At 46.0% G+C, this 143,811-nt stretch overlaps 2 protein-coding genes, 1 long non-coding RNA gene and 1 other non-coding gene across 5 annotated transcripts; 1 reads left to right on the top strand and 3 right to left on the bottom strand.

Moving 5' to 3' along the window:
• Positions 1–46,286: 46,286 nt before the first annotated feature.
• On the bottom strand, positions 46,287–47,213 carry LOC115835409 (uncharacterized protein C15orf32-like). Its single transcript, XM_030813845.1, is given in 3 exon segments — positions 46,287–46,411; positions 46,842–47,168; positions 47,171–47,213. Coding segments are annotated over 3 exon segments (495 nt in total).
• Positions 47,214–47,811: 598 nt separating this feature from the next.
• Positions 47,812–49,130, top strand: LOC101176351. Its single transcript, XR_178450.2, has 2 exons — positions 47,812–48,118; positions 48,957–49,130. It is a non-coding gene; the product is annotated as an uncharacterized LOC101176351 (long non-coding RNA).
• Positions 49,131–50,637: 1,507 nt separating this feature from the next.
• On the bottom strand, positions 50,638–126,234 carry ST8SIA2 (ST8 alpha-N-acetyl-neuraminide alpha-2,8-sialyltransferase 2). Of its 2 annotated transcripts, XM_003268525.3 has the most exons (6): positions 125,960–126,234; positions 89,841–89,903; positions 85,276–85,404; positions 80,784–81,041; positions 74,468–74,761; positions 50,638–55,292 (listed from the first exon to the last, which is right to left on the bottom strand). In XM_003268525.3, the coding sequence occupies exons 1-6, from the start codon at positions 126,055–126,057 to the stop codon at positions 55,007–55,009; spliced, it is 1,128 nt and encodes a 375-aa protein (XP_003268573.1). In that variant the 5' UTR covers positions 126,058–126,234; the 3' UTR covers positions 50,638–55,006. The 2 variants fall into 2 exon arrangements, with proteins under 2 accessions (XP_003268573.1, XP_012362632.1); XM_012507178.2 differs by lacking the exon at positions 89,841–89,903 and having other exon boundaries at positions 125,960–126,228.
• On the bottom strand, positions 102,288–102,422 carry LOC115835790. The gene has a single exon (XR_004030806.1). It is a non-coding gene; the product is annotated as a small nucleolar RNA U109 (small nucleolar RNA).
• Positions 126,235–143,811: the final 17,577 nt, after the last annotated feature.

Here is a 143,811-nt window from a genome sequence, read left to right as displayed (position 1 = left end):
TATTTTAAAGAGGAGGGAAACTGAGGCTCAGGGAGGTTAAGTAACTTTGCAGTTTCCTCCTATTCAACTCAGGTCTGAAATCATCTCTGTGGCATGTCCTCCCCAGGCTGCCTCTTGCCTGCTCTGAGACCCCTGATTTCTCCTCCTGCCCCCTACAGCATCTACTTTCCGCAGGCGAGATCTTCCTAGCCATTATCCTTTGTTCTCATTGGTTTTCTATTCCATCATTTCCCCTGAGGGCAGAGTGCTGCCTCTTTAAAACACAAATCCAATCACATTCTCCCCTGGCATAAATTATGTATAGTTCCCCATTGCTTTCCAAGAATCCAAGCCCTGCCTCTCTGGCCTGGCATGGCCTTTGCCTTTCACACTCCTGCCCATTGCTCTCTCTCCCCTTCCCTCATCCCCACCAGTTACATTCATCCTTGTGCTTTGTACAGAATTACTGGCAGCACCTAGCATTCCCTCACTTCTCTTTTACCATCATTCCTTTGCTCATAATATTCTCTCCTGCCTAAAATGAGCAAGTTTCTGCCCATCCTTCCACCGAAGAGTCACTGCTCCTGAGAGCCATTCTCATTGCAGGTGCCCGGCTGCCATAGGCCATACTGTGTAGGACTCCCTTTCAGCAGGACAGCCAGGTCTCTGACCTGGGCTTGGTGCTGCAGATTCCCCTCCTCCAGCTGAGCCCCTGCCCACCTAGCACCTCCACCCTCTCATCTAGACCACAACCTGGCTGTCAGGATTCAGGAATTATCTGCCCAAAGGGACCCAACCTGTTTTCAGGGCCTGAGAGGTCAGGCTGTGCACTCTGAGGTCAGAGGGACGGCCAATGGGAGGTCACTTTAGGGAGAGAGGTTCTTGGTATGAACGGAGCTTGGACTTACAGGCTGGCTTGGACACAAATGTGCATTTGAGGCCTTTTTCTGATGTCCCATGAAGCCAGGGTGGGAATGGAAAGGCATCAAGCTGGGACTGAAAACACCCCTTTTCTTGGCACTACAAACATTAGCTAAGTCCCATCCTTACCACTGGGCTTCTTTTCCTTTTTCTTGAGAAGGGATGCTACCACCTGAGGTGGAACCCTGTTACAAGCTGCACTGGAAGAATTCTTGGAGTCAGGCTACAGATGAGCATCTAGAGCGAGGAGTTTTATTTTGGTTGAGAAAGAGTTAAGTCTGGATTGGAAGGCCAGTCTTGGGTGGGGTTGGTCAGAATGCATGGTCAAAAGACAGTGCCTTTTTATTGTCAGCGCCACGAGACTTTCAAGTGGCACTTCAGAAGGTTGAGTTGAGGGCCACATCTTGCCAGCGCCTTTTGCTGAGTGATACACCATGGAAAATCACCCTCTCAACTGCCTGTGCTCACTTTCCATGGCTGAAGCGGATATATCCCCTGCCAATACACTTTAAAAGGGACAGTGACAAGCTGGAACTTTCCAGAGTAAAGCCAACAGGAGTCTAGGTGGGTGCCATAGAAGGAGTTGGAGATGTTTGCTTGGAAGAGGAGACTGACCCAGCAGGCAGGGCAATTATCTTCTAATCAATAGTGTATATGATTCAGATGATGAAATACCAGGTAAATAACTGGTCAAAGAGCTCGTGATGCTTGATGAATTGAAAGAAGCAATTTGCAGAATAGTAATGCTTAGTGTGTTCTCATATTTTGTTTAAAAATGTTAACAAATGTGTATGTGTGTGTATGTTATCTATGTATCATCTATCATGTATCTATGTATCTATATATGTATGTATCTATCTATCTCTCTATGCACCCATTGGATATAATGTTTCAGAAGTAGAACAGTTTATAAAACTCAGGTTTTCAGTTTATGAACATGGATTTCTTAAACCTTTACATCTAAACTTAACAAAACTAGACTCTCCTTTTCTATGAGGAAAACTTGTAATCTTGCAATCACAGGGCACTTATTTCATTTCTGGCCTTAACTTTCATGCGCGTCTGTGTGAAGAGACCACCCAAACAGGCTTTATGTGAGCAAAAAGGCTGTTTATTTCACCTGGGTGCAGGCGGGCTGAGTCCGAAAAGAGAGTCAGCGAAGGGAGACAGGAGTGGGGCCGTTTTATAGGATTCAGGTAGGTAAAGGAAAATTACAGTCAAAGGGGAGTTGTTCTCTGGCGGGCAGGAGTGGGGGTCACAAGGTGCTCAGTATGGGAGCTTTTGGGCCAGGTTGAGCCAGGAGAAGGAATTTCACAAGATAATTTCATCAGTTAAGGCAGGAACAGGCCATTTTCACTTCTTTTGTGGTGGAATGTCATCAGTTAAGGCAGGAACCAGCCATCTGGATGTGTACGTGCAGGTCACGGGATATGATGGCTTAGCTTGGGCTCAGAGGCCTGACATTCCTGTCTTCTTATATGAATAAGAAAAATAAAATGAAATAGTGGTAAAGTGTTGGGATGGTGAAAATTTTGGGGGATGGTATGGATAGATAGTGGGCGATGTTTCTCAGGGCTGCTTCGAGTGGGATTAGGGGAGGCGTGGGAACCTAGAGTGGGAGAGATTAAGCTGAAAGAAGATTTTGTGGTAAGGGGTGATATTGTGGGACTGTTAGAAGAAATATTTGTCATTTAGAATTATTGGTGATGGCCTGGATACGGTTTTGTATGAATTGAAAAACTAAACAGAGTAAGAGAAGGAGAAAAACAGGTATTAAAGGTCTAAGAATTGGGAGGACCTAGGACATCTAATTAGAGAGTGCCTAAGGAGATTCAGCATAGTCCTGCCAGCAAAGATTGTTTATTTACTTCAAGAGTTAAGAATGGCAGTTCGGGGATAGCACCAGGAGATATCAGCTGTGATGGCTTGGAGAAACAGTGTAAACCGGCAGTGTATACAAGAGCAGGGCATGTATGAGTAGTTGAGAATGGTGAATAGGAGTATGACTAGTCAGAAGATAATAGGGATGACAAGTTTTTTGGGCACAGTCGAAGTTGGTCTGGTGTCTGGAATGAGACTGGGGCTTAATAAAAAAGGGAGCATCCATACAGGAGCTCAAATGGGCTGTACCCTGTAGCATTCTGAGGACAGGCCTGAATTCTGAGAAGGGAAAGTGGTAAAAGTATTGTCCATTACTTTTTAAGTTGGTGGCTGAGCTTGGTGAGGTGTTTTTTTTAAAAGACCTTTAGTCCGTTCTACTTTTCCTGAACACTGAGGACCGTAAGGGATATAAAGGTTTCACTGAATACCAAGAGCCTGAAAAACGGCTTGGCTGATTTGACTAATAAAGGCTGGTCCGTTTTCAGACTGTGTAGAGGTGGGAAGGCTAAACAGAGGAATTATGTCTGACAGAAGGGAAGAAATGACCGCGGTGGCCTTCTCAGACCCTGTAGGAAAGGCCTTTACTTATCCAGTGAAAGTGTCTACTTAGACTAAGAGGTATTTTTGTTTTCTGACTTGGGGCATGTTGAGTAAAGCCAATTTGCCAGTCCTGGGCGGGGGCAAATCTCTGAGCTTGATGTGTAGGGAAGGGAGGGGGCCTGAATAATCCTTGAGGAGTAGTAGAATAGCAGATGGAACACTGAGAAGTTATTTCCTTGAGGATAGATATCCATGATGGAAAGGAAATGAGAGGTCCTAAGAGGTGGGCTGGTGGCTTGTACTATAGCATAGCCTGCCTTTGCTGGTGTGTGGCCATTAGGCCTGGTGTAACTGCCCTCAATAAACCAAGTGTGATCAGGGTGAGGAATAGGAATGAAGGAAATATGCGGAAATGGGGTGAATGTCAGGTGGATCAGAGAGATACAGTCATAAGTGTCAGGTGTGGTATCAGGAATAATGTGGGAGGCTGGATTGAAGTCCCGGCCAGGAACAATGGTAATTGTGGGAGACTTAACAAAGAGTGAGTACAGCTGAAGGAGCCGGGGAGCAGAAAGTATATGTGTCAGGTGTGAGGAAGAAAATAGATTTTGGAAGTTATGAGAACTGTAGAGAGTGAGTTGAGCATCGTTTGTGATTTTAAGGGCCTCTAAAGTATTGGGGTGGCAGCAGCCACTGCACGGAGACATGATGGCTGGCCTAAAACAGTAAGGTCAAGTTTGTTTGGACAAAAAGGCTGCAGGACACGATCCCAGTCCTTGTGTAAGAATTCTGACTGCACAGCCCTGCACTTCGGCTGTGGGTAATGAAAAGGGTTGGGATGAGCCAGGGAGGTGGGGGCAGTCTCTAAAGCTGTCTTCAAGGAACAGAAAGAGGATTGGGGAAAGGATTTAGGATCTATGGGGTCAGCTAGCTTTCTTTTTGTGAGTTTATGTAATGGTTTTGTTAGGATGGCAAAACTAGGTATCTAAAGTTGAAAGTATCTAACCATGCCTAGGAAGGAAAGGAGTTGTTGTTTTATAGAAGGTGTTGGGGTTTGAGAGATCAGCTGGATGTGATCAGCAGGGAGAGCACGTGTGTTTTTATGAGATTACGCCAAGATAGGTAACAGATGAGGAAGAAATTTGGGCTTGACTGAAGTAATGGGGGCTGTCTGTGAAGCTTTGCGGCAGTACAGCCCAGGTAATTTGCTGAGCCTGATGGGTGTCAGGGTCAGTCCAAGTGAAAGCGAAGAGAGGCTGGGATGAAGGGTGCAAAGGAATAGTAAAGAAAGCATGTTTGAGATCTAGAACAGAATAATGGATTGTGGAGGGAGGTATTGAGGATATGAGAGTACATGGGTTTGGCACCACAGGGTGGACAGGCAAAACAATCTGGTTGATAAGGCACAGATCCTGAACTAACCTGAAAGGCTTGTTTGGCTCTAGGACAGGTAAAATGGGGGAATTATAAGGAGAGTTTATAGGCTTTAAAAGGCCATGCTGTAACAGGCAAGTGATAACAGGCTTTAATCCTTTTAAAGCATGCTGTGGGATGGGATATTGGCATTGAGTGGGTTAAGGGTGATTAGGTTTTAATGAGATGGTAAGGGGTGCATGATCAGTCACCAAGGAGAGAGTAGAGGTATCCTATACTTGTGGGTTAAGGTAGGGGGATACAAGAGGAGGAAGCAAAGGAGGCTTTGGATTGGGAAGAAGGGTGGCAATGAGATGTGGCTGTAGTACAGGAATAGTCAGGGAAATAGATAATTTAGTTAAAGTGTCTCAGCCTAATAAGGGAACTGGGCAGGTGGGGATAACTAAAAAGGAGTGCTTAAAAGAGTATTGTCTAAGTTGGCACCAGAGTTGGGGAGTTTTAAGAGGTTTAGAAGCCTGGTTGTCAATACCCACAACAGTTATGGAGGCAAGGGAAAAAGGCCCTTGAAAAGAAGGTAAAGTGGAGTGGGTAGCCTCCATATTGATTAAGAAGGGGACAGACTTACCTTCCACTGTGAGAGTTACTGAGAGTGTCTGTGATGGTCTTGTAGGCTTCCGAGGTGATCCGGCAGTGTCAGTCTTCAGCTGCAAAGCCGAGAAGATCTGGGAAGGAGTCAGAGAGCCTTGGGCCAGAGTTCCAGGGGCTCTGGGAGTGGTTGCCAGGTGAGTTGAACAGTCCGATTTTCGGTGGGGTCCCACACAGGTGGGATGCGGCTTAGGAGGAATCCCGGGCTGTGGGCATTCCTTGGCCTGGTGGCCAGATTTCTGGCACTTTGTATCAAGCTCCTGGGGCAGGCGGGCCTGAAGGAACACCTGGCCACTGCTGTTTAGGTGTTTGGAAGTTCTCGTGTGGCTGGGGTTTGTCTCACAGTGGAGGCAAGGAATTGCAATTCAGAAACATGTTGCTACTTGGCTGCCTCTACTCTATTATTGTACACCTTGAAGGCGAGGTTAATTAAGTCTTGTTGTGGGGTTTGAGGGCTGGAATTTAATTTTTGGAGTTTTATTTAATGTCGGGAGCGGATTGGGTAATAAAATGTATATTGAGAATAAGATGGTCTTTTGACATTTTAGGGTCTAGGGCTGTAAAGCATCACAGGGTTGCTGCCAAACGAGCCATGAACTGGGCTGGGTTTTTATATTTGATGAAAAACAGCCTAAACACTATCTGATTTGGGATAAGGAAAAAGGAGCATTAACCTTGACTATGCCTTTAGCTTCAGCCACCTTTTTAAGAGGAAATTGCTGGGCAGGTGGGGGAGGGCTAGTCACGGAACAAAACTGTAAGCTGGACTGGGTGTGAGGAGGGGAGGTGATAAAAGGGTTATAGGGTGGAGGAGCAGAGGCTGAGGAAGAATTGGGACCTAGCTCGGCCTGGCGAGGAGGGGAGAGGTCAGATGGGTCTGTAGAAAAGGAAGATTAGAAAGACTCAGTGATGCTTGGGGTTGGGACTGAGGGGACAGGTGGGAGGGAAGGAAGATTTGGGATGAGTTGCATTGGGAACAGAGACTAGAGAGGGACTGATGTGTAAAAGAATGCCTGGACGCCAGGCACCTCAGACCATTTGCCCATTTTACGACAAGAATTATTTAGATCTTGTAGGCTGGAAAAATTGAAAGTGCCATTTTCTGGCTATTTGGAACCACTGTTGAGTTTGTATTGGGGTCAAGTGGCATTGCAGAAGAAAATAAGGCATTTAGGTTTTAGGTCAGGTGTGAGTTGAAGAGGTTTTAGGATTTTAAGAACACAGGCTAAGGGAGAAGAAGGGGGAATGGAGGGTGGAAGGTTGCCATAGCGAAGGAGGCAAGCCCAGAGAAAAGAGAGAGTGGAGACACAGAGGGAAGGGGTTTGGGGGTTCTTACCTTCCAGAAAAGCGGGAAAGGGGTCAGGGCGTGGAAATAAGGGATCAGGGCACAGAGATAAGAGGCCGGGGCATGGAAATAAGGGATGGGGTGCAGAGATAAGAGGTCGGGGTACAGAAATAAGGGATCGGGGTGCAGAGATAAGAGGTCGGGGCATGGAAATAAGGGATGGGGTGCAGAGATAAGAGGTTGGGGCATGGAATCAAGGGGTTGGGGCACAGAGATAAGAGGTCAGGGTGTGGAAATAAGGGATCGGGGGTTCTTGCCCCCAGAAAAGCAGAGAAGGGGTAGAGACATGGAGAGAAGGGGTTGGGGGGTTCTTGCCCCCGGAAAAGTGCTACTTGCTGCTAAGGGTGAAGGAGAATGGGTTGGGGGGTTCTTGCCTCAGAAAAGTGGAGAAGGGTTGGAGACAGGGAGAGAAGGAGTTGGGGGGTTCTTGCCCCCCAGAAAAGCAGTACGTGCCGCTAAGGGTGAAGGACTAAGGCAGGCATCCCCGCGTGGTCAGACACCTCTGAAACGTGGGTGAATAATCCGAGGGGCGTGCCTGCAATCATTAAACACCAAGGGAAGGCTGCCTTCCCAAGTCTGTGACCGGCGCCAGAGTTTTGGGTCCATAGATAAAACGTGTCTCCTTTGTCTCCACCAGAAAATGAAAGGAATTGAAATTAAAAGAAGGGAGAGATTGAAGGGTGGTGCCAAGATTGAAAGGAGAACATGGTTGAGGGATAGTGAGAGAGGTTAGAGAAGAGAGTAAGAAGAGGCCGCTTACCCGATTTAAAATTGGTGAGATGCTCCTTGGGCTGATTGGTCTGAGGACCCTAGGTCATAGGTGGATCTTTTTCATGGAGCAAAGAGCAGGAGGACAGGGGATTGATCTCCCAAGGGAGGTCCCCCAGTCTGAGTCACAGCACCAAATTTCATGCACGTCCATGTGAAGAGACCACCAAACCGGCTTTGTGTGAGCAAAAAGGCTGTTTATTTCACCTGGGTGCAGGTGGGCTGAGTCCAAAAAGAGAGTCAGCGAAGGGAGATAGGGGTGGGGCCATTTTATAAGATTTGGGTAGGTAAAGGAAAATTGCAGTCAAAGGGGGGTTGTTCTCTGGCGGGTAGGAGTTGGCGTCACAAGGTGCTCAGTATGGGAGCTTTTGAGCCAGGATGAACGAGGAGAAGGAATTTCACAAGACGATGTCATCCGTTAAGGCAGGAACGACCATTTTCACTTCTTTTGTGGTGGAATGTCATCAGTTAAGGCAGGAACCGGCCATCTGGATGTGTATGTGCAGGTCACAGGGGATATGATGGCTTAGCTTGGGCTCAGAGGCGTGACATTAACTTTTATCTTTTTGGGGGAAATGTCAGTTAATTATCTCTCACCTTGACACTCTCTCCATCAGGTTGCATCTGGGTGCAGGTGAGCTGCGTGTCTGTTTAAGGAGTTTCTCTGCTGGCTCAGTACTGGGTGTCCTGGTGCTGGTCTCAGGAGGGGAGGTGCCAACCTTCTTGATTTAAATGGACCTGGGAATGGTGTCTGTACCTGTGCAGTGGTCTCTGCTAGGTGACACATGCAGATTTCCTTTGCCATTTTGGCTGCATGTTGAATTCCTATTGTCGATGCCTCTCAGAGGTGCCTCGTTGGCCACTTTTGGCCTCCAACAGTGTTATGTGTGGCACTGCTAGCTTACTCTTGTGCCTTAGATAATCGTTGACCTCTTGGGGTGATCAAGAGAAACTGAGTCCTTTTTTATGGCCCTTGGACCTCAGGGAACTAATGGTTATTGATGTGATAGGGCAGAGTAGTCAACCCTCTCATACTTATTGGTGAGGGAGGCACTTAGGTGAGACTTCTGCATTAAAAAATCTGAAATCAAGGTGAACACACAAGTTCCCTACATTTGGATTCACCTCTAATCTCAAGGGAGAGTCTCTGATCCACCACTACGGAAGGTGGGAGGGGTACGTGGCTCTTACTCTTTCCAATTAGTAATTCCACCACCACTATCACCACTGTATATACAGTATCACACTGTAGGAATTTATTGCAATACACCCAAGAACATGTAGGCTGTTTCCTTTTTTGTTTACTACAAGTAGTGCTCTTATGCATGTCTCCTGAGGTACATATGCAGAGTTTCTCTAGGGCTATTATATAGTGAAGAATTTGTCTGGCCTTTGTTCCCGGTTCCCAGCACAGAGCTTCAAAAACCCTTGGAAATTCCGGAGTGATAGGAGTGTCTTTGTTATGATAATGGGGTGACTCACAGTGGATTCCTACACAGCTTCAGGATGGAGCTGGTCATCAAAAAGATTAAGCATTAGAGGGTTGGGACTTTCAGCTGCCTGGGCTCTTGGGCAAGGTAGGGGGCTGGAGACTGAGTTCAGTCACCTTGCCAATGATTCAATCAAACTTGCCTGTGTAACGAAACCTTCAGGACAAAGAAGGTCAGTGGAGTTTCCTGGTTGGTGTGCTGGGAGGGTGATGTGCCCTGACTCACAAGGAGAGGGCATAAGATCTCTGAGTTTGGGTCAGGGTCTGAGACCCACCCTATGCATATTTATTTTATTATAAATAAAACTGTAATTATAAGTATAATGCTTTTAGTGAGTTCTGTAAGTTACCATCAGAAATTATTGAACCCGAGGGGGGCCACTGGGAACTCCCCAATTTATAATCACTTGATCAGAAGTGTATGTGGCATCTGAATGGAGGGGAGTCCAGTGGAGAACTTTGCCCTTGGCCTGCGGGGTTTTCACAGACTGGGTGGTTAGTGTCAGAACTGTATTGTACTACACCCAGTTGGGAGGAAACAGCACAGGGGTATATACCTAGGAGTGGAATTGCTGCCATGTTGTTTTCCAAAGTGATTGACCAATTCACACCCTGATCAGTGCAGTGTAAGTGTTCAGTTAGTTCCTCCTCACTCTTGACAAATGGTGGGCTTTCTAATTTATGCCAATCTGGTGACTTCATGACTTTCTCACTGTAATTTTACTTTGAATTTCCCTTTTTCCTAAAGAGATCAAATATCTTTACATATGTTTATTGCATTCAGGTTTCCTCTTTTACAAGGAGCTTATCTGTTTTCCTTATTTTTTTATTAGATTGTCTTTTTCTTACTGACTACATATATATATATTACTTTCTGTCTTTTCACTTTCCTTTTGATGCCTTTTGAATAGTTTTAATATAGTAGTATTATTCATCTTTTTCTACGTGGTTTATGCTTTCTAGGTCTTGTATAAGAAATAAATCCTTATCCTCAAATTCTTAAATTTCTTTTTCTGTATTTTGTTCTTAAATTAAAATTTTGTTCTTCACACTTGTGTTTAATCTCTCTGGAATTAATTTTTCTGCATTATATAAGGTAAGGGGCCAATTTTGTTTGTTTCTATATAAATAACCAATTACTCTAGCACCACTTATTGATTAGTCCTCCTTTGCTACTGAAATGTTAGGTCTGTAATAAACCAATTTTTTGTTTGTAAGAAAGTCTATTGATGGCTATTCTATTTCACTGGTCCATTTGCTCATTTTGTGCTAATACCATACTGACTTCATTGGCACCTGCTAAGATAAGTTATTCAAATTCATTCTAATGTCTTAGTTATTTTTGGCCCTTTGTTCTTCCAAATATACATACTGGAATCAGCTTAGCAAGGTCTATTAAAATAAAAACTTTGAAATTTTAATTAGAATTTTATTTATTCTGAAGGTTAGTTTGGGGATAATTGACCATTATATGACATTAAACCTCTCAATCCATTAATACGGTATGGCTCTCAATCTATTTATTCTTTAACAGCTTTCAATATAGGTCTTATACAATTTTTATTAAATGTATTCTTAGATACTCTATATTGATATTTGTTGTTAAAATTATGTACTGTTATAAATTATATTACTCTGTCAGTAATGAACACTCAGAAAACCTCTTTGACACACAAGTAGAGCTACAATAAACATCTTTGTGTATATTCCTTACAGACCTTCATAAGAGTATACTTGGGATCTATCCCTGGGAATGGAATTGTAGGCTCACGAGGAATACATACTCCTAATTTGATGAAGTAATCCCAAAGGTACTTCTGAACAGTACACCAGCAATACATGGGGTTTCTGTGTCTCCACTTCTCCAACACTTGACCTTAGCCACATTCCTATTTTTTGCCAATCTAATAGGTGTAAAGGGATGTCTCATTGTTATTTTAATTTGATTTTGATTCCTAACGAGTTTGAGCATCTCTTCATATACTTATTAATTTTTTCTCTTGTAAAATGTTTTAAAATATTTTTGCTCATTTTTGGGTTTCTGTTTCTCTTTCTTTATGATTTGCAGTAATTGTATAGTCTAGATATTATTTCCTTGTTGATTTTAGTCATTGCAAAGATCTTCTAATCTGCTTTCTATTGTCCTGCATTAAACAGACATCTTTCATTTTGATGTAATTAATTTAATCCTTTTTGCCATATAATTTATATTTTTGAAAATGTTTAAAAAATCCTTCCTTGCCTCTATTAATGATCACAAAAATGTTCTGCATTTTGTGAAATTAATTTTATATTTATATTACCTTTCATATTTAGGCCTTTAATTCATTAGAAGTTCACCTTTGCTTGCAGTTCTGGGTTTAAATTCAGTTCTAATGACCTATTCTTTCTCAATTGATTCATGGCATCACCTTTGTCACATATTCAATTTTGATACACATGTGCACATGCATGTATACATAGGTTTGGCTCAAACCTATTGGTTTTACTCTCCATCTTCTTCCATTGGTCTGTTTATATATTCTTTCTCCACTACAAAAATGTTTCTATTAATATGTTAATATGGCTTTGTGTACTGTCTTACTATCTGTTAGGAAAAGACCCTTTATTTTTTAAAGGTTTTTATGTTGACATGTGCTTTATTTCTTTTAAATAAATATCCAGGAGTAGGACTTCTGGATTGCAAGCAAATGTATATTTAACTTTATACAGCACTGCCAGAGCTTTCTCCAAAGTTGCCATACCATTTTGCATTCCCACTAGCAGTGCTTGAGAGCTCCAGTTGCTCTATATCCTTGTCAGCACTTGATATTGTCAATTGTTTTAAGTTTAGCCATTGTAATGGGTGTGTAGTGTTTGTGACATGTATTTTCAATTCAATTATTATATTTTTCATTTCTAGAAGTTCTATTTATGCTTTTTTAAAATCTGCTTAATTATTCTTAGATACACTTGCTTCTTATCTCTCCTTTACTTTTTTTCCCTTTAGATTTTATTCATTTATTTTTAATAGACTTTAGTTTTTAGAGTAGTTTTAGGTTCACAGCAAAATTGTACAGAGTTCCCATATTCCCCTTGCCCTCACACGTGCACAGCCTCTCCATCATCAACATCCTACACCAGAGTAGTACATTTGTTACAATAAAAAAACCTACACTGGTACATCATTATCAGCCAAAGCCCATAGTTTACTAGAATTCACTTTTAGTGTTGTACATTGTAGGGGTTTTGAAAAACATAGAATAACATGTATCTACTATTACAGTACCACATAGAATAGTTTCACTGCCTTAAATATCCTCTGTGCTCTGCCTATTCATCCCTCTCTCCTCTAACCCCTGGCAACAACTAATCATATTACTGTCTCTATATTTTTGCCTTCTCCAGAATATCATACAGTTGGAATCATACAGTATGTAGCCTTTTTAGTTTGGCTTCTTTCACTTAGTAATATACATTTAAGCCTCCTTTACTTTGAAAAGAACATATCAAACCTACTTTATATTCTGTGTCTGATAACTCAGTAGCTACCATGTTTGCAGGTTTCATTCTGCTGTCTATTTTTCGTCTGGCTTTGGTTCATGACTTCCTGTTGATTGTGAACTCGTATTTCAAGGAACTTTATCTGAAGAAATGTTTTGAGGACTGTGTTGAAGATGACTTCCTTCAGATAGGGAAGCCATTGTTTGTTGTCAGGTGTCTGGGGGAACTACCAACCCAAGAGTATTTGAAACAGTCACCCGGAGGTTTTTAAAAATCAGCCAGGTAGTTTGAATTCAGCCTGTGCCTGCATGAGAATGACTCGAGATTACAGACTCTCAAGCGAGATTTTTTTTCCTCTACTATCGACTCACCACAAAGGTTTGAGACAGACAATTTTCTTTGAAATTCTTGGACAAGTAGGATTATTTCTAGATTACTTTTTTTTTTTTTTTGAGACAGAGTCTCGCTCTGTTGCCCAGGCTGGAGTGCAGTGGTGCGATCTTGGCTCACTGCAGTCTCCACTCCCGGGTTCAAGTAATTCTCCTGCCTCAGCCTCCCAAGTAGCTGGGACTACAGGTGCCCACCACCATGCCCGGCTGATTTTTTTTTTTTTTTTTGTATTTTTAGTAGAGACAGGGTTTCACCGTGTTAGCTAGGATGGTCTCAATCTCTTGACCTTGTGATCCACCCGCCTCAGCCTCCCAGAGTGTTGGGATTATAGGCGTGAGCCACCGTGCCTGGCTCTAGATGACTTTTATGTGGAGGGTGTAGCGTTTAGTGTCCCAGCTTTTTGTTGGGGGTCTCCTGCAACTCTTCCCTTTTCGAAGGGGCCCTCAACTTTGCTCTGCTATTAGGAAATATGGGAAGGAAATCGGATTGGGTAGGTAACTAACACTGTCTACTACAAAACACTATCTTAAATAAAAATGTCATTAAGGTAACGGATGTAAAAAGCAAGGGCAAAGGAACAGGAACAAAATCCTTACAGGTTTACCTGAAGACATGGTGTGAGTTGACTCTAAGGCTTTACACATCTCTTTCTGCATTAAGATTCAGACATCATTTCCTCATTCTAGAAATGTTCCTTGTGCTTTTGGCAGTATGCCTGTAGAGGTCAACTAGCAAAGCATTTAATTCACCTCCTTTAAAAAACAAAACTATATATACACATAATAAATACATATATAAATATATATGTTAATTTCTGCCATATTTCTAATAGTACACTAATAATATAGAATATACACTATATATATAATATATTGCATATATTTACTACATATAATGTATCATATATAGAATATATATACTACATATAATATATATTAGTGTCAACATAATTATATTATTATATTTTATGAATATATTATATGATAATATATCAATACAGAATATATTAATATATTATATATTATATTTAACATATTCCTATTAGTATTGTAATATATCAATATACAACATATAACATTAACATATGCATATTATGTAATATACTATAATGTATAAGTTTCTCATAATTATTATATTTAATATATTATAATATAAAAACTAATATTATAGTGTTAGTACTATATTATGATATATAGTATATATATTATACTATTAGTGTACTCTTAGAAATATGGCAGAAATGAACACACTCCAACTCCGATGTGAACAAACATCCGCAGTGTCAGTTCTTGTTGGTACTGACAGAGATTGGGACTCTTTCACTGTAACGATGCTCTGTAAGCATTCTTGGTTTCTTTCTTCTTGCTGCCTGATGAATTCATTAGGATAAATTACTGGAAGCAAAATCACAGGAGGAAATGCATGCTGATTTAAAATTTGGAGAGGTATTACCTAATTTTTATTCAGGTAATCTCTCACTAGCAGAGTGTGAGAGTTCTTTTTCTCTCACAGCCTAGCCAACACTGGATATCATACACAAAAAATCTCTTGCACAGTCTCTAGTAATCTCGTAAGAGTTCTTATAAGTTAGTTCTAACTCTCATCTATAAATATCCAACCAAAATCAATGTTCAAACATCTACTGGGCCAGTTTTTCTTCTCTCAGATGTTTTCTCCACTCTCTTCAATTTTGAAAGATGGTGTTTAGGTATAGTGAAGAAGATATGTGATTTCACGGCAAAGCGCCTGGTTAATGGAGGGGTGCTTTTGCCCCTGGATTCTTGCTGACTTTCCTGCCGAAGGTCTTTGTCCTGTCTGTTCCATGGGCATCCTCCTGGCATCTGCTACTTACTTCTGCTGAAGGTGGGGTTTAGTTCTTCCCCTACCTGCACTGGCTAGGCACCATCTAGGTTCTTGTTGCAGATCTTGAGCCTTGGTCACATTTTCCTTCTGGTCCCTGGATTAGGCCTTCCTCTCTGCAATGTTGGCCTTCCCTGGGCTCACCTTGCCCCTTCCAACTGTCGTCTCACTTTGGACCTGCTGACAGTCATCCTGCACTCCCTAGTGGTAAGTGAGTGTGACGGTTCTGGTGGCTTTCTCACTGGGTAAATATCTTCAAAGTGTCCCAACCTATATACACTCAGGCTAGGTAGATAAACTGCCCAGCACAGATATCCATCACTCCAAAATTTCTTCTGTGAATATATATCTATGGAAGGGTTGGAGTTGGGGGAACCTTCTCTCTCCTCTCTTCATGTTTCCAAGGGGTGGGACCTCCATTAAAGTTACACTCCAGCTTTTCTCTAATGCCTCACTTAATCCTCTGAACTAGAGGGGTTTGGAGAAGAAGGTGGGCCTGTGAAGCTCTGCAGCTCCTCCTCCCTGGGATCTGCAGTCTGCTTTGGGGTTCCCTGCTGTGAGTTTTATAAGAATGGGCCGTGGTACCGTTGAGGGAGCCTGTGTTTGTTCGATGTTGCCTGTGGCTGGGTAGGCAAGGTAGTCGGTTGTGAGGTTCTGTATTGGGAAGCCCATAGTATTCCTTCCTCTCTCTCTCTCTCTCCCTCATATATTGTTTAATTCCCTATGGGTGATCATTAAGTTGTTTCCACATTTTACTATTAAAACATGCTGCTTTGTAAACATTCTTGTACATATTTTTTTCCTGCTTCTCCGATAAACTCGTTAGGATGAATTACTAGAAGCAGAATCGCAGGGTCAAATGTAAGCTAATTTTAAATTTGGAGAGGTATTATCTAATTTTTCTTCAGTTATTCTCTGATCAGTGCAGTGTGGCAGTTCCTCTTCCTCCATACCCAGCCAACACTGCTTATAATTAATGTTTTTAAAAAAAATCTTTGCTCATCTGCTAGCTGAAATATTGTTTTAATTTCCATTCGTTTTATTACTAGTGAGGTTGAACATCTCTTTAAATTTGTTTTTCTTCTTTAATTTCCTTGTACATGTTCTTGGCAAATTTTTCCATTAGGGTGGTTTTTCCTTCTCCTTTGATTTGGGCGTGCTATTTTTACGTTAGGGACCTCAATCCTTTGTTGGTGGCAGATTAGCGTAGTGGCGGAAAGCTTGGGTTTTCCAGATGTGATTTTGGACTGAGTTACTTAAATTCTGTCTTCACTTTTTCGTCTCTAAATTAATGCATATTTCATCAATATGAAATTTCTTGCTTTCCTCTCACCACCACCCCCACCCCCACTCCCATCTCAACTATGTCCCTCCAGGGAGAGCTGGAAGAGGCAGTATTGGTAGCAGCCTAGAGAAATGGGAGGCTTATGTAACAGCAACTTATTCAGAGAGCAGGAATCATAAGAGAAGAACCTGACCATGTTTTGGAGGACACATGTAAAGACAGAAGGTTGAGAGCAGCTGCTCCAGTCTGCGGGATGTGGGGAAGATAGATGGACTAAACATTATTTTTTTTTTCCCCCCTAGGGAATTTTTGTTTTCTGGATACTGTAATCTTCCATTTGCAGACTCTGACCCATCCCTTTGCCCCTTAGAAACTATTTATTAAATAAAGTTATTTTTTTCTGAGCTTTGATTCAGAACTGTATTTCTTTAGTATCTACCTCTGTGTGGCACCAGATTTAAAGAAGCAAGAAGGCCCACTGGACTGGGCTATTCAACTCGGCACATGAGGCAGATGAGACTCATGAGATTCATGCTGCAAATATTTCCCCCAATCTGTTATCAGTCTTTTTGATAAGTGTATGGCATTGTGCTATTTAGGAAAAAATTGTTTTCGCTTTAAATATTTAAAAACAATGTTTATTATGCTCGTGTCAGGATGCATTTGTCTGTAGGTAACAGAAGGCAACACAGAGGGGTTTAACTGATAACCAAATGTGTTGTCTCATTTAAAAGGAACTCTAGCGGTCAGGGGCCTCAGACAAAGGACTCAGATCTTTCCATCTTTCTGCTTCATCTTTTGGAGTATTGGTGACATCTTAAGGCTGATTCTTCTTGTGGCTGCCTGCCAGTAACAGTCAGGGCTCCATTCCCCCTTGCTCATGTTTGGGGGAAATAGAAGGAGGGAGAGGAAGTCTGGCTTGTCCTGTGGCTCTCTTTTAAGAGAAGAAAGTTTTCTTCCAAAAAACTACCATCAAACATCTCCGTGTCTCAGATGGTGTCGTCATCTTATCTCTGAAGCCGTCATTGGACAAAAGGGGGGGATTTCTGCATTTGGCTTAAACCAGGAGCTCTCAAAATGGAGTCTGCAGACCAGCAGCAACAGCCCCATTTTGAAATGAAAATTCTCAGGTCCCCACCCCAGACCTGCTGAATCAGAAACACTAAGAATGAGAAACTTCTGGTGGTTCTGATGCCTGCTCAAGTTTGAGACTCTCTGGCTCAGAACCCACTGCTGGAGCTGAGTGAGTTTATATCCCTTAAATCACACCGGCTGCTAAAGGGAGAGATGAACAGCTAAACACAGCTGAGGTTCTGCAGGGAGGAGGGGAGAAATGTACACTTTGTTGGGAGGTACCAACGATGTCCGCTATGTAGGACAAATGATCCCTAAGTTAAAGGCCAGATGACATTTTGTTCCTAATTTATTTTTCTTCCAACTTTTAGAATTGAGGGTAGATGTGCAGGTTTGTTACAGTACATAGATATATTGTGTGATGCTGAGGTTTGGAGTACAAATGATTTTGTCACCCAGGTAGTGACATAGTACCCAACATGTAGTTTTAAAAATTTCACCCTCTTCACACCCTCCACCTTCAAGTAAGCACTGGGGTCTATTGTTCCCCTCTTTGTGTCTATGCATACTCAACATTTAGTTCCCACTTGTAAGTAAGAACATGTATTTGGTTTTCTGTTCCTGTGTTAATTCACTTAGCATGATGGCCTCCAGCACCATCTGTGTTGCTGCAAAGGACATGATCTCATTCTTTTTTATGGATGTGTAGTATTCCATGGTGTATATGTACCACATTTTCTTTATCCAGTCCACTGTGGGTGGACATCTAGGTTGATTCCATGTCTTTGCTATTGTGAAAAGTTCTGCAATGAACATATTCATGCACATTTCTTTATGGTAAAAAGACATATTTATATATTTTTGAGTATATGCCCGGTAATGGGATTGCTGGGTCAAAGGGTTGTTCTGTTTTAAGTTCTCTGAGAATCTCCAAACTGCTTTTCACCGTGGTTGAACTAATTTACACTCTCACCAGCAGTGTATAAGTATTCGAAGGTCCATTTTCAATTTTGATAGCTATTTGCAAATTGTCCCCTAGTAGAGCGCCTACCTTTACGTTCCTACCAAGAATGTATGAGAATTCCTGTTTTCCCACAACCCAGACCTCATCAACCCTGGCTGTTACTACACCTCTAGATCTTTGCTTATCTGATAAGCAAAACTATTATTGCTTTAATGTGCATTTATTCATTTCTTATTTAAATTGGCTTTTACTCATTTGTAAGGAAAGTTGGGCAATTTTTCACATTTTATTATGCTTAAAATTCATTTCTATGTATTTTTGTAGAGACCGGCCACAGAGATATTTATATTTATGTTGTTTCCTGGAAAGCTTCTGGCTTCAGCATCATGCAAAGAAAAGCCTTCTCAACTTTGAGGTTTTAAAGTGATGCTCTAATAGAAAAAAGATTAAATAAAGCATTTCTGGAGTGATAAAGAAGGTCATGGCGGTTCCATTTGCAAGCATTTGGCTTGTTCAGAACTTTTCAGGAATGTGTGTCTTGGGTATAGAGTGGCACAAGTGTATTTCTTTCCCATCTGGATGTCTGGTTAAAATGGTTGTTCTCCCTTCCATTGAACAATTACGAACAGCTCCTATCTCAGCTTCTGGTGAAGGCTGGAGCTCCCCATCTGAAGGATGAGGTCAGGGCTCTGGTGGAAGCCCCTGCAGGATGCCCCCCTCTCCCTGATGTTGTTTGTCACCCATTCCTAGGGCCTCGTCCATCCTCTGTAGGTAGCTTCCAAATACCAGCTCCTCTGGGTCTTGTTAAAATCCTTTATCAATGCCCATCTTTCTCAGCAGGGGTGACCTTTAACTCAGCTTTGCTGTCACTACCTGACTTGGATAACCTCCAAAGGAAGGTTGCCATGGCGATCCAGCATTCAGCTCAAGCAAATCTGGTTTCTGTATCTTATTAAATGTTCCCTAAAAAGGAAATCACACCGAGACATGGAAGACGAGGTCATTCGCATGGAGCCATAATGTTCTGTCACCCTCTCCCCCTCCCCAATTACCAGCCTGTCCTCTACCGTGAGTTGAGTCATTGCCCCTCTTCTCCTTTTCCTAATCTCAGTTGTCATGGTGAGTGCTTAAATTTTAGGGGGCGGGAGGGGGTACGGTAATGGCAAATGTCAATCTGCCTTTCAAAAGACGTTTTTATAGCTCAAATCTAACACCACTGGCAAATGTCAGAAGTGGGTGCATAATGAGGTCGTGTTAGAGAGGCCGATTGGATGGATGGATATGCTTTTCTTCTTTTTATTGTGGCGTTTTCTCTCTTTTCCTGGGGACGCTGTTTTCACCATGACTCTCATTAAATTGAGAGATAATCTCCTTTAAACTGCAAGCTCAGTGCTCCTTGCTCTGGGAGAGCAGCTGGAATGTACAATTGCTGCTGGTGGCTTTCAGAAGGTTATTTTGTATTCACTCCATGATTAAAAGAACAGAGGAGAAGGCAGGCAATATGGGCACCCGCAGAGTTTGTGGGAGGGTGGACCTGGCTTTCAGTCCTTTGGTGACGGTCAGCCTGGTGAAAGGGATGATCGGGTATCAGGGAGGATAAAGCCACTATTGGAAACTGTAGGGGCTGCGGTCAGTCCTCAGGCACGTCAGTGGCCTTGGCCTCTAGAGGCAGAGCCCCACATCTGCTCCGGGTGGAGGGGAGGCCTGACCCTCTGGCCAGTGCACAGAGAAGTGGAGGGTGCAGGGGAGGCAGAGGAGGGGGCTTTGCCGGGTGGGGGCCTTGCCTCCTTCTGGAAGGTGGTCCCCACTGTATTTGTCTGCTGGGGCTGCCTTAATAACATATTGCCGTCTGAGAGCCACAACAGTGGAAAGTTATTGTCTCTCAGTTCTGGACAAGTCTGGGATCACGGTATCAGCAGGGTTGGTTCCTTCTGGGGCCCATCTCTCCCTGGCTTGTAGGAGACCCTGTGTCCCACATGGGCTTTCCCGGGCATGCCCATGTCCTAATCTCCTTTTTTTTTCTTTTTCTTTTTTTTTTTTTTTTTGAGACAGAGTCTCACTCTGTCGCCTGGGCTGGAGTGCAGTGGCACAATTTCAGCTCACTGCAACCTTTGCCTCCCGGGTTCAAGTGATCCTCTTGCTTCAGCTTCTTGAGCAGCTGGGACTATAGGTGCCCACCACCATACCTGGCTAACTTTTGTATTTTTTAGTAGAGACAGGGTTTCACCATATTGGCCAGGCTGGTCTCGAACTCCTGACCTTGTGATCTGCCTGCCTTGGCCTCCCAAAGTGCTGGGATTACAGGCGTGACCCACTGCACCCGGCCTCCTAACCTCCTTTCTTACAAGTTCACCAGTCAGATAGGATTAGGGGCCACTCTAATGGCTTCATTTTTACCTTAACCATCTCTTTAAAGGCTCAGTCTCCAAATACAGTTTTATTCTGATATATTGTGGAGTAGGAGTTAGGGTTAGGTTAGAGTTTTGGCGGGACACAATTCTGCCTGTAATTCTTAACTGCTTCTGCCCAGCCCTCTGTTCTGGGCCACTCTTGGCCCCAGGCTGTATTTGAGGGGAATAGCCGGAAGTCTGTTCTGCAAGCATGTCTCAGCATTGTGCAAAACCAAGCAGTGTCTGGGACTTCACATTTCCTAGCTGTCGGCTGCTGTCTTGACGGAATGCCAGTAACATTTGATGTTCAACTAATACAATAATCTGCTGTTAAAAATATAATAAAATATAATATTCTGATAAAATAATGAAAGTTATCCGTTCGATCACTTGTTATAGTATCTCCTAGCCCTCTGTTCTTCTCTTCTGCTGCACTCCCCAGAGCCATAATACAGTGCTTGTAGAATGATTAGGTTATTGTTCCACTTGATTAGAAGCTTCATCCAGGCAACATCCAGGCCTGTTTTCCTCACCCTGTATTTGGATCCCCTTGCAGAGGGCCTGGTACATAGTGGGTGCTCAAAGGCACATTGTGGATCAATGGAGTGATATGCATTCTTATTTCTTCCTCTAGGAGTGAATGAATGACTGCTTGCATCAGACACTTTTTTGACAAGTCAGTGTCCAGCTTCCACACATATCTGGAAAATACCCACAAGCACCAAAGGGGCCTTCAGTTGAGGGGGAGTCCATCTCATCCAGCAGTCTGCCCTGACCCCAGAGCTAAACACTGGTCCTTCCCTTTTTTTCTTTCACTTCCGGTTTAAAAAATTTCATTTCATGTAATTTTTTAATTGGAAAATAATAACTGTACATATTCATGGGGTGTCGTTATTGTACCCCATGTATTGAAATAATGATATTTCAGTACATATAATGTTTAGTGAGTGATCAGATCAGGGTAATCAGCTTATCCATCATCTCAAACATTTACCATTTGTCTGTGTTGGGAACATTCGCTGTCCTCCTTCTAGCTATTTGAACCTATGTAGTATGTTATTGTTAGCGCCCATCATCCTGCAGTGATACAGAGCCCTCGGACCCACTCCTCCTACCTAGCCGTAATGTTGTGTCCTTCCCCCGGTTTTCTAAAGGACCAGCACAAACATTGATCTGTTTACAAAACATCACCAAGGCTTGAAGAAATTACACAAAAGAAAATGAGACCTTAAAACTGGCACTGGGGTTTCCTTTCCATCAAAGCCCATCTCTGCTGTGGGCCCACAGCGCTTCTCACCTGCCATCATCCTCGTAGCAGTCTTTTGCCTGAGTCCAAGTTATGAGGCGTTGCCCTCCACAACTGAGTCAGTTTTGTGTTCTCATGCCCTCACCCCCACTCCCACACACCTCATCCCTATTCTAGAGCCCCCGAGCCCCTGTGGGCTTGTCTGGGCCAGGTTGGAGCTGGCAAAGATCAGCTAGCCTCAAAATTCTTTCTGGAGAGATGTCCCTGACCCTGTGGGAGTGATCACCTTTGCCTTGATTATACCCCGAGGTCCACATCCCAACACAGCACGCACATCTAGTCGCTCATCAGGCTCAGCACGCCTGCCTCAGGACGCCTGCATGAGGGCTTAGTCCTTGCCCCGTAAGAGAGCCACCACAGTGGCCTCTACCCACTGCGAGGGAGGGAGCCTGCCCCCAAGGAAAACCACAGTGTTTCCCCCAGAGCTTCTGGAAAGAAATGCCCTGGTCTTTGGCTTCACGTATTGGAGCGTCAGAAATACCGGGTTCGGTGCCAGAGATGCCTGTATTGTAGCTCTCCTTATCCATAGCCTGGGACCAAGGTGACACTCTGAGACATTAGTCGACGGTGACTTGGCAAAGGGCGTTAAGATTGCTCAGTGAGGAGTGGCCGGCACAGGAATGGCATCAGTCTCTGATGCTTATCTGGGTGACCCAGCACACGTGCCGAGAAGCCCGCTGACAGGCTAAGTGGAGTAGGGAGAAAGAGAGCGTTCCAGAGTCAGCCCCAGGTGGTCACTACACTTCCCATCCCCTTCCCTTCACTCCACAAACCTGGGATAAAATCAGCGCTGCTGGGTCAGGCCAGAAAGACAGGGCTTCCATGGGGACAGGGGCAGTGGAAGCCCATGCCTCTCCCTCCCCCAGGCCTGCCTGCCTGGAAAGAGGGCTGAGGAACTGGGCTGAGGTAAAGCTGGTACTTGTGGTGATGGAACAGGCTGAATTCTCCATGTCGCTCTCTCTCACTGTGTGCTAGGCAGTACACTAGGGTTTCCACATAAATGTTTCCATCCAGGTCTTATGGGCACCTGTGAGTTTACAAATAGATCAATGGGAGCTTCTGTGAGGCCCAGATCGCACTGCCGGGTTGAATCATGGCTAGAATTTGAACCCAGATCTCCTGACTCCAAACCTCACCTCTCGATGACTCCCACTTCTTCACCACTCTCTCTCATAGTGGGCAGGATCCTGGGGAGATGGTGCCCTGTGTGGTTTTGAAAACCTCACACCTGAGAGGTGATGACTGAAAAAATATTTTAAAAGTCTTCACAGCATCAGTAGCAGCAAACTCAACTCTCTGAGTTGCTGGAAGGACCCTAGAATTCTCAGGGCTCCCCTCCTGAGCACGTGGTGAAAAGAGCCGGCAGCTGTAAGGATGGCAAGCTCCTTAGGAGCTCAGCACAGAAACGGCCGGGAGCTCTGGGGGAGGCCAGCCCTGCCTGCATGGGGAGGGTATTCTTTCCCAAAGTACCTGCTCTTCCTCCAGGTCACCTGCTGCTTTCTAAGGAAGGATCCTGTGCTGTCCCCACCATGAGCATGGGCTTCCCTGTCTCCAACCCTCTCAAGCTCAGCTCACCTTCCAAAGAGGGTGGACAACAGACCACACCACGTTGGGCTGCCGCAGGGTGGTCACTGGGAGACTGGTGTCATGTTTTTAAAAGGTGTTAACTGTTTTTGTCCCTTGATAATTCCTGCCTTTGCCTCCCATACACCACCATGATTATCCTGCATCCCACTGCAGGAACAAATCACATCCAACAAAACAAAACCAGTGAGCAGGGAAGCCTGCCTGAGCCTCTGCCTGTGGGGTCCCACTGGTGACTGTGTTTCAGGAAAAGGCAAGAATCCTGGGCGAGCATGAAGAGTGGAACCTGGAAGCAGGGTGAGACAACAACCAGCCCCACGCCAAACCCCAGAAGAGCAGAGTAAGAACCTTCCATCAAGGCACAGGAGCAGGGGAGAGTAGCCTGCAGGGCGTAAAGGAAAGGAATGAAGGGGGTGTTGGTAAATGTCTAAGTTGACAGCTGACATCAAGGACCAGATGGTGCCCCTGCACCGGCACCATGTAAGTCTCAGAGTTTAGGTGCCGTCACTGGGAGGCGAGAGAATCCTGCATTGACCGAGGAAGACCTTTTTCTAGTCCAGTGGAGATGGCCCAAATAGAAATAAACTTGAGTTATGGAAAGAGGAGGTAAGTCTTATTACCCACACACAGAACTGGGGACTATGATTCATGTCAGCCACACATGTTAAAAGATTTAAAGGCCCTTTCAGGCAGGAGAATGCTGGGCTTGTTTGCAGAATGGATGTGGGAAAGAGGGGAGGGGCCAGTCCCGAATCTGGAAGTGTGTGTATTGGGGTGGGGGGCAGTGAATACGGGCTTACAGGGGGCAAGGGCAGAGTGAGGGTGGGGAGGAATCATGTGGCAGGAGGACATTGTTTGGCCTCTTGTCCCAAGGAAGGGAGTGAGGAGGCAGGGATCAATGTCTGAGCACAGAATAAGTTTTCCAGGACATGGGCTCTGCTGCCAATTTTCTTTTAGAAGCAAGAGCTGGCTCCCAGCCTGGGCAAGCAGGCCCCTCTCCCTGGGACCACGCTCAGCCCAGCAGAGTATCCTCAACTTCACATAGCTCTTTACTTATGCACCCTGGAACTTGCCCACATTGGCACTTGCTGGGCCAGCCGCTGACAAATAGCTCCTCAGTGAAGAGCTCTGATGTGTGTGCTCTGAGATCAGGAAACCAGAAAGAAATTGTGCTAAGCCTCACACTGGGTGTCAAAATGAAGACAGAGAAGAAACCAAAGGAAAACAAACAAACAAAAAGAACCTTCAAAAACGTCCCTGATTTACCTTTTCAAGAAATCCATATGTTATTGTTTTACTTAGAATAGATACTAGAAAACTAAATAGCATCTTCTTTTAATTTCCTGATATGTTTCTTCCCCATCTGGAAAGTGGCAGAAGGCACAAAACAAGCAGATGTGATGACTGCCATGACCTCCTTCCAATCAAGCAATAAACAAGGCACAGTCCCTGTGCACATTCCTTGTGGCCTGCTACAAAAGAAAGGCCACTTCTGTCTGAAGGGCTCCACTAATTCTTTCTCTTGGAAGTGATTCAGGCTTGGGTCCCCTTGACCTCCACCATGTGTGATTATCTAGGTTGGTATAGTTTGCTTAATGTGTGCAATTATAAAAATGGCCCTTGTTACCAATAAGCCTGGTAGCTTTCCACAATTCTGCTTCCAAGCAAGAAATACGCATCCATGACTCTGAGTCTGGCAGGACATTTACAGATGGAAGGTGAAAAATGGGTCTAAAACAGCGGATTTCCAACACTGGTGCTTGGATCCCTTAAATTGCTTAGACATTTCAGGGTTTCTCCTTATGGGGAGGAGAAGAGCTGTGAGTCTCCCCCACCGCCACCTCCCCACCCCATGCTTTCTTCAAATGAAGGAATTTTGTTCGCTAATTTTATTTGGGGAAAAATAAAATAAGTTGCCAAAATAGTCTTGAAAACCATGTAACTAAGACAACCAAGAATGGATTGTAAGAAGCACAAAGCCTTCACTCCATAAGGAAAAATGGGCAGTATGGGATTTGGGTACATTTTGGACTTAATCACTGCTGTCTCGGTCGGAGTTATGTAATAAAATGTTAAGAAAACCAGTGTGAAGATCATCATTTTAAGCTCGGTCCCATCCAGGTGGGAATGATGCCATCAAGGTCCATGCAGGGCCTTGCCCTCTTCTTTGAATAAGGGTCATGCCTGGGGAGTAGTTGCTTTTCCTGGCAGCCCCACTTTGGGCTCACTAGCACTTCAAACAGCGGGCGAGGCCATCTTATCCAGAGATGCCACAGCTCAGATGGGTGTTCAGAGGGACAGCCATGCCAACTTTTCCTCTTTAATCTCCGCATGGGCTGTGGGGCAGGAATACTGGCGTTTACATCCTGGGCTGCCACTTTCTGTCTTCATGACCTTGACAGCTTACTCTTTGAACTCCAGCTTCTTCATCTGTGAAGTAGGGAGGACAGTGCCAATCTCATGAAGGGACTGTAATAAAGAACTCGGACAACTGGTGTGTCACGTGTAGTGTGATGCATGGCACAGAGCAGGCGCTTACCGCTTTGCAGCCTCTCTGTCACCATCCTCATCATCACCAGCAACTCGGGAGTGGGTAGGGTGTAGTTCAGTGACTGAGCAGTAGCTGGGGCTGCACGTGTGCCCTTTGTGATGTTCCAGTGCAACATGTGGCATGGAGGCACAGTGCAGTCATTCCAGGATTAACTCCAAATTCTCTAGTTCTTTCTTCATTTGGGAAGGGCCAGGTCTCCTGCCCACTGGGCCTGCTGATGTCAAGTGTCCCTTGGAGATTAACTGGAAGGGCATGAACTGGTCTTCCACTCACAAGATAACTACATGAGGCAGTTTTAAAAAGAGCATCTCCTTGAATTCTCCCTCCCATCCTAGACTTGGGGTGTCAAAGCAGGATCGGCTGTGTCTGGTGTTGTGAACCCCTTGAAGTCTGGCTTGTTAAAGAAGTTGAAATGCTTGGTGGATTTCCTGGGGGGAATGGCTCAAAATAACTTAACAGAGGGTGGCTTGAAAGATGGAAAAAAGGCATTTTGTTCCTTCAAGGAGACTGTCAAATACTCAGTCCAAACACCCCCGTAACTAATTCATTACTTTGCACCAAGCAGACATCTTTTAAATTAGGCAGAATACAAATGAGTCTTGTTTTGTGCCATTAATTTCAATGGTTTTACACAATATTTGAATCACTGGCTTTTCTTCTCCTTTGGAGGCAGACCAAGTCAGGCTGAATCTACTTGCATTAAAAGCCATTCATGGGACCCAGCCAGCCCCATCCTGCAGATGGAACACCATATGTTTTGGCTCGCCCCCCCATATGGAATAGTAATATGCAATCCAGGAATAGAATGTGCTATTTCTTTACATCTGCATTCCCGGTCACCTCCAACCCACAAGCACTTTCCATTCTGGACAGAGGTAGGCAAATTAGTCAGAAAAAGATTCAGAAGGATGCCGAGCATCTGAACGGATGGTTTTTGTTAACTCTGGTTCCTTCTAGACTCAAGACCTTAAATGTAATCAGCTCCAAAAGTTTAGTGCTCTATGGTGTGGTATTTGTAAGTATTCCATTTTCACTTTTCCAGGAGTATGTTTGGCCTTTCACTTGAAAGTGTAATATTTGACTTTTTGCCATGGCTCTGGAGGCTCTAGAAATTATGAGTTAAGTGGTCCATGCAAAGGCGTTTGAACTTGGTTTGATATTTTTGGGGAAGATCCCAGGATGGAAGAGCAGGAGCGTTGTGGCTCAGGAGATAGTCTGGTAAAAATGGCATCCGGTCACATCTGCAACTAGAATAAGGCTTCAGTTTTGGAAAAGACTTGATGGGAGGGATGGGCCAAAGGTAAGTAAGAGGCGAGGGCTCCTTCTCCCTTTAATTCGGGGTGGGGTGGTTGAAAGAGCACTGAACTGGGAGTCTGGTCTTTGTTGTTGACCAGCAGCGTGACCTTGAGCACACTGCTATGATGTGATAGGACCATGATATAATGATGTTCCTCACCAATAAAATAAAGGAACTAGGTAGAACTGGTGATGGCAAATAGATTTTATCCCTCCTGTCATCTTGCATTAGTGGGTACTGCCAAGGCTAGGCTCAGAGGCAGGGTGGTGAGATGAATTAATGCTTGCCATGAATATGTGGTCTGAGAACGAATGTGCTCCCCACTTATCCAATTCAGAACAGAATAGAATGTGTCCAAGGTCCCTTCCGGCAACACCATTTTTCAGACTATGATTCAGTTATTTCAGCAATTGACCTTAAGAAGCCTGGGCACTATTTGGAAACCTCTTAATGACTGAAGAAGGGCATTTCAGCTTCCACATCACTCTATCACACTAGGAGAGCCTCTGTAAAAAAAAACTCCTATAAACATCTGTCCATTGCTGTGAAGTTTTACTTCCTGGCTAGGGAAGAGTTCTAGCGACAGACCACTCAATGTCATGAAAACACAGATGCTGCTAATCTGGAATTCTGAATTTAATGTGGTTGTAAACCAGAGGCAAGGGGCAGATAATGGAATTTCATCTAGTTTCGGATTGCCAAGATGTGGCTCACATTTCTTGCAGTTCTCTTAAGTTTTAATCAGCTATAATCATGGCTCTTAAGTTATCAAATATGTATTTTCTGGGACCTTAGAGATTGTGCTGTAAGAAATTTGGCTTCTGAGATTGCCTGACCTTTATAAACTGTCACTGTAACAGCATGTTAAAATGAGACTCTCTGCTTCTCTTTTATGCAAGATGACCAAGGCCAAAATCTAAAACACTGCAGGCACATACCCTCACATTTCAAAGCTTGCTAAGCATCTATGCAGGACTTGTCAATGGGGATGACCTAAAACCAGTGTCCTGACCCTTAGACGGTCACCCATCTCAGTGTAAAACCATCAAAATTGGCAACTGGAAAGAGAGGATATTTAGGGAGAGAGTTGCCAATATGTGGTATGATTTGCTATTAAAACATAGCCCTAATCTATGCACTGTAGGGGAGGGGAGGCAAAAGAAGTGAGAGAAGCCATCGGAAGGGCCACCTGGAAAGCTGGAGAGGCATCTATGGAATTGAGGGCACAGTCTGGCCTGGAGTCTGACACATCTCAGATCTACAGACAGTTTTTCAGGCTGAGGCACCAGGGCTGGGAGAACTGGGGCTGCTGGGAGGCAATGTTGTGAATTTCCTCTGAGTCGAATGGTCATGAGGGGGAGACTTGGCCTGGAGATGCCTTGAAAAGGAATTTGCCCAAGAAGTTCAACTGCAAAGATAATGAGACCCTAGCAGAAAGCATCTCTGAAGGGTCTTCAGAGTTCCCAGAAGCCAACAACTGGAATTGTTAAGTGGCCAGTTAGAGGAGGCATCTGCCATGGCTAGAGGCATAGGAGGAGAAGTTGGAGCTAGGAGAGAGAAAAATGGAGTCTTCCTTTCCTTTTCCGCACTCTCACACTCAGGCTTGAAAGCAGCAAAGATTTGAAGGATGGAAAACAATCTAAATTCATTCACCTATTAATAGTTTGTTCCTTTTTATTGCTAATATTTTATTGTATTACTATTTCACAATTTGATTATTCATCCTTCTGTTGATAATGATGTGGATCGTTTCCAGTTTGGGCCATTAGGAATAATGCTGCTAAGAATGTTCATGTACAAGTCATTGTGAGAACATATGTTTTCCTTTCTCTTGATTAAATACCTAGGAGGAGAACTGATGGCTGACAGAGTAACTGTATGTTAACTTATTAATACAAGGAACATGCTGTTTTTTTCTGTATTGTTTCATTTCAGTACATATGCTGACAAAGTGAGCACTGCTTGGTTATTTTTGACTGTGTGCCACTCATTTTCTGGAAAACTTATTTGTGAGAAGTCTTTTTTGGGCTAGGATGAAGGTGTCTTCCTCTGGAGAATGTTCACTTTGGCTTTTGCAAGGGGCCTTAGCAGCCCAGGATCACTTTCAACTACATTTTGGGCTGGAAGTTTATTTCGGACTATCTGTGTGATGAACATCTGGGCTGAAAATTTACATAAATGCCAGCTTTTGGTCATGATTGCTCCAAGAGGACTTCTAGATTTTTATCCCCTGCTTTGTTGAGTGCCAGAGCACCTGCCCTTGCAGACCCCTGGGTATAAATGGAAGCTTTATGGAATGGATTTCTTACTAGTCCTCTCTTATCCTGGTAGTGTAATGTTTGTTATCTCACAAAAGGAAAACTTAATTTCACTCAGTTTGGCAATGCCTTTCATCAAAACAGACCTCAGTGCTCAATTTACCTCCCTAGATTTCTGCTTTCATTTAGGTTTTGGATGGGACATTCATTGTACTTCCATTAGTGTTTTTATGTTTGTAAGATATTTTAAATATTTTATCTAGCATTTTTGGTTGTCTTCAGAAAACTTCTCCAGATAAAAGGTATATTCCCAGATAAAAGGCATATCAGTCTATTTTCATCCATTTTGCTGGACATTTTGTGAGTTATTTTTTAAAAATTAAAAATTTATTTCTGTTCTTAATAATTTTTTTCAGTTATTTATTTGATACTTATTTTTCTCCCTTAAGTTTTCTCCACTTTGTTTTGGAACTATAATTATTTGGATGATAGGCCTCCTATATTGATCTTAGTCTTTTTGTCCTGTTTTCTGGGAGAATCCTTCAATTTTTTTCAAGTGCTTCTATGGAATTTTATTTTTTGCTATTATATTTTTAATTATAAGAGCTCTTTTTTGTTCTGTGAATACAGTTTTTTATAGCATTTTTGGTCATATCTTTTGAGTGAAATACTTTATTTTACTTCATTGACATGTTTAATCCCAATGCTTAATCTTCTCTTGATTAATCTTTGTTTTTCCAAGCTGCCATCTTTGACTCGTTCTAGCCTCTATTTTTTTTTTAATTATACTTTAAGTTTTAGGGTACATGTGCACAACGTGCAGGTTTGTTACATATGTATCCATGTGCCATGTTGGTGTGCTGCACCCATCAACTCGTCATTTAACACTAGGTATATCTCCTAATGCTATCCCTCCTCCCTCCCCCTACCCCAAAACAGGCCCCGGTGTGTGATGTTCCCCTTCCTGTGTCCGTGTGTTCTCATTGTTCAATTCCCACCTATGAGTGAGAACATGCGTTGTTTGGTTTTTTGTCCTTGTGATAGTTTGCTGAGAATGATGGTTTCCAGCTTCATCCATGTCCCTACAAAGGACATGAACTCATCCTTTTTTATGGCTGCATAGTATTCCATGGTATATATGTGCCACATTTTCTTAATCCAGTCTATCATTGTTGGACATTTGGCTTGGTTTCAAGTCTTTGCTATTGTGAATAGTGCCCCAGTAAACATACGTGTTCACGTGTCTTTATAGCAACATAATTTATAATCCTTTGGGCATATACCCAATAATGGGATGGCTGGGTCAAATGGTATTTCTGGTTCTGGATCCCTGAGGAATCGCCACACTGACTTCCACAATGGTTGAACTAGTTTACAGTCCCACCAACAGTGTAAAAGTGTTCCTATTTCTCCACATCCTCTCCAGCACCTGTTGTTTCCTGACTTTTTAATGATGGCCATTCTAACTGGTGTGAGATGGTATCTCATTGTGGTTTTGATTTGCATTTCTCTGATGGCCAGTGATGATGAGCATTTTTTCATGTGTCTTTTGGCTGCATAAATGTGTTCTTTTGAGAAGTGTCTGTTCATATCCTTTGCCCACTTTTTCATGGGGCTGTTTGTTTTTTTCTGGTAGATTTGTTTGAGTTCATTGTAGATTCTGGATATTAGCCCTTTGTCAGATGAGTAGATTGCAAAAATTTTCTCCCATTCTGTAGGTTGCCTGTTCACTCTGATGGTAGTTTCTTTTGCTGTGCAGAAGCTCTTTAGTTTAATTAAATCCCATTTGTCAATTTTGGCTTTTGTTGCCATTGCTTCTGGTGTTTTAGACATGAAGTCCTCGCCATGCCTATGTTCTGAATGGTATTGCCTAGGTTTTCTTCTAGGGTTTTTATGGTTTTAGGTCTAACATGTAAGTCTTTAATCCATCTTGAATTAATTTTTGTATAAGGTGTAAGGAAGTGATCCAATTTCAGCTTTCAACATATGGCTATCCAGTTTTCCCAGCACCATTTATTAAATAGGGAATCCTTTCCCCATTTCTTGTTTTTGTCAGGTTTGTCAAAGATCAGATGGTTGTAGATATGTGGCATTATTCCTGAGGGCTCTGTTCTGTTCCATTGGTCTATATCTCTGTTTTGGTACCAGTACCATGCTGTTTTGGTTATTGTAGCCTTGTAGTATAGTTTGAAGTCAGGTAGTGTGATGCCTCCGGCTTTGTTCTTTTGGCTTAGGATTGACTTGGCAATGTGGGCTCTTTTTTGATTCCATATGAACTTTAAAGTAGTTTTTTCCAATTCTGTGAAGAAAGTCATTGGTAGCTTGATGGGGATGGCATTCAATCTATAAATTACCTTGGGCAGTATGGCCATTTTCACGATATTGATTCTTCCTACCCATGAGCATGGAATGTTCTTCCATCTGTTTGTATCCTCATTTATTTCATTGAGCAGTGGTTTGTAGTTCTCCTTGAAGAGGTCCTTCACATCCCTTGTAAGTTGGATTCCTAGGTATTTTATTCTCTTTGAAGCAATTGTGAATGGGAGTTCACTCATGATTTAGCTCTCTGTTTGTCTGTTATTGGTGTATAAGAATACTTGTGATTTTTGCACATTGATTTTGTATCCTGAGACTTTGCTGAAGTTGTCTATCAGCTTAAGGAGATTTTGGGCTGAGACGATGGGGTTTTCTAGATATACAATCATGTCATCTGCAAACAGGGACAATTTGACTTCCTGTTTTCCTAGTTGAATACCCGTTATTTCCTTCTCCTGCCTGATTGCCCTGGCCAGAACTTCCAACACTAGGTTGAATAGGAGTGGTGAGAGAGGGCATCCCTCTCTTGTGCCAGTTTTCAAAGGGAATGCTTCCAGTTTTTACCCATTCAGTATGATATTGGCTGTGGGTTTGTCATAGATAGCTCTTATTACTTTGAGATACGTCCCATCAATACCAAATTTATTGAGAGTTTTTAATTTTAGACCAATATCTCTGATGAACATCGATGCAAAAATCCTCAATAAAATACTGGCCAACTGAATCCAGCAGCACATCAAGAAGCTTATCCACCATGATCAAGTGGGCTTCATCCCTGGGATGCAAGGCTGGCTCAACATACACAAATCAATAAACATAATCCAGCATATAAACAGAACCAATGACAAAAACCATATGATTATCTCAATAGATGCAGAAAAGGCCTTTGACAAAATTCAACAACCTTTCATGCTGTAGCCTCTATTTTTTATATTAGAGACTTTTCTCAGAACTCTGGTGATCCTTGAGTACTAATTTAACATTATGCACCAAAATGGTGATTAAAAATTCTGTGTGTGTGTGTGTGTGTGTGGTTTTGTGTTAGCTAGGAGAGACTAGACTTACGTTTTGAAATAAACAACAACCAGTTCTCAGTGGTTTAGCAAAATAAAGTTTAGTTTCTCACACAGCATATCTAGTGATGTTTTCTATAGAACTCTACTCCACACTCAGGGGACCAGGTTCATAGAGATTCCATCATTTTATAGTTGCTTCATCCGGACCATGCAGTCTCTTTGGGCACCTCAGCAGGGACAGCCAGACAATTGTATACTGGTTCTTATATGTCTCAGTCCATGCCACTTCTGCCTATAGTCAATTGGTCATATCAAGTTACAGTTAGGCTCCACCTAACTCCACCTAACTGCAAGTGGGTTGGAAAATGTGGAGTTGCAAATGGAATGCTTATTAACCACTGCTGCCTTTGGCACAAGCTTTTTTTTTTTTTTTTTTTTTTTTTTTTCTTTCTTTCTTTCTTTCTTTTCTATGAGCTTTAGTATACAGTGATCTGGCTAGCTTCTGGTATCAGTATCTTAATGGTTTTTCCTCTTGAGCTGCTCAGAAGCCTTAAAAAAAATATTTTCTAATTGCCTACCAAGAAGGTGAGTTCTGGGAACCAATGTTCTGGAAGCTGAGATGGGAAAGAAGGATAGAATCTGGGTTGGCGGTGGGGGCTCTATCAGCATTCAGTATGGACATAGTCATTCAGCCCCTGTTTTTAGTTGGTGCCCTTGTTCTATACCTGTCCCTGGTGTTCACAGTTTTTTGGCTTTAGCCTTTCCAGTGTTGGGTGTTTGAGAAGCCATCTTCCAGTTTCCCAGAGGGGAGAGGCAACCTGAAGGCCTAATTGCTCCTTTAAAGTCTTTTAATCAGTTTTTCTGCTTTTAGTCTCATCTTCATCCTCACATTCATGGGCACCTGGTGCCACCTTTCCTGAAGCCAGCTTACAACGTAGCCAAGTCAGTTCCCACTCATCCATCTGCTTTTTTTTCTTCCAAATGTCTCTTCTTGTTTTCTCTCCAATTCTTTATGTGCCAGTGGATTTGTATTCCTTTTTATCATTTTAATGGGGGTTCTGGAGGAAGTAGAGGTAAATGGATGCTTTCCATCCCCATCTTTATACAGTCCTGTTCCCACAAGTCTTAGGAAATGGGCTTTTTTGTTGGATGACTGTGACTGGAATCCCACATATATCTTATCATTTTAAATTGTTTTTACTTGGAACTGGGAACAGTTCTGTGCCACTGCTATTCATGAAGCAAAAATAAAAAGCATTTTTTATTCACTCTATATTCCTCCTCATTAGTGAGGGTGATAAGCATATTTCTTAGCTTTTAAGCATTTTTGTAGATGACAGATCATGGTCAGTTGGAGGAAGCTTCATCGAAGAGGAGTGTTGAAAGTAGAAAGGTAGTTTTCTTTCTCACCAACCAGAACAAAAATTTATCCATCAAATATCCCCTCAACACCTAAAACTGTTGTACTGTTACTCTGGTACCATAAGCCTTAGAATGTGAAAGAATAGTCTACCATGGCCTTATCATGGACTTTTTCAACTCAGAAGCGGCATCATGTTGCTTAATGTTTAAGAGTCACTTTAATTTTTTTAAAAATTATTTTTTTAAATGTTTAATATCTGTATAGTTACTATGATTTAGCCAATCCAAGAACAGTGGTAGAACCTGCCTTGTTTCATATGTGTGTGTGTGTGTGTATGTATGTGTATTTTTTTGAATCAAGACATAATTGTACATATTTATAGGGTATATATGATATTTTGCTACATACATGTAATGCATAATGATCAAATCAAGTAATTAGGATACCTATCACTTCAAACATTTATTATTTCTTTGTGTTGGGAGCATTCCAAATCTTCTCTCCTAGCTGTTTTGAAATATAAATTATTATTAACTGTAGTCACCCTACTGTGCTATTGAACACTAGAACTGGTTTCTTCTACCTGACTGCATTTTCATACCCTTTAATCAGCCTCTCTTCATTCCTCCCTCCTCTCCACCCTTCCCAGCCTCAGGTAACCGTCATTTTACTCTCTACCTCCACTTTTTTAGTTCCCACATACGCATAAGAACATGTGATATTTATCTTTCTGTGCCTGGCTTATTTTACTTTAACACATGACCTTCAGTTCCATCCATGTTGCTGCAAATGACAAGATTTCATTCTTTTTTATAGCTGAATGACATTTCATTGTGTATACATACCACATTTTCTTTATCCATTCATATGTTGATAGACACTTAGGTTGATGCCATATCTTAGCTATTGTGAATAGTGCTACAATAAAAATGGGTGTGCAAGCTATCTCTTTGATATACTAATTTCCTTTCTTTTTGATATGTACCCAGCAGTGGAATTGCTGGATCATATGGTAGGTCTATTTTTGGTTTTTTGAGGAACCTCCATACCGTTTTCCATAATGGATGTACTAATTTACATTCCTACCAACAGTGTGCTAGCGTTCCCCTTTCTCTGCATCCTCACCAGCTTTTGTTATTTTTTGTCTTTTTGATAATAGCTGTGTTAATTGGGGTGAGACAATATCTCATTATGGTTTTGATTTGCATTTCCCTTATTTAGTGATATTGAGCATTTTTCTTTCTTCTTTTTCTTTTTGAGAGAGGGTCTCACTCTGTTGCCCAGGCTGGAGTGTAGTGGTGCAGTTACAGCTCACTTGTAACCTTGAACTCCTGGGCTCAAGTGATCTTCCTGCCTCAGCCTCCCAAGTGGCTGGGACTATAGGTGTGCACCACCATGCCTGGCTAAACATTTTTTCATATGCTCGTCAGCCACATGGATGTCTTATTTTGAAAAATCTGTATTCAGCTAACATTCCACTGTGTACATATACCACATGTTTTAATAGAATTATTATTATTTTTTTACTGTTGAGTTGTGTGCATTCCTTATGTATTCTGATATATATAAATTCTTTATATATTCTTGTTGGATGGATACTTTGCAAATATTTTCTCCCATTCTGTAGGCTATCTCTTCACCCTGTTTATTGTTTCCTTTGCTGTGCAGAAGCTTTTTAAAAATTTATTTACTTTTTAATTTTATTTTTATTTTTTGAAACAGAGCTTTGCTCTGTTGCCCAGGCTGGAGTGCAGTGGCACGATCATGGCTCACTGCAGCAGCCTCGACTTCCCCGGCTCAAGCTCTCCTCTCACCTCAGCCTCCCAAGTAACTAGGACTACAGGCACATGCCACCACACCCAGCTAATTTTTTCCATTTTTTTATGAGATGGGAGTCCCACTATGTTGCCTGGGCTGGTCTTGAACTCCTGGGCTCAGGTGATCCTCTTGTCTCAGCCTTCCAAAGTGCTGAAATTTCAGATGTGAGCCACCACACCAGGCCAGAAACTTCTTAGCTTGATATAATCCCATTTGTTTTGGTTGCCTGTGCTTTCAAGGTCTTATCCACGCAAAAATATTTTGTCCTGGCCAATGTCCTGAAGTGTTTCCCCAATCTTTTCTTCTAGTAGTTTCACACTTTCAGGTCTTATATTTAAGTTTTTAATCCATTTTGATTTGATTTTTATATATGGTGAGAAATAGGGCTCTAGTTTCATTCTTTTGCATATGGATATCCAGTTTTCTCAGCACCATTTATTGAAGAGACTGTCTTTTCCCTGGTGTATAGTCTTGGCACCTTTGTAAAAAATTGATTGGCTGTAAATGTGTGGATTTATTTCTGAATTCTCTATTTTACTCCATTGGTCTATATGCTTGTTTTTATGTTAGTACCATGCTGTTTTGGTTACTGTAGTTTGTAGTAAATTTTAAAGTCAAGCAGTGTTTCCGGCTTTGTTCTTTTTGCTCAGGATGCTTTGGCTATTCAGGTCTTTTGTGGTTCCATATGAATATTAGGATTGTTTTTTCTATTTCTGTGAAGAATGTCATTGGTATCTTAGTAGAGACTGTACTGAATTTGTAGATCACTTTAGAAGTATGAACTCTTTAACAATATTAATTCTTGCAACCCATGAGCATGGAATATCTTTCAATTCTTGTGAGTGCCCTCTTCCACCTTTTTTTTTTTTTTATCATGTTTTATACTTTTCATTATAGAGATCTTTTACTTCTTTGGTTAAATTTATTCCTAGGTATTTTATTATACTATTTTTGTAGCTGTTATAAATGGAATTGCTTTCTTATTTTTCAGATTGTTCACTGTTGGGGTATGGCAATGCTACTTATTTTTGTATGCTGATTTTGTAACTTGAAAAATCACTTTACTGAACTTGTTTATCCATTCTAACAGTTTTTTGGTGGAGTCTTTAGATTTTTCTAAATATGATGCTATGCCATCTATGAACAAGGATAATTTGACTTCTTCCTTTCCAATTTAGATGCTCTGATTTATTTAAAGCTTGATGAAAGCCAAGTTTGTCCTCTTTATAAAGAGTCATAAGAGACCCCATTCCAGAAACACATTGCAATGTAGCTAATATTTCACATGGAGAATATGGCAGAATAAATGGAGAGGTCAGGGGAGTGTACTGGGACACAGGGACAGTTTATGGAGATTGTAGCCTGGGATAGGCTCTCACAGGCTTCATTGTGTCCCCAGTAGAAGTGTGTTATTGTTTTGCTTTCCAAAGGGAGGACAAGCACAACGCTTTGCGCTTGGGATTTGGCTTCTGAACCCTGGTATAATGTTGAGAAGATTATTGGGACTCAGTTAACCCACGCTGATGTTAAGTCTACTCTGGGTGTATGTTAGGCATCTTGGACCTGCCCCCTATATACACATATGTGAGAACATTGGATATTATTTAATCCTATGGTATAGAGCCAAGGCCTTTTGAGTTAAACTCTGGTGGCAATGCCTAGTGTCATGCATAGGAATCAAGGACCAGAATTATAAATCCAGCACAGTTCTCCTTGCTATCTAAATCAGTTTCCTGCCTTTAGAACATCCATTTTTGAGTCTAGCCTATGACTGAGTGTTTCCCTGGGAAACCTCATAGCAATTCCAGAATAGAAATCACGTTGTTCTCAAAATTCTCTCAGGACTGGTAAGGGCAATGCCTGAGTCAAAAGCAGGCAGGGCACCTCTTTGTGCCCCAGCTTCTAGACCCTTACATTGTGCGTGCTATTTTAAAATAGGCTGAGTTCAAAGTCAAGAACTCAGATTGTTCACTGTTGGGGTATGGCAACAGTACAGCCAGAAGCATGGCTAGTGTGTCCCATGGAGGAGTGAACCCAGAGATGAGCTCTGTTGGCATCTATGCTGTCGGGTGTGAGGTTATAAGCACTGATAAAACACTACCATGTCGTTATGTGTCATTATGTGTAGATTTCACCTGGCTTCATCTTTCACACTTGATCTTAGCCAAAAGGCCAAGAAGCGATCACCTGGCTTCATCTTTCATGAGTCTTAATGATTGTCATGCCAACTTACTAAACACTTTTGAAAAGTCATCACTTTGTAGAATGGCCTTCTCTGCTGTCCTCTTCCATGACCTCCAAATAGTGGTGGCAGACCGTGGGTGGATACTCCTGTTCGTACCCCCCTCCAAACCCGCACATTTCTTTTTAACAGAGAGGCAAATTGTGGAGCACCTTACTGTTTAGAGTGCTGCATTTCTTCCTCTCATTCATCTCTTCCTGTAGTTGGGAGTGAGCTCTGACTTAGGACTTCATCACACATCCTTAATTCCCACAGACAGGGTGAGTAAGAATTATTCCTTTGTTTGGGATGGAAAACCAAGTCTCCTGGAGATTGTAAGAACTCTGGTGGGCTTCTGGCTGAAGGCATCATGAGGTGCTTAGACTCTGCTCTTCGTGTCAAAGAAAAGTCCTTCTCTCTCCAGGCCAGAATAAAAAAATCCTGGGTCCTGTTTACCTGGCTTGGTTATCTATGAAGCTACTACTGCTTTTCTTCTCAGCCTCTCTTCTCTGTCTAGTTTTACTCCATGAGACAATGGCAAGAGACTTCTATTGTCCCTGAGAAAGACGAGGAGAAAGCTGATCTGTACCTCAGTGGCCTATGCAGTTGATCATAATCCTGGGAAACCCCATAGTATTTCCTGAAAGACTGGACTGGCGACTAGCCGACTTTCAAGGGCCATCTGCAGAACTTCTGAAGAGGCACCTGGGAAGATAGAGCAGAGGCTTGCCAGGACTCCTCCTCTGTGCTCTAGCTTGAAGATTAACAATGTCAAGTTGAGAGTAGGCAAAAAATGTCATGCTCACAGACAGCACCGGACAACTAGGGCTCAGTTGAAGTTGGTGGGGGAGACATGCAGTGCCAGCATCAGGACCATCTGGGAAAGAACATCTAGAGAGCAGGAGACATAGCTGCATGGAAATGCTGAGAAATAAGGACACCTAAACTGAGGCCCCTGGATTGGGAGAAACTTGTCCTTGGCAGTGCACTGCAGATGCACTGCAGGAAGGACATGATAGGTTGTAGAAGTTTCCTAGATTATTGTATGAAAGCAGGGCAGTGTTGTGGAAGGGGCATGGGCTCAGAAATCTGACTTGTGATCCCTGGTTGGTTGTGTGTCTCTGGACAAATTACCTAAGAAGTCTGAGCTCTATTGCCTCATGTGAAAAATGTGGGTTATATATATAAAGCTGCTCACTGTTCACAATAGGAAAGACTTGGAACCAACCCAAACGCCCATCAATGATAGACTGGATAAAGAAAATGTGGCACATATACACCATGGAATACTATGCAGCCATAAAAAAGGATGAGTCTACGTCCTTTTCAGGGACATGGATGAAGCTGGAAACCAACATTCTCAGCAAAGTAACACAGGAACACAAAACCAAGCACGCATGTTTTCACTCATAAGTGGGAGTTGAACAATAAGAACACATGGACACAGGGAGGGGAACGTCACACACAGGGGCCTGTCAGAGGGTGGGGGGCTAGGGAAGAGATAGCATTAGGAGAAATACCTAATGTAGGTGATGGGTTGATGGGTGCAGCAAACCACCATGGCACGTGTCTACCTATGCAACAAACCTGCATGTTCTGAACATGTATCCCAGAACTTAAAGTATAATTAAAAAAAAAGCAAATTATGTACATATATATAATTTATAGAATTGTGGACCTCCGATGTACTGGATTTAGGAAACTAACATTCATTGCCACTCCCTTCAAAGCTCTTTGCCATATTTGTGTGGTTGGAATTCTGGGAACTGTTGCATTTCCTGGCATCCCATACCAGGAAGACTGATTTGGACTCCACCAATGGGAGGAGGTGGGAGGCACCCATGCATGATTTGAAAAGTAGAAGAACAACAGAGGTCATTCTTATTCCTGCACCAAGACAGAATCACCTGGGCGTCAGGAAACAGTAGACCTGCCGGAGGTTTCTTCAGTGGCTTACGGGACCTCCTGCTACAGTTTACTCTCTTTGGGGTGGTGAGAGACACAGGTTCTGGTGGCAGCTTCCTGAGATTCCTGTATGTTCTAATTTCCTGAAATTAGTGGTAGTTTTTTCTGACTTTCATTCTCTTAGTTCATCCAACAGTGTGGTAAGCCTCAAATTATCTGCATTAAATCCTTCTTTATTTGAAATACTTGGAGAAGTTTCTGTTTTCCTGACCGAATCTTACTAACATATCTGCAGAATAAAATGCAAAAAAATGCAAAAAGAAGGTGAGAATGAGTAGTCTTATATTTTCTTAGTAAGAAAGAGAAACATTTAAATATCTGAAAGATAGATTCCGGGGACTCTAATTGGAACAACTGAGGTTGCTCTAAGAATTGGGAAGACTTGGCTCAGGTTTAGCCAGTAGAGCTCAAGGAAGAGGGGATGGGAAATCATAGGCATCTCAGTAAGAAGTGAGGTTTCAAAATATCTGTAGATATTATCTATATTATCTTTATTTATCTTATTTATAATCTTATTTATAAATAAGATAATTAAAGAAATATTTATCTTTCCCTGCTGCTGGACATGGGATTCTTAAGAGTGGAATGATCTCAAGAAGAATAAATTTAACAAAGAAAAATGTAACCCAAATGGAAAAATCACCTTCCTAGTGCTGTTGCACATGAGACTGTAGCTGGAGAAGAGATGATTTTAATAAAGAGATTTACTCCATAATAGATGTGCACCCATATGACCTGTGGGGAGAGGAAGAAATCTATAATCACAACAAAATGATAGCTTTTTAACGTTTTGCTGGACAAACATCCTGACCCCTTTTAAATGAATGTTATCCAAATCCCATTCAACTAGCCTTTTTGGAGTTTGCTAAATTATACAATTTGTCTTCCCCTTATCTGCAGAGAAGCATGAAGCCCCTCCTCCTGTCCAGGCCACAGGGCACTTCTCAGAGAGGGTCTTAGGTTGTACCCTGGCATAATAGAAAGCCCATAATTTTGATACATTCAGCAATGTGATTGTCAATCAGCTCCTGCTTGCAAATGTTCCTTTCGCCTCCTCCTTCCATGCAGGTTTTAGGTAAAGGACAAAGCCTTATTTTAAACCCTGAGTCTTTATCTTATTTTCTACACAAAATCAATCAAGATAAGGGAGCAAATATGAAGAGAGACTTCATCAAGTAACAGGGATGTGTCTCTTCCATTATCAGTTGATGGCTACTCAGATTGGGGTTGAGAGAAGCAATTTCAATGTTACATACTATCAAGATGGTTCCTCATATCTGAGCTTTTATTTTCCTTGGAGTCTTGAATGCACTTCCTTCTGCACTAACACCAGCTGGAATGGAGTGCCTAGGGGTTGGGGCCCAGGAAATTCCTGTCTTTACCCAGCTGGACTGCCCCAGGAATGATTTCTTTGGAGGCTCCCCAAGAAAAGCCAGGGGTCAGCCACTCTGGGGTCCACTCGGTGTGCGGGGTCAGAGAGAAGAATCACAAGCAGACATGAGCTAGGGGAGGTTATGGCAGGGTGAGCCCAAGATGGGCAGGCAAATGAAGCCGCTGTATCTGAAGCCTGGGCACAGTGAAGCCCATGGCTGAGGAAATGAGAGGGAGCAGACTCCACGCCCAGGAAGATGAGAGGGCCATCTTGGACGTAGTCGGAGGAGCTTGTGGTTGCTGGGTTGGGCTCTGACTTTTGTGTGTCTTTTATTAGTGACCTTGGATTCCCATGCCAGGCTGCCAGTCATGACTTAAGGGCATCCAGCTCCCTCTAATGCCTACTTTTTCTGTAGGCAAATTTAGTTTTACCCAAATCTACTGTTGGGTAGATTTGATGAGAAAAGCTATGATTTTGGAGGAAGCGTGTATATTAGGACAAGTAATGAACACGTATTTGTTTAGAAATGATTTAAGTGGGTTGTAAAGGAATAATGTTATTTTTATATGTGTGTGGGCATAGTTCTGTTATGTTGGTAGAATTAAAAGTGTTAAGTAAATCAAGAGAGTGGGTCTCGTTCTATAAGGACTAGGAGAAAGTGATGTGATGAAGAGGGGACAGCCATTCAGCAAGGCCGCGTGTGAGGAGACCCAAAGCACAGGTGGACATTGAAAGTGGAACAGAAGGTGCAGCTGAGAACATGCCAGGCAGCCCCCACCCTGTGCTGGTGGCTGTGGTTAGAGACAGTGCCAGGCCCCACTTGCCCAGCTCAGTGATGTGTGGAGCAGACACTACTTTCATCCTCAGCTCACCATTTCTGTCCAGTTTGACTCACACAGGAGGGTGGCTGGAAACATCCATCCTCCCCCAGAAACACCAGGAGAAAACTGATCTGCATCTCAATTGCTTATGCAATTGACAGTAAGCCTAGGAAACTATAGCATTCCCTCAGTGGCTGGCCTGGTGACTGGTATTACAATCAGGAGACCCATAAACAAACCATGAAAACTATGATTAGAAGTGGACCATTGACGTCTCATTATATCTTGGGGGAAGGTGTAGAGGAAAGAGAATGAAGGCGTGAAGGGGTGGACTTGGGTTGGACAAAAACAAGGTGAGACTGCAGGTCTCAACGTTGACTGTGTGGGCACCTGCCTCTCCCTCCTCTGGCATCACTGAGACCATTATCCACAAATCAAGGGCCTCGTGAATCAACGTGGCCTCACCTGGGGCATCATCACGACCTAGTAGGGAGGCTGGGCAATGGTGGCAGGGCTTATTCCCCTGGTGGCTTTTGTAAATTGGCCAGGGTTGGCAGCAGTGTGATAGCTAGCGTCTTGAATGCTTCTTCTGTTCCTTGCTGCCACTGAAGACAGTGGAGCTTTCCCAGAAGGGTAGACCAGAGAGTCAGCATCCCACTATCAAAATCCCACTCATTCTTCAAGGTCCAGCTTATCTATCACCTTCTCTGTAAATCCTCTGAACCCCCCCAGTTGGTTGGATTGGCATTTCCTCTTTATTTCATTCTGTCATTGGCTGTGCATAATTGTTCCCCCCTTAGACTTGAGCTTCCTGAGGCAGGGACTGTGTGTCCTACAACTTCCACAGCAAGGCATAGTTCATTGCTGGCTCTCAGTGGTGTCTGTGAAGCTGGATGAATGAATGGAAGCACACAATCTTTGGCACACACATGGAGACCTCTTCTTGACCTATTCTTGTTGAGATCTATTGGGTGGCGCATTGGTGTAGGTTGTGTACTATGCATGTGTACTAAACCTCACAGCCCTGGAGTTAGAAGGGGGCCAAGCTTTGGATGTGGGGGTATGAGGGTCAGAGTGTCCCAGCCTTCACTCTTCCCCTGCAGTCCATGTGTCTGTAGAAGAAAGGAGAGCTCCCTTCATGGGCACATGAACTATGTTCCTAAGGCTTATTTCAAGGTTCTGCTTCCATTAGGCAGTAAAGATGGTCCTAGAGACAATGGATAAGTTAAGGAGGAAGGCATTGAAATGGGTGAGTTGGAGAACCAGCAGCAAGTATTCAAAGGCTACCCTCTCCTCTGTGAAGTTTCCCCTGAAGTGTTCTCCGTGGTGTAACCTCCTGCAAGTAGAGTTCTGGGCTCCTTTCTCTCTGTGCTCCCTCTCTCTACACAGCAGTATGCTCACTGTTCTACAACAGCTCTTACAGCGCTCTCCTATGTGTCTGCTCTCTCTCCCCCTCCTACCACTGCACTGCGAGCCCCCACAGGAGCAAACACAGGGTGTTCATACGCCAGGACATCTAGTGGACACTCCCTGATGTTTCTTAAATGAATGGGTGAAGAAATCCCCTCGAAATTCATAGGTTGAAATCCTAGCCCCCAGGTGATAGTATTAGGAGGTATTAGGAGGTGGGGAGATAATTATGTCATGAGGATGGGGCTTTCTTGAATGAGATTGGTGACCTTATAAGAAGAGACACGAGACACCAGAGCTTGCCTCTGTCTCTCTGCTTTCTGCCATGGGAGATTATGGCAAGAAGATGGTCATCTGCAAGCCAAGAAACAAGCTCTCACCAAGAACTGAACCTGCTGGTACTTTGACGTTGGACCTTCCAGCCTCCAGAACAGTGAGAAATAAATGTTTGTTGTTTAAGCCACCAAGTCAATGTTATATTTGTTATAGTAGCCTAAAGTGACTAAGATACAGATGAATGAATGAACGAATAGGCTTCAATTGCTGTACAGATTAGGGAGGCAGAGATTCCTAGAAGCAAGTTTCAACCTGAGTTTCATCCCTGTTCTGCCACTTACTAGCTATGTGACAAGCCATGGGCCTTGTCCATAAAATAGAGATAAATAACACCAGCCTCACAGGGGGTGGTGGAGGAGTGAGTGGCCTAATCAAAGTGCTCGATGCCATGGCTGGCACACAGCAGACACTCAACAAGTGGAAGGTATGATGGCTGGCTACTTGACTCATTTAGGGTGCTGCAGGAACACAAAGCCATTCCAACATTAAATGAGGTGCTGACATTAGATTGAGGGTGCTGTCTGTTCTATCACTATGCTCCTAACTGCAGCTCTCAGGTAGAGGGAGACAGAGAAATGTACCTATTTTGTTCAGGCCTAGAAACTGAGGCCTGGGGAGCCCACTTGTTGAGTAGCCAAAGATGAAAGATTTCAGTAAACTGGAAAGCATTCATCCATTCATTCAACAGGGATTCATTCATTATTGGGCATCTACTGCATGCCAGGCCATGCCTGCTTGCTTCAACAGTGAAGAAGGTAGGCTGAGCTAGGTACAAACTGAGCAGAACTTACCACCGACTAGTCCTTGCCCCCTTGGCCTGAGAAAGCAGCCCCAGAGGAGAAGCAATGAGTTGCCAAGCATCTAATGCTCTGAGTGGGTGAAGAACTTAAGGCTCTATATCTGGTTTAATCACAAGAGCAACCCAGCCCAGCAAGCTTTTAATTTCCACTTTACTGATCATTGAGTGGCTGGATCCACTCTGCTCAGTCAGGAAGCTGAGGAGGCAGGGGTAGGGCCTGGGCCATCTGAGGTCCCCTATTTTCCCTGATGCTGCAAAGGAGGTCCTGATACCCCTTCCCTGCAGTAACCCAGCCTGATGCAAACACTTAATTTCAAGGCAAGCTGTTGGAGCAAGGGAAGTGATTAGGTGAGCTGGTAGCGTCTTGTAGCATTCAAGGAAAATGCCCTGCACTTTTGCGGCCCATTTCGCACTCCTGCTCTTCATTCGTTTGCTCTGTCCTCTGCTTTGTTGATTTCACTTCTGGCTTCCGGGCTGGCCTCCGCCGGAGAGCGAGTCCACATTTTCCCAGCAGCCTGGCTGCCTCCCATCTCATCCTCAGACACTGAGCCAAGTGGCCCGGTGTGTGCAAAGAAGGATGCTCAGCTTTGCTGGCAAATTCAAAAGGCAGCCAGAGCAGCCATGGGCCCAGGGCTATGCAGCCAGAGCCTGTCGCTGGTTCTGCACTAGGAGCATTTCCACTGGGTGGACCTGGGTGACAGCTGGGGTTGGAGAGGCGCTGGCGGCTGAGCCGGGTGTGGGGACAGCAACTGTGGGGACTGGCTGGATCACTCACCTACGAAGTCTAATGCCATGGGTTTGGCTTGATCTCAGGCCTCAGTTTCTAGGCCTGAGCAAAATAGGTACATTTCTCTGTCTCCCTGTACCCGAAAGCTGCAGTTAGGATCATAGTGATAGAACAGACCACACCCCTAAACTAATGTCAGCACCTCATTTAATGTTGGCGTGGCTTTGTGTTTCTTCAGCACCCTGAGTCGAGTAGCTAGCTACCTTCCATTAGTTGAGTGTCTGCCGTGTGTCAGCCACTGCACTGAGCACTTTGACTACACTGCTCCTTCCTCTGTCACTTCCTCTGAAGCTGGTGTTATTTATCCCCATTTTATGACCTTCATCAGCTTCAGTGGCAGCAGATCAAGGTCAAGCTTAGAGGCTTCCTGCACCACTCTGGAACCTGAGGGCTTGAGTTTAAATCCCTGCTCAACCATTTCCTGGTTTTTTTGGCCTTGGGGAAGTTTATCAACCTCTTGCTTCAGTTTCCTCCTCTGCAGAGTGAGAATAATAATAACGTCAACCTCAAATGGGTAGCTATGAGAATTAAATGACCGAGCCCATGTAAAGCATCTAGTTAGTGCTCAGTGAACATTTCCTGCTCTTTTCTGGTCCTTTGACCCTATTTCTGTTTCTGTCATCCTCTGGCCCTTTACTGTGTACCTCTCAGAGGCTATTCAAGGTGATGGTTTGCTCATTACCAGTCCTGGCTGACTCTCATAAGATGCCTCTTCGGATGCCTCTCTATGCTTCCGCAATTGAATTTGCAATCTGTACGCACATCAGCTACACAGAATATCTGCTTTGGGTCAAGGATGTGTCCATGGAAAACAAGAGAGGAAAGCCAGTCACCCAAAGTAGCTGCCACAGAAACACCAGTGCAGTGAGGCTCTGGTGTCCTGCCCAGTGGTCCAAACGCCCAAATTGGCCACCTGGCCCCTAGTTTCTTGCCTGGAGAACCTGGGAGCAGGGGCGATATGCAAAGTATTTACCAACACGGAGGGACCCTGACCAATCAGAATGGACCTGGGCCACAGTGCTGGAGCACGGGGCACATGGAAGGCTCAGAGCTCTGGCTCTTGACCACCTGGCAAGGAAGCGTTTGAACAATCGACATTGCTACACAGGTGTGCTCTGGGTCTGCATCTGCTTTGCCAGTGGGAAGAGCCAGGGTGGAGCAGTAGCCTGTGAGGAGTCTGGGCTATAGGAAGGTGAGTTCCGTCTTCCTGTTACTCTTGAGTGCGGGCTCACCTTATGACAAGATGGTTGAAGGTTGGCAGAATTAAGTGGCCTTCAGGGCTTTTGAGCTGAGACGGTGTTAAAAATGTTGGCTTCAGCATCAAGCCATCCACTCGTGAGCTTTGGCATCTTAAATGAGTCTTTAATTTCTGAGAACCTTGGTTGTTTGATCTGTAAAATGGGTGCAACACCCCAACAAGGGCTAGTATAGAAAGCATCTCACACAGGGTCCGGACACATGGCCTCGCTGAGAATGGGGGAGCCATTCCTTCTCCTCTTGGGGAAGTCTTGGTGTTCTTCCTATTAGGTGGGACCCCTTCCCTACTCTGGAGGTCAGCCGGTGCAAGTCTTCCTTTGAAGCATCCACATTTGTTCTTTTGTTCATGTAGCAGGAGTTTATTAAGTGCCTACTCTGTGCCAAGCACAGTTCTAGTGGTCAGGAATGCCTCAGTGAACACGCCAGACAAGGCCCCTGTCCTCACAGAGCATGAAGGGGAGGCAGAGAACATGGTAGACAGGCCTTTCCTCCCACTGCAAGCATGCAGCAACCCAGAGACCTGGATGCCACTAACACAACGGCAGTGGCAACAAAATCCACCAGACAAAACAGAGCCTAGCCTGGAATCAGGCAAGGAAACTCTCAGAAGCCAGAAGCAAAGGACCTCACACCAGGGGCCCGAGAGGGGCTGCCATGGAAGCGGTCACAGAAATTCAGGAACTGAGTCTGGGTCAGTGGTTCCCAGCTGGGGCTGCACCTCTGTGTGACCTGGGGAGCTTCAGGAGATGCCCGGGCCATACCCCAGACCAAGGAATCAGATTCCCTGAAGGCCAGGCCTAGGTTTCAGGAGGTTTTAAAGCTCCTCCAGTGGTTCCAATGTTCAGCTGAGCTCGTAAAGGTCTTTGGGCTGGGGCTAGGGGGTGGAGTTCTAAAGCCTGCACAAGCCAGGAAAGAACCTCCTGGGTAAGGCAAGGCTCATGAAATTCTCTGAGCGGGTCAAACGGGGACTGGAAAAATTCCACCCACTAGCTCAGCTAATGGGTAAAAATGCTGGACATTTATCTGGAGCTGTAGGGGGTCAAGTGTCGCCCTTGGGAAATTCAAAGCTGGCCTGTACTTGTTGAGAGCACCAGGGATATGGTCACATTGCTAGCCTGTTGCCAGCACCCAAGGCAGAGTCATCAACAAATTACTTTGGAGGAGGGCCACTTCCACCTTCCAGGGCATAGGTGACCCCTGGGGAAAACAAGTCCCCCTGGAACATCCTAGAAGGGGAGGCAGACCATCATCTAGTGAGCAGATATATCATTGTGTCTCAGTTCTGACCGTGAGCCTGGAAGACGTCCATGCTCAGCTTCCAGAGATGTTGATTAAACTTGTGTGGAGTGTAGCCTGAGCACTGGGATCTTTTAGGAGGGTCCTTGGGTTTGAGAACTACAAAATAAATGAGATAATTTAGTTTATGAAGACCACCTAGCAGGATAATGTGTCATATAATAGAAAGTAATTAGCTGAGGGAGACAAGGAGCAGGCTCCCCAGGAGGTGACATTCAATTTTAAGCATGAAAGATGAGACAGAGAGGGAAGGCAAGGAGCTGGGAAGCAGATTTCCAGGCAGAGGGCGCAACAAGTGCAAAGGCCCTGACACTAGAATAACAGGGAGCCAGAGGGAGGAGGGCTCAAGGTCTTGTAAGCCATGGTAAGATGCTTGGAATTTTCTTGCAAGGATGAAGGAAAGCCACTGAGGGTTTAAGCAGGGCAATGATGTGATCTGATGTTGGACAAGCAGAATCCTGAAAACTCACAGCTGCATACATTTCACTTGCTTTACAACACTGAGCATCCCCACTCCCTCTACCCAATTTCTCTATATACCTTGTCCTGTATTTGCATTTTTGCAATAACTCCATAAAGGAGGTCGGTAGGTGTCTTCTCCATTTTACAGATGGAAAAATACCAGAGCCAAGTCTCATTCGTGCCCTCTAGGTTCTTGATGGCAGGCTTTCAGATCATCTGGTACTCCTTCCAGAGCTCCTGACCAGGGCACTTCAAGCTTTGTGAACACAAGATGCAGCCAAGCAACCTGTCCCGCTGTTGTTATTACAGTGAGTTATATTTTTGCCCACCTAGGCCACTGGAATGAGAATGCAGTAAAACAGCTTGCCTCAGAGTGGTCTTCCCTGAAACACACAACTTCTCTTAAGCATTCAGGATTCTGACGGGCCAGTCATCCCTTCATTGACTTTGTCCAGCAGCTCCGCCATTACAATCTCATTTTAGAAAATAAAGACACTTGGAAACAAATTGAAAGGGTGTTTTCCTGCACCAACCCCATTTGACTTGCCTCAGCATGCTGAATGGAGGGCTGCACTCCCCCCATGACCGCCTGGACCCATCACTCTAGGGTCCATGTGGGTTGCACGGCAGTCCTGCCACTTCTTGGCCATTGGGTCCTCATTTTCTATTAATTCCTTAAGGGATGGCCGCTCATAGTTGGTGCTGGGTCAGTTTTGGAGAACGCTCTTAAATATTTAAAAATGTTGTCCTGGCTGGAGAAATTGAGGTCTTTGTTGACATGGTTCTTGGAAGCCCATAGTAGCCCCATTTCCCATACCCCAGGTTCTAGGGAAAGGTGGCTGAGGAAATGGTGAGGAAGACTGAGAAAGGCCACAAGGGACCTTTAATGCTCTTTGTTGGGTGGTTCTATTGGGCTTTGGCTGCAGACAACTAGTATGATTCTAGAGAAACTATGATCTGGGGCTGGATGGCTCAGTGGACTATCTATGGAAATTGCCCTGTCACCTGGATTGCTAAGAACAGAAATTACATTACCCCCATCATAAAGCCCCAAACAACTAAGAGATTGCTTCTAGATGGTAACCATGGAAACATCTCATTGTTGTGGATGACCTGCCACCAGAACAAAAGCCTGTTTGTTTTCTGCTTCTATGAGGAGTGGCATACAGTGCTCCCCACTCCACACCCCCCTCCTTTCCTGCTATCTCACAGCATTGCTCCAGGTCAGGGCTCAGAGACCCAAGAAGAAGGGATGCCACTCAGCTCTCTGGGCTCACTCTGCTCCTGGCGAATGCCAAGGGAAGAGCCCTGAAGACAGGAAGCAAAGAATAGAGATAAAGATGAGAGGAGATGACATTCGGCAGTGTTGGTGAGAGACAGAGGCTGGGGCAGACTGTCAGTGTCACTGGGGATACCACTAAGGACATTCATGAGGCAGTACACATGTCTGGAGTCCCATCTGACTGGCATCAGTAAACATCTTCTTCCATTCATTCTGGAGAGGGAGCCTTAATTAGGCATGAAGAGATTTATCAAAAAGCAGCCCTCTGGAGTTGTTTGTCTCCCTGCCATCTGGAAGGATGGTTTCCTACCCTCAACAACAACAGTGGGAATGATTGAGGGGGGTTCTACAGCTCCACCTCCCAGGCCTCGTAAAACCCAAATGGCTTTTGTCCTTCCCAGAAAGGAGTGAGATTTTGCCTGTGTTGATGGGGTTCATGCTGAGGTTTGCCAGCTCTCTGTGTCTAGGCCTCTGCATAGGGCTAGTTTTCAGTTTACAGTGACCCAATCACAAAGATGAACAGAAAAAGCCCTGAAGTGAGGATGAGAAGACCTGGATGAACATTCTACCAGGAAGCCATGAGGCTTCATGCAGGTTTTTGGCCTCAGTCTTATGACCTATACAATGGGAATAATGATTTCTGCTTTGGTCCAACCCACATGATTTTTCAGAGGTTCTTATGATATTATAGATGCAAAATGACTTCCTTAAGTATAAAGCCCTCTACAGGCATTAAGGATTTAATCCAACAAACATTTATTGAGCAACTGCTGTGTGCTATGCACCATGCCTAGTGCTGTGATGGACACAGATGAATAAAACACAGTCCCTGCCCTTGGCGAGCTTACAGTCTAGGAACAGTCAAAGGACAAGTGCACAAATAACTATAATACAAGGCAGAATATGGTAAGTGCCATGAGAAAGGTACAAATAAAGTGCTACGGTGGTTCAGCAGAGGGAGAGATCCCAGTGGCTGGTACATCAGGGAGGGCTTCATGAAGGATGTGGTTTCCGCATGGGCTTTGAGGGAAGAAAAGGGAGCATTCCAGGGGATGGGAACAGCAAGACCAAAGGCACGGAGACAGTAAAACACAGGCGCCCTTTCCAGGAAAAACAACTCTCCTAGGCTGACCAGGGGAGGGTGTAAAGGAAGAATGGGGCCTTATCCGGTGGTCTGTAATGTCAGAATAGAGAATTGTAAATTTGTTCATGGGCCGGGGAACTTTTAAAGGTTTGTGTGCAACGGGAGAGGAAAATCACTGTGCATGTTCAGGATGGACTGGACAATGCGTCAGTGTGCACAGAGGTAATCTGGGAGATGAGACTGTTGCTGAAATAGTCCAAGTGACAAGTAAAGAGACAAGGTTAGTGCTAGCGGGAAGAATTAGCAAGGCAGGACATGGGAGAATAGTCGAAGATAACGTCAGCATCTCAGACTGGGTGGTTGATGCGATCACGGGTCTTTTAGTAGAAAAAGGAGGGATTGTGGGGGAAGGGGACACAGATGATCCACTTGGCTTCTGATGTGTTGAGTTGATGGTGCTGCCGTGAGAGCAGATGGGGCGAGTGTCCCTCCAGTGGGTGTAATCCCAGCCTAGAGCTCAGGAGAGGGCTGGGTTGCAGAGAGGAGATGGGGCAGGGGCAGCTTAGGAAGGTGCAGCTGGGTCTGAAGGCAGGTGTGAGGTTGCTGATGGAGAGTGCAGAGGGACCCAGGAGAGGACGCCAGTGTAAGGCATGTCCACGTGGTGGGGCAAGGACAAGAGAGGGGAATACTGGTCAGATCTACCTTGATTCCTTTGTCAATCAAAGTACGGGTTTCAATAAATAAATAATAAATAAATACATACATATATAAATTAATACATGGCTGAGAGGGATTGGGAAAGGAGGAGGGAAAAAAACACAAGAACGTGGCATTCTGGGTGCTGAGGGGCCAGGAAGCGTCCAGGAGGGGTCGCTGCAGAGCCGAGTGGCGTAGAGAGCTGGGAGGTGAGAGGGGCAACGTGGAGGCGCTGGGACGCTGCTGCCAGGAGCTGGGGGGAAGCCGAGGGGCATCAAGAGGAAGGGCAGTCGTGGGTGCTGGAGGCCCTTCCTGGGGCTGGTGGAGGAGGGAAGGGAAGAGGCTGCAGGAGCCAGCCCAGGAGGAGTCAGTGCGTGCTGATGCGCAGAGGCGACAGAGGTGGAGGAGAGAGGGTGAGGGTGTACAGGAAACGTAACTGGTGGGGATGATGTTTCTCAGAAAGGGGAAGGAGAAGAGAACAGATTTTAAGGGCAGATCTCATTTCAGAAGGCTCCGTCTCTTCCGTGAAGTAGAATGACGGGGGCCTGTTGGGGCTTGAGGCGAATGGAGGTCGGAACCACTCGGGTGGCTGATGGTGGGCGGACTGGGTATCTGACAGGTGGCAGGAGGTGACGGAGGGGTGCCTGTCAGCAGTGAGGGCCGGCTGAGGCTGGAGGCCCATTCTCCCGGGATGCCTGTGACCCTGCAGTTACAGCAGAGGATCTAGGGGCCGGGTACAGGCTGTGTGACTCCCTGGGGCCACCCAACACCAGCTGGCCCACACCAGGAACTGCAGTGGAGGCTCAAATTGAACTCTGAATGGGCAGGGAAGGATAATTGGCCCCCAACTGTGCATGCCCAGATGGAGAAGGACAATGAACCAGGGAAAGCCAAGGCCCCTGGAGCTCCGCCATCACATGGCCAGGCCATTTTGGCAGTGCAGGACTCAAGTCGAGTAGGGGAATAGTGCACATGTTGATTGTCCTGGGGTCTCTAACCTTTCTCTAGAGAGAACCTGAAGTCAGGGTGGAAGGACTCCTTGCACTCCAGCTCACATCAGCTTCAATTTTAGGAGCCATGACTAAGATAGGCAGAAAGAAAACCATGTTCTGGTCCCTCAAAGAGTTCTGGCCCTTTGACTTCCCTGCAAAGGGATGGTGGGGTGCTGACTTGGTGGATAGAGCTCAGGGCCAACTCCCGAACCTGACATGTGGGTTCTCCGCAGCGCTTACCGTGAAACATTCTGGAATCCAAGGCCTTTGTTAATCCACCAAGGCCCTGCTGGAAATTCTACCTGCTCCCCGGGGCACTTCAAGCTTTAGAAATTAAATGTCTTCTAGGGTCTTAGAGATCCTCAAGATGAAAGGCTCTGGAGTGTATAAAATATGGTACTAATTATTTCCACCGCCTGTGAGGAGTCCGAAACCACTCAGTTCCCACAGAGGCTATTAGGGCTGTTTCTTTTTAAAATATTCATTTTATAACGCAAATCCCCAATCACAGACTTCAAGCAACAACAAGGGAAAATGCAGAGATCTATCACCTTCCTCACGGTTTTGGGCTGGAGTGTTCTTGCGTAGGGTTAATGGTTCTGCCTCCTCCACTCCCTTCCAGTCAACCATTAATTTAGAGCCAAGGTCCTGTTCTGCATTGCCGTTGATTAATCACATCCGGTCTCATATGCTTGGGAGCAGGTCTTGATTACTTTTCTTGACTCCCTTCACCTTCAAGATAGTAGTTTTTTACTTATCTTTCAAATATGTTTTAAAACACTGTTACTCATCAGGTGAAGGAATACGACTAACAAATCAAGCTGGATATTTCTCTATGTGAGACCTGTGATTCCAGCCCCTAAGTTGTAGGCATCGAGCCCAGATTTGCCTGGAAGATTATGTCCACTATTTGGAACTGCATTTGGCTTTGGGTATTTTTTTTTTTTTAAATCTTAAATCTTAATCTCAATAAGGGGAAAAGAATTTTGCAAAATTCTAAAATTGCTTCTGTGGGAAGAGGCGGGTGCCTGGGGGTGGGGTGGACATTGGAACCTCTCCCTGCAGAGTTGAAAACCTCAATGTTGGAGCTTGGTGTGGGCTAGTGTCACCATCAGGGTAGGAAAGTGACAAGAAAGTGACATTGACACAGCAGTCTGGCTGCAAAGGCCCCGCAGAGTGCAGAATGCAGAAGGCAAACGAGAGTGGTTGCAGGGACATGGAGCTAGAGATGCTGAACATTCTTTCAGGTCTCACACTCTAGGGCTCTGTGAGGCACCCAAAAAGGCAATCATATGTATTTTAAGAAGGATGACATTTATCTTGACAGCACCCTTTCAAGCTCTCATTGTGGCTTCCCTGGTGACAGAGGGGACAGTACAGTCCCTCATGACATTCTAACAGGGTGAGACAGAGACTAACCCAGAGGGTGAAATCCCAGGGTCTCTTCCTCCTCAGTGGACTCACATTGCTTTAAAAAACACCCAAAGTAACTAGATTTTAGACATTCTCCTGCCTTATTCTAGGGTCAAGTGGGCCCTTAACAGGAGGTCTTGATTTTTCAAAAACATGATTCGGAACATTACTCCTCTTCATTGTCATCTGCTTGCTTCACCCAAAGTTCTTGGTGGCTCTTGCTAAGCCAGAACATGAGCCATCCATTGTGTCTCCTCCAGCCTTCTCTCCATAGCCGTGGAGGCCTGTCTGAAACGTGTGAGTCAATCGTGTTGTCCCTTGGGCAGTCAAACTCTAAGGTCGTGGAAAGAGGCCCCCTGTGCCAATGGGGCCTCTGCTGCTTGGCTTCCTTGTGCTCCTTTGCCCGGTTGAACTCTCCAACCTCCCTCTCCTCCATGAATGGCACCCACTTTAGACTGGGTCACGTGTCCCCTCTGGGCCTTGGCTCTCCCTGAATCCACATATCCCAGAGGCTCGGGGCAGCTGACAACGGGTGGCTCTCCGTTCATCCATGAGCCCAAAGATCCCTCCAAGCCAGGAGGCAGTTTGTCATCCAAAGTCATGGGACTGGCTTCTTTTCATGTCAAGTCCTTCCACCCCCGAAGATGGATTGAGTCTCAATCTGGTTCAGGTGGGTTCTCCACACCTTCTTCCTGTGGCCTATCTGCCTAATGCTAGATGAACACCACACAGTTATAAATACTCAGGTCAATATATATATGCAGGTATAGATATATATATTCTGGTCACTGTTTTACACTTTAACAAAGAAAACCACTAGCCTGCTTGTTCTATTGTTTGTGCCACCCCGACTCCCATCTGCCTGTGGTGTAGCTGGCAGGAAATGTGAGCCACTGAGTCCCATGGGGCGCCCACCCTACGTGGCCCCATCGCACTGGCCGACAGTCAGTTTCAAAGCCCCCTGCTCATGTAGGCTCTTGAGGGCCTTAAACTCCAAGGGCATGGTGTGCGGGCTGGCCTGGGAGGTGTAGCCATACTTGAGGCTGTCATAATAGTGGTACTTGACTGGGTTCTGGTTCTGATCCAGCGGAAAGGGCCAGAAGCCGTAGAGGTAGATTTGGTTGCAGAAACGTGTGGCCAGGGTATACATCAAGAGGCCGGTGGTGGGTCTTTTGATGTGGACTTTGTTGGTCAGCCAGTATCTGGAAAAAAGAACAAGTAGAAAAAAAAAAAAAAACATGGGTTAGTGAGTCATCCTTTCCAGGAAGACAAAAATTTTATCCTGCTCAGCAGCCTGCCTTCTGCCACTCCAGGGACCGATCAAGCCACACATCCCTGGTTCCCTCCACAGAGGACTGACAAGCACGTGAAGCAACTGAACTGCTCCTTAGCCTGGATGCGGTCACAGACATGAGTTTATGAAATCCTCAAAACAAACCTTTTATGAGTACAGATGCAGAAATGGGGCTCTGAAGTGAAAAGTAGCTTGTCCAAGGTTACCTGGCTAGAAAGGGGCAGCACTTGACTTGAACTCAGGTCCGTGGACAGCTCAAGCAAGAGTTGGCAACCTTTTTCTGTAAGGGGCTAGATGATCAATATTTTTGGCTTTTAGGCCACAATGATCCCAATACTACTTGACCATTGTGTAGCTGTAGCATGAAAGGGCCACAGACAACACACATGGGTGTGGCCAGACTTGGCCCTTGAGCAGCAGTTTGCTGACCTCTGAGAAAACACTGGCTCTTGTGTGGTGCCTGCTGCCTTTCGGAGAGTCCCATGGGGCGTCCCCTTGTGGATCTGCATTCCTGATTCTGTCCTTGCCTCCTGAGCGTCTTCAGATTTCCTTGCTGTCCCTGCTGCAGGACCCCCTCTCTGATACCCATCTCTGACCACGGGTGACTACCCTGGGGGCCCTGGACACTGGTTTTCCATGCAAGGCTGGGTTCTGCCCACTCTCTTTCTTCTAAAGACCGCTCACTACATCTTGATGTATCCACCTCTGAAAAAGAGTCCCCGCTTCCTGCCTCAAGTCCTCTGTTAAAGGGTTATGAGAGGAAACAAAGAGAAGTGAAGAGAGAAGGGTGCAGGGTGCACCTTAGCCAAGAATGCAGTGAGGAAGAGACTACGTGCATTCCACAGACTAAGAAACAGGCTCAGAGGGGGAAAGTAACTCAAGACCTGAGTTTTAGTGACAGTTTGGTCACCAACTATCTGTGTGCCTTTGAGCAAGCCACATCTCTCTGCTGAACCTAATGTTTCACATTTATGCAAAGATGAGGCACAGTCTGGGTGATCTCCAAGATAGGGTCCTCCAGGTCCCAACATTCCAAGAAAATCTAGAAGTTTCTCCCAAAGTGGGAAAACATCCATTCTGTTTGTCATCATCTTACTTTCCATCACAGTTATTCTCCCTCTGGGACTCAAAAACGCATGCTGATGTGTGGTCTAACGTCTTTATTTCTAGTAATATCTTCCACTTACCCTAGGCTGAATCCCTTAAAAGGCAATGCTTATGCCTTGGTGGGAAGACATTTTCCTTACCACAAATTTCTTACCATTGTGTCTCTAGACCGGACACAATTCGCATCTTTCTGTCCTCGAGCAAACTCCATGGTTTCCCCTCCCTAACTAAACTGAAGGCCAGCATGGTTTCTGTTGACATCTCTGCAGAGATGCATGTGACTGTATAATCAAACACACCCATTAAATTCAGGCCAGAAGTAAAGATATGTCAGAGAAAACATTTACATGTTGCTGAAAGATGAAACTGTTTAATATGATTTAGTGCTTTTAGCTGAAACGTTGGGGTGGGAGGGACAGGTTTTCTAGAAGCCCAAATACTTCTTTATTTTTGCAAAATTGTTCCTTTTGCAGCTCCTTTTGTTTGTGTGTTTGTAGGAGGTGTTAGCCTGTGAATCAGATGAGGTTATAGATCATCAATAACCTATGTAAGTTCGGTGAGTCACCTAATCATGTAACAATTGATGAAATAAAATGCATTTCGAGAATCGTCATTCTCACACCCCCCATCCTGACTATGGGGATGGGGTGACTTGAATCTCCCCTTCGACATTGCTGATGAAGGCTGTGGTCCTAGGTGGCCGGAATCGGAGTGAACACGATTCTCCCAGGCACTACAGGAGCCTCCCGCGCATGACAGGGGCCCCTAGACAACCGCGGTTGTTTCATAAGCCTGTCCTTCGAAGACCCCTTTCCTCCCACTTTCTCTGATTTCATCCTGTCTGGGCCAAGAAACTTCCTTGCAGCTGAATTTTTCAACTGAAAACCTGAGGGAGGGACAAAGGCAGACACAGAACAGGGCAATGGCTCTGGCTGGTAACTGCAAACAGCGCAATTGAAAAATAACAGGAGCAAGTGTTTGTGGACACTGAGATCTTCGTCATTTCTTCCCTGCGCTATCTCTCAGAAGTCTCTGCGGTGGCAGCCCCTCACCGTGATCTGTCCTCCACCTAGTAGCCTCCCAGGCATTTCTCCGAAATCTCTCCCTGCTCCACATATAATCCAAGTTCCATGGTTCAGAAACTCTGCAAGACCTGGTCCCTGCCACCTGCCAGCTTCAGCTCCCACCAACACTTGCACCCTCCCCAGAAGGTCTGGCCCACAGCTACCATGGCACTGCACTACTTCCTCATGCCTCCTGCTACCAAGGCTCAGATCGAGATTCCTTTGAGCTTTTGCCCATCTCTGAGCTGTGCTAAGTATGTCCCTCTGGGCACCCATGGAGACCTGTGTGCCAGGGGTTGCGGTGTCCATGCCTGCCTTACACACTGAGCTGTGGGATCCTGGAAGGTTATCTCTCCTGCTGTCTCTGTGCTAAGGCTCATGACGGCTGAAGAAGTGGATGGTTATTTCAGAATGGGAAAGGATACTTCCCAGAAGAGATATGTATTTTTGGGGCTTCTTCCTCTTATATTTGTGATTCCAGGGGAACACAGCCAATTTTCTATGGGGTGGGTAGAGGGCTGGGGCAGGGTGGTACCAGTCTCCAAGAAGTTCTGGGAATGTGAGGGGCAGACTATGGGTGGGGTGTCCCACTGGCCACGTACAGAACTGGTGCCACTCTCAAGAACTCCCAAGATGCCTTGGAATTTTTAAGAGGCTGTGTTGTGATCAGGGTTATTAGATAACTGGCCCATGTCTCCACTTTGCTCTGAGCTCTGGGCTAAATGTCTCATTTGAAAGGCCTATTTCATGCCCCTTTCTCTCTCTCCAAACCTTCCTAACCACACTGCACAGCTCGCCCCTTCCCTCTGTATCACCCAGCTGAGATCTGGCCCTCTCTCAGCATCTTACCCTCACCTACCACTTTACAGGGTGTCCTCGACTCAGGCCCACACTTCAGACCCAGGCTCCACACAGGGCGGGAGGATTGAGCAACACGCTCAGATGGCAAGGGGTAGAGCCAGGTCCTCCCTTCAGGCCTTCTGACCCCAGGTCCTTGTTCTTTCACCTTCATGAAGCAGACACAACAGATAGGTGGGTGGCTGGGAATGTGGTTGGTCTAATGTGATTGTCCTGGGACTACCCCACATGACCATCTGCTTAGTCATCAGCTAATAGGTAGGAGGCAGGAGGGCGGTGCTGGCTCGGGGATGTTTGATGCTGAGCTTGGGGTTTGTTGGATAAGGAGCCCTTGCCTCGACCACCTCTGCAGCATCTACGCTCAGCGGAGCTAAGCTTGGGAGGCTTTGAGGGGCAAAGGCAGGGGAACTATAAAGAGGAGAAGAATCCCAGAAGAGCAGCAGCTGATGCTGGGATCCTCTCACACATCCCTGCAAAGTATTCATGCACCTTGGCTTAACTACGTCCCGTAACAGGGAGCTCACCCCCTCCGAAACTAGCCCATTGCATTTTCAGCTCTAATGCAGAAGTTCTCAACCTACGCCACACACTGAAACCACCTGCAGCTTTAAAAGCTGCCTGGATCTCACTACCATGTGTGGCCTAGACACTGGGATTCTCACAGCCTGCCCCAGTAATTCAAATGTGCAGCTACACCTAAGAACTCCTGTGATGACTGGTAGGTGGTTCTGCCAAAAGGACCCAAGAATGAGATATATTTAGAGAAAAAGAAGAAGTGTCAGGAATATAGTCATAGAGTTTTAAAGGTGATTGGGACTGGGGAGTTCAGTTAGCTCAGCAGCCTTGCAGGGGATGTGACTGAGCGAGCTGGGATTTGGGACACGTGTAGGAAAAATGAACACCCAGCCTCAGTGTTGTGAAGGCAATAGGGAGTGGTGAGAACTGGGGCATCGTGACGGGTAGCCAGTCTTACTGTTGTTGAGTATGGTGGTCCCAGATCTTCAGATTTTTTTTTGTGAGTATTAGAAATCGGGAATTTTATGCAAATTCTCCAAATTTTTAAATGTTGGCAACTAATTAAAATTTTACTTTGAGAGGCTGAGGCAGGCGGATCACCTGAGGTCAGGAGTTGGCCTGGCCAACATGGTGAAACCTCGTCTCTACTAAAAATACAAAAATTAGTTGGGCGTGGTGGCATGCACCTGTAATCCCAGCTACTCGGGAGGCTGAGGCAGGAGAATCGCTCGAACCTGGGAGGTGGAGGTTGCAGTGAGACAAGACTGCGCCATTGCCCTCCAGCCTGGGTGACAAGAGCGAGACTCCATCTCAAAAACAAAACAAAACAACACCATGTGAAGCCTTACCGGGTGATCCCACAGGCCATGTCTGTGTGGTGAATGCATGGGCCTCCTAGACTGAACTTGTCCTCTTTTGTCATTTTAGAGAGGAAAACGCGGGAGTCCAGTGTGACTTGCTTGAGAAGAGACAAGCTTCTCAAACAGCTGGTTAGGCAGAGTTTGATAAAACACAGGTGTCTGAGGCTCCTGGTTCTTGAGCGGTTTTCACCCCATGGCAACTCACCAGGCTGGGAATGAGCTGGCTGCAGCTGTGGGCTGACATTACCCAGGGATCGTTGAGCTACCATGGTGTCCCCGCATGAAACATCCCCCCGATGTTTACTTCCTAAGTGAACTCAAGCCCTGACACAGGCCGGATAAACCATGGTTTGTTTATTTTCTGATAGCAAGGTCTTAGTAGGGGAAGGCTTTCGGAAATGAATTTCTTTTCAGGCCATCAATGCCATGCCCAGAAAGGGGGAGAGAGGAATCGAATCAGCGATGAAGCGTCCAAGTGGCCCATAGGTGCTTCTGAGGTTACTCAGGTAATTGCTGGGCCTCCACATGTGCTGGGTGCTCCCCTAGATGCCTTTCCCCACTGATCCCTGTGGTGAACTCTCTTTCCCACCTCCAGAAACTAAGCACGTGCATCCTGTCTTCCTGGAAATATTGCCTTTGTTCTACCGTCATCTCCCCAGTCAGACTGAGTTAACCACCTCCAGCTGATTACCATCAGCTTTGTTTCTACTTATTGTGCTTAGCAACCCAGGCTGAAAATTCATTACTGTGCTATTTCATGGCACCTCCTCCTATCAAGGCTCAGATCAACACTCCTTTGCACTTTTGCCCTGTCTCTGGGCAGCTGTGGTCACCTGTGCACCAGTGTCTTTCCCTGGCTACAGTCTTATGCATTGTGCACACCTGCCTTTCCTGCTGAGCTGTGGGCTCCTGGGAAGGTCGTTGGTCCTGCTGCCTCTGTGCTAAGGGCCTCGAGAACTATGACTGCAGAAGAAGTGAATGGTCATTTTAGAGTTGGAAGGGATGCTTTCCAGAAGAGGAACATGAAACTGTACTGTGGTCTCCCCAAGCACAGGGACCACATGTTACACCCCTTTGTAGTAGGATTCAAAGGCGTCTTGCTCAGTGCGTGCTGGGTCCAAAGCACTGCTGCAGAGACAGCAGCACTCGACAAACATCTCCCGGCATCTCTGGTAACTGGGCTGGGGTCAAGTGACTAGTTCTGGCCCGACAGCCCGCGACAAAAACAATGTCTCCTTTCTTGGTTGGTGTTCAAGAGCAGGCTCTCCCACTTTCTCTTCCCCTGCCTTGGAGAACTTCAAAGTCTCCTGGTCAGAAGATGTCAGCCTAAGATGGAAGAATCCTAGATCCCCGAATCACTGATTGGAAGAGAGCCCCTGCCAGCTCACATCACAGTTTGTGAGAGTGAGAAACTTCTGTTGTGCTAAAGTGCTGGAGTCTCAGGGTGTGTTATTGTAGCATAGCCTAGGATTGATTATCGTGACTTCTGTTGCACTCAGCAAACATTTGACTCAAATGGAATTGAAAAATGGGAAGATGTAGGTAAGAAGAAAGGAGGAAGCCAGCAGTGCATGCAGCTTTGTAACTGCGGCCAGCTGGGGCAGGAATAGAAACGCCCAACCTCTCAGATCTGGGGCCAGGCTTTTCACCCAGAATTGCTAACTGGAAAAGGTGTTAACAGCAAATGAGGCTCCGGAATGAATCCAGAGCTCAGTGGCACAGAGGGACCCACTTATTTCCGATTCTGCCTCCACGGGTAAACAAGAACTCCTGAGCGATGTCTGACAGGGACACGGGAGCGCCACTTAACGAGCAGCTTGTAATAGAAGCTGACTGAGTTATACAGGAACAAATCACTCTCGATTTCCTTTATCTCTCCTCCGTTGCTCTGGCCAATTTAGAGACTGTGTGCGTGGCTGACTTGTAGACTATTCCTTTCCTTAGGATAACAGCTGGGTGTTAAAACACAAACTAATTAATTTTGCCTTCCCAAATGAGGTTAGCTGGGTGCATCCGGGACATTGTATTGACAATGCACCTTTAATATCCCAGTCTTGAGATTTTAATTAGAAGCCAAAGTAATCTCCAAGAAGGCAGTAATTATTTTTCAAATTGGCTACCCCAATTGCCATGACAATGAAGCACCATATTTTATGAGCACGGACAGCAATCAACGAGGATTGCCAAAATCATCTCCAAAGCACATTCGTCTTTTTCCCTGGGTTCCTGGGCTGGGTATGTGGAAAGAATAGTGGCTGTCACTGTTGGAAAAGGGGACCAAAAGGGCTTTCTCCAAGAAGCTAAAAACACTGTGGGGTAAAGCTGATGACATCCCTAAGGAGCAGGAATGCCTCACAGGTGGTCACCAAGGAAGACTCAGGGATGCTTTGTGAAAGATCAGCAGCGAAGCTGGGAACAGAACTTTCGGGCTCCTGGTCTCCTGTCCTCTGCATTGGCAGCCTCAGCCCTGATCCAGGGGCCCTAACAGCCCACGGCTGTCCTTTCCTTGGGAACACTGTTGAGGGCTCTGGTGTGTTGCAGGATATCTCAGAATGAGACGCCATCTCTGCAGTATTGGAGAGCTGAGGATTTTGTCTCAGAATTCGGGGCCGTTGGGAAAGGCTGATCAAGCCATGGGGATGCTGAGTGTAATTCCAGATCCCCAGGCCTCCGTGCCTGCCTAAGCCAACACTCTCGCTCAAGTAAGCCAGGCTAGCATCAAATATGGACATGCCACTGAAAACTCTCCAATGACTCCTGGGGTCCACAGGATAAAACCTGATGGCCTCCACTGGGCTTGTGAGGCCCTTGGGATCTGAGCCTGCACATCTCTCCCAGTACCCAGTGTGCACAGCCACATTGCCACGAGGAACATCTTGGTTTCTTCCATGACACGTCCTATGTGGTCCTGGCTAGCAGTCCCTTCTTATGGTCTTGGCTTTGAAGCCACTTCCTGCAGGAAGCCTCCTGGACCTCCCTGGATGGTTTTGTGTCCAGTATGTTGTTCTTCCCCTATCGAAGCACCTATCACGCTACACTGAAATTACTTGTTTACTTGTCTTTTCCTTCCCTACAGTTTTAAATTGTATATGTAAGTGTACTGACTTCCTGCTTCTGTATAACTCCAGATCCTAGCATGGCGCATGTATAAAGTGGGCACCTCACAAATCTTTAATAAAGCAGTGAATGAAAAGCAGCAAGCAGGGGCTAGAGGCTCATTCTGGGGACATTATCAGGGCAGATAAATGACCCCAGCTTCACTGCAAGCCCTTTTAGGCAGCTGCCAGGACTGCACATGGGAAAGGCAGGCTCACACCATCCTAGACAGCAAGTTACCAAAAGGAAGGAGAAAAGTATGGCACTGGGGATTTTTCCTGCTACATGGCGGGCCCCGCCGGGAGTAATGAGACTGCTGCTCATGCCCAGGTATCACCTCTGTCCCCTGTGGCCCAGCAGGAGGTCCAGCAAGACCATTTCTTGGGGGCTTAAGCCTTCCGGCTGGATTCTGGAGTTTTAATCAATGCCACTCCAAAGAAACAAAATTATATTCAATCTCATTCATAATCAAAGGAATCCAATTTCAAACAACAATCAGATACCACTTTTCATTGGATTGGTAAATATAACTAATATTGATAATACACCCATTTGTGAGGTTAAGAGAAAACAGGTATTTTCAATAATTGTAGGTGAGGATGTGAATCGATACCTACCTCTAGGGAGGGTAATTGGCAGTAACTATAAAAATTAACAATGCAAATTGGCAAAGACTTCCGAAAAGCAAACCTATGGATGTGCATATGTTTGCAGATATCAGCACAAGGGTGATCGATATAGCATTGATTATACTGGCAAAAAATTGGAAACACCCTCAATGCCCACCAATGGCTTCTGCTTCCATAAATTATGGTCCAGACACACAGTGGACTGCCAGGCAGCTGTGAAGGAGAATGAGGTGGTGTGTGTCAATATGGAATACTTTCCAGAATTTAACAAGGTGCAGTACTTAAAACATGTTCCGTATGTGTAAAAAGGGGGTATTTTTGGAAGGATACACACACAAAAAGCCAGTTTAACAGGTTGCTTCTGTGGAGGAGGACAGGGGCTGTGGAGTGGAGTTTGATTTTTACTTTAAATCCTTTAATCCAATTTGGATTTCTTTTCACTATATGCATTGCTATTTAAAAAAAAAATTGGAGAGAGAGAAAATCCATTACACACAAATGCCGGGAGCTACCTATGCCTTAATACCACAGACCTCCCTCCTTTTCTCTTTCATGGAGCACACTTCCAAAAAGGTGAATCTAGTTCACCTCACCCTCTGTCAACCAGAGGAGACTGGGACCAGCACAGGGAAGGGACCAGCCCTAGGGACACAGTCTCTGGATTGCCATGGTCCTGTCTGGGAGGAGCCACCAGCAACCTGTCTGGTCTCTCCCTATCTTTTTGCACCTTGCTTACTCTTCTCTCACCTTGGGCACTCCAGTCTCTGCAGCAGGGCTTGCTTTGCTGACCTGGCCCCTCTGGCCCTGGCCAGAGGCAAGCTGAATCAGTGCCATCCTAAAGCCTTAATTGGGCTCCTGGTGCCTAATTAAGCACCAATTCACAGGCCTTGTCTGCACCAGCTCAGTGGGCTGCTTTCCTGCCTGAGGGGCCACCCTCTCTGTGGGTCGCAGCCTCCTTCAATGTTGTAATTAAATTAGAGCCATTCACCACCAGCTGCCTGAGGCCATACTCAATTGCCTCCGTGTCCTTCCACTCCATTGCTCACCTTCCTAGCCAACAGCCAGCCAGGGCTCCGTGCCACCCCACAGGCCAGCAGAGCCAGGGGCCCCTGGGTGAGCTGCTCAGGTTGGGGCCGCTGAAGCCCACCTTGTTGGCACCAGAGGCTGGGCCCTGCCAGCTGCTGGTGAGAGCGGAAGGATAGGCCTTCTGCTTGGGTTTCAGAAACATGCTCCCCTCTCCCTACTCACTGCCTCAGATGGGCAGAAATTTTGTAAGTCCACTGTGGGGGCAGAGACTCAGATGTGTTGAATGAGAGAATCTCAGAGTAGGAAGGGAGGCCATATAACCCTGCTGTTATGGGTTGAATTTCTCCTTTCCCCCAAACTCATATGTCGATGTTTTAACCCCCAGTACCTTGGAATGTGACTGTATTTGGAGGGAGGATATTCACAGAAGTAATCAAGTTAAAATTAGGTCACTAGGGTGGGCCTTAATCCAATATGACTGATGTCCTTGCAATGAGGGGGGATTTGGAAACAGGCATACAGGTAGAAGGCCATGGGAACAAGAAGATGGCGATCTACAAGCCAAAGTGAGAGGTCTGGTGCAGATCCTTCCCTCACAGCCCTCAGATGGGACCAACCACGTGGACCCCTGAGTTTTGAACTTCCAGCCTCCAGAACTGCGAGATAATACATTCTGTTGGTTAAGCCACCCAGTCTGTGAGACGTTGTTATGGTAGCCCTGATTAGCGAGCTAATCTGCCAACTCTGTATGACAGGGATTTCCTCTCCACCATCCCAGTAATGAGGGGTTCGCTGCTGCCTGAACATCTCCAAAGATGTTGAATTCACCACCTCCTAAGAGGCAGCCAAGCCTATTTCAGATGATCTTATTTGTTGGAATATTCTTCCCAATGTCTGGATGGAATCTGGCTTCCTCCCCCAACCCTAGTTCTACACCTGGAGCCTCACAGACCAAATCTATGAGCCACCGGAGGGCAGGAGCCTTGTTCTATTGACTTTTTTATTCCCCCAGCACAGGCCTGGAGCCTATTGGTGCCTAATGAGTATTTGCTGAGTAAATAAAACTCTCTTGTTCCTTGGAACCTTCTCTCTCAAAACCTCTCAGCTTCCAAATTTCTCTGCCACTGTGGCCCCTCTCTGGCCTGGCACCTAAAGAAAAATGTGATTCTCTAAGTGGGATCTGGCCAGGCAGAGAAAAGCAAGGCCATCACCAACCTCCGCGACTCTCAGAGATGCTATCCATTCATTGCTGTGACCCAAGACCACGTTATCCTTTTGAGCAACCACACACCCACTGATGGTTGCTGCTGTTCATCTCTCTGTACTTGTACACATGTTTTGAACCTAAGTACAGAATCTTGCATTTGTCCATGTCAAATTTTTTCCTCTTTGGTTGATTTGGTTCTAATTCTGAGACCCCAAATATGGAGAATCCCCCAAAAGTCACATCACCAGTGAATGTGCTAAGCAGACCACTGATGCTGTCGTTTAAGTTATTGGTAAAAATGGGGACAGAGACCAAGCCCCGTGGCTGGTTCAGAGGGGTCTCTCTGTGGTCCACATTAACCTAATTAGCATCCTTCGGGTGTCAATGGTCAGCAGATAGTGGTTAAACTATCTGTCAAGGATACAAGGAGGTCACAGTGGAGATAATAGAGATCACTGACACCTATATATGTGGATTTGAATCCCAGCTTCCTTCCTCTCCTCATCTGCAATTTACAGAAGGGCAGGCCTTCTGCTTGGGTTTCAGAAACAGGCTCCCCTTTCTCTGCTCACTGTCTCAGATAGGCAGAAACTTCGTAAGTACACTGTGGGGGCAGAGACTCAGATGTGTTGAATGAGAGAATCTCAGTGTGGGAAGGGAGGCCATCTAACCCAGCTGTTATGGGTTGAATTTCCCCTTTCCCCCAAACTCATATGTTGATGTTCTGTAAATTCCATTTGGGCAATTCACTTTGCACTTGTGAGCTTTAGTTTCCTTATGAGTAGAAAGGAGAGGAAAATAATATCTATCTTATCAGGTTGTTCCGAGAAGTTAACATTTGTCCCCTTCGATTCTCTAAACTGTCCGTCAAGTTCAAGATGCCCATGAAATGCTTTGTCAAGGTAGCTGACTTATGTCCAGATGTGAAATGACTATACCGATCCCTGGTCTATACTATACTCATCCCCTCTGCTGCCTGCCTCACAAAGGAACATCAGAACAGTATGCCCAGGTATCTTCCAGTTTTACTTCTCCATCTTTAAGCATTCATCAGCCATGGGATTGGTAACCTATTTGAAACTCTGGCTTGGTGTTGACATTAAGCTCACCGTTGTTCATCCTTTCCTCATGTTTAGAAAATTGGGACAGAGATTTCCTGTCCCTGATTCCCTTCTCTAATTCTGCATGATTTGGAGAAAATCATGAGCCAGGTGCTCAGTGGTCTGACTGCAAGTTTGCCCCTGGGAGGTTCATTGGTTTTGACTCTGTGGATAGCAGTGGTTCTCAAACTTATGCTGTGCATCCAAATTACTTGGAGCACTGTTGAAACACGGATTGTCGGGCTCCACTCCTAGAGTTTCTGATTCACCAGGTCTAGAGTGCGCCTGAGAATTTGCATCTCTAACAAGTTCCCAGTGATGCTGATGCAGCTGGTCTGGGGACCATGAATGTTAAGAACCACTGCTTTAGAGCAGTAAAGTGGGACTGTCAGTAAAGAGCCCAAAGGCCCCATTCCCCTATCTGAGTAAAAGACTCATCTTTGCTGAAAAGACAGATATAGGAGTTGAGGAGTTCATTATACGTTTGCCCTTTGTAGGCCCTATGCCATCTGCTCCTAACCTTTGGTTCTTACTTGAAACATAAAAATACTTTTCTGTTTTTCTTAATATTTTCATAAACTGAAACCCATCCTGGCTTTGGCCTTCCTGACATGATTCTCTAGGGTGCCATCACTATTTCCTAGTTATGTGTAATAGGGGCAAATGGATGGTGATCAGGAGCAGGGAGGAGACCTGGATCTGTCCCTAACCAGCCGTGGGATCTTGTGCAAGTTACTCCTTGAGGCTCAGTTTTCCTATTTTTTAATGGCAGTAGTCCTGTCATGACATGAGATAATGCTTAGCATGGCGTGCGGCATGTAAGTGAACGCGTTCACTATGGTAGTATGTGCCCCTCAGCTGTTTTCCTACCTGTCCTGTGGCAAGCCATCGAGAGTGGCATGCAGAATGTGTGACTGCATTTCTGAGCCTTTCTCAGTCACCACCCAAGGATGTCTGCTTGCCTTCTGAAAAATGCCTTTGTTGTGAAGGGGCAGCCAAACAAATTGAGAAGAGCGAAATCAAAGGCACATTCAAGGGCAAGTGGCATGGAGAGCCTCAACTGCGATTTCAGCACAACTGTGTCATGCCTGGGTGCTGGCTGGTGTTTGATGGGATGCTGAGGAACTCTGACCTTTCAGCTTGTTCTCCCTGATAAGGTGCTGCCCCAGGCTCTGAACAACTGCAGTGTGCCTGTGTAGCCTTGATGCGTTGCTACCTGCTGTGGCCTTCTAACACCCCTTCTCCAGTGTGGCAGCTCCTGGCCGACTCAGCTCATTGCCATCCCTGTCCCTAGCCCAGTACTAAATGAGTGCAAATTTCTGCTGCACCTGGTGCACCACATTAGAGCGAGAGAATGCAGTTCAGTTCCTGGTTGTGCCATTTAGATGCTGGGTGGCTTCAGACAAATGACCTAACTTGTACGAGCATTAAGTTCCTCTTTTGTAAAATGAAGGTAACAAAATGAAGGTAACAAGTTAACGTTTGTCCCCTTCAATTCCCTAAACTGTCCATCAAGTCCAAGTTGCCCATGAAATGCTTTGTCAAGGTAGCTGACTTACATCCAGATGTGAAATGACTCTACTGACCACTGGTCACTGCCCTAAAAGTGAATTCTCATTTGAAATTCCCACCAGCAAAGCAGAAGGGTTCCTATTTCTCCACATCCTCACCAACACTTGTTATTTTCTGTGTGTGTGTATGTGTGTTTACTAATAGCCATGCTAGAGGGTATGAAGTGATATCTCATTGATATGGTTTGGATCTGTGTCCCCACCAAATCTCATGTCCAATTTTGTAACCCCTAATGTTGGAGGTGGGACCTGGTGGGAGGTAATCAGATCATCACAAGTTCTTGTGAATGGATTAGCACCATCCAGTGGATGCTGTCCTCATGATAATGAGTGAGTTCTCATAAGATCTGGTGGTTTAAAAGTGTGCAGCACCTCCCTCTCTCTCTTGCTCCTGCCATGTGAGACGCCTCACTCTCCCTTTGCCTTCTGTCAGAACTGGAAGCTTCCTAAGGTCTCCCCAGAAGCCGAAGCCACTGTGATTCCTGGAGAGCCTGCAGAGCTGTGAGCCAATTAAACCTCTTTTCTTTATAAATTACCTAGTCTCAGGTATTTCTTTATAGCAGTGTGAAAACGGACTAATACATTCATGTATTTAATTTGTATTTCCCTCATGATCAGTGGAGCATCTTGCCATGTACTTATTGGCCATTTGTATATTTTCTTTGGAGAAATGTCCATTCCAAGTCTTTTGCCCATTTTCGAATTGAGTTATTTGGGTTTTTTGTTGTTGAATTGTAAGAGTTCTTCACATATCCTGGATGTTAATCCCTTATCAGGTATAGTATTTGTAAGTCTTTTCTCTAATTATATGAGTTGTCTTGATAGATTGTCCTTTGATGCACAAATGTTTTACATTTCTAGGTAGTCCAATTTATCTACTTTTTTCTTTCATTGCCTATACTTTTGGTGTCATACTTAAAAGACCATTGCCAAACACAAGGTGATCAAAAACTTCTCCTAAGTTTTCTTCTAAGAGTGAATTTCTTCTAAGTGAAATGTACAATTAACAATGCTTAAAATGCAGACAACCTACAGAATGGGAGAAAATATTCACAAACTATACATCCGACAAAGGTCTAATGTCCAGAATCTATAGGGAACTTAAACAACTCAACAAGAAAAAGAACCCCATTAAAAAATCGGCAAAAGATAGGAACAGCCACTTCTCAAAAGAAGACAGATAAGTGGCCAAGAAATACATGAAAAAATGCTGTTCATCATGAATCATCAGAGAAATGCAAATCAAAACCACAATGAGATACCGTCTTATACCAGTCAGAATGGCTATTATTAAAAAGTCAAAAAACAACAGATGTTGGTGAGGATGTGGAGAAAAGAGCATGCTTATATATTGTTGGTGGGATTGTAAATTAGTTCAGCCACTGTGAAAAGCTGTTTGGAGATTTTGCAAAGAGAGTAGAACTACCATTCCACCCAGCAATCCCATTACTGGATAAGTATCCAAAAGAAAACAAATCATTCTACCAAAAGACACATACGCTGGCATGTTCATAGCAGCACTATTCACAATAGCTAGGACATGGAATCAACCTAGGTGCCCAGCACTGGTGGATTGGCTAAAGAAAATGTGGTACATATGCACCATGGAATACATAATGGACGCATGGTGTATTAACAGTACCCATTCACAAGTAAGTGTCCCCAGTGATCTAATAACTAGAGGCTATAATCCTAAGTGAATTAACACAGGAATAGAAAACCAAATGCCACATGCTCTCACTTATAAGTGGGAGCTAAACATTGGGTATTCATGGACATAAAGATGGCAACAATAGACACTGGAGAAGAAGGGAATGGGGAAAGGGTTGAAAAACTGTTGGGTACTAAACTTAGTACCTGGGTGGTGGGATCATTTGTATCACAAACCTCAGCATCATGCAATATACCCAGGTAACAAACTTGCAGAAGTACCCCCTGAATCTAAAATAAAAGTTGAAAAAGAAAAAAAATCATTAAAATGGTAAATTTTATGTTATGTATATTTTATCACAATAAAAGTTTATTCACACCTCCCCACATACCCTGTAAACAGGGGGTTTACTGGGCAACACATCTTAACATAAGGAAACAAGATTATTTTGCAAACTGCAGTCCATTATTGGGACTTCAAGGTGAAGAACTCATGAGTGACTAGTTTAACTTAGTCCACTGCTCTGACTACTACAGAGTCCTGTCTTAAATTTAGCCTATTGCACTTTCCTCCTTGTGGCTCCAGCCCCTGGAACTCTTGAGTCCATAGGACAAGTCTTATGTCTTTCCCACATTGTAGCTCTCCAAGTGGCAGGTGGCAGCTGCCACAATCACAGTAGGCACGATTGACTGATTACATGTGTCCTCTGTGGGGCTCTGGGGGAAGGCAGGTGATACAACCAAGCCAGTCACGGAGCTGGGGTCTGGACCTTTTGGAGGTGTCGCTACTGCCAAAGCCCACGGTTTTGATGCTAGGCCACAGTGCCTCTTGGCCGGATTCCTCCTCAGCCTTCCTCTCTACAATCCCTTGGTCTTTTCTTGTGTGACTTTGTACTGCATCCCTCCCCAGCCCATTCCTCCACTTGCAGTGAAGACCAGGTAAGGTCCCACCAAGGCAAGGGCTAATGACACATGCTCCCTACCTTTTCATTGGTGTCCTATTAGACCCAGTACCCTACAAAGTCCAATGGCCCCATGGAGGGAGAGGATCATTGGCAGAAATCCACTCCAAGCCTCCTTTTCCCCTTATTCTCCCCCTGCTAAAAGCAGAGGCTAACCTCCTGCAGTATTTCCTCCTGGGAGGTCCTGCAACTGAAGATGTTGCAGTCTCAGGATGAACAGCCTGTTTGTTTAAAGGGCTTATTACTGGTGCTTAATGCTATTTTGACAGATGAAAGTGAGTCAATTATAGCTGGAAATAGCTCTGGCTGCATCAGTTTCTTCCAGGTGGTTGGTTGCCCATTCCCCATTCAAGGGACTTTTTCTCTCCTTAACAAAGGGCAGTGTTTCTCCTCTTATCCCCAAGGACTCCAGAACCATCTCAAGAGTTTCCTCCTTCTAGGAAGGAACAATATTTAATATTTAAACAGTCCACAAGATGAGGGTTGCCAGTGCAGACCTACTCTGACAGGGATGAAGTGAAAACATGGTCCTGACAGGCCAACCTCCAGGATAAAGTATGTAGCCTCACTGAGCCCCGTGTCCATATGGGGATCATTCTGGCTCCATCAGACACACATGTGGCTGCTCCTTATCGAATGTCTCTCTAGGGCTTTCTTGGGGGCATTGGGTTTTCCCTGTTGATCTTAATGAGACCAGTGTTGATCACAGGCTTGGGTGACCACAGTCACCTTCATGAGGACAAGAACCCTTTGTGGATGGCTCAGAGGACTTCCCAGTGTCACACTGAGTTATGCTAAGTCCCCAGTGAAGAGCATCCTGATGCCCCTCAGTCAGTGGGGAGTCTGTACCCTGGGCTCTCTCACGTGCCTGGTGATCTGCCATGTGGTTGGATGGGCGATTGGGTATAGGGCCTGACCCCAAGCTGGGAGGTCAGGAGTGTGGTAGGATATATATTTGTAACAGGCATCTCACACTTCATATGCTCAAGAAAGAACTCCCTTCCACAATGCCCCCAAACATGCATGGGCTTCTCTAAGCTCTTCTATCACAGACTATGGCACCGCCATATTGAGCTTGTTTGCTTGGGCTTGTTTGCTCAAACTCTAATTCTAAGAGTCATCCTGGATTTTTCTCTTTCTCTCCCCCATTATGGTCCTTAAATAGGATCCACCAGCAAATCCTTCTGCCTTTACCTCAAAATTTTATAGCAAGTCTGACCAACTCTTAGATATCCCATGCCATAATCCTAGTCTAAGCCATCATTATTTCCTGCCAGAGCTATTGCAGCAGCTTCCCAACAAATATTCCAGCTTTCATTCTTGCTGGAGGGATCTTTTAAAGACACAACTCAGATCTTCTCCCTCACCTCCTTCACTGCCCCTCAAACTTAGAATCAAACCCAAACTCTTTACCATGGCCCACAAACATATGTGCATTCTAGCCCCTGCCTCTCTCACCAACATCATCTCCTTCCCCTTTCTCCTTGCTCACTCTGTTTCAACCACATTTGTCTCTTGGTTGAACCTTGAACACACCCTCCCACCTCAAGGCCTTGGCACTTAAGGTTCCCTCCACCTGGAAGGTTCCTACCCCAGATCTGCACATAGCTGGTGCCGTTTTGTCCCTTGAGACTTAGCTCAAACCAGCTTCTTTCTAGAGAAGAGTTTCCTGATAGCACCATTTAAAAGTATCTTATTTATTTGTTTACCTGTAATTTATCTTTCCCTATAAGAAAACTTAATTGTTAATGAGATCTGAGATCTTTATTTTATTCACTACTGTATCTTAGTGTCTAGAACAGAGCCTGGCACATAGTAAGCACTCAATATATGTGGAATGAATGTGTGTAAGTTTTAAAACATATCCACAAATTGGCACTTTCCCATTGAGAGGCAGGGTCTATGTCTACTCCCCTTGATTGTAAGATAATTTAATGACTAGATGGCTAGTAGATGATAATAGAAGCGACACTATGTGGTCTTAAAATGTGATGCAGCTTCTGCCTTGGTCTCTGGGCCACTTGTGCTAGAGCCTGGGCCACCATGTACACGTCTGACCACTCTAAGGCTACCATGCTGTGAGGAAGCCCAATCTAGCCCATGCAGAGAGATCATTTGGAGAAACCCTAATATAACATAAAGAGAGAGAGAGAGACGCATGGTCAACCCCAGCTGCTTCAGCCCCCCACTGTTTTACTTCTAGCCAGTCTGACTGCACCTGACCTAAGAACCATCCAGGTGAGCCCTTCTCAGATTCTTAGCCAACAGAAATTGTAAACAATATAAAATGGATATTGTTGTTGTTTTTTTAAGCCACTAAGTTATGAGATGATTTTTACTGCAATAGATAACTGGAAGAGAGTGAATGAATGATTAATATTAAACTATTTTTCTTGTGACTGCTATAATGGGCACTAGTAAATTCCTAGCCAATTTACTGATCCAAGTGCCAGGGAGATCTATGCCAGGTCACATGAATGGGAGGAAACAAGAAGGAGATTGGGAACTACTACTTGTTTGGCTGGGGCTGTTTAAGAATGCTATCCAGGTTGACAGGGACTTCTTGATAGGAATAGTTCAGACCCTCCTCAACATTTCCTATTTGTTTTCCTTAATTCTTGGAATCTCTTTCCTGGAATTAGAGATCCAGGCCTAAACAGGAAAATCCTTACTTAATTAGTTACATCAAAACTCTTCTTAAAGAGAGTGGATTCCATTGCTTTAACTCTCCCTATCTCTTTCATACTGCCTAGGTAAAGTTCCCCTCCATCTTAGAGAGAAGACCTTGTGGACAAAAACATATCCTAAGAGATGCTCCTTTGAAGATCTCAGCCCAATCAATAAGATGTGCTCTGCAGAGTTAGAGAATATTGCGCTGAGACATAAAGATGGCGATGATTGATGATAACATCAAGTGTTTCTACTGAAATTTTACTAGGCATTTCACATACATTATCTCATTTAGTCTTCACGTCCTCCAATGTTACCATTCCCACTCATATTTAACTGAAGAGGCAACTAAAGTTTAAAGAGATTAAGGTGAATTACTTGAAGTCAGGTGCATCTGACTCTGATTTTCTTGAAAATCACACACCTGGGATGGTATGTGACTTGCCAGCCGCCATCTCTCCTCCCATGTTCATGGCAGCTGTTCCCACTGAGCATTGAGACAGCCCCACCCCCAGGATCATTCTCAACTCAGCTCTCTAGGCAGGCACTACCCATCGGTCGAAATTGGCATGCCAGATGAAACCCACTTGCCAAACTCCCTCATCTCTCAAGGAATGGAGGCTCAGAAAGGCCAGGTGACTTGCTGAGGCCATCCAGCAAGTGAGTGGTGGAGGTGGGATGGAAATGCACCTGGGAAAGGGATACTGCCTACCAAGAATCTCCCACACTTAGTGACGGTCCTACTGGCCTGTAGGGAGGCCGCTCACCCGCGAACGGCGTGCAGCAGGCGCAGTGAGGGGTATGCAGTGCGCACGTTGACGTGGTGCTTCAGGATAAGCTCGTTGACCCACTCAACACGCTCCTTGCCGCCCCGGGCCATGAAGGCAGGGATCCACAGGATGCTGCCATTGAGGCTGTGCAGCCGTTGCAGCAGCTTCTCCCGCCACGTGGCGTTGACCAAGTCCTCAAAGGCCCGCTGGATGACCGAGGGGTTCATGGTTACCAGGTCTGTCTTGAGCCCCACATCCCGGGCGTACTCCTGTACTGGGGCCAGGTTGCACCTGCCGGAGAAAAAGTCAACATGATCTTTTTGGGAAAGCTGAGACCCCTTCTTCTATTTAACTCGATCCCATCCTTTGCCTCTCCTTGCTTCTTTCTCATCCCCAAACAAAGACCCAGGGCATCTCTCCACACTCACAGGTCCCTCCCATCATCCTTTCTCCTCGTTTTTCTGCCACAAACATTTACTGAGCTCATACTGTATGCCTAGAACTTTACTAGACCCTGTGGATGTAAACGCCTGTCTTCTGGAGTTCAGGATCTAGGAGAGGAGGAAAGAAGCAAGTAAGCCAGTCCTCAGCCCACAAGATGATGATGCTGTTGCCAAGAGTGACCTGGCCCATTGGGTGACAGAGTGAGGGATCTGAAGGCAGACTCCCAGGCTCTAAACTCGCTTTGACACTACCTGTGTGATTCCGGGAAACTTACTCAACCTCTCTGTGCTTCCTGAGACCTTCCATTACTTTAGCTATGATAGAGATCACAACAGCATCCCTCCCAAGGATTTAAAGAATTGCTACATGCCCAGTACTTAGAACACTACTGGATATAATAAGAGCTTGATAAATGTTAACTGTTGTCATCATTCTTATGGGAAGGAGGAGTGTCAGGTGGACTTCCCTGAGGTGGTGACCACTAAGCAGAAGTCTATTAGTGGACAAGGTACATGAAAAGAGTGCTTCTCCAGTTTGCCAAGTCAGAAGAATCACCCCAGGCACTCGTTAAAAATATAGATACCCCGGTTCCTCGCCTGGACATTCTGATTCAGCAGGTGAGCCTAAGCATTGATACCTATTTTTCACAAGCGCTTCCTCTTCAGGTAGTGTTATAGCCAAGCAGTTTAGGAATACCATGCTACAGCACTGTAGGCACAAGAAAGGTATCCAAGGGCGGAGAGGTGGGAAACAGCATGGGTGTTTAGGGAAAGGCAAGTGATTTGGTCTGACTGGAGCATATTGTGTGGAGGGGATGGGCTTGGGGAGGCAAGCAGAGTGAGATATCAAAGGACCTGTGTACCAGGGACTTGGTTCTGAGGGCAATAGGGAGCCACTGAGGGTTCTGGAGCAGGAGAGTGACAGGGATGGTTTAGAATTTTTGGCCACAATTAGAAAGCAATGAGATGAAGTTGCAGTATGGATTGGAGGGGATGGAGTTGGGTACTGGAGGCCAAACTAAGAGGCCACTGCAAACTCATGCTGACAAGTCAGGCTGCCTCGGTGAGCAGCCTCTGCTATATAACCTGACGACTTCCTTGTGGGAGACCCAGCCTGGGTGTGCACACCTGGGTTTCCTGCCTGTGCCTGGGACTGGGATGGCAGCAGGGGGCACTGCAGGGGAGGTCTGGCTGCTGTCTGGCACAGAGGATTTAATGGTGGAAAAGCCCTTTGACCAGTGAAAATAAGTCTGAGAAATCCAGTTAAGAGTGTCAAAATAGAGGCTGGAGACATGAAGACAAGGGATCGCAGGTCATCATCAAATGAAGAAATCCAGGAACGCACCCTTTATTCTCCCTTTAAGCAAGGACTTTCCTTTTTCAACAACTGGGGAGAAAAAGTGGGTTAATCAGAAAGAAAACTAATATTTTTTGAGCTCCTGGTGTGTGCCAGGCACTGACTGGTCCTTTAACATAGGTCAGCTCATTTCATTGTGACCCAGTTTTAATCACCCTCCTGTTACAAAGGAGGAAATGGAGGCCCAGTGTGTGAGAATCAACTTGCTCAAAGGCCCAGAGCTAGACAGGGAACCACCAGGAGTCAAGATCAGGTATATTTGACTCAAAGAGCCTGTTTGTGATTTCAGACTGAACCCCCTAAAATATCCCCTCTTCCCATCCCTGCCCCTAGGCCTTGATATCTTTGACTGTGGCTAAACATTGCAAGGGGATAGGACTGCCCTGGGTCAATCCACCTTCAGGAGCCCTTGCCACAGGCCTCAGAGACTGAGGTGTCACTGCAGCACATCAGCCAGTGCGGGGCTGCCCAGGTCTCAGTTACTCCTATTGCCTTGAAACCCGGCTGAGCCAGGCTTCCAAGGCCTTCCTGAGGGTCTGGGGCCAATTCTAGGCCAAGCTCCGGGTCCTGAGAGCAGGGCCAAATGGACTCCATGCAGTTCAGAAGGATTGGGACCAACCATGAGGCAGGAGGGGCTGTGAGAGAGGCAAGGAGCATGAAGGGGATGTGGCACCTGACCCTGGCGGCTCATGAGGTGGCCCAGAAGGGTGAAGCAGGAAATATACTTCCAGCTACAATGTTGACCAGTCTGGGATGCCACCTCCTGGAAGATGCTGTGGGTAATGGGAACAGGGGCTGTGAGCTCCTTGCAGGCAGGCCCCAGCCCTCACTCAGTATAGGACTCGGCTCACAGTAAGGGCTCCATACCTTACCTGCAGAGGCACAAGAAGAGGGAGGCAGGGATAGGCTGTGAAGTCCAAGCTTTCCCAATGACTGTGCCTCAGTGAGGATGCTGGGTTGGGGGAGCTCAGCCCTAAGTGGACTGTCTAGATGTCTTCCTGCCCCACCAGATGTGAATTGCTTCATTTAGGTGAGAAGGAGGCATTAGGAAGGGGTTCAATCTGATCTAGGCTCTCTTTTGTTCAACAGTAGGCCAGGCCTCCCAAAGTGACTTCTGGATGGGCTTGGCTCCAGGCAGGAGAGGAGTCACTCCCTTCCAGAAACCACCACACCCACAGGTACACATTGAAGGTACTCTGCAGGGTGAGAGAGGCAGCTTGGGCAGGCTCTGGAGGCCAACTACCCGGTCCACTGCCTGGCTCCAGCCCTCACTAGCTGTGTGGCATTTGTCTCTCTCTGCCTCAATTTCCTCGCTGCAAAGCCAGGATAAAAACAGAGTACTCCATACAGAATAGTTGTGAGAATTAAGTAAGTTAATAAACATGAAGTACATAGAATGGCACCTGGTACATTCTAAGTGGCCAAAAAATGGTAAGGGATAACAGTGATGATGATGTGGTTTATCCATGGAAGGGCATTTGTTCATCAGATTCTCCCTATGGAAGAAGTGCGCGTGTGTGTTTGTGTGTGTGCATGCACAATGAAGTTCTGATCCCCAAACATCTGGGAACTTGTACTCTGCACACACGATCCCAGATAGACACAGTGTCCTCAGCCTGGCATTGCAGGATCATGGGGCTCTCCTGGGACCAGCCCCTCATCCATTCCCAGCAGCACTTTGTGCAGCTGAGGCTTGCTCGAGCAGTGCCCTGCCGGATCCATACATCTGCCTCCTTGCTTCCACACCTCTCTTCATGCTGTTTCCTCCTCCTCACCACTTTCACTGGTCAAAGGCAAGCCACACTCCAATGCCGCTTCTGCCGGAAGCCTGCCTTGAACTCCCTAGGAGGCATTAGGTTTTGCAGGATCGTTGCATTTTGCATGCCACGTGTCCCACCAGGACTTACAAGCCTGTGTTCCCCACACAGAGTTTTCTGAGAGGGGGTGAGGTCTTGCGTGTCTTTGTGTTTCTCCCACAGAGGAGGCAGGGTGAATGGATTGAAGACTTGGATTGGCAGAGACAGAAACCTCTATCAGGAGCTTCACGGCGTCTGCCATTCTAGCAAAGCCACGTGGAGGCCCTCCTCTGGCCTGGCACAGCCTTGTACTGGAGGCCCAGAGATGGACACAGCCACTCTGCTCTGGAGGAGCCCCACCACCTGGGGGTGAGGTGGGTGGAGTGGAGACAGAGTCCATGGGGAATTAACACTTAGTGTCCCTGTTGTGTGGGAGACACCATCCCAGGCATATTCACATATGCCGTCTCATTTAATGCCTGCAACATCATGCTCTCTTTACTATTAGTGTGGGGCTTCGGCCTGTAGGATATTTCCAAGTGCAGGGCATGGAATAAACTCCTAGATGGGAAGAACCCAAAGGAATAGTCCCAGCGTGGTGGAGGAGCTAGTGCCACTGCTGGGTACCGCATCCCTGATGTCAAACGTTAAGTCTGTACACAGTGGGGCTGCATAATCTTGTCCTAAAACACCCCTCGGGTTCACCCCAGAGACACGTGGGAGTTTCAGGGCCATGGACATAGGCCTAAGGGACAAAGAACAACTGCACTTTTTGGAGTAGCTTGCTCCTTGGCATTTTTGGTCCATATTTTCCAAGTATGTGTGGATGGGTGTGGACATGACTCCCAGGAGTGAGGGAGAGCACGACCCAGCTGCGCCTCTCCACGTGCAGTCACACACCAGCAGTGGCGTCCCCTGGGGTGCTTGTTAGAAATGCTGAGTTGCCGGCCCCACCCTAGACCCCAAAACTCTGCGGGTCAATAGGCCCAGGTGACTCCTGTGCACGGTAAAGTCTGAGAAGCCCTGGACTAGAGAACAGACCGTATTCATGATGAAAGAAGCTCAAGGCCAGCCAGTCCACCCAGCCCGTTTTACAGATGATAAGACTGAGGCCCAGAAAGGCAGAGAGATACACTCCAAGTCATGCGACAAATGGGTAGCAGAGCCAAGGCACAGCTTTGGACTGCGCGCTGCTGACTATGTGAAAGGGTCCCAAAAGGAAACTGTGGCCAAAATCTGCCTCTAAAAATTCCTGGGTGAGGACTTCATGGGGTGTGTAAAACTCACTGTGGGGACTCGATGACTTGTGACAATGGAAGAGGCATGGCTTACATGTGTGGCATTAGGTCAGAAAGCCACCCCCCCCCCACCCCCCGATACTGCTGGGCACTCCTGGAGAGGATCCGACCCCCTGGGAGGAGGCCTTGGCCCCCACACACTCACCTTTAACACCCACCCGTCACTCCTTCTCCAGCTTCCAATCAGACAGACCTGCCACACTTCCTTCTTCCTTTCCCCTCCCCTCACCCTCCCTCCACCAGTCTTTAGACTAAAGGGCTTTGAAAAACAGGGACTGAGCCGTTGGATGTGCCAGGCCCAGACAGACCTGGCAGAGGATGACAAAACCCTGGCTGCCAGGCTGCGGTAGCGTTTCAATCCCAGAGGATGCAAGAGTAAAGACACGGTTTCTTCCCATGTCCCAAGGTTCAGGGAACTCTACAGTAGGGCGGCTTCGCAAAGCCCCAGGACAAGGCTGTCTTTGCCTCGAGTTGGTCCCCACAGAAATAGGAGAACGTTTGCAGTTCTGCCAGGGCTGGGGAGCCGGCTGGAATGAAACTCGAGGCTCTGCATGCCCTAATTTTGACCAGGAGACAGCAAAGCCTTGTTTCCATGACTGTAGTGGGTTGGGGGTCAGGTGTCAGGGCCATGGGCAACCTTGTGTGCAAATGTCCCAGGCAACTGGAAAATGAGAGCTGATATTTTAGAGAAAATTATAGTCAGGTACAAAATTCAAGTTTCTCTGTTACTCCCGCACTTCCCAGATTTTGAGAACAGGGTAATAAAGTCACTAGTAGGGCACTCCCTTCCAAGATACTCACAAGAGTTTTGCAAACTTGAACCAACAACTGGCCAGCCCAGGAGATTTTCTTACCAACCTTTTGTACCAGGCTCTACCTCAGGGGATCAGCAAACTTTTTCTATAAAGGGCCAGATAATGACATTTTTGGCTTTGCAGGTGACATGATCTCTCTGTTGTGACTCTGCAATTTCACCCAATGACTTAACCGTGCCCAGTGACTCCACTCTCCTTGTAGTGAGACAGCAGCCATCAATGATATGAAAATGGGTGGCATGGCTGTGTTCCAACCAAACTTTATTTACAAAAGCAGGCTGCAGGCCAGCATCTGCCCACCTCTGCTGTGGATCAGTGATTCTCAACCTTGGCTGTAAATCAGAATGACCTGCGCTCCCTGGGTTGCCTGCACCCCTGCCACGCCTCTCTTCCCCTCTCCTCCATTGATTTAATTGGTTTGAGGTGCATTCGGGACATTGGAGGCAAAGCTCCCCAAGTGATTCTGATGAGCAGTCATGGTTGAGAGCAGGGGCTAACTCCGCCAAGGCCTCTTGTTTCAATCTCTTGGGACAGCTGGCAATGCTCCACTGAAACACAGCCTGCCCGCCGCTCTGGCCCCAGAGTGCCTGCTGGGGGGTATTACCTGATGACAAAGCTGTGGGCATCAATCTCCTGCCCACAGCCGCTGTTCAGCAAGACCCCCGAGTTGCCCACGATGGCACAAGTCCTAAAGTGCTTGTTCTTCAGTGGCGAAGTCCTGGGGAGGAGCTCGTAGAGGTTCTGAGACACATTCATGGTGCTGTCTCGATCAAAGATGTAATGAATAATATCTCCAGGCTTCAGGGTTCCCTTTAGGACAGAAATGTCCTTTTCAGCGTCCAAGAACTTTAAAATTTGCTTCCTGTGAAAACCAAACATGCGTGAGGAAAGTCTCCAGGGTGCCAGCTGCCCTTTGCCAGCCCAGCTTTTCCTATCCAGTGTCGCCCTGCAGGGTGGCTGCGGCCCAGCAAACAAGCAGAGTATGCTGAGAGTTCAGATGCCCTCGAGAACAGGTTCTAGGCAGGGATGGCCAGAAGTGGCCCAGAAGCAACTATGGTGGTGGCCAATATGGGGGTTGCCAGGGTTACACCCTCTTCCTTTGCTAGGTGAAAACTGCCCTGGGAAATCACTCCATTAGGGCTGGAGGTGAGCTCCTCACAGCGGGCCCCAGAAGGAAGGGTGGCCCACCACCCCAGTTTCCCCAGGACTGCCTGGCTCAGGCACTGAAAGTCCCATGTCCCTGAAAGCCCCACAGTCTGGGGCACGCCCAGACATTTGGTGAGCTTGCATTACCCTCACTCTCTTAAGGGGATTTAGGGCCATTCTCTAGGTATAAAATCTCAGTTTCTCTGCTACTCCCATGCTTCCTAGATTTTGAAAAAAGGATAAGAAAGTTGTCTACGAGCAGAAAGCCAGATGACAGGCGCCTCTCACTCCTTCCTGGCCCATTTTCTTCCACGGAAGATTTCTCTGGGCACATTACAAAGGGGCTTTCTGGGGGGATGGATACCGTGACGTGTATGGACACTTTCCGCCTTTGAGACACTGAGAGGATGGTCTGCCATCCTGCAAGCTGGAGCACGTCCCCTTGCTGCCCCCCTCTAGTTGCTCTCTAGTGTTTATGGGGGGATTGTAAACATGGACCCCTCCCAGGTCCAACAAAGAAGGGCTCCTTTGTGCTGTTTCAGAACGAAGGACAGCTCTCTAGGCTCTAGGGTAGCTTTGATTTAGAGAAAGTTCTCGAATCAAGTCATCGAGCAAAGCACAAAGAAAGGATGAAGTGGGGTCAGGAAAGGGATGGGTGCCCTATTGGCATTGCCAGAAAAGCTTTACGTGAAACACACAGCCTTCTGCCAAGGAGCCTGAAAATCCTAGCTGGGAGTTTTACTTAAAGAACTGTTGGCCGGGAGCGGTGGCTCACGCTTGTAATCCCAGCACTTTGGGAGGCCGAGGCGGGTGGATCACGAGATCAGGAGATCGAGACCATGGTGAAACCCCGTCTCTACTAAAAATACCAAAAAATTAGCTGGGCGTGGTGGCAGGTGCCTGTAGTCCCAGCTACTCGGAGAGGCTGAGGCAGGAGAATGGCGTGAACCCAGGAGGTGGGGCTTGCAGTGAGCCGAGATTGCGCCACTGCACTCCAGCCTGGGCGACAGAGCGAGACTCCATCTCAAAAAAAAAAAAACAAAAAACTGTTTAAATTACCCGAGATTTTAAGAAATGATTCCAGTCATAAAGAGAAAGAAATTGGGCACCTAGATAAGCTGAAATTAATTTCATATTCTGCTGCAAATTCCTATCTAGAACAGATACAAAGATGCTGTTCTTTGTTTTCAGAGTCCTGGAGGTGCAGAATTTTCATGCACTTTGCAAATGTTAGACGCTGCAGGATGGCTGTCCCATTTCGCAGATAGTAACACTGAGGCCTGAAAGCCTACTGGATTTGAGATGTTCACAACCTATGGTATGTTCCAGTAGGCTGCACATTCAGTCACTTGGGGAACCTTTAAGTATTTCAAATTTCCAGGCTGACATGTGAGAAATCTTGATTCTGAGGCCCAGGTCTCAGCATTGCTCTCAAAAGCTCCCCAGGTGACTTTAATGTGTGTCCAGTTCAAGAGCCTCCAGGGCAGCCAGGGGGCAGCTCGAACACTTGGTAAGCTCGATGCTTCTCATCCATTGTATTTCCTTATTAATGACCTGCCTCTCTTGCTATCATGTAGGGGAAACCACCCTTGTAGAATAATTCGTATCTGTTGATGGAAAACGGAGGCATTGTCTTTATTTACTGTGCTTTACCAAGGATTAGATGACTTGACAAACTAATATAGTTGGGAAATTGCTGAAACCTTTGCAATTACTTACCCCAAAGTATTTAAAAACAAAGAGAGCCCCTAGAAAGCCCATAAATAAACACCTCTGTGAGTGAATTAATTTCTAACTCATTATGAGAAATTACCATCAATTATTAAACATCATTCCAAATCACTTGCAGAATCTTTTATTATGAATAATCTTGGTGATTAATTGAAGCTGGAGGAAATTCTTTTCCCCTTTGGGTGAAGGTACGTTGCTGCTGCTGAGGGGACTGTGTTTGCAGGGTCTTTATGAAGGACACACTCTCGTCTTCACAAGGGGTGGGGGAGCTATTTCTCTACCCAATGGTTGGAGAAAGGGACATTGGGGACCATGGGTAGCTCATACTGGCAGGAGGATTTCATTCATGGTGGTGTAGTGGGGAGAATGGCAACCCCCTCTAAAATATATGTCCACCTCCTAACCCCTGGAACCTGTGACTGTGACCACATTTCAAAAGAGCATCTTTGCAGATGTAATTAACTTAAGGATCTGGAGATTAGATCCTGGATTACCTGGGTGGGCCCTAAATACAATGACAGGTGTCCTTATGGGAGACAGAAGAGAAGACAGAAGCACAGAGAGGGCCACGTGAAGATGGAGGCGGGGGTTGGAGTTCTGCGGCCACCAGAGGCTTGAAGGGGCGAGAGGATGGGTTCTCCCTTGGAGCCTGGAAGCGGGTGCTCAGAATTGTGGCATCCAGAGTGGTGCAAGAATAAATTTCTGTTGTTTTACCCGCGTTGGTGGTAGTTTGTTAGAGCAGCCCTAGGGAACTAATGCAGTTGGGGTTGCTGACTCCATGGTGCCCCTGATCAAAGGGGGCAGCTGTTAGGGCTTCTTGAGGGGGATGGAGGGCCACCAGGAGGCCTCTGAAGAGGCGCTAAGGAGTGCAGGGTGGCAGAGAGTCAGCTACTTCAGTTGGTTTCTCAGCTGCTGGGTCCCCAGAGCTCATGCCTTTCAATTCCCCAGCCCTGCACAGGCCCCAAAACTAAGCTTCAAGAACTAGGGTGCAGAGGCATTGCCATTTTGACAGTGAGCCTTGTGGAGGGGGCAACTCCCTGCTCTCTGTGGTGACATTGCTGACGGCTGCTCTCCTCTCTCCCCGTGGTATCGCCTGGGATGGTCATCAAGGCATTCTCCATCTGGTCCTGGCGATCGTCCCAACCTTACCCCCCTATTCCTTGCCTCCTGCTTCCTGCTCCTGCAGCACTGTCCACAAGCACCAGATCACAGACTCTGTGCATGTGGGAAGCAGCTTGGTGAACTCCTAATTATCCTTCAAAACCCACTGCTCCTGGCCAGCCTTTCCTGGCCAGTCTTCCTCATCCTCTTACAAAATGAATGACTCTCCGCTCAGTATGGCCTCTTTATTTCCGTCTATGTGTAAGATGCAGCACCACCTAATGTGTATGTCACACCACACTGTCTTGTCTTTGCTTATATTCGTGTCCCCACCTAGCATGTCTGATTCATGCTAGCACCCCCCGGGACCCCAGCAAGATGCCTGGAACTGAATAGTTGGATTATACTTACAAATGTTTGGTGGGTCAATCGTGGCTATATCTAAGCTAAGTGTCCAAAATGCTGAAGTTGTAATTCCTTCTCTACGGTTCCCCATTGCCACTGCCCGATGATGCCTGCAGTGCTCTGAAAACATCACTCTGCACAGATCAGGGCGAGAGCTGCTCTCTGGCTAAACAGACCTCTGCTTTCTGGTCGGGTGTCATGTCAGTTCCTGGGTTCTCTGGATGCCCCTATAGCTCTAGGTTTTCATTTTCATGTTATTGGGAGGAGCAGCCTACGCAAGCCGCAAGGGCTGAGCGGGGGGAGCAGCTCTCCAAGCACAAACTGGAGGACTGTCACTGAAAGGGGATGTGAATCCCAGGCAGGCACTGACAATTAAGGACCCTTTATGCCTGGGAAGAAGCAGCCACCTGTGGCCTCCACTGCCCAGGCTCCCTCTGCTGCTGACCCGAGACTCAAGGTTTGCTGCTTCTGAGCCCAGAACCTCAGCGGGTGTTCCTGCCACCGCCTGGCCCCAGTCGCCACATACACAGGCTGGGCCGCTAGGCTTGTCTCGGGTTTTTATTTCCGATTGATCACTTACAGATGAAACCTGCCTCAGCGGGAGGTAAACATTTTATTTCTGTCCTGACTTCTTTAGATGATGAAGAGCGGCAATTTGCCCGTGTATGCTGAAGACCAAGTCTACCTCTTGTCCTGTAGGTAATTACCAGTACCTGATCCTCAGAGAGAGCGTCTGGTTATGTCTCCATTTGGACGAGGCTGGCTGGATGTTGTGCTTGATGCTTTCATTACTTCTGTCAACAACAGCTGGTGATGAGGAGCCGTTTATTACAACTTCAGCTCTGGAAGGAAAAAAAAAGAGGGTAGACATGATGTGTTAGCAAGCCGATGACAAGTCTAATAGTTTTGTTTTTGTACGGGCTCGAATGTAAACTTCTTCAGAAGAGCAAAATTGCAGTTATTACCTGAGAAGAGAAGGAAGTCTATTTATCTTCCAGTAATGCACAAACTCTGTCCCTCAGGTATAACCTACGTACATTCTTGGAGACAGGAAGGAGGGTGATAAACCTATTTTTCTTCCCCTGCCCCTGGTGATTTTTTTTTTTTTTTCCTGCTAAAACCTGGCAGTCACTGTCAGAAGAGTAATAATTCTTTTTTTTTTTTTTTTTTTTTGAGACGGAGTCTCACTCTGTCGCCCAGGCTGGAGTGCAGTGGCGCAATCTCGGCTCACTACAAGCTCCGCCTCCCGGGTTCACGCCATTCTCCTGCCTCAGCCTCTCCGAGTAGCTGGGACTACAGGCGCCCGCCACCACGCCCGGCTAATTTTTTTTGTATTTTTAGTAGAGACAGGGTTTCACCGTGGTCTCGATCTCCTGACCTCGTGATCCGCCCGCCTCGGCCTCCCAAAGTGCTGGGATTACAAGCGTGAGCCACCGCGCCCGGCCCAGAAGAGTAACAGTTCTTATTCAAGCTATTGATAAGAAACTCTGCAAGGAGCAGGTGTATGAGCAACAAAGTATCAAATGACGGGCTTACAAACTTAAAAGAGAAAACAAGAACTCATACCAGGACAATGTAATTGTAGCCTGTGGCTTCACCCTCCTCCCTGGCAGCCGCATCACTCTCTTGAGGGTAACTCTGAGATGCTCCTTGAAACATGGACCTTGTTACACAGTCATCTGTGCTGTGTCTGTCCCTCATAGGAGACTGCACACAAGGGATCTCCCGCATTCATTTTATATTCCCTAATGGTCTAACATAGCAGGTGCTCAGTAAATAAGTATTGTTGAATTTAGGTTGAAATTGATCCTGGGGGAGCCTCGAGTGGATGAAAGAACTGGCTGGCTTTATAATCCCTGGGTGGATCAAGATTCTGGGTAAACACCCCCTTTCCATCTGACTCAGGAACACCAGGTATTATAGGACTGGCTTGAATTCAGAGGCTTGAAATCTATGCTAGTAGGTTTCTATAAACTAGGTTACCATTCTATCTTTAAAGGCAGTGTAAGAGTTAGCCGCCTTGCTGCCGGATGCACACAGATATATGTGGGTCACATCCAAAGTTCTTTTTGTCTGTGCTGACAGCAGATTCTCCCAGTTAGAATAAGTGGATTTGTGATGACACATTCTGAAGCTTTAAAGAGTTCAAACCAAACATCTATGTCTTCTCCATTTATCTTGAAACAGCCAAGTTAAAAAAGATGAAATCCTGTTAGTGAGTTCTAAACCTGACGTTCCACTTTGACTTTTTTTTTTTTTTTGAGACAGAGTCTCGCTCTGTCACCCAGGCTGGGGTGCAGTGGCGTGATCTCGGCTCACTGCAACCTCCACCACCCAGGCTCAAGCAATTCTCCTGCCTCAGCCTCCCGAGTAGCTGGGATTACAGGCGAACACCACCACACCCGGCTAATTTTTGTATTTTAGTAGAGATGGTGTTTCGCCCGTTGTCCAGGCTGGTCTTGAACTCCTGACCTCAGGAGATTTGCCTGCCTCGGCCTCCCAAAGTGCTGAGATTACAGGCTTGAGCCACTATGCCTGGTCCTACTTCGACTTTTGCAGGTAGAGAAGGAATTCGTTTAGGGGCGCATGTTGTCTCATACATTCCCTTCACGCACCCACCTCCATTCCTCAATATTTCTGACTCCTTCTGGCTGATATCACTTGTCTTGAATTCAAATATCTGTAACTTTGCAGAGGATACAGAATTGACAAGTTTTGAGTAAGGCAGAGGAACTCTTCCTAGCATGCAGGCTTAAGGGAGCTTCTGAGAGGGTACACAAGACCTAAGCCTTTGGAATTTTTACTGTTTTCATGCAAGACGCAGAGGGTACAGTGGAAAGATTTCATGAGCTATGTGACTGTGGGTTGATCACTTTACCTCTCTGAGCCACAGATTGCCCATTTATAGAAACAAGGTGTAGAAGAGACAGATATCCATCTCATCAGGTTCTGGAATTTGCAAAGGAGCACCGATGTTTCTGGCATGCCCCACTGGCTGCCACCTCAGGAGGCTCTAGCAAGAGGTGACATTGCTGCATCCTTTTGGTACCAACAACTTCTGTGCAGAACACAGGCAGGGGCACTGACCTCAGGGACACGGAATTAGCAGCTTCACCCAAGCTTCGTTGAAGCCTACCTCAGTTGGCATGCACGACAGAAATGCTTTAATGTTGGTGATGAGGAGTTATCGCACTAAGAGGCTAGCTGATGTGCTCATCAGAAATCAGTGACTGGGTTCTGGTGTCTCATGGCTCAAGGTGGGTTCAGTCTAGGGTGATGCTTCTCAGAGACTGGGGCACACTGGATGGCACCAGGCTCAGGAAAGAAGGAGCTGCAGAGGGATTCTACCGTGGTTGCTTGGAGAGGGGACCTGCTTGGAAACCTCCAGGAAAGGTTTCCAGACTTCTCCTGGACACAAGATGGCAAAGGTTGGAAAGGGAGAGAGAGAAATGCTGGTGTGGATGATGGTAAAATTCCATTTCTCTCTCCACTTTCCAGGGTGAATTTGGATGGCATCCTGCATAGCCCATCATGGTCTTAAGGGATTTTAACCCTGGCTCAGTTGCAGTCTACCTGGGGGACTTGGAAAAGTCACTTCAGATTTCCAGACTCTGCCTTCTTATCTGTAAAATAAAGGGGATGGATTAGATAACTCCAGGGTCTACCTCGGTTCACAGGTTTTACATGCTCTGTGCTGCACAAACATGTTGGATTGGTGAGTTGAGATATTCCTCTTCAATGAATGTGTCCTCCTGTTTCCAGTCCCCTCCCCCATTTCCAAAACGACACTAGAGGTACATTTCAGGCTTAAGTTGCTTCACCTCCCGACTCCTGAACTTCACTCCCAGTGACCTTCTTTTGATGTCACAGATATATCCACAGTGGTAGTAACAAGCATCAAATAAGTACCTTGAACATATCAGGTGCTGGGCTAGATAGATCCTTACATTTGGTGGCTCTAATCCTTAAACACTCCTCAAAGAAGACACTGCAGTATTATTCTAATTAAATGGGGAAGCCAAGGCTCAGAGGGGTAAAATCACTTGCCTAAGGCCGTGGCTAACAAACACTGGGGCGAAGCCAGGGCTGCCTGGCTCCCAGGACTGTTTTTTTCCACTTCTCATACTTGATTCCTATGAGACTGTGGCCCCTCAAGCTACCACGAGGACTTGGGCTTCAGGGGCAGGATCTTCTTTCTCCGAAACGGGGCATCATTTCATAATAGAACAGAGAGGGACTTAGGAGCACATGGCCTTCTTTCTTTCTGCCATATTCACATTTCACCTGGCATAACACAGGCTTCGTTCATAGCTCCAAGGTGGCTAAGAAGTCATTAGACAGCTAGAAGCAATGATGTCAGGGACAGAGGGAAGAGTTTCTTGAGTCAGTCATGTAGGGTCAGGGACAGATGTACTTCACAGGTCTCATACAGAAAAGAGATCTAAAAAAATATGGAAGGGCAAATAATAGACTATCCTCTGCATCATATGGACCTCTTATTCCCACAATGACCAAAATAGGATATTTAGAAAGCAAAACAAGGCCCTGATTTTGAGTAGTAGCCTCTGTTTACATCATATAACTTGGCACTTCCTTCCACTGCTCCTTAAGCTCAGGCTTATAAGACTACAGGCCATAGCTATGGGGCACTTGTCATTGATGGAGAATGGGGACTCAGAAGCATGGTGCAGCCACAGCCAGGGGCAAGCCTGGGTTTGTGCGCTCTCCTGCATTAAGCTGTCCCCTGGCAATGACTTTTCTGCACCATTACATGAAGTAGAAACACTCTTTCAGAATTTGGAGCGTACATTCAATAATCAGGGTTAACATTACTGTGTTGACTCCCTAAATATTTTAAGAGGTCTCAGCAAAGTTCCCGAATGCTTTATTTTCCATCTTAACCTCCTGGCCAAGCCATTTATCACAATGAAATTGAGTGAAAATCCTGATTCCCTTCAGGGTCTCCATTGCTCAGCAAACATGCAAGTTTGAGTAAGCTCATTGGTGTCCCAGGCATTACAAAGTGGGTGGGCTCTTTTCCAGAAAGTGACTCTTACCCATCTGCATTTTCCATCTCTGCAGCCTCTAGACCTTGGGCCATTTCATGTGATCTTCCATTGACAGCTCCCCCAAAAAGTGATTAGGGAAATGCAAAGCCAAAGTGAAACGAAACAGACCTATTTGCTAAGTAAGAAGGGCACCATCCAGCAAAGAAGAGAAGCAGATTAATAGCTGCCTTACAGCAAAAACAAATGAACACAAAATCTAATTTACAAACCTATTAGATTTGCTATGTAAGCTGTTCACAGCTGATCTGATTGTACCTCTGCCTCCCGAATTCCTGCAAGACAAAGGAAATGCATTATTTATAAACCCAGCTCATCTTTGCAAAGCCCTCTTCAATTGCCAGGAGATCCCACAGCCCACCTGGAAAACTAGAGGGTAGAAGAGACCTCATTCTGGACTCTGCAGAATGGGCAAAGTCCTGGCCCCAGACACAGCCCAAACATTTCATAGGGTGTGGACCTCCTGGATCCTCCCCTGACCCCCTCCCCACTTGAATATCGTTCCAATTAGTAAGTACCCAGGTTCTCACTTGAGACCCTCATTTAAGACAGCACATAAACTCCCTGGGGATTAGTCTCCCCTGGTGAATCCCACAGGATAGCATAATTCAACATGACTCAGCATCTGCTCTAGCATGACTCAGCACCTGCTGGCTGTCTTCTCTTGCTTTCACTCACATGTAGTGCGCTGTTGTCCACTGCATTCTCTCCAACTTTGAGACACCCGAAATTCAATAGAGGCAGCAAGGTTAACTCAACAGTGCCTCCATTCAAATGTGATTGCAATTTGCTCTTTGGTGGCAAAAGAAATAGTATTAAGTGGTGTCACTCTGCTGGGAAGTGGGAAGGGTGTATGTGAGTCATGAGATCCCTTGTTTCTTCCTCTATGGGATAGGCTTTTGAAGTAAAAGCACTCTAAGGCCCTTTCCAGCCCTACTCTCTATTCGGTTCTGCCAAATCCCATTCTGTCTGGCCACACGGTTTCATCCCGCTTCACTGACACATTAGGTTGGGGGATGGATAAATACATGTGCCTCAAGTACCCCCGACTTTTTGCCCTGCATGTTTTAGAAAAGTTGTATATGAGATTCATTATTTTTATTAATTAAAAAATGATGGGTTATACAGTTTGGGGAGGTAATGGGTGCTTTTCTCATTTTTTAAAGTTCTATTTAGCCTTTCAGTCAAGGTGTTGGCAGACTCCAAAGAAATAATTAAAATCACTGGGGAAGCTGTGTATTGAAAGGAACCTTGTCATTAAATGAGAACACTGCAGGGGGAGTTAGTGCCTATCCACACACTGGTTTTAAGTCTGGATTTTTGTATCTGATTTCCTTAGGATTCACATACTTGTATATATCACATTGTGTGCATGCTTATATGTACATGTCTTTTCCAGATAAACTGTCTTTTCAACATTATTTGGCAACAGGCTATATTTACCCATTTCATAGGCAGATAACTAGACAACAGAAAGGGTATTATCACCTACCCAGTGTCTCACTTTAGTTCTCCCTTAAGGTTCCAAATTTCATCATTACAAATCTAGTTCTCAATTACAAAGAGTAACACTGGGTCTTCTCATTTTAATTCTATGCCTAATATTTATTTTTGTCCCTCCCCGTTTCCCCTTGGAAATATCTCCTTAGGATAACAGCGTTCTTGTACTTCCATGTTGGGGTCTGGGAATGTCGGGTCAGCTCCGGTCCTGTAACCCACATTCACCTGGGTTGGGTCCCAAGGGCACTGCTGGCTGTGCTATGGCCCGTGGGTCACTGTCTGCTCACATGCCCCTAGCTGGACCCTAGCTCTCAAAATCAGCCCTCCTTGGGGAGAGGGGAGACCTGCTAGGCCAGACATTAAGTCAAGCACAGTAATTCAATAAATGGTTTGGGATAGTTGGTTAATGATCTGGTGGTGAGTTGGGAGAAAAACAGTTGAGTGTTACCTTACTCTAGACAGAAAAAAAATCACGGATTTAACAAATGTTTCCCAAACTTCAGTAATTTTCAGATCCCTATCACCAGTTTTTCATATTTATCAACTGCACACACTATTATCCACTTAAATTTTAAAACAGACCCATCTTTAAAAATTTACCCTTACCCTAAGCAATATCCTCTGTGAAATACAGCTTTGGTGTCTTGATTACAAAGTTATTAAAAAAAAAAACCCTACACAACCATTAACACAAGAATATTTATCAATAGAACCCCTAAAATAATCTTACATTATCACGAGGAGTACCAGGAGTACCTGCAACACCCTCTGAGAAAGACAGAATGAAACAGTTAATTTTTTTTTTTTTTTTGAGACTGAGTCTCCCTTCGTTGCCCAGGCTGGAGTGCAGTGGCATGATCTTGCATCACTGCAACCTCCGCCTCCCGGGTTCAAGTGATTCTCGTGCCTCAGCCTCCAAATAGCTGGGATTACAGGCACCCGCCACTACGCCCAGGTAATTTTTGTATTTTTAGTAGAGACAGGGTTTTGCCATGTTGGCCAGGCTGATCTCAAACTCTTGGCTTCAGGTGATCTGCCCAAGTCGGCCTCCCAAAGTTCTGGGATTACAGGTGGGAGCTACTGCACCCAGCCAGCCCGGTCAAAACCGTTGAATATTTAAAGAAGGAAACCCACAAGAAACTGGTAAGAACAGGGAAGAGGATATTCATCAAATCTTTGATGAGGGCTGAGGAGTGTATGGGAGGGACTTTTTAAATTTAGAAGAAAAAGAAGAAATTACCAAAAAAAAAAAAAAGTCGACAGATTTAACTTTATAAAAATTCAAAATTTGGCTTGTACTAAAAGCAAACCTCAACAAACCCAAACCCAGTTTCTTTCATGAAATCTAAGATGGCTCTGGATGAGGATAGCAATATATCTAAGTTATTTTTTTCTTATTCATTCAACAAAAATATTTTGAGTAATATTATATTTCAGGCTTTGGCCAAGCTAGATATATATAGTCCCCATGCTCGTGGAGTATAGCTTAGGAGACAGTGGGGATGCATTAATCTTTTCTTTTCTTTTTTTTTTGCCAAGTGCCCAACCTCCCACCAGCTTTATTAAGACATAATAGACAAACAAATCGTGTATATATACTATGCGTAACATGATGTTTTGATATCTGTATACATTGTGAAATAATTAAATGAAGCTAACTAACATATCCATACACTAACTAACATATCCTCATACACTTACTTTTTTTCTTTTTGAGATGGAGTCTCGCTCTGTCACCCAGGCTGGAGTGCAGTGGCCTGATCTCGGCTCACTACAACCTCTGCCTCCTGGGTTCAAGCAATTCTCCTGCCTCAGCATCCCAAGTAGTTGGAGTTACAGGCGCCTGCCATCACACCCGGCTAATTTTTGTATTTTTAGTAGAGATGGGGTTTCACCATGTTGGCCAGGTTGGTCAACTCCTGACCCCCTGACCTCAGATGATCTGCCTGCCTTGGTTTCCCAAAGTGCTGGGATTATAAGCGTGAGCCATCGCGCCCGGCCCACACTTACCATTTTTTGTGTTAAGAACATATAAGATCTACTTTCTTAGCAATTTCAAGTACACAATACAGTATTATTAACTGTAGTTATGCTGTACAGACCTCTAGAACTTATTTCTTCTGTCTGAAACCTTGTACACTTTGCCCAATACCTCCCCTCCTCACAGCCCCACCCCCATTCCCCGAGAGCCAGGCTTAGAGGAGACTAAAGGCCTTGAGATAGCTGGCTCCAGCCTTTCTCTTTTCCTGCTTCCAGCCAGGTCCTGGAGAACATTGAGTCTTGCTGATTTGGGATACTACAAATCTATGCACTTTTCCATGCCAGTTCTTACTCAAACTCAGGGGTTCTCACCCTCAGCACTCGATATTTTGGTGGAGATATTTCTTTGCTGGTGAACTCTTGTTTTCTGCCTGGTGCCTTTCAGAAGAGGAATCCCCCATGCCTCACCCCCGGCCCCACCAGCCCGCCCATCCACATCACGTTTCCATGCAAACCCCCTAACCCAGCGTCGGTGCCTCCCTCCCAAACCATCCCAATTTTCAATTCTTGGCTGCCATTTCCTTTTTTCCCAAAGCACTCAATTCTATTATAGCATTTGCCACCTTCTTCTCATATTTAATTACTTCATGGAATCACAGATGGGAGGCTTTACAGAAATCTTGTCATTTACACAATCCGAACTCCTCCTCATACAATCAAAGGGACCAAGGCCCGGGGATTTGTGTGCCAGGTTCAGCTTCCTCCTGCGGGCCACAATAAAGTGTAAGTCCTCGAGGGGGTGTGTTAACCATGTCTTTTATTTTCTGTATTCCAGTGCTTTGACATTTGGGGCTTTTCTGACCCTGGAGAAACTGCCCCTCCCAGGGTTAGCCGATTTCTAAAGACAGCAAACGACCCTCCTGGGAATGCTCCTGTCAAATTGCAATCTTGAATCCACACCCCTACTGTCTCATTTATTGGGGGCCAGTATTCCCCTGCCCTGTTGTAGGGCCAGGTATTCGCCTACCCTAATTACCCTAGGCTAGGTACCATGGAACTAGCGACAGCTCCTACCCTGCAGAGCCTGCTGAAATTAGTCAAACTAGCCAATACTAAACCTGCTCTGGCCCCACCTTGCCCGTTCTTTCCTGTGCAAACCATAAGAAAGGCTCTCACCAGTTTCCCCCTCCTCCTGCCTCCAGACCAACCCCATATCTCCTTGTGTAGAGCCCTGTGATGGGAGTATAACAAACTATCTTCTTCTTGGCAGTCATTGCTTCATCTGTTGGCCTTGACATACCTAAATAATAACAGAACCTATAGTAAAACAGAATAGAAGGCTGTCTTGTCCACTTTCTTAGCCTTGCACAGTGCTTTGCCCCATTGGGACTCAGTGAAGCAAATCAGGCTTCAAGAATTAAGTGGGGGCTTTTCTTCTAAAGTTGTCCCTGCAGTTTATGTGCCGTGTTCCTGCACATTATTTACACCGCTTCACCTCTCAGTTGTTCATAGGACAGGGGAGACCATCATTCAAAGAAACTGGGCTGCAGATGTTTGGCTCTAGAATAAATCACAGGAATTGATGAGGGATTTGTTTTTTCTAATTAGGTTTTGCCTCAAATGTTATTAAAATAAGCTTATATTCTTTGCGATGGGGAACTGCTGATACCTGCCTGGTTGATTGATAGAAGATGATCGGGTAAGAAACATTTGCTAAAGATAATTCACAGAGTGCTGAAATTGTAGAAACAGAGATGCTTAGATCATCCAAATCAGAAAATATATGGGGATACTCTTGGCACACTATAAAGAACTCTATAAAATAAGGTATAATACTAGTAATAACAACTGTCCATTTGACCCTGCTACAATATTCTCAACCATTGTAAGGGTAGAGGTTGACGACTTTAAAGGTCTACATTTTAGAATGTCAATTTTTACTTTGGGAGGCTGAGGTGGGTAGATCACGAGGTCAGGAGATTGAGACCATCCTGGCCAACATGGTGAAACCCCATCTGTACTAAAAATACAAAAATTAGCCAGGTGTGTTGGCGTGCACCTGTAGTCCCAGCTACTCAAGAGGCTGAGGCAGGAGAATCACTTGAACCCAGGAGGCAGAGGTTGCAGTGAGCCGAGATCGCCACTGCACTCCAGCCTGGGTGACAGAGCAAGACTCCGTCTCAAAAAAAAAAAGAATGTCAAAATTGTTTTTACACTATGGACATTATATTCTCTCCTAGTAGAATGTACATAGTAAACTATGATAGTAAATAAAAATGGCATGTTAAAAAAATGTAAAACAAAATCACACCACACACAGCTGGATCTATTCTAGTGAAAAGCAAGTAGCAAAATCTGAAAACTGTATTTTTGCTTAGCCTCTTCATCCAAGCCCAATTGTTTATTTTTAATAATTTTTTAATTGAAAATTCATAACTGTGCATATTTATGGGGTACATCATGATGTTTTGATACATACACCAAGCCCAGTTATTTATAGGTAAGGTAAAGTCCAGTGTGCGGGAATCTCCTAGCTGTGTTAGAATTTCCCACGTTTACAGTTTCTCATGGGAGAGTCAGGCTCAGAATGAACTTTCAGGAGCTGACAATTTTAATTAAGAATCTAGACCCAACTTAAACATTTTCTATTCATTCTTGAGAATAGAAAATGAAACTAAAGCACAATTCATGAATTTGCAGATGGTTCTTCCTTCACATTTTTGGTAGACTAATGAACGCTTTTTTTCAATTTGCACATTAAAACCACTGGGGTTTATGCCTGTTGACAGCCCAGGAACAAACTCCAAGGACACATGGACAGGAGAAAAGTGAGGAACAGGATGACTTGGGGTCGGTCACATGACTAGAGCCAGGGCTGTCAACAGTCGTCGAAGGCTTTTGTTTTAAGAATTCTTCCCCCGAATCCCAATTTTTAAAATTGTGGTAAAATAAGTATAACATGAAATTTACCATCTGCTATGCTTGAATGTTTTGTTCCCTTCAAAATTTATGGTCGAATGGAAACTTAACCTCCAATGCAACAGTGTTAGGAGGTGGGGCCTAATGGCAGGTGTTTAGGTCTAAGAGCTCTGCCCATATGAATGGGTTAATGCCACTATAAAAAGGACTTTTGGGAGTGGATTGACTTTTTTCTGCCATTCTGTCATGTGAGGACACAGTGGTCCTCCCCTTTGGAGGAGGCAGTGCTCAATGTGCCATCTTGCAAGCAAAGAGACTGGGCCCTGCCCTGCTGGTGCCTTGCTCTTGGACTTCTCAGCTTCCAGAACTATGAGAAATAAATTTGTTCTTTCTAAGTTACCTGGCCTGTGGTACTCTGTTATAGCAACACAGAATGGACTAAGACAACATCTTAACCATTTGTTTTTTAAGATGGAGTCTTGCTCCATAGCCCAGGGTGGAGTATAGGGGCGTGATCTCAGCTCACTGCACCCTCCACTTCCCAGGTTCAAGTGATTCTCCTGTCTCAGCCTCCTGAGTACCTGGGATTACATGAGCCACTGAGCCTGGCCCGTCTTAACCATTTTTAAGTGTACAGTTCGGTGGTGTTAAATACATTCATAATGTGCAACCACCATCTGTCTCCAGAACTTTTGCATCATCTGAAGAGAAACTCTGCACTCATTGAGCAAAAACTCTCCCTCTTTACATCTTTTCCCCATAACTACTATCTACTTCCTATCTTTATGAATTTGCCTATTTTAGCTATTTTATGTAAGTAGAATCGCACACTATTTGTTCTTTTGTGTCTGGCTTCTGTCACTTAGCATATGTTTTCAAGGTCTCATCTGACACATAGCATGTATCAGAAGATGTGGCATTTGATGCAGAAGTTGATACGGCAGTTCTAAGGAGGCAGAACATCACAGAGATGAGCAAGGAAAGACCCCTCCAAAGTGGTACTGTCTAGAGTCTTGAGCACAGATGATTAGAATAGCAGTAGAGGTCCCACCAGCTGACAAGTGCTAGACTGGCTCAGGCACTCGCCTGCCCCAGAACTTACTTGGCTAGGAGCTTTTTGAATTTGTTGTCTGCAGAACAACCAAAGGTGCTACCCATCTTCTTTTCCACCTGAGGAGCTGGCTGTACTTGGCCAAGTGCTCAGATGCACAAAGGGCCCCAGCCTTGGCTGACCTAGTACAGATCCTCACCATGAGTTTGGCAATGCAAGAATCTTCAGTCACCCCAACACAGTGGGAAACAGCACCCTATCCTTCAGCCTGGGCCACTTGCACTCCTGAAGAGATTCCATCATGGGGTCTCTCTGATTCACCTTGAGTAGCAGGAAGTTGTCTGAGTCCTTGTCTGTAGTCTTGGTAGTTCCTTTCCAGCTAGGCACAGGGAGCTGATTCCCTGTCACGTGGATATAACCTGCACTAGCAGAGAGCTTCTGCCAAGTTTCTCAGTCATCCTGGTCCAAGGCATCTTCAGTAGACACCACCGAGTAGTTCTTGATGAAGGACTTGTACCTGTCTACCAGCTGGTCAGAAGCGATGTAACTGCTAAGGACATCTGGAGGCTTGAACTTCAAGGTCATATTTCCCAAACTGTAAGAACTAGAGGCTACTGTCCATGCCATTCACTACTTATAATACAGCCAGCCTTTCTAATCACATTCCATAGCAGCTCCAGGGTTCTGTATTCTCTAGGATATGAGTCAGCAAACTTTTTCCAAAAAGGCCAAATGTAAATATTTTAGGCTGTATGGGACAAGAGGAAAAATAGACGGTACTATGCAGGTACTTAAGTAACAAGAGAGAAAATAAGTTTCCACCAATTATTTATTGACAAAATTTAAGCTGTAATAATAATTGAGACCGTGTTTTTGTCACAAAAAACTTCATTAGGCCTGCTAATGAGAATAATGTAATTTTGTGGGGGAGGGCATATGATTTTGCTTAATTAGGATTCAAAGTTAGTATTCCAGCCATCACGATGGAAAGGTAGCCTCGTTCTTCTACAAAGCCTTTCCTTGGTTCTCTGAGACACTGTTATCTTCCCTCCTGTGAACACACCAGAGTGTGATACCTGAATCTCTCTTTAGGAACTTACATTCTACCTTTACAGCATTGGGGAACTTTTCATACAAGGAAGCACGTTAAGAGAGTAAGCTCGGAGCTAACACTCTCTGGGTCTGTAATTATAGCTGAACAAATCATTATCTGTATGATCTTTGAGTATTACTTAACCTATCTAGAAGCTTCCATCTGTTTTCTCATCTATAGAGTATCTACTTCATGGGTTTGTTGTAAAGATCACATGAGCTAATGAATGCAAAGAGTTAGAACAGTGCTTGATGTATTGTAAATCATTTGATACTAATGTTATTCTTCTTTTGAATTTTTCTGTTTTTGGCTGGAGGACAAGCCATGTAATAACAAGGAGCTGGCTGGATTTCACCTGTGAGCCAATGTTTGCTGATTCCTGCTCTAGGATGTGAAAAGCAAAACACCCCTTGTCCTCACTAGGAGGAATCTTTGCCATATTTCTGCCTGATGACAGCCTTCTGGTGAGCACAGCTTTCCTGAGGTTACGGTTCCAGCAGGGAGAACCATGAACTCCTGCACTGCCGGCTCATTACCAGTGTGAAAACTACCATGGACCTTGCTGAAAGCTGGCATTGGCTAGATACTTTTGGATTGCCAGCCAGGACCCATTGTGACAGTACAGGTGGCTCCTTGCAGCAGCTTCAACATTACAGACAGCAAGCAGCATTTCTAGTAAGGTCTTTGCACCCAATTTAGATGTGTTCCTAGTTAGATTTAAATTCATGCCTTCTTCCAGTTTGTTACTCTCCCCCAATTTCACACACACAGCTTCTTGCCCACCAAGACAGTTGGAATAGCTTTATTGAGGTGCTCAACAGCCTTTGAGATACTTTTCCTATACAGCAAGTCTTAGCCTTGTACTGAAGCTCTTGAACCTCATAGATACTGAGACACCACTGGGCACAGCAGCTCTGGAGACCTATGTTGGTTTCGACCTTGATAGTGTTGTTTCCATGACAGTTGCCATCTCTAGTATTGAACTTCTGAGGGTGTTGCAGGGGCCAATGGGGAGAATTTTGGGTGTCTCTCTTTTTATGATGACTTCTGAGCTCTCCTTATTGACTGCTCAGTTCTTTTCTTGCCATCCTTTCTGCCTTCAATTTAAATATTAGCTTGATTGGATTTATCCTTTTGCTTTGATTCCAGCAAACTTTTGCTTGTTAATCAGCTTTTACTGGTGTACAAAAAGGTACCAGCTCACTCTTGGCTCTCTCCTTTGCTCAACTTCAGAAAACATCCCTGAGAACTTTGGGCTTTGATCCTTCCAGCCAATTTCCCTAGTGGTTACATAAAAGTACTTAGAGGCATCTGCACATCAAAATGCAAGTAAACAGGTCACTCGGATGCCAAGCATTTCTTACTGCAATCGTTCCTGATCCTTCCTCTTTCTCATAATGAAACTGTGGGTCACCTATAACCAAGGGGGACAATGTAACTTATCATCCAAACCAGAACACTTTTGGAGTGAACAGAAACGCCAATCAGAGAGGATTCATAAACAGGGACTACCAACTGAAGCAGGACTCATCCTCTGATCTGCACGCATCTTATAAAGGAGACAGACTTTAAAATACAGACTTCTGGTCGGGTGCAGTGGCTCACGACTGTAATCCCAGCACTTTGGGAGGCTGAGGCGGGCGGATCACGAGGTCAATAGATCGAGACCATCCCGGCCAACATGGTGAAACCCCGTCTCTAATAAAAATACAAAAAATTAGCTGGGCGTGGTGGTGCACGCCTGTAATCCTAGCTACTCCGGAGGCTGAGGCAGGAAAATCACTTGATCTCAGGAGGCAGAGGTTGCAGTGAGCCTAGATTGCGCCACTGTACTCCAGCCTGGCGACAGAGCGAGACTCCATCTCAAACAAACGAACGAACAAAACAACAACAAAAAACAGACTTCTGAGATAATGCTGCATTCTGAAATCCTTAACACTCAAAACCCCAGAAACCAAAGCAATTAAAACCCAGGGCAATACATACATATATGCTGTTGGTTGAACTGGACCTAGTGAAAAGCTGTGGGCAGAGAGGGCCACTTCTCTATGGTGCTCATGGCTATAGAGCCTTTGCTGAGTTCCCCCATCCCGATTTTGGAGCTCCCTACGATGCAACCAGCCTGGGCCTCTCACCCTGCCTCGGCGTCCTGGACATACCTGCAGAAGGGCGCCCCCTATTTTCAGCCACCATTATCTCTATGCATTCGGCTTCAGCAACCCCTCCCCAGACCATGGCCAGGCACAAGACCGGGGTCCTGCTCATCTCTGCGTTGCTGTGGGAGGGTGTATTTCCCGCACATCCAGTGTGTTCTAGAGAGGACCACTCAATGAAGAGATGAGCCCAAATCACTGAAGATGACCCTCTTCTGTAGAAAAGAGGATTCAGAGAAGTCCATATTCCCCTCAGCGATTTCTCTCGCCAGCTCTTTGCAAACTTTCTCAGGTTCGTCTACACTAGTTGTCTCTGTTTCCTCACTCCACCCCCTGCTTCTTCCGAGCCTGGCTGGTTTGTGTTCCTGTCCCTGTCCCTGTACCAAGAGAGCTCTGATGTGGCCACCTTGCAATGACATTCTTCAGCCCCCAGATGGCTGGAACCTCATCGGTGTTGGATGAGGGTGGCCACTCCCTCCTTCCTGGAGAGGTGAATTGGGGCTCCCTGGGTCTGGTTCCCACCTTCTGCCTGCCTCACACGTGGCCCTGGAGAGACCTTCTCTCTGGGAGTGGGGAGGCAAATGTCCCCTTGGGCACCCCCTGGAGGAAACATGCTGTGGCTAAGAGACATGACAAAGGATCCCAAATGAAGGGATGGGTTAAAGTCCCCAGGGCATCTTTAAGAGCCTTCTGGCCCAGCAAATCCATTATTTTATGTCATCCCCTCGCAACACTTTAAGACTTCATTTAAAATGGCATAAAATTCCTCCTTGATCCTACTGTTCCCGTGGCAGGGGTGCCACAATTAAAAATTGTGATTTTTCTCTATATTTACATCCAACAAGATTTTGTTCACCATTACTTTCTAAAGTTTTTCTTACCTAATGAAAGTTTTGTAAAATTTCCAAATACTAAACACCGTTTGAGTATATACATATATATTTTCAAACTAAACAGCTTCTCTCCCCCTCAACCAAAGTTCGCTCTGTAAGAGTGATGCCTCCACCATCCCAAGTGACCATTCTTGTTCCAGACAGGACAAAAATTCTCTTGCCTGTCTCTTCCTTAGACAGGGATGCAGATTCCAAGACATCAATTAAAAATATTAAGAACTTCATTCTCTTGAGCCCCTCCATGTGCCAGGCACTCTACCAAAGGCTTTTTTTTTTTTTTTTTTTTTGAGGTAGGGTCTCACTCCCATTGCCCAGACTAGAGTGCAGTGGCGTGATCATGGCTCACTGCAGCCTCGACTTCCCAGGCTCAGCTGATTCTCCCACCTCAGCCTCCCAAGTAGCTGAGACTACAGGCATGTGCCACCATGCCCCATATTTTTTTTTTTGTTGTTATTTTTAGTAGAGTTTGGGTTTTGCCATGTTGTTCAGGTTGGTGTTGATCTCCTGGGCTCAAGTGATCCGCTGGGCTCAGCCTCCCAAAGTGCTGGGATTATAGGCGTGAGCCACCATGCCTGGCCCATAGTAACTTTCTTATTTCTGACTTGGTTTTGGAAATAGGACACCCAGGCTCAAAAAGGTTAAGTGATTTGCCAAGGGTCACCCAGCAAGCAAAGCAGCAGAGCAAGGATTTGATCGTGGTCTGCATGAAGCCCAACCTCCCATGCCTGCAGAAAGTGCCCCCCCGCATCCTGCCCTTCACCTCCTGCCCAGGAGGATTTAATATATGTCCAGGAGGGCTCAGAGAATTAAGAGGAAGCAAGGGTTACTCAGCAAACAGTTGTGAGATGGCGAGTTAGCTAAGTGGGAAAATACTCAAGCTAGACTCTCCACTCACATTACACTATAAGGATAAGACGTGACCCAGCCACTCAAAGCGATGCATAGCAGCAGTTTTATATGAAAATTCATGCAATCTGCCATTGCTCAGTTTATTCAGCGTCCATTACTGACAGTCACTGGGCCTCGCACCGCAGATACATTGTTAACCTCAGATGTCATTTTTCCTTTTTTATTGTAGGAGAAATATACTACACAGAACCTTAACCAAGAGGTTGGCAGCCCTGAAAACTCATTTCATTCATGTCACATGGTATGGATAAATCCATGCTCTTTAAAGAGAAGCAGAATGCCCATCCAGCATGCCATGCTTTGCTCTTGAGCCTGCCTCGAGGGTACTTGAAAGACCCCTGCTTTCAAGCAGGCTTTCTTCCCTCTCTTTTGTTCCCTTCCTGATGTACCCGCATTCGGACACAGCATCCCTGTGAATGTCAGCTGCAGCCTCTTCGTGAGAGAATTTCTGGAGGGCACTCAGTTTGGGGAGGACTTTGAAGTCACTTTTCTTCTGGGTATTTGATGTGTCCCCTTCCCCACCTGCCTGGTTCTAAGCAATGGCCACTTCCTCTGCTCCAGTGGCCATGGTGGTGACCACTCAGGAAGCCCTGGTGTCAGATGGAAGGAGGATGGATGGGACCACCGGCAGAGGGGACTGGAGTTCTGGTCCCTGATGGGTTCTAGTTTTACAGCCCTAGACCTCTCTCAGTCTTGATGTCCTCCTCTGTCAACTGGGGTCCTGCTGTAGGATTAAAATAAGAAGGACTGCACAGATGTGGATGTTAGTTGCAGTATTGTTGAAGGTGATGGCTACTGCCCTTTGGAAAGGAACAAACCAGTTGCTGCCTGTGGAGTTTGACAAGTCCCCTTGGAAGAGCTGTCCTTGGGTAAGTTGGTTTTGAACAGGGCAGTCCATTAGGGAGAAATAAGAATCAGTGGAGGACAGAAAGTGGAGTGTGCTAGTGTGGTAGAACCACACTGCCTGCTGTTGCCCCTGCAGCTTTCATGGATGGAGTGCTGGGGGCCCGTTCAGAGGGGGGCCCGCTGGGGAGTGGACATGTGCATTTTCTTTTCTTCAGCACAAGAGGCACATCTGAAGATCACATGGCCAGGAGGTGGGTGAGGGCTGCCCACCATCCACGGGGCTGTGCAGGACTGAATCCTGGCGGGACCCTGGCATGGAGACCCTTGCAGCATGTCCCCATCTCTCCTGGAGCAGGTCCAACGGCACGTTCTCTCTGCTCTGCCAGTGACCTGAGCACGACCCTGAAGTACCCCTTAGGCCATAGACTCCCGCCTCCTTCATCCTCTGGCAACACTTTATCTGGGTTTTCTTTGAACTTCTCTTTCCCAGCCTCTCAGGATGCTGGGGTTGGTGTGAGTGTGCCCGTTGCACGCGCTGCTTTTCCAAACCCTGCTTCCGTTGTCCCTCTGTGTCTGATCTGCCCCTGGACACCTCAGTCCTGGCTCCAGTCACAGCACATCCTGGCCATCTCCACACACCTCCCACCCACCTCCACCCCTTCCACCTGTTTCTCCCGGTGTCCTGTCAGGGAATGGCAGCCACCCCTAGTTCATTCAGAATCAGGGTGATGTCCACACTCCCCACTCTCCCTCACTACACCGCCACCCCACCTTCAAGTGTCCCCCAGCCTCCAGATTTGAGCTCGCCCACCTGAGGGTGAGTGCCAGTGCCCTCATTCCTCTGCCATGAATCTCTCCTGTGCCTCTGTCTTATCTGCCCATGTGCAGAGACTGCTTATCTGCCAGCGCCCCCCTACACAGACACAGCTTTCCGAAATGCAGTGTGCCACGTGCCTCTCTCTCCTTTAAACTCTTCAGGGTCTCTGACCGACCCCTGCAGCTTTCAGAATCAGGTTCAGATTCCTTAGCATGGCACAGAGACCCTTTCTGAACTGCGCCTTCAGCCTCATCCTCTTTTCCACACATCCACCTCCTACCAAGGGACAGTTTCTGGAATGCGTGACTCAGTTCACAAGCCTGCGTCTTTAAATATCGTGCCCTCTCTCTGGAATCCCTTGTTCTATTTTTCATTTGCTGACCTCAGAGTTTATAAACTGCCAGCCCTGGGTCATATCTGGCCTAAACATGTGTTCAGGGGCTTGCATGTTCAACCTTTTCAAAATCAGAGGCTACTGTTTAAAACTCAAGAGACTAGTCGTTATAAAATAGCCTCATTTCTGGCTCCTTTTAAACAGTCAGAAGATCTGGTAACACTGAAACATAGCCATTGCTGGAGTTGGGAAGTATCTGTGTCCTCTCGTTGTGGGGGCGGGGGGGTGCATATGCTACATTTTTCTACAGCCCACACTACTCCCTACTGTCTTAACACTGAGCGTCATCACTTACGTCTGTGACTTGCCTGGACCCTAAAGGCATTTGGGTTTAAGATCCCTAGACTCATCCTATCAATTAGCAAAATTCAGCTCATGTCACTTTCTCCACAAACCTCCCTGACTCAGAAGCCCCTCCCGTGTCAGGTACATTAGGACTGCAGGCCCTAAGGAAGTGGCAGAGGTGCTAGTTTCTTGCCCCTTCTCAGTCCCAGCTGACCAGATGCTTATTGATAAAATCAAGCAGAAGCAGAAGGAGGAACACCCAGGGGCATGGTCCTTTTCCCCTGTAATGTTCAGAAACAAAAGCTTAGGAGTTCCATGCTTCCTAAGACGCTTGATGAGGCTGCTTCCTGGGCTTGCTGAGGACCAACAGATAGACTAGGAAGAGGAAGCCAGCCCTGGCCTCTGGAAGGGTAACAGCCCCAGGTGTCTTCAGGCATCAGCCATGACCTCCGTCCACACTTTTCCCAGCCATGCTCTTTTAGGAGTCCAGGGCTCTGGGGAGGAAAGGGGGCAGAGGAGAGGTTCTGCCTCTTGGGTCCTCCCTGTGAACCACTTCCTGATTGGCTAGGGGAAAGCCCAAATATGTGTTCAGGGTGGAAGAAATTAACTCCAGCCATGTTGAGTTAGGGCTTGGGAAATGGCTGCATCCAACTAATGCCAGGATAGCTTGTGGTGGGTGCGGGTAGGGTGGTGACGGGTCATAGAGACGATGGTGGCCCCAGGGATGTGACCAGCTTGATGCTAGAATCAGGTGTCTGGATGCAAGGATGAGAAGAACCTTGCTCAGATGGATGGATGTTGAGAGGAGTAATTATTACCAGAGTTAATGCTGCCTGGGCCCTTGCCACATGGCAGTCCCTGCTGTGGATTTACTCCTTTCATCCCTGTCCCAACCCTATGAGTTTGGCATTTTTCTTCCTCCAATTGACTTAGAGATGTTAAGCATCGTATGCCAAGGTTGACAGTGAGGAGGGAGCTCTAGGCGGGATTTGAATACACCTCCGTCTGATAGATTGTCTCCAAATTGGGAAGTAGGTGCAAAGGTGAGGTTGGGGTAGGGGCTTGTCAGAACCTGAGCTGAGTCAAAACCGGAATGTAGTGTCACAGGAACAGACTGACAAGGGAAGCCAGAGGACAAGGCCAGGCAGCCAACGTACCTGGGTCACTACACCTGACTCCAGACAGACGCCAGAGCTTCACCCAGCCAGATTCGAGAGGCAGAGGTACGAAGCCAGGTCAGGGCAAGGGAGTGTGTGCAGGGACCTGGGGTTGTCCCCTGTGATTTTATTCCTATGCCTTCCTTCTTGGCAGTTCTGGCCCTGTGCTTTGAATATTTCCAGCAGATTCCATCAGGATGTTCAGGCTGTGCAGAAGGCGGAGAGGCTGGCTTCTGTTCTGAACACCCACAGAAGACAGGTACAAAGAAGAATCAATGGGTCCTTCCCTCCTTTGCTTTTCCTGTTGCCCTGAGTATCTGCACAGACTCCCACTTTCGGCTGGGCCTGGAGGGGGCATGAAGGTCACAGCCTATTAGCCCCCAGGGTCTGGGCTGGTGGCTGTAGACAGTGCCCTGAGGGCAATGGCTGAAGGTGTCATTGAGGGCATCACATCCGGGGCTGCCTCAGAGCCTCACCCTCTCCCCACACTCCTGTCATCAATTTCTTATAGAAAACTTCAAGAAAGAGGGCCAGAGTGAAAAGGGATTATCTGCCGCTCTCTAGGGATTAGAAGAATCCAAAGGCAGAGAGAATTCTTCCCTGCTGACTTCTCCACATGACCGCAGGGGTCTGACAAGTGGACAGGAGATTTAACCCTTTTGTCCTGGGCAGATCACATGCACGTGTCAAGCACCCTGGCACACAAAGGGCTTCCCGGGGGCACATCTGGAACAGGGCCGTACTTCAGTAAGTGTGTGGTGAGGATGTGCAGAAGCTGCCCACCCCCTGGCCAGGAGGAGGGTGGAAATGGGATATGGCCTCCCTGCTTTCTTGACAAACATGCCTCTTTGATACAATACTATAAAAATAAAATGAGGTGGCAAACGAGAACACAGTCTTCAGTATGGTCCCTAGCTCCACCTTAACTCGCAGAGTATTCAAGACTGAGTTTCCTCACTCCTTCAAAAGGGTGAACTGTGAAGAGTGAAAGAGGTCATGAAAACATATCAACAGCTGGCAGATGCTATTTTCATTTTAATGTAATTACTGTCCTGATTAAAAGCTTTTTGAGAGGAGGATAGGTGATGGCTGAGTTCTACCTTCCCTTCTTTTTGTTTCAATTAACATGCCTTTCTTTTTCGAGCATTATGGAGCACCTACTCTGCAACAGGCACTGAGGAGGGCTCTGGGGTCGCAGTGGGAATGGAGACAAATAGTCTCCAGTTTGAAGGTGCTTAAAATAGAAATTTGGGGACATGAAACAAACACACACTCACCCCCCCCACCCCCTCACTCCACACCAGCTGGCAAAAGAACAGAGCTATAAACACCTACCCATTACTGGGCAATGCTGAGAAGAAAACAGGGGCAAGGGCCAGGTGCAGTGGCTCACGCCTGTAATCCCAGCACTTTGGGAGGCCGAGGTGGGCGAATCACTTGAGGCCAAGAGTTTGATACCAGCCTGGCAAACATGGTGAAAGTCCATTCCTACTAAAAATACAAAAAATTAGCTGGGTGCGGTGGCGTGCACCTGTAATCCCAGCTGCTTGGGAGGCTGAGGCATGAGACTTGCTTGAACCTGGGAGGCAGTGAGCCAAGATCACACCACTGCACTCCAGCCTGGGTGACAGAGCAAGACCCTGTCTCAAAACAAACAAACAAACAAAACAAAAAAACACAGAGGCAAGTGGTGGTGGATACCAGACTGCATGCATACTGGGGAGCGGACAGGAAGGGCTGTTCAAGAGATGGCATCTGTCAGAACCCTGAAGGAAGATGGGGAACCAGCTTTGCAAAGGGCTGTGGGAAGAATTTCAGGCAGAGAGGTCTGCGTGGGCCACCACTTGAAAGGCAAGAAGAGCCTAATGGGTTAGAGGATCCCAATCGTCCCTCCTTTAAAATTCACCACGTTTCCAGGCCCTGCTCACCAAGGCAGATGGTCTGAACCTTCATCCCTCCTCTTCCCCTCCCCACCTCTGCCATTTGGTCTCATTTTCACCTGACTGTGACCTTATCATTGAACCTCTCCCCCTTTCCTTCCCTCCTCTCATTTCTTTAGTTATTTTTACAGATGCACTCTTTTATTTGTAAAATATTGTTCTCCTGCCTGCCTCCACCCCTGACCCACTTCTCCTTCCTTTTCACACCTCTGGCAAGGCCAGTCTGCCCTCACTGGCCCCTTTTTTAGGGACCTCTCTTTGGAATCTCGCTTCACCCCACAATTCCAAGGAAGGAGGTCTCTCAAATGCCACTGGGGATCTGCTGACAACCTGGCCTGAGGCCCTCCTCTGTAAGGACCCTCCGCCAGGAGCACCTGCCTGTCTTGCCTTGCTTCTTCCTCTTGGTTGTCACGTACTTCCCTCACTGCCCTTCTGCATGGCCTTAGCTACCTTGGTTTCTGTTTCCGATTCTCTAAATCAGAGCAAAGACCCAAGCTTAATCCTGGGGTCTTTTCTACTTTAGAGATTTTATCTACACTAAGAGCTTCAACTGCCATCTCCCCCAGAGGGCTTCGGATCTAGCCTAACCTCCAGCCTAACTTCTCTCCTCTTATTCTCTTATGAATTGGTCCCCAGCTGCCCACCATCGAGGTGATTGTGGACAAGTCACTTTCTATCTCAGGGCTTCAGTGGCTGTACCTATAAAATGAAAGAGGGGTGGTTCTGCTGCCCTCTTATCCCCTAGTTGCTCCAGTAAGTGGTGGCTTAATAATTTTTAAATGTCTTCATTTCCACATAGATAAACTCAGCCTCTTAAAATAATCATGTTTAAAACCAAACTCACTATAGGACCATAACACACAGCTTCCCCTCTGATGTCCTGCACCCACAGTGGGCTCAGTTGTTCACGCAGGCGTTACTGGCTGTCCCGAGAGTGTTGGAGAGCTGTCATTTCTTCTTCATAATCATGGCTTCCTAACTCCCTCCTCCTTTTCAACACCCCAGCCCAGCCCTCAGTGCCACTCCCATGGTGGTCTTCCCGGCACCTGCCCCCTCCAAGCAACTGATGCATCATCTGCACATACCTTTGGTCAAAGCACTTCAAGGGTCCCAACTGTCCACAGCGGCTCCTCTTAAGCTTTTGTGGGTCCCTTTGGGAATCCTTTGAAATGTTTGAACCATCTGCTCAGAAAAATGCCTACAATTTCAAGGGGTTTGTGGATCTCCTGAACCCCATCACAGATTCTTTAGGGGTCTCTGGACCCCATGTTAAACCAGGGACCCTCAAAGAATCAAGTCTGAGTTCTTCAGCCCTTGACAGCCTGGCTCCAAGCCCTCTGTCCTCCCCTACTTTCCTCCACCTCTAGGCACTGCCAGAGTCTGTGGCAGCCGCGTCCCAAATGTGAGAACAGCCCTCTTTGTACATGGGAAACTTCCTTTCTGGCCATTCTCTCCATCTAGGTCACCAATGTCATTCTTTTTCCAGTTCAAGTCCTTGGGCCCTTCCTTCAAGCCCCCAAATCCTGCCTTCTCTCATCCCCAGTCCTTGGTAGGGAACCCTCTCTTTGGAGCTCCTATGGCAGGAATCATCAGTACTATGAGCACGCTATTGTTATTTTTGTTTTTATTACCTGTCAGCTCACCATGGGAGGTCAGGGATGGCAATTAGGCTGATACACTACTCTCATAAGATGTTTGTTGGTGATAATGAATTTTCCTGATAGCTAAGTGAAGAAGGCTTCCAAAATCACTACATTTAACTATGCTTGAAAATACCTTTTCTGCATCCCGTTACGTGCACTCATGTGCTTTTCTAAAACTTGGTATACAGGACGTCATTTAACGGGAACACCAATTCCGCTGTGATGCACTGGCCCTCTAAGTGGACTGAAGGGTGCAGCAATGAGGATGCTATTGCTCCCCGTCCTGCAAGTTTATCAGGATGTTCCACTGAGACGTGAAAATGTCGAATGCAGTGCCTGGCAAAGAGCAGATACCCAGTATATTAGCTTGTCTTCCTCTTGCCATATAGCAGCTTTCTTTTCTTTTTAATGTAGAGCAGGTGGTAGGTGAAAATAGACCAACACCTATTTATTGCCCTGCTCTAAAATTTCAGGGCAAGGAATTTAGAGGCATAGCAGCAAATGGACTTGCTATTTGCAGTGAGGCTGAACTCCACTCCACAGGAAAACGCCTTGAGACAGCTGCCCAGTTTTGTTGCTCTAGAGTAAGTGAAGACCTGTGGGTCCATTGAGTCCACTTTTTATAAATGGGAAAACTGAGGCCCGAAGATGTCAGAGCCTGCCCTTAGGGCAATGGCCTGGTGGTGGCAAATCCACAACCAAAGCCCAGACCCCCGAACTCTCACCTCCAGACACACTCCTCATCATTACACAACATGCTTCCCCACCAGATCACAAACTCCATGAGCACCTTCCCTGTGCTGTACTCATCTTTTCAGTTGCCAGCACTCAGCACAGGGCTTGTAAGCACCTGTAAAATGGATCGGATGCATTTTGCTCACACACAGCTTTGCAATGACTGCACAAAGCTCATGGTAACCATCACAGAAAACAGGTACCAGGAAACCGTCCTGACGCCTTTCTCCAGGGGCACTGTGAGTGCCTTAGAAGGCTGCTGTTTCTGCACCGAATCAGGAGCAGATTGGCTTTTCCAGCAGGGCAGCTCGTGGCACACAGTCTGTGCTGGTGATGCTGCAATACTGCATTTGAGAAATGGTTACTGAGCATTTGCCAGGTGTCATGCACTGGCTATACAGAAATGAACAGGAAAGAAATGGGCCCTTCCCTCATGAAGAATCATTGAGCGGAAAATGAAAAAAAGCAGAACAAAAGTAAATAGACCACCTAGTCCAGACAGAACAACCCTCTCCAGCAGCTAATCTCTGCCTATTTCCAAGATAGAAAATAAAAACAACACTACACAATGGGACTCTGATGAAGACTAAAAATCCCAAAGTCAACACATTTTACTTTATTTTATCTCAATTGATCTCAACTCCCAAATGTGTGAGCTTCAAAAGGTAAGATTAGGTATCATTAAGCCAGCCAGACCAGCATTGATTGGAAAACCCTCCTCCCTAATACAAGACTGGGGAGGTTGCAGGCTCTTATTAATCTCCTTGTTATCAGCTTGATCTCAGCCTGCCTGGAGCGAGCTCGCCTGATTCCCAATTCTGGACACATCCCTCCAGTCCTTTGGCTTCTGTGCACGAGACCTCAGAGCCCATATAGAACTGTGGATTAGCCTGTTAGGAATACTTACTTAAACTGTGGGCTGGTCTTTCTACATGAAATGAGGGGCAAAAATGAAAGTGGGTGTCTTCTCTAAATAAGACGGAACTCAGCCGGGCGTGGTAGCTCATGACTGTAATCCCAGCACTTTGGGAGGCCAAGGCGGGCAGATCATGAGGTCAGGAACTCAAGACCAGCCTGACCAACATGGTGAAACCCCTGTCTACCAAAAATACAAAAATTAGCCAGGTGTGGTGGCGCACACCTGTAATCCCAGCTACTCAGGAGGCTGAGGCAGGAGAATTGCTTGAACCCAGGAGGTGGAGGTTGCAGTGAGCTGAGATCACGCCATTGCACTCCAGCCTGGGTGACAGAGTGAGACTCCATCTCAATAAATAAATAAGTAAATAAATAAAATGGAACTCAGTGGATTTCAAATCAGACAATTGCACAGGGAGCTAATATAGCCCCTACCACATTTTTTTCTCCTTTGGCCATAGAGAGAAATAAGTAAGTGATCCTAGAATATCAGTAACTGGGGCCTATCTCAGCCTCCCTCAAGGAACTTACTCCCTCCCCTTCATCCCTTCCCTCCTTCCTTCCCTTTTTTCTCCAAAAGAGCACCTACTTTCTACCAGGCACTGTAGCAGGAGCTGGAAGTACAATGGGGCACACATCTGAAACGGTCCTAGCCTTCAAGGAGCTACAGGCTAACAAACAGGAAAGAAACCATGCAACAAACATGGTGTGGGGAGATGCGCCAGAGAGAGGCAGGGAGCTTCAGAGGATGGTGTGATGAGGGTCTAATCTAGTGGTGTTGCAGGGGTGAAAGGTCTTCTTGGGCCTAAGACATCCTCTCCTCTTGGTAGGACCACCCTCTCTTGGAGGAGGGTTGGTGGACACTGTTTCAATCATTCATAAGGTTGTTTTATTCAAGGATTCTTTTGTTGTGTGCTGGGTCGTTTCCAGACACAGTTATAAATGGTTTCTGTAAGTAGGTACTTTCTGAAGGATTAACTCACTCACTCTGGAGAGAAGTTTTGCAAGGAGTTGTCATGAGTTTGCTGCCATCCAGGGCAGATAATGACTATGGGGGAGAAGAAAGGCTGGGATGTCATTGCATAAACTTCGAACATTTTCCGGGTCTACCTTCATGCGTTTTGCTAACTAGACTTTATTCACTTAATACTTTCCTTTAAATTGACTCACTTAAAAACTTAAATGAATTTATCAGAAAAGGAATCTTTATACCACTACCATAAATAGAATACCAATATCCCTTGCCCTAAATATAAGGTAATAGCAAAAATAAATACAATTAAATTCTTGGCTTCCAGCCTGCTTGGAGGCTTTCTTTATCTGGAGGAGCAGATTGGTTTTAAAAGGCTCCCCTAGACTTGCCTTCCATCACCCCTAGAGGCCTCCCCTCTCCATTCCCCTGCTTTTTATAACTGAGAGTGGAGTTTGGAATTGGACTGCAGGCTGGGCAGGCCACCAGATCCACTCAGGAACCCCCAGAACTCTAGGGAACTGTGACTGCACACGCCAACTGTGAAGTGGGGCCCTGTGCTGTGTGAATGATCACATCCTAGCCAAGCTCATTAGAGGGCTTAATGACACAGCTGATGAGCGCTTTCGTGTCCAGCTTCTCTAGAAATTTCCTTCAAGTGCTCCAGCGCCGGGTCAAGCCTGTTTCTGGACACACTGTATCCTCCTTGGACTTATGTAATAAATCACTTCAACCCTTGGTTAAGATTTCTGCTCTCCTCATCTTACGCCTCGGGCCTCATTTGGGAGGACAAAGGAAGAGAAGTACGCTAATGGCTAAAGGCTAAACCCCTGGCACCTTGGAAAACAGCCAGCTAGATCGCTATACAGTTTAAGTTCTTTTTCTGTTTCCTAAGCAGTCACTCTATCGGAGTCTCAGTTTACTTGTCCATAAAATGGGTTTTGCAGGGGTTTTATAATAAATGTGTGAAACAATGTATAAAAAGCTCCTGGCATATACTCAGGAATCCAACAAGTGGCTGTAATAAGAATCATTATTCATTTTTCTTTGTAGTATTTTTTTCTTTTTCTTTTTTTTGAGATAGGGTTTCGTTCTTGATGCCCAGGCTGGAGTGTAATGGTGGCATCTCGAATTACTGCAACCACCGCCTCCCAGGTTCAAGTGATCCTCCTGCTTCAGCCTCCTGAGTAGCTGAGATTATAGGCACACACCACCATGCCCAGATAATTTTTGTATTTTTATAGAGATGGGTTTCGCCATGTTGCCCAGACTGGTCTCGAACTCCTGGGCTCAAGTGGTCTACTCACCTCTGCCTCCCAAAGTGCTGGGATTACAGGCAAGAGCCACTGTGCCTGGCCAAGAATCATTATTCATTTTTCTGATATCCATTTGGAGGTCACTCTAGGCTGACTCTGTGATGGGCAGTGGAGCTACACTGACAGGCTACCCCTGGTGTGATGGGCCAAGGTCACTACTTAGGGCGGGGGCTCTGTAGAAGGCAGGGAAACCAATTTCTCCCAGCAAAGTGTGCATACACTTCACCTGGGGGCTTGTTACTGAGCAGATTCAGATTCGGCAGGTCTAGGGTTTGGAGGAGGGCCTGAGACACTACATTTCTACCAAACATCCAGATGATGTCCATGTTGCTGGTCTGAGGACCACACTGAGTGACAAGGCTCTAGCCCAGTGGTTCTCAAAGTGTGGTCCTGAAATGGGCCAGCAGTGTCAGCATCACCCGGAACCTGTTAGAGATGCAAATTCTCAGGCCCTGCCCCAGGCCTGTGGAAACAGAAACTCCAGGAGGTGTCCAGCGTTCTGTTTTTAACAAATCCTCGAGGTGATTGTGATGCTCTCTCAAGTCTGAGAACCGGCTTTGGCATCTCAAGCCTCCTGGAATCCATCTCACTTTCTCCTTCCTGCGGTATTATAGAGAGTGTGTGGCTTGAGCCTAAAAGGGAAGAGACAGCTGTGCCCTACCTCTTCCCAGCTCAGCAGGAGCCAAATCTTGGGATCAGTATCTTGGACTCTTTTCTTTTCAGGTTCACCTTTGAGCCAAAAACACTGTTTAGAGGCCACCCCTAGGCAGGTGATAAAGAAAGGGACTTCCGGAAGCTGGGTCTGGGAGGGAGGGGGCTCTGGACTGTCTTGGCCTCTCTCCGCCATCACTCTGGGCCCTCCTTGCAACTTAGACTTTGGCAAAACCTTATGGGCCCCTCCACTAAACTTAGATGGGCAGGGCAGCCAACAAGAATTCAGAGTGGCCACACAAAAGTATGCTTGCACTTTCCACAATCCTAAATCCCAGATGTTGGGTATTTGGGATTTGTATTTTTCTAATTCTATGTCTATAGCCACACCTCCCCCCTTTTCTCCCTCCATTTCCTCTGTATCTGCTTTTTGGCACTGTATTATTTTTAAAATTAAATAATACCCACATTGATGTTGCTTTGTTGAAAATCACAACTGTGCTCTTAAAATAAGTCAGTGTGTCCCGAGCACCTGCCGGGCACTCTTCTGGCTGCTTGTGCGTGTGTGTGTTTCAATTGTGGTAAAACACACATAACATACAATTTACCATCTTAACTATTTTTAAGTGTTTGGTTCGGTGGCATTAAAACATTCATATTATTCTGCAGCTATCATAACCATCTGTCTGCTGAACTCTTTTCATCTTGCAAAACTGAAACTTTATACCCATTACACAAATTCCCCTTCCCCTTCCCCAGACCCTGGCAACTGCCATTCTACTTTCTGTCTCGATCAATTTGACCACTCTAGATGCCTCATATAAGTAGAACCATACAGTATTTGTCCTTTGGCCGCTGGCTTATTCCACTTAGCGTAATGTTCTCAAAGTTCACCCATCTTATAGCTTGTGTCAGAATTTCCTTCCTTTTTAAGATTGAATAATATTCCATTGTATGGATATACCTTTTTAAAAAAAATTTTAAGAACAGGGTCTTGCTATATTGCCCAGGCAGGTCCAAACTCCTGGGCTCAAGCTATCCTCCTGCCCCTGCCTCCCTAAGAGCTGGGATTACAGGGGTGAGCCACCACGCCCAGCATCTGCCATATTTTGTTTATCCATTCACTCACTGATGGACACCTGGGTTGCTTCCACCTTTTAGCTACCGTGAATAAGGTTACTATGAACATGGGTGTATAAATTATCTGTTCGAGTCCCTGTTTTCAATTTTTTTTTTTTTGAGACGGAGTCTTGCTCTGTCACCCAGGCTGGAGTGCAGTGGCGTGATCTAGGCTCGCTGCAACCTCCGCCTCCTGGGTTCAAGCGATTCTCCTGTCTCAGCCTCCGAGTAGCTGGGACTACAGGCATGCAGCACCATACCCAGTTTTTTTTTTTTTTTGTATTTTTAGTAAAGACAGGGTTTCACCACGTTGGCCAGGCTGGTCTCAAACTCCTGACCTCAGGTGATCCACCCGACTTGGCCTCCCAAGGTGTTGAGATTACAGGCGTGAGCCACCACACCTGGCCCCAGCTTTCAATTCTTTTGAATACATACCCAGAAGTGGAATTGCTGGATCATATGGTAATTCTATGTTACATTTTTTGAGGAACCGTCATACTGTTTTCCATAGCAGCTGTACCATTTTACATTCCCACCATTTGTGTTTTATTTAATCCTCAGAACACTGTAAGTTGGGTATCATTAACCCCATTATACAGATTAGGAAACTGAGACTCAGAAAGGTGAGGTCACTTGCCTGAAGTCACACAGGTAGTAAGTGTTCCACTGAAGACTGGAGCCTTAATCTTCCAAGAGTAGCTCTCAGTTGCTCCAAAGGTATGGCCCAATGTCCTGAATCATATGCCATGAATCCAGCTTTGTCAGTCCTTACAGATAAAGGTAAGGCCCCAGGTTGGCAGCAGGGAGAGATGTATGATGAATACCTAAGTGAGTCATTCTGGCATTCTGCTGGAGGTTAGAGCTATGGTGGGCAGTTCTGGCAGGTTGGGGAAGGGCCTGTGGAGCCTTAACTGGCTTTACTACCAAGGCTGGGCCATCACGGGTCTTTCTTTGGGATGCCGTCTGTCAGCATGTTGCTGCCTTTGTGTCCAGCTGGCCTAAGAGGCTCCCTGCCCGGGCCAAGACAGAACACCGTGGGGAGTTTCTCTCTTGCCCTCCTCTTTGCTTCTCCTGGGAACTAAATGTTTTGATTAGCGTACAATTTGGGCATCATCCTGAGTTCACCTAAAGTCAAATCCCAAATTGCGGGAACCTCAGGAGATGCAGTAAGAGGGCCTTTACTGCTTACAGGAAAATAGCAAACTAAAGTCACCTGCCCTATCAATTTATGAATTCACTTTCTCCAGACATCTTATGCCTCCCGCCTTCATTATTTAAGCTACTCTGGCATTTACCAAAAAGGCGTGAATTAACCCTGGGTATCACTCCTCTGCGTGCAGCCAATTTTCAAAATTAGAACTGGGGAAGCTCAATAACAAGTGCTCACACCTCCCTGGGTAGAGTCCAGGCATGTCTGCCTCTTCCACAGCCTCCGCTGAAGTGTTGTGCCCAATGGTGACAGATGCCATTGTGTTCACGAAGCTATCTGACATTGGTGAGTCTATTCTATAGTCTCAAAAGTTTCCAGCATCTTTGTGCAAACTCTCTGCTTGGTACAGAAAATGGGATAAAGTGTAGGAGGCCCAGGGCAGGAGGCATGAGGCATGGGGGCGAGCAGCCAGGTAACCTCAGTATAAAAAAGTGGCTAAGACCAGATGGACCATGGAGTGAGGCAAACCTGGGTGGAATCCCAGCTCCGTGTTTACTAGCTGTGTGACCTTAGCAAGTCCCGAGACCTCCATGAGTTTCCATTTCCTCATCTGCAAATGGACTAACAGGGTGCTTGGGAAGGTTGAGTGAGGTGATACATGTGAGCTCTCAGCAGAATGCGGTTACCGTACGAAAGGGGGCTCCCTGGGATGTGCTATCTCCTTGCATGAAGCCTGGCCCCTCCCCGAAGGGCTCCCTCCCTCCCTCACTGCCTCCCTCCGTCCTTCCCTTCCTTGTCAGGCTCCACTGACCTGGGGAAGCTGACAGCACCAACCCCTCTGTCTTCCCATAGAAGAAAACTCCGCCAGGACTTAATCATTTGTGCTGTTTTTCTCTTCTCTCTCAGTGTGTGTGTGTCTCTCTCTCTGGTAATGAGATGGTCAAACAAATACCGTGCTCCGGAGCCATTCTGATGAGACTCCTTGGGGGGAAGCTGGTGTGAGAGGAGAGGAAAAGCGGGGAGGCAGAGGCGGAGTGGTGTGCCCCTGGCCCTCATTCCGCATTAAGCTGTTTTGGAGCTGGCAACCCTAAATTGTATTGATCTTTTGGCTGCCATGTCCCATTATGGCCTGGGCTCCAACATGCTGCCCCCTAAGGTTCCTTCAGCATCGCTACATCCCAGGGTTCTCCCTCCCACAGACCTTTGTGTTTCCAAAGCTTATTCCTTGAAAATACAAGCATGCATCTCTTCCCCACTGGATGTCATTTAAGACATCGTTTTTTGGAGAATTATCCTTGTTCCCGGGAGCCTGGGTTTGAATCCCAGCTCTGCACCTTACTAGCTGTGTTATTTAACTGCTCCTGGCCTCAATTCACTAATCTGTAAAAGGGATATAATAATAACATAGACCTCCTCAGACTATTGGGAGGATTATAGGTGTGAATATAGCTAAAGTGTTTAGAAAATCATTTGGACCGCAGTAGACACAGACAAAAAATGACTTTGTTGTTATTCTCTCCTGGCCATCAGCCTCCATGGGGAAGGAAATATGTGAGGAGTGAGGCTATTTCCTGAAGTGAGCTTTTCAGAGTACCTTGTGGATCCAGACCCCAGACTATCAGATTTCAAGGACCCATAGTATTTCCAAAACACTGGGGTTGGGGACTCATGAGGTTACCACCCTCTTCGGCCAAGGGAGAATTTCATAGCTACCATCACTCCCTTTCATAAAAGAAAGGACATCTTAGTATCCCAAAGGAAAAAGGAACATTATCTCAGAATATAGAAGAGTTCTTTTCAGGCAATGGCAGCTGGCAACTTGAAACTATTAATAATCATGGCTACATTGAACTTTTTTTTTTTTTTTCTGGCTCTTTTCAGCTCACCACTTATCTGTGGCTCACCATTTGGGAACCACTGACCTAGGGGTCCTTTCATCCTTTGGCCATCAACTAAGAAGCTGGAAGAGGAGGAGGAGGAATTGTTTCCCTGAACCTTAAAAAAGGTCCAGGAAGCGGAGCTGAGTCCCTCTGCATTCCTCCAATAATAACAAAAAGGCGCTGGGAAACCCTTGGACAGAGCTGAGAGCTTCCTGCTTGCAGAGCAGTTTGGGAAGTCAAAGGCACACCCACACAGCAAGGCGGGATGCTGGATTTCCCAGGGGAGCGAATCGGGATTCCCAAGTGCTTGAAAGTGTCAGGAGGAACCTCGACTGCCAACGTGTAATACAGACACATGTCGTGTCGGGGCCACTGCTCTCTCCAGTTGGAGCCGTTCCCTCCTTGCGATCGTCGCGAAGTCAGTGACAGCCAAAGCTGAGAAAACACGGGACACACAGGTCCCGTCAGGACACCGGGCAGCTTCCTAGCCGGGTGATAAATTGCAGGAGACGGAGAAGAATTTAAAACCAGCCCAGATGCCACCCAGAAGAGCGAGTGATCTCAACGCTTAAGGACCAGCCTCAGCTCTGGAGAGATGGTAAGCAAGCCCAGGGGCAGTCAGCCAGCCGGTCACAGGGGACGGTGTCTCACCCCACAAGTGCCTCTCTGGAAGATGAGCCTGTCCCCACACCCTGGCAGGAGACAGCCACCTGACTCACCCAGCTGGTGGCTTTCATGTTCCTGTCCCGCCCCAGGCCGTTTTCACTGTGTCCTCCCATCTGTCTCTTAACTCATTTCTGCTTGAGACAGCTGAGAGAGATGAGGCTCCTGACCTTATCTAGGGTCCACACAGCTGCCCCAAGTCTTGACCCATCATCAGGATTCACTGGTTTGACCAGTGTTTTCAAATAAAAACACCACTAGAAGTTGCTTCCTGAGGAAAATCTTTGAGACGACACATCCCGACCTGACCTCACATTTCTTACTCTAACACTCAGTTTCCAGCATCCTACCTGGGGACCAGCCCTTGCAAGGAAACAGCTGGCCCTGCGTTCCTGGTCTGCTCTCAATGCCACTATGGAAGCCCTGAAGGGGATTGAGGTAGACGGGGCCGGCTGTCCTTCCAGGCAGGAGGGGGCGGCCTCAGCAGCACCGTGGGCAGTGGGGGGCTGGAAAGAGTGCTCTGGAGAACCAACAGCCGGCAGAGGCTTTTCTGGCATCTGGGCTCTAGATCTTTGGTTTTTTTTTTTTTTTTTTTTTTTTCTTTTTTTTTGAGACGGAGTCTTGCTCTGTCCCCCAGGCTGGAGTGCGGTGGCACGATCTCGGCTCACTGCAGGCTCCGCTTCCTGGGTTCACACCATTCTCCTGCCTCAGCCTCCCGAGTAGCTGGGACTACAGGCGCCCGCCAACACGCCCGGCTAATTTTTTGTATTTTTAGTAGAGACGGGGTTTCACCGTGTTAGCCAGGATGGTCTCGATCTCCTGACCTCGTGATCCGCCCGCCTCGGCCTCCCGAAGTGCTGGGATTACAGGCTTGAGCCACCGCGGATCTTTGGTTTTTATCTAAACTGGCAGGGGGCAAACACCACTGGGTCCTCTGCTTTTACAAATTAGAAAGCGGCTTTTATTTCCATTGGCCCCAAACATTCTACAATGGTGAATAACGTCATAGCCAGACCGTGCTCTTCACTGGGATGCACCCTCCATGCTGGGTACATAGGAAAAGCAGGGAGCTTCCAGATCAAGCATAGGGTGTTTAATTGTTGTTAGAATAGTATGTACTTTTGGGAGCAGAGAGGCTGAATGCTTATTTTTGCCATATCCTCGGTCAGAGTTTGTTCATTCAAAAAGTATTTTATGGGCTTCATTTACTAAACCATATACGTATCACCAGGGGCTGGGGATAAAGGATAAATATAATTGTGAAATGCATCTCCATGGGGTGCTGCATGATGGGGTGCTAGGGTGCACACAGGAGGGGCAACCAATGCAGATGTCTCGGAAGGGGACGGGGTCTAGGAGATAGCAGATCTTAGCCTGGAAGGAGAAGACAGAGCAATGAGAGAAAGGAAGGGCCTGGGAGGAGCGGGGCAACAGCAGGAAGGACGGTGTGTGTGCAAGGAGGGCATTCCACAGAGCAGGAGCGGGATGTGCAAAGGCACGGAGGTATGAAATCCTAGGACATTTTGGGGAACCTGTAAGCAATACAAAATGGCTGGAGCCCAGGCCGGCTACAGAGAGAAGCAAAGGCCAGATGATGCATTGCTTTGTATGCCCTGCTAAAAGCAACGGGAGCCTTTCTAGAATCCCCTCTCTCGAAGAAGTATTTATAATTTGCAATGTACAACATTTCCAATTTGTAAAACCTAAAACATGTTTCAGACCTAGCAACCCTGCCTTACAGGGGGCAAGAGGCCCTGAGTGGTGAATTGGTTTCTAAGATGGTATCTATTTCCAATTTAAATGTGATGTTTGGAACAGTTGGCAACGAGGACTTGGAGCAAGTGAGTTAAAACCAGATCTTCTTTCTCTCCTATTTTATCTTCCAATCATGCTTATACTTCAGTGAAGTACACCAGGACTAGGGAGAAGAACGGGCTTTTAAAACAAATTGCATCGTCTTGAGAAAACTTGTGTACTTCTTACAGAGTGCCTGGACTGCAACTGCTCAAGGTCATTTTCTTTCCCATCCACGTGCACTCATCCACTAAACGATGCACCTCACCTCACTCTCGGCTGTTGGCAGTAGTTGCTGCCTGCTCCCAGATCTCGTCATGGCTGATGATCAGAGCTAGCCTCTCCTTGTCTAGTGTTTTCCCAGACAGGGTCTGGTGTTTGGCTGGGGTGCCCTAGGACCCCTGGCCGTGGTGTACCGGACAGCATCAGTTCTGATGGGTCAGAGGTCCATTCTAACAGGTTGGTGCTGGGGAGGGAACAGTTGTTAAATATCTTTACTATCTCCCCTGCTCCAGACACTTAGATGCCCAAATATACAGCATGTAGTATCGAGGCAGGCCCTTTCGATTGACATCAGAATCAGGTTTGCAATGCAATAAGAGCTTTCCCTCCTCCTGTCACTTTAGTCCCAGACTCCACCTGAGAATCTGGAATGCTCATACCCATGGCAGGTGACCTTGTGTAACAGGCTGGGGTTAATGCCATTCTGTCCTCCAGCATGGCACTGAACTTAGCTGGACTAGAGGGACATTTTGGGGAGATGTGCTCAGAGTCCTCCTCTGGTCCTCCTCATTCACCTTCTCTCTTTCTAAATGACTGATGGAGAAACTACTAAGGCCAGAGCAGGCTCTCAGGAAAACTCTGGGCCTTTAGAAGAACCACCAGGGATGAGTTAGTCTTCAGATATATTCCCTAACATTAGCTCAGGGTAAAAAAAATAACTCAGAGGACAGGGCAGTCTAGCATGATGGTCAAGAGCGTGCATGGGTTTCAGCCTTCCACAGAGCTGCTTTATGACAAGTTTATCAGCAGGGTATACAACCTCTCCAGGCCTCGGTTTCTTCATCAATAAATGGGGATAGAAATGGTACCTACCTTAGAGGGTTCTGGTGAGGATCCAACAAATGTGTTTCAAAGCAGTTAGCCTAGCATCTGGCTCACAGAGCTCTACAAACAGTGCCACTGGCAGGTGATCACTGGATTGCCATGAGGCTGGAATGTGTTAACATCTATAAAGCACTTGGAATAGCTCTTGGCTCTTAGGAAGCACTCAGTAAATGCTAACCATGATCGTCATCTTCACCGTTGTCATAATTGCGATTGTTATCATTACTAGTCACTCAACTTCTCTTTAACAAGATTTCTGTAATTCCTTTATGGGTAGGGGAACTAATATGAGGATTAGGGCACTGGGTTACAAAAGAGGAGACCTGTGCAAGCCTGCCCTGCCCTTAACCAGCCAGGCTGTGATCTCAGATTAGTGATGTTACTTCTCAGTGTCAAATTTACCCTAATTGATAAAAAGGAAAGGTTTCTACAGGGAGAGCCCTATGCTCTCTTCCTGTCCCAAGGCTCAGTGAGTTCCTTCCTTCCTTCCTTTTTTTTTTTTTTGAGAGAGAGTCTTGCTCTGTTGCCCAGGCTGGAGTGCAGTGGCGTGATCTTGGCTCACTGCAACTCCTTCCTCCCAGGTTTCCAGCCATTCTCCTGCCTCAGCCTCCCGAGTAGCTGGGATTACAGGCACCCACCACCACACCTGGCTAATTTTTTTATTTTTAGTAGAGATGGAGTTTTACCATGTTGGCCAGTGTGGTCTCGAACTCCTGACCTCACGTGATCTACCTGCCTGAGCCTCCCAAAGTGTTGGGATTACAGGCGTGAGCCACCTTTCCCAGCCAGCTCTTAGTTGCAACTTTGCCCAAGGATGCTGTGTGTGCCCATCATTATGCCAGACTCAGGAAAATATTTATCCAACAGATACTTATTGAATGCCTTGTGTGCCCAGTTCCATGGACACCATGATGGGCTAGATGGCTACGCCTCACAATCCCCTAGTGGAAGTTACACTCAAGATTAAAGGCCAAGAAACAGTCAGAAGATTTTAGCTTACAACTTGGTCAAATTGGATCTAAAACATGGGAGTCTGCATGAATTGATCAGGGGCTGTTTTACCAAAGCCCCACCCAATTTCTGACTTAGAATTTGAATTCACTCCTTGGCTACCAGGCAGCACTCTCTAGGTGCTTTGCAGAGAGCTTATCTTTCTACATTTTGTTTTCTTATTCAGCTCCAGCTGAATGAGAGCAAGAGAGTCAGAAATGGAACTTTTGAAAATAATCACTAAGGAAAAGAGATGTGTGTCTCAGAAAACTCCCCTCAAAGAAAGCCCTGCCCCTCAATTCATGGTGTATAATTTTTTTCAGGCAGGACAGGACCTCTGAGACCACCACATTAAAAGCCTCATTTTATAAAAATGAGAATCAAGAGCTTCGGAAAAGTAAATCTCAGTTTTATTCCTCCAGATAATACACATGTAATTCACTTTCTTTCACTTTTTAAAATTCCTTAATCCTTGAAAAAGTTACCCCCAAAAGAGGTTCCATCTTTCCTTCCTTCTAACAGATCACAGGGTCCCACTGTTCATTACTTTCCAGAAACAGCCATCCTTTTACAGAGCCATCGCTTTCTCCCAGGGGCCGACACGGGCAAATCATCTGTAATCCTCCCTAGCACAGGTCCGGAGCAAGTTGGGGATGGAGGGGCAGGGCTGGTGCAGCAGCCTCGTGTGCCTGAGTATGATTCGAGGTCTCCAGGAAGGCATATGGTGAGGAAGGCGGAGCCCTCTTGACACCCCTCACTGGCCACTGTGCCAAGGCTCTTATTGGGCACTGAGCCCAGCTGCTCAAAGTTGGGGTAATTCCAAGAATGAATTTAGTGTTAAAACCTCACTTGATCCGGGAGGGGTGGCTCACGCCTGTAATCCCAGCACTTTGGGAGGCTGAGGTGGGCAGATCCCCTGAGGTGATGGAGACCAGCCTGGCCAACATGGTGAAACCCCGTCTCTAATAAAAATACAAAAATTAGCCTGGTGTGGTGGCACATGCCTGTAATCCCAGCTACTTGGGAGGCTGAAACAGGAGAATTGCTTGAACCTGGGAGGTGGAGGTTGCAGTGAGCAAAGATTGTGCCACTGCACTCCAGCCTGGGCGACAGAGTGAGACTCTGTCCCAAAAAAAAGAAAAAGAAAAAAAAGAAAAGAAAAGACCAAAAAAAAAAAAAAAACCCACCCTCACTTGTAAGCAGACAGAAGGTGCTGTTGGGATTCCCATGCTCTGCCCGTGTGTCTCCTCCTCCAGCCATGGTGAATCCCAAAATATGCCTCCATTCCTCTGGATTAAACATGTGTGGGGCTGACCGTGGGTGGGGCTAGAGTGCCTGTCCCAGTCGAAAGGCATATGCAGTGTTGATCTAAGGCAGCTACATCAGTCTCGGAGACAGGGTGTCTCAGGCCTGGTCAGGACTGGTCAAGCCAGTGGTCAGCCTGGGACGAGAGGCAAGAGAGGGAAGGAAGATGCCACAGGAGGTGACACATCAGACTTGTTTGACTGTTTTTTCCTAGGATTGGCCCAGCAGAGGCAGGATAAAAAGAAGCAGGGAGCACTCAAGTGAAACAAGTCCCAGGGGTGTGTGCGTCCGTGGGAACAACCTGATGTGGGGAGCGTGGGCTCCACCGTGCATTTGGCAAGAAAGTGCAACATTCTGTGCAAAGTGATCTCCTGATTGCATTTTAAAAATTAAAAGTTCCCAGCATGTGGAAGGTATTTGGTAAGAATTCAGTGAATGGCTGACCTAGGGGTGCCTGGATGAGCACAGCATTTATGTTTTTATAGCAGAACAATGGGCAGCGCCGGGCCTTCCCTCTCACATGGGAAAAGGTCAGCAAGTGATGTGAGCCAGGCAGTGCCCACATCCGGAACAAGAAGCCGAAGGCCCCAGAGGAAGGCCCTTCTCACCGCATCTTCCATTAATTACCCCAAGACATGACTTGCCCGATTTCCTTTCCGATCCACGTTTCTGAGACGAACAGCTATGAACAGTAGCATGTTTATCTCTGCGTGGGAGTTGGTGGCACGTTGTGTATTAACTACACAGCATTTGTGAAAGTTTTCGGGCTCTTGGGGAAACCGAGAATGACAGGAGAAAGAGGCAGGGAGAGGGTTCTGGAAGCCCAGTGGAGTTCACGGAAGGAATTCCGGGGAGATGGGCAGGGGCGGGGAGAAAATGAGAGCAGGAAGCCGCACTTGTCCCAAGTTTTTGTCCTTGGGGCCCCCGGCATCCTGCCTGGGCCCAGGACTGGCATCTCCCATTTGAGGGACTGACAGCGTGGCGGACCCTCAACTAGCACAGATAACAAATGAAGTAACAAATGGGACAAAGGAGGGGCGCACGCGGCGCGGGACTCGAGAAGAGCGCCTGGCAGGGCACAAATCCCACAGAGGAAAGACCTTCTGCCCTCTCTGAGACCTCACTTCCCCTTGCCCAGGGCCAGGAAGCTCTCCTCGGGCCTCCTCAGAACCCCGGCTGCCTCCCCACCTGTCGTCTACCGCCCTTTGGAGGTTCTGGAGAGAGGCCCGGCCCGGCGAGCCGAAGGCTGCGGGGCGGGGCGCGAGTCTCAGCCTCTGGGACACACCGCGGGTGCGTCCCGCGCCTCAAGTGCGCGCTCCAGGAAGTCCGGAGCCGGGAGGATCCTGGCTCGCGGTCCCGCCCTACCTCTGGCGAGGTCGGTAGAAAAACGGGCCAGATCGCCCGCCTGAGGGCCCAGAAGCCCACCGGGCGGCGGTACAGACTTTAACGAAATGTCTCCGTCTCCGCGCTGCGAGCGCTCAGGAACCCAGGGTCGCCGGGGTCGCCGTGGCTTGGCGGAACGTCCAAAGCCAGGCGAGGGCGGGGGTCTCAGTCCAGCTATGCGAGCCCTTCTTAGTGGTGCCAGCTCCTACGCCGGGCTCCCGGGCCGGCGGGAGGCGCCTGTGCCTGTGTGCAGGGGACATTCCGCTTCCCAGTAGCCCATGCAGAACCCCGCCCTCCGCTCCGGCCCGGGGAACCCCTCCCCCAGCTCAGAGATCCCTGCGCGCCCCCTGCCCACTTTGCCAAGGCGAGAAAGCGGCCGTGTCGGAGACAAAGAAACTCCTGCCTCCCTCCACTCTCGGCCCCTCCGCCCGCCCGAGACACTCCCCGGCGCCCTCCCTCGACCCCGGCGACACTGCGCTTGGACACGCCAGGCAGGGGGGCAGGGTGGGCGAGTCCGCTTCCCGACGCGGGCCAGCTGGGGGCTTCCCGTGAACCCCGCCCGGGGACACCCCACGGCAGCCGCGCCCCCACCCTCCTCTCCCCAAACCGTCCCGGGCCCCTGTCACCGCCACCTTCTGCCAAACCGTCCCCATCTCTCCAGCGGAGCTACAGGGGGGCGCGGCGCACACAAAGGGGGTCGGAGGGTGGAGAGTACAGAAGGAGGGAGAGATCCCGCCAGGGCTCGTGGCACGGGCCTGGGCGCAGCTATTTACCCGATTTCTTCTTCGATCTCTGAGATGTCTGCGAAGATGAGGAAGACCACGAGCAGCGTGAGCGCGGCCAGCATCCAGCTCCGGAACTGCAGCTGCATGGTGGGTTCGCGCCCGCCGGGACCCACGCGGGCCGGCGCGAGGAGCAGGGGCTGGAGGGCGCAGCGGAGGACGCCGGAGCCTCCGCGCGCCGCGCGCAGCTGGTCAGACACCCTGCGCTCAGGGCGAGTCCGGCCGGCGGCGGCAGCGGCAGCGGCAGCGGCAGCGACAGGCAGGGGTTGCTCAGGCGCGGCGAGCCCGCTCGCTCCCTCTCGGCTCCCGCCGGCCCCTCCCTCCCTCCTCTCCCTTCCCCCGCCCCGCGCCCGGCTCCGCGCGCAGTTTGACAGCTTTGCTCCGCGCCTCTGCTCGCCTCCTCCCACCAACTCCAGCGTCCAGGCGCTAGCCTTTGCTTCTCCCGCCTGGCTTTATTCAGCTCCCGAGGGCGCGGGGATGCAGACGGAGACTGCCACTCCTGGCCTAGAGAGGCTGGGCTCTGGCCACCGCGAGCGACCGGGTACCGAGCTGAGCCCAGGGAAGTGCGCCCACCGTCCGGCGCACCCCTCAGGCTGGCAAACGCCCTCCCTCGCCCGCTCTTTGTCCAGCCCCCTCGCCTCCTCGCAAAGTTTTCTCGACACAAAGACCAACACCTGGGGACAGCCCCCAGCGCGCGGCGAGAAGGCGGTTTCAGCCAGGCAGATGTTTCAGCAGTTGATGAATTAGGAGGGGAGGTGGGGGAAGGGGAGGAGAGAAGAAATATCCAAGACAGGCCAACTTCGGTGAAGATGCTGACTACAGTTTGTGGGCGAGGCGCTCAGCTCGAGAAACCACTCCCTCCAGGTGCTTATCTTGGTCTCCATTTATAGACCCGATGCTAGGTCCGGAGAGCTCTCCGAGCTGCCCCCAGGTCACGCAATCCTGGCTGGAACCCTGGGCTAGAACCCCAGTGGGAGACTCAGCGCCCGCCTTCCCTCCGCCCTCGCGGTGCTGACGCCCGGTGGCCTTCATCTCCCCAGTTCTTGGACTCTCAATGACCCCAAAATCAATAACCGCGGGAGTCCTGTCTTGATCAAAATGCCTTCTAGAAAAATATGGCTCCCACAAGGGGTAATGTCTCCCACCCTTCCTGAATATTTTACACTTTCACAGCCTTAGACAGTTTAAGTCAAATTACATTTCACACCAACCATTAGCCAGGGGTGGGAAGGGCCCCATTAAGTTTTACTGGAATTAGATAATTACCTTTTATTTTCTTTGCACTAATTGGAACAATTCCTGAAATTAAGAAATGTAACTTTCCAGAAATGATCATCTGGTTTATGAAAGCGTCCTTGGGGTTTGAGTGTGGGGAGGAGGAGTCCTGTTGGAGAAGCTACATGGAATGTCCTAAATGCTGGAAACCACACCCCAGTGAAAGGGAGGGGCGGGTTGGCCTTGTCCCCTGGACCACTCAGAGGAGTTTGGCGAGGGGCTGGCAGCAGCCAAGTCCCTTCATGGCGCCCCCGGGGATGTAAGAGGGCCTTCTGATTTCCTACCAAAGCACCGCTTGTGCCCAGAGCCCTTCTGCCTCTTCGTGTGTAAGGAGGGGCAGGAGGGAGGCTTCCAAGCCGGGGGCTGCGCTTGTTGACCCTGGGAGCCAGGGCAGGCTCTCCCCTGCAGGAGGGGCTCCCATCACCCAGCCTGAAGAGCAGATTAGGGAAGCAGCACAGCATCAAGGGAGAGCTCTGCATCACCTCCTTTGAGGAGTGCCAGGAGCAGATGTCTTTTCCCCAGAGGAAGGGTGTACTAATTCCCACCTCAGCGCTTCATTTCCTTCCCATCCCTTGGCAAAGTCAGTGCACCCCTGCTCCTTTTACAGTAAGCACTTCGAAAATACCGTGTATTTTTCTTGGGGTGAGGTTTTTCTGATGTTGAGAACAATGTTGGACGTCACTCTCCCTGTCTGTTAGAGGCAGGGATGAGACGTCAAAGGAGGGTTTCCCATCAGTGTGGCTGGCACGGGGTCTAACCATCCTTATTTCAAGCTTTCCAAATGCCAAGATCTTTCCCTTTGTCTTGCTTGAAGGGTGGTTTAGGAGGTGTGGAGTGGTTTTTGTCATCATTTTGCCTTGTTTTTCTGAAGGAAATGGTTGGGATACCTGAATAGGGAGAGGAAAGTACAGGACGCGCCTGGTATGCTGCTCTATATTTGAATCGCTCCTCCATTCACTCCAACGTGCAGCAATATTTAACCTACCTTGTACCAGACTCTGTGCTAGGGGCTAGAGACACCGAGTGGAGAGAGCCACCTCGGGTTTCCTGCCCTCTAGTGGCTCACTGTTGAAAAGGAAGACAGACATTCAAGTGTCTAATTATGATAGAGGATTTGAGCTGCAGTAGAGCTAAGGTCTCCTGGCTCACTTATAATTGATTAATAAGATGCCCCAAAAGAGCAAGAAGAAACTGAGCTTTCTCTCCTCTGGTCTCTGCTTCTCTACTTCTCTACCTACTACACTCTTACCATGCAGAACATCTTGGAAGTGTTGCCGTGATACTAAATTCACCAGGTCAGGTCAACCTCATTGCTGCAAGCACGATTACAACAGAGTCTATTTCCATTTCCTGTTAGGTGACCCACGATTACAGCAGAATCTATTTCCGTTTCCTGTTAGATGACCCATGTTCTCATCCCAGGCTCAGTCTTCCTCCTTTGCACCCACCAGAGAAGAGTCATATGAGTGGACAGGAAACTGTGGAAACTTTTGCTGAATGGTTCGATTCCATATAGAGAAATCCCTGTAATCAGACCCACAGAGCAATATCTCTCAAGTATACCTGCTCGGAAGTAGAGCTAGCTGCCTCACGTAGACGCTGTTCTTGCAATGAGAGTCACTGAAGTGGGATTTTTCTTGGAGGGTGATGGGGGACCCTTGTGATCTTTGACTATAGAATACCTGCTATCTATGATCACTTAGGTTTGGGTCTTGTTGGGCCAGCTCCTTTAACAAGTGATCCTGTACATCCACCACCTGTTGCTGCCTCTGCAAATGAGTTTGTTCCTGGAATCTGGAAAGAGGAAGACTGATGAGATTGGTGGAGAATGTCAGACTGGTCATGTGAACTGCCACATGGGCACAGGCTTGGCTTGGCCACCCTGACCCCTCCCCTCCTGCTTACCTCTCTGTTTAAGCAAGTCTCTTTTCCTGCCTTGGATTTTCCAAGAAGCCAGAAGGTCCCACAGCCATCACTTCTGTAGACTAAGTCATTGAATGTTTGGGTTAAAATGAGGGAGTGGTGGCAAATTAAAAGCCATTACCACACATTAACATTTTAACTCAAATTAATTGAGTATATAAGCTATTCAGGCAACTGGTAAGGCCCTGGGCAGTTTGTAGTAATGAGGGACAGAGGGCCAAGAGGCTTTTCAGAAGCTCAAAGGAGCCCAACAGGGTCACACATGGACACCCCTTCCTTGTGTCTGACACTGGCTGAGGGCATGTTTGTCCTTCTAGCTGCATCCTCGAGAATGGGGAACCACCCAAAGCCTGAATTCGTGGAAACTCTAAAACTGTATCTACCATTTACACATAGGGCTAAACTCCCCCTCTCCACCCCAGCTATGCAGTGTCTTTACCTGAGCGACTTCTTGGGAGTAGTAAGGTCTGTATTGATAATACTTGTCCAAGTGACTGGCTGGAAATGGAGGCAAGTCAGATGGGGGAGGGAGCAAGGGGGAGTGGAGCTAACATTTGGGAGCGCACACAAGTTCAAGGCGCTGACCTGGGCTGGTTCTCTGATTTAGTCCTGGCGATCCTTTCATATAGATATCATTGTCTCCCTTTTACATTTGAGGAAACTGAGGCTCAAAGAAGCTGATTTCCTACCCTGACCCCAGCAACATGTGGGACTGTGGGATGGCCAATATCTTCTTCTGCACTTGGGATAATTCTAAATAGATTTGTAAACAGGCATCTTCTTTAATTCTGACTGTGTGCCCTTAGTTCTGGCATGTCAGGATTCTGGGAACAAATCTATCTTCACTCACTGCACACCCATCATCATTTGTGAGACTATAATAATAAATCTTTGTTTTCATCTTTCCACATGGAAAAAACTAGTTCTTTCAATCAATTCAGACTTAAAAAAACCTTAAGAATAAATAATAACAATCTTATTCAAAATTCTGACCTAACACCTTTGAACTCGCTCCAATAGCAATTTAGAATGTGAAATAACTACAAAGTGGTAATGGTCTTGCTTTTTCATCATCTCTGAAGGGGGAACTGTATGTGTGTTGGGACTGGGTGGGTGGGAGGGTGATGTCAACAGGTAGAATATCATAGTCGGGATAGATTCATTGGCTATTGCGTTTCTGCACTGCTGATAAATGAGAGAACTTGCCTTATCTTGATAAATTTACATTAAATTTGAGTATTCTCACAAATGCAACATTTTCCCCTTTAAAATCAGACTCAGAGTGGTAAGAATATGGAAAAGTTAACGGGCACGTTTGCATTCCATTTGTAACTTTTTTAAAATGCAAAATTATAGTTTAGCCAAGGAAAGAAAAGAAATGTACTCAGGCGATTGCTGTAAATATTTCCGAGACTATCAGCAAGAGATCTTGGGAGGGGTGTGAGAATGAGCTCCACAGTGAGCTGGAAGTGGTAGTGGGCAGGGGGGTGGTTCAATGGTTTTTTTTTGTTTTGTTTTTTGCTGAGATTTTAACAAACTCTTCAGTTGGGATTCAAGGCAGTATTGAACCAAAGCATGAAGTCAGGTACCAGACAGCAGAGAAGAACCAAAAGGAATGTCCACTCACGATTCTCACCAGGGCTTTGAGGAATGATCACTGTGGTCTCAGTCAGACTTCCTGGCTTGCCCAAATTCTTGGCTTGCCCACCTTTGCCCAGAGTCCAGCATGGCCCCTTCCTTGTAGGCATCTGAGGAAACTGGCCCGTGTTGACCATCTGTGGCTCTCAGTCTTGTGCCACTTCTCTTAACCTTAGTTTGGGTCATGGACCTCCGCATTCTCAGAGCTGGAAGGGTTGGTGGAGATGGTGCTTTCCCATTCATTCATTCACTTGACAAGCATTGCTTCATTGCCTCTTACATGTCTGGAATTATGCTGGAGGGCTGGGATGTAGCAGCAAATGGAGTAAACGCAGCTCCTCCCCTGGTGGAGTTTGGAGTCCAGTGGGATTTTCCAGATGAAAAATGCTGCGATAAGAGACCAAGAGACTTGCCCACAGTCCCACCACTGGTTTCAGAGCTGAGAACTGATTCTGGCTCTCCTGTCTCCTAGCTGAGTTCAGTTCTAGTTCTCCTTCATACATACTATTTTATTTCATGTTTGTGATACTTCAGTAAGACTGGAAACTCCAAAGGGATAGGGGCTTTTATTCCTCTCTGGCCCCACATTATCTAGGAGGAAAGAACCCCAGTCAAAAAAAAAAAAAAAAAAGAAACATCAAATACAAAAAAACAAAAAAAAAAGAGAACCTCAGTCAATACCTGTTCCCATCATGGTCAATTTCAAACCATCATCATTACGTCGCTGAAAGCAGAGTTAGGAAAAGATGTGAACTGCCCAGCATGACACAGTATTCCCATCATATTCATACAAGAAACAAGATAACTTCAAGAACATAGATCATGCTCGGGATGGAAAATGAAATTAGGAAGTGATGAGTTCTGAGTATTTATTGCCTTTGTTTTTGATATAATTTATTGAACTCAAGTTGATATATTTCCATTTTTAATAATGACTGTATTGAAGAGCCAGCATGAGCCACCTCCAGCACAAAACTAGGGACCAGTGGCAACAGGAATTCGCCACAGTCACAATACCTTTGTGAACATGCCAGGTGACATAGTGTTTCTAAAGTAAACTCGAAGCCGCATAGTCCCCAAAGGCATGGCAGCGTTTGCCAGGATGTCGACCTGCTGGGATGTTGGCACCAAACACTGGACAGAGGAAGGAGACTCTTGGTGCCAAGTTAGTTTCTTGTAAAATGTCCCTTTGGGAATCCTCTTCCACTTCTTCCCTGCCTCAAATGCCGTCTGTGTGGTTATACATCCTCTCTTCCCAGTCCTCAGATCAGATTTGACAGAGCAGACGAGGGAAAACTGGGAGCGGGAGGGTGATCAAGAGACCAATTTGGCTGCATGTGTATACTAGTTTCGATTGGATTTGGCTACAAGGGACAATAAACTCCAAATGCTAGTGACTTATTTGAAACAGAAGTTTATTTCTTCTTCATGTGCCAGTCGTCCAGCAGGCAGCCAGCACTGGTTTTGCTGTGGTTATTCTGCAAAGTCTTTAGGGATTCTGATCCTTCCAGCTTCTTTCCACCATCTCCAAGGTGAGACTCTTTCCTCCTGGCCCATCAAATCCAGGTTGCAAGCAATAGAATAGAAGCAGAGATAATAAGGAAGAAAGAGGAAAGTTCCTGACACCTCCAGGAGATGCTCCCATTTACACCCCTCTGTCTGGACCCTGTCCTGTGTCCCTCGCTAGCTGCAAGGGATGTGGGGAACAAATCCTTATTCTGGGCTTCTGTGTGCTCAGCTGAGACTCAGTTTTGGAAGAAGGGAGGGAAAGATGGAGGGGGGTGGGGACAGCCGGTAGCATCTGCCACAGTAAGAATGGAAAAGCCCGCCAAAGGATTTTTCTCTCCCATCTTCAGCTCTGCAGGCAAGTCCTCACCGGCCCTGTCTTATGCTTGGGTGGAGCAAAAGGCACTCACCATTAATGACAGACTTTGTGGGCAACAAAGCTCTTTCTGAAGCTGAGCTTCATAACGCTGCATCTTCCTATTTCTTAGCATCTTACTCGGCTACATTGATTTCTTTGTTTTCACTCCAGGGAGGCAATATGATGGTTTAGAGCAATGCTTTGGAAACTATTTGGGGCAAAGGACCGAATTTTTTTCTCCTTAAATCTCCAATTGATTTCAGAGCGAGTGTCCTACTGCCTGACTGGTATTCAGTTCACACTAGGTGCCCCTCGCCAGCCATGCAAGTTGTGTGCCCCCAGACCCTTCATCAATAAGAGTCAGTGATTATGCGCGTCACAATGTGAAGTTGCCACAAAGGCGTCTAAATGCTTGTCCTGGATTCCTATACTTATCTCAGCATTGACCAGTAATATACAGTTCATAGATCAGCACTGGTCCCTGGACCACACTTGAGTGGTTCTGGTTTACAGTTGATTCTGAGATCACACCTATCAGGGCTCAGAACTCATCTTTATCTTTTGCTATTTGTGTGATCTTGGTCTGTTTTAGTTCCTTGATGTTAAGTGGGAACAATAATAATACTTAATTCACAGGTTTTAGTAAGAATAAACTAAGATAATGTGTCTAAAGCACTTAGCAGAATGTTAGCATAAAGTAAGTGCTCATTTCATAGAGAACTTTATTATTTATGATAATGCAAAAATAGAAAGGATAAATAAATGTATATAATATATTTATTTATAAAACAGCAGTTATCTCAAGGTAGTAAAATTGACATTGATCTTGATTTTTCTTCATACTTTTCTCTGTTTTATAAATTTCCTACAATGATCATAAATTACTCTGTAATCAGGAAAAAAGTTATTAAAATTTGTTATGCCTATTTTCTCTGCACTGAGGTTCTTTTTTTCCAGAGCTTAATATTCTTTCTCAATAAACCAGTATAAGCACACATATTTAGTAAAATTGGTTTTGCAGACAATTTTCAACCTTTCTTTGATGTTTTGTAAGCATCTACCTAATATTCATATCGCAATTTTCAGGGGAGGAAAACAGGCTGTAGCACATTCCCCCACTGGGCTGAAAACCTTGGAGATGCTTCAGGGCTCCTTTCTTACATCCTCTTCACCTGGTGACGACCTCACCATCACCCAACCTGGACATCTCTGTTCATGGCTGAGAATCACAGCAACTCCCCAGCTTTTGGAGTGAGGGGGTGATTCAAAGAAAATACACGGTGGCTTCACATCCACATGGGGCCCCAGTCTCAACAGCAAACACAGGCAGAGGGGGCTATGTCCCCGGCTACCTCACCATTGTTCAGACATCACTGCTGGTGATTTCCTGCAGGAAGCAACACAGAGGATACATTAATGTGGGGGAGGGGCAGACAAGGATGAGGATCACAATGAAGAGACTTTCCTTTCCAAATCTCCATAAATAAAGTCCTTGGTGAGGTCTTCCAGTCATCCCGCACTGCTCAGCTCTCTGTGAGAATAATTATCTTCACCTTGAATGCAGCAGCGTGGAGACTACTACATATTTTGGAATAACTGTTTTTCTTTGCTAGGAGAGAGTTTATTGCAATAAAAAAGATGACAGTAATTTAAGTTTCCTTGGACAGTTTCTTAGAGATTTGTAAAATCCAAATGGTCTCAAACTCTTCCAAACTCTAAGAGGGCATTATAACATAAATTTATTAGTGTTAACATTTGTTTGGAAAGACTATCTTTATGAACTAGTAGTGTTGCATGCTTTTGTGTTACAAATATTCCTTAGGGTACATTGAAATCCCAGATATAACTGAGGCTTAGAGTAAATGTTTACTAACAGGGAGATAATTCTGGCAATTCTATATAGGGATCTATAACTGTGTATCTGCCTCTATGTCAACATGTTATGATATGGTAATAGCTATGATTTATTCGCTTCCAAATCCTTGGGCAGTAACAGAACCCTCCGTTATATCCTTGATCCAATGGAGAAAATGCAGTCCATTTTGGAGGTTTCTGGAAAGTCACTGAGATGACAAGAGGGCACTGCATTGCTCTTAAGGTCTGAAAGCAGTTCAGTAAATTTCCCTAAGTGGCCCTGGGAAAAGCCATGGCCTCAAGCTATGTGACATCACTGGGAGGTAGATTGGGCTCATCACAGCAACCCCTGTGAGCATCTAAGTTACTCACGCACTGAGTCAGAGAAATGCATGTGACTTTCCCAGTATAGCAGAGCATGGGCCGGAGAGAGATCAGGAAGGCCGGCTTGAGCTTCTGGTTTTCTTCCCAAGGGAAAAGACTGGGGGTCTTAGAGGAGGAAAGGCTCTAGAGGTGGTTATCATACCCCTCTAAATCCCCATAAGATCTTTAGCCAAACTCTCTCAGTTTTACTGGAGGGACCCACGGGCTCAAGTCCATCAGCTTTTGGCTGTATGGGGAGAGTTCAGGAATGCAGAATCGGTGACAGTTAGATACCCTGGAGAACTTTCTTAACTGATGTCCTTCTTTTTCCCTTTTTTTGGTCTGTGTGAATAATCCACATTTAGGCCAGCGAGGATACGTTTGAGAATACTGCATTTACGTTGCGGTTTTTAAGGTATAAGAGACTTCATCCGGCATGAGGACCTCCCACATTTTCTAACGTTGTCATTCTACCTTTCCAACTGGATTGCTAGCTTCCTGGTTCTCGTGTATTTTATAAAGCTCTTGTTTTCTGTAGTGCAGCTCATTTCAAAAGATAATACTCACTTGTGGCTCAAGGCCTAGCAAAAGGAAACCCATCCTCTCCTCCCCTTCTTTCCCTCTGGTTTCCAGCCTCCGGGAGGAACAGACTCCTCCCTGCAGGATGAGTGCTCGCAGCTCAGACCACAGCTGGCCTCTGGCAGAGGTGTGCCAACAAAGGAAGAAAACAAAAACCAAGCTGCATTCATTTCAAGCTCCATTAGGGGCATGCACTGGGTGAGGAAATCAATGGGGAAGATGAAGCTGGCAGGAAAAGAACTTCTTTTTCTCAGTCTCTACAATGGAATTGACCACAAATAATGGTAGGGCAGAAATCACTAAGCAACACTCATTTTAAAAATAGATAAATTTAAAAATCACATCCAATAAACATTTTTGGGGTCATTTCCAAAGCATAGCTAAAAAAAAAAAAAAGATAACTGCCACTTTGTTCTTTTCTTCTTTACAGGGCAAAATACCAGCCAGGACCCAGGTTACGGTACCCAGCCAGCCTTTGTGAACATCAGATGCTTTGTATGAGGTACGAATTGTTGTTCCGAGTTTTGCTGTAGCCATTTGAAAAGATAAACTCTTAATTATCAATAATATTGATGATTCACCATAATTTGCTAGAGAATAGAAAAACATTTTATAGTTTTGCTTTCAGAAGCCAGTAAAGAGAGAGCTTCCTTAGGGAATGGTTAACCACCCAAAAGTCCTTCTCATCCCCTGACCAGTACAATATAAAAGGTATTTTGAGAAAAGATGTGAACAGAAGTATAGTTTTGATGTTTGTAAATAGTCTCAACAGAATCAATTCTTACTCTGTTTTCATGCAACTTTTGAATCTATGGGAAGTTCCATAGAAGGAAGTTGTTTTTCTCTTTTTCTCTGTTTCTCTATATCGGTCATTTGCTTTCTTTTATATGGTTAATCTTGGCTGTCTTCATTTTCACGGATTGGGTAGGTTTTCTCCTGCTGTTGTTGTCCTGCTGTAATAGCGGAGGGGGGTCACCAGGTGGCACTGTGCTAGACGAGGGGCCCCGGAAAGATAGCGGACTTGGTCTGAGCCAGTGGCAGGTAAATCCTAGGGCAGGGAGGGGTCAAAGGAGAAAGTGAGAGAATGAGAATAGGAATTGGGAGAGGTTACAACCAACTGGAGGGCAAGAATCTTGCCTTTTGCTTATCGACTAACCTGAGCTGCTGGAAGCCAGTTTCAATCACCATATAATTGGAACTGAGATGAAAAGTGGACATATTGTCTGTGGAAATCAGTATTCAAGGCAAACAAATCGAGGGGAGATGCACCTGTATCATCAGAAATTGGTTGAAAAATCCAGGTAATCTCTGCAGATGGGTCTTTTCATTAATGCTGCTAGCCTTGGTGAAGAAATTAAATTTGAGTAGTTCTTCCAATAATCAATAATGAAAATCAGTGACAGATTGACACCTTGCATGATCAATGAAAATTAATAATACATTGACACTTTGCACTATCCCTGATTTGGGCACAACCAGAGTAGGTGTGCATTTCTAGCTGTTTACATTTAAAAGTTAAAAAATATAAATTGTCTCCACTTTGCCCAGTTATCCTTACAGTATAAAATTAGACCAAGAGTCTTTCTCTTAATGCCCCCACCCCCTACTCTCCAAAGGAAGGTGTGTCAAACAGCAAATTCACTTTCTTGGCGGCAGAGGAGGAGGGTTACATTAACACAGCATTTGTATTCATGAAGTCTGCACCAAACATCAGGTAGTTACTAAATATCTTCCCCTTATGTACCCTGCACTGTGCCCAGCACTCTGGTAGTTAAGAAATAGAAGCCATAACTTTCTCTCAGAGTTTTTGCAAAAAGATCCCTTATTCAATTATGGGGTGACGCTTGTCACATGTTGCACAGATATAGCTGCACCTAACCCCTCATTAACTTAATGGATTCCTATAGTCAGTTCTCCAGGGATGTGGAGTTGAAGCTGCTGAGATTCACAGAAAGTGTGGGTGTATTTATAAATGCATCTCCCATTACTCCCAGGTTCTCAAAAGGAGAGAGCTCTGTTCCCATAGCAGGTAAGGAGAAAGTGAACACTGTAGCAAGAAGCTGTCATCATTTGTTCATTCAGTTATGCTTTTTATGACACCTAGTTTTGCATCCCAAGAAGAGAAAGTCTGGTCATTTTTGTGTTCTTTGTCCATCTTGGAGTTCCTGATGGCCCACTTTGTATGATTTTTTATGTAGTAAGGACTGACTACTTTACTACACAAGGTCACTTGTATGAGCCAATTGGCTTTGCTTAGGAAATGCTTTTGTTTCATGATCAGAGGCAACAATTCTACTTTTTAAAAATTACCAATTGTTTCTCAGGAATAAATTATGGATTGTAAATTCATAGCCCACATATAATCTGAGCCACAAAAATATTTTGTTGGCCCAGCAACGTGTTTAAAAATGTTTTTGAATATGAAGGCCTATAGTGGGCCATAGACGTTCCAGTTCTTTACAGGGTCCCCACTTTTTGGTGATTTACATCTAGTCTGACTCACATGAGAGGTTTTCAAAATGTTTGTGAAAAATACATATTATGAAAAAAACTATGCATGGATTTCAAAAATTTGTTGCACAAAAATAAACTCGTACTAACTTGTTATAACATGGCTGAACAGGATCTAGATTGAGGCACTAAGAAAGATAAGACCTCAGTCTGGAAAAAGCCCCTATCAGAGCAACATGAATTCTGCTAAAATTGAAGCAAGAGCAAACATCAAATTTATAGTGAAGCTTGGATTGAAGTATGGTAAAATAACTGATGCTTTACAAAGATTTTATGAAGCCAATGCCCCCAAAGAAATCAGCAGTTTACAAATGAATAACAAGTTTTGAAGATGAAGCCTGCAGCAGCAGATCATCCACATCAATTTTTAAGGAAAAAAATTAATCTTGTTCATGTCCTAATTGAATTGGACCAATGATTAACAGCCAATACCAAAGACATCTCAATTGGCGCAGCTTACATGTTTTTGACTGAAAAATTAAAGTTGAGCTAACTTTCTACTCAATGGGTGCCAAGATCATTGCACCCAGATCAGCTGCAGACCAGAGCACAGCTTTCAATGGAAATTTTAAACAAGTGGGATCAAGATCTGGAAGCATTTCTTTGAAGAATTATAGCAGGAGATGGAACATGGCTTTACCAGCATGATTCTGAAGACAAAGCACAACCAAAGCAATGGCTACCAAGAGAAGGAAGTGGTCCCATTAAAGCAAACATGGATCAGCCAAGAGCGAAGGTCATGGCAGCAGTTTTTTGGGATGCTCAAGTCATTTTGCTTGTTGTCTTTTGGAGAGCTAAAGAATGATAACATCTGCTTAGATGCGAGTGTTTTGAGAATGTTAGCCACAGCTTTAGCCTGAAAACTGCTGGGAAAGTTTCACCAGAGAGTCCTTCTTCACCACAACAATGCTCCTGCTCACTCCTCATCAAACAAGGGCAATTTTATGATAATTTAAATGGGAAATCATTAGGAATTCACCTTATAGTCCTGATTTAGCTCCTTCTGACTTCTTTTTGCTTTCTAATCCTAAAAGAAATCTGTAAAGAGCACTCATTTTTCTTTAGTGAATAATGTAGAAAATATTGCATTAACAGGTTAAATTCCAAGGACCCTACGTTGTTTAGGGATGGATTAAATGGCTATTAAATGGCTAGTATTATCACCTACAAAATTATCTTGACCTTCATGGAGATTGTGTTGAGAAATAAAGTTTATTTCTCCTTCTTCCTCTTTCTTCTTCTCCTTCTTCTTCTTCTTCCTCCTCCTCTTCCTCTTCTTCTTCTTCTTCCTCTTCTTCCTCTTCTTCCTCTTCTCCTTCCTCTTCTTTTTCTTCCCTCCTCCTCCTCATTCTCCTCCTCCTCCTTCTCCTCCTCCTCCTCCTCCTTCTTCTTCTTATTTTTAGAGACAGGGTCTTGCTATGTTGCCCAGGCTGGTTTCAAACTCCTGGGCTCAAGCAATCTTCCTGCCTCAGGCTCCTGAGTAGCTGGGACTACAGATGCATGCCACTATGCCTGGCTTCTATTTTTATCTTTCAGTTCCATTTTTTCCATGAACGTTTTGAAGTCCCCTCACACTTGTGATCTCTGCCTGGCTCCAGAGGCATCTAGGAAATGGAACAGCATAAAACCCACATATGTACTTCATTAAGGATGGACCAGCACCTTCTCATATAACAGATCTAAAATAAATGGGGATAAATCTCATACACTGTTCACAGGATGGTAAATTGGAACAACTTCTCTTGAGGGCAATTTGGTGATATAATAGAAGCCTTGTTATATGGGGTTCCCATTATGCAGGGTGAATTGATAGTAAGAATGGAATATACAGACCCACCAGAAGGAGGCTGGCTTCTCCTGCACATAGGCATGCCCTGGAAAGAGAAGTATGCTTTACCATTGGGAGGAATGGAGGGCTCTTGCCTATCTAACAAGTCCTTTATTTGGAGATCGATTAAAAACATTTCATAAAGTAACAAGTCTTTAAAAAGAGCATTGTCTTCAACTCAATAATGCCACTCATCTCTAGGAATTCTTTCCCAAGAAAATATATAAATGACTGTGGAAATGTTTAGATGCAAGGATGTGCATAAGAGCATCACTTGTAGAAATAAAAACTGGAAAAAAATCTCATGTTCAGTAGTAGGGCTTGGTGAATAAGTCATGACTGTGATTCGATGGAATACTATGCAGTCATTAACAACAATATACAGATGACTGTTATGGATATAGAAAGTCATTTCCATTTTAGAAATTTGAAGAAGATTATAAACAGCACAATTCCACCTTTGCAAACATAAATATGCACATATTTAATGTGGTGGGCAGCCTCTAAGATGGTGCCCAATGACATCTCTCTCCTGGTATTCACAGCTTTATATAATATTTTTCCCTTGAATAATTTGTTTCTAACCAATAGAATTTTGCAACATTGAGGAAATGTCAACTCCATGATGAGGTTACAGATCTGGTGACTTCCGTCTTGCTCTGAGACTCCCTCTATTGTCTTCTTGGCTTGCTCACTTTGATGAAGCAGCTTCCACGTGGAAAAGGCCCTCATGGCAAGGAAAGGAGGGTGGCTTGCAGCCAACAGCCGTCGGAAAAATAAGGTTCCAGTTCAACAACCCACAGAGGGGAACTGAATCCTGCTCACAATCACTGAGTGAGTTTGGAGAGGGATCCTTCCCTAGCTGAGCATTCAGATGAGACTCCAGCCCAGGACAACACTTTGATTGCAGCCTCTTAAGAGGCTGTAAAGAAAATAACACAATTTATTCATGGCCAGTTGAAGACAATGCTCACTTACTACGAGATAATGTGCGTGTTGTCTGAAGCTGCTAAGTTGGTGATAATTTGCTACATGGTAAGAGAGAGTTGACACCCAGGTCAAGAGGTCTGGATACTACAAAATATTGGATGTCGTTATGTCTGGAAGGCATAAATGTAGAATTCTTAAAATGTTTGGGGGCTACAGATCACTTACATACGGTACTGGCAGGCTTTTGTATTTTATTCTGATGAAAAAGTTGAGATTTTGACATTGTCATTGAATAAACAGAAGGGTGACTGTAACAGTTTACAATTTATTTGGTTGATTTCATATTCTTATGACAGAGCTATCATGTCTTCAAGACACTATGTTTATGGTGGTAGTGGGGGGTTGTGATTTGAGATGACTTTAATTCACATTCTTTTTTTCTTTTTCTTTGGCACACGTTGGGTTCTCTAGAGGTAGACATTGAGACAAATGAAATATGGGTTACAAGATGTTTATTAGCTATCAACACTTGTGGAAAGGAGGGAGCAGAAGCAGCATTGAGTGGAAGGAGATCAGCCCTTCTTACCGGGGACAGCCACCTCTGAACATCTTAGTGATGCTGGTGCCCCTAACTCCTGGCCTTAGAAAATGGTATCTCCTTTGAGTCTTTCTTAGGACATCTGTTGAACATTGGAACATCTGTTGTATCTTCTGGCTGTACATGATATATTTACTCCAGAATGCCTATTTCGCAGAGCCTTTTAATCCCTTCCTGCAGCATCTGCCATGCAGTTCTGGTATTTCAACTTCACTTCGCATGAACTAGCACTTGTTCCATGTTTCTAGGGTCCATCATAGTAGCAAGTTTGCATCATTTCCCAGACTTTTTGACAAGGTGCATCTTGGGAGAGAGCTCCCAAATCAATATACTCTGCCTAAGCCATGTTCTCACCCCATTGATTGAACACCCATGGTCACTGATTAAGCACCCCACCTCCTGCTAGCACATCCTGGCTAGAGCTTACAGCCTGTTTGGGATATAGCTCCTTTCCTCCTGTAACAGGCCCACAGACTTGTTATGTTGTGACTTAGCCCTATTACAGGCCTAATAGGCAGGAGAGGAGGCAGGGGCAAATCCTGAAGGGGGTATATGTTGTCTAATGGGGAAGCAGCTTCTGCATTAAATCTTAGACCTTCATAGGGAGGGTTAGAACTTTTTTTTTTTTTTTTTTTGCAGGCGTGGAGAATTCCGAGGAATCTGGGAATTCAAAATTCCAGAGGCATCTGCCTAGATAGTCTCATTCCAAAAATGTGGGCCTAATTTTTCCCATTCCAGGACCCTGACTTTGACATAGCAGAGCTGTCTTGGTTGAGGATTGAACTTCTCTGGAGTTTGTCTGCTCTTACTATGAAGTCCTGAGCCTGGGCCTGAGCTTTCTCTGTCCTCCCACTGTAGGAGATGAAAGCCTCTTTGTTAGGTACCAGGAAGGTCCTCTGGCTTTCATACTTGCCCTTCAATTGTAGCTTTTCAGGAACGTTTTCTAGAATATCAGTGGTGCTTAACAATAGCCTTTCAAGCCATTATCCTCATAGTTATAGTCCCATAGTCCCACCCCAGTACATACTTGTGATCAATTGCTCCATCAAATGTATTGTCTTCCATTGTCATGCCACCCCAGCTCATCAAAGCTGAGAGTTTTAATAACTGACTGCTACCTCATGCCGGAGGCTGTCCATGCTCCACCCACCACCAGTGATGGGGTCCTCATTGCCAGCTGGCAGCCAGTGCTCCTCAGAAACTCCAGCCTGCTTTCTTAAACCACCCCCAGTACCAATTATCCTAGGTTGCGTTCTCTGAAAGCAGATGGGATTTTTGTGGGTACTAACACCCATGAGAGGAAGGGAGAGGCAGCAGGTTTGGGCAAAGGAAGGAGTAAAGCTTGAGTGCAGGCTTGATAAAGCCTTTGCCCAGCCCCGGGGAGCTCTGGAGCATGCATGGCCCAAGTTGTCCCCTGTTGGACAGAAATAGCCAGGCATCTGTGATGAGTCACGGGATGTAGGCTTCCCTGGGAAGGGCATGCTCATGACTGAGCAGCTTTCAGGAGCTGAAAGATCTGACAGCTGGAGCCATCAGCCCATGGCACCCTCAGCAGCTGGGGCAACCAGTCTTTTCTTGAATGGGAATCTGGGTGGGGCATCGTTGTGTTCACCACACTGCTGAAATGTAATTCTTCATTTTGCCCTACAATGTCCATGTGTTACTTTTCTAACTAAATTAGTAAAGAAAGAAAATAAGACAAAATTTGTTTTTCTATTTCAGGGTGGAATTCAAATCAGATCACCCCCCACCTCCACCTCTTTTTTTTGAGACAGAGTCTTGCTCTATCGCCCAGATTGGTGTGTAGTGGTGCAGTCTTAGCTCACTTCAGCCTCGACTTCCTGGGCTCAGGCAGCCCTCCTACCTCAGCCTCCCAAGCAGCTGGGACTACATTTGTGCACCGCTAGACGCGACAATTTTTTTTTTTTTTTTGTAGAGGCAAGGTTTTGCCACGTTTCCTAGGCTGGTCTCAAACTTTTGAGCTCAAGAGATCTGCCCACCTCGGCCTCCTTTCAAAGTGCTGGGATTGTAGGCATGAGCCACTGCACCTGGCCCAGATTACCCTTTCTTAGTTTTATTATTTGCTTTGTGAGAATACTGAGTTGGTGGTAATTTCTAGTGTGTACGGGAGCACGTGTGACCAGGATTCCAAGCATCAGGTTACAAAGGGTAAATTCAGTCAAACCAATTGATGAGTAGCTCATTCCAGCATCTCTGCAGAAGCCACTGCTGTCTTTCAGCCTCTCTTGGGTTGATTAAATCAAGTGCATCTCATGTCATGCAGGAAGGATTCAGATCTAATGGCCAATCTGTGGTTTGGGCCCTGGTAGGTAGTGACATCTTATGTCCTTAGGGAAGACAATGAGTGACAGGTAGCCCTGGACCCCATCTCAGAGTAGTGCTCACTTGCCCATGTTGTGATTATTTTTGGAGTTATCTGTTTTGGCTGGCTTAGATTCATGTAGCCATTGGAGCCAATC

This window comes from Nomascus leucogenys, chromosome 6 (assembly GCF_006542625.1).
Source record: "Nomascus leucogenys isolate Asia chromosome 6, Asia_NLE_v1, whole genome shotgun sequence".
Lineage (NCBI taxonomy): Eukaryota > Metazoa > Chordata > Mammalia > Primates > Hylobatidae > Nomascus > Nomascus leucogenys.
Note: the sequence above shows the minus strand (reverse complement) of the source record. Positions and strands in the feature narration are given on the sequence as shown.

Bases quoted from the DNA above. Each gene is read 5' to 3' on its own strand.
- ST8SIA2 (XM_003268525.3), bottom strand. From the start codon at position 126,057: ATGCAGCTGCAGTTCCGGAGCTGGATGCTGGCCGCGCTCACGCTGCTC. The intron at 85,405-89,840 runs GTTTGTAAATTA...TTTTCCTTCCAG, and splicing joins TTACATAGCAAATCTAATAG to AGCTGAAGTTGTAATAAACG. The intron at 81,042-85,275 runs GTACTGGTAATT...TGGTTTTCACAG, and splicing joins ACGCTCTCTCTGAGGATCAG to GAAGCAAATTTTAAAGTTCT.